Source organism: Cheilinus undulatus, linkage group 21, assembly GCF_018320785.1.
Source record: "Cheilinus undulatus linkage group 21, ASM1832078v1, whole genome shotgun sequence".
In the NCBI taxonomy this organism is placed as follows: Eukaryota; Metazoa; Chordata; class Actinopteri; order Labriformes; family Labridae; genus Cheilinus; species Cheilinus undulatus.
In genome coordinates this window covers 33788116-33901759 of record NC_054885.1, presented here as the reverse complement: position 1 = coordinate 33901759, position 113644 = coordinate 33788116, and the positions used below count along the sequence as shown (strand labels likewise).

Here is a 113644-nt window from a genome sequence, read left to right as displayed (position 1 = left end):
TGTCAAAACCTTAAACTGTTCCCCTTCCTTAAAGACAAATGTATATATATATATATATATATATATATATATATATATATATATATATGTATAGCGAGAGAGAGAGAGAGAGAAAGGGAGATTCACTCATTTAAAGAAAACAAAAAACGCCCCAGAAACAGGGCACTTTCTCTCATGGAACTGGATAGCGCCAAGAAACTCTGGCAAACTAAGGATATCATAACCTGTTTAACTTGTTTAACGTTGAGATATGCCCAAGTTTTAAAGAGCCCTCCTCTAATTCAAGGCTTCCTCTGATATGATGAGTTAAGGCACTTCATTGTGACAGCACAAATTAACACCTACAATCATTACAGATACTGAGATTCACGTTCAGGAGCAAAGGATGGGCATGAGTCCTGATCACTTTGACCTGTGACCTTCAAAATCTGATCCATTCACCCTTGAATCTGTGTGGGTGGTGAACAGTTCAAACGAAATCTCTCAAATCACTATTGAGATATCCTGTTCAGAAGTAAAAGATCAATAAGAGGCTCAATAAACTTTAGAGATGACCTTGCTATCTATGACGGCAAACCAGATCATGACCCAAGATTTAGGACAAAAAAAACTGTTGTAAAACATTCACTTTTAACAAGCCTCCTTCTCACATCAACCTGGTCCTGCCTTATTTAGATCCTGGTTTTGGCTTAGCAATGACAATGTCAAAGTAATATTTACTGACCTTATTTAAAAATCATTTATCGTCATTCATTTCTAAGTCATACAGAGGTGAAATTTTTTCCTGATCTCTGGGGAGTTTGTGTTTCATATAAACTGCAGCACACCTCCATCAGCTCTCACAGACAGTAGGCTAATCTTTACTCTATTTGTGCCATGATATTACCATCCTCATCATTAGATGCTTAATACAATAAGGCCAGTTTGCCTGAAAAATGGGTGTTTTTCCCAAATAACTGCATATGAGCTCAGCGTGTCTGCATGCTGTCGTGATAGGCCAACAACACAAAAAAAAAGACATCACATGGCCCACCTGCTGTGTGATGCTGGCTACGCAGAGACAGACCCAAAATCAGACATGTTAACACAGCACCAGCAACTACAGCCGACAAAACAGTTTAAACTGTGATTTCTCAGTGAATGATTCTAACAGTGTGTGACACGTCTCCAGTTTTTCCAGCTCTGTCACTTCCTTTTATGAGCTCGGGTGTGACTTCACCTGAGGTGAATATGTTCCAGTCAAACAGGGACAATATGTAGATTAGATTAAGAAAACACATGTCATGTGTGCATTCGTTTTTTTTGGTTTGTTTTTTTAACAAGTCATAACAAGGTGGACAGCATGATCAGACATTTCTCAAGTGAGAAAAAGGGCACTTCTTTTAATCTATTCATAAAAAAATGTTTTAAAAGTGAAATATATTAGCCACAACAGCACAACTGAAAATTTTGAGATGATTGTAAACGAGTCGTCTTTGCTGCTGGCATCATCAATGGATGATCCTGTGAGAAGCTTTTGTTCAAATTTACAAAACCTTAGTGATTATATTGCACCTGTTAAAACTAAAATCATACAAAAACAAAAAGTCCCATGGAGGACTTCAGTGGCCGTCAGGCAGAGCGGCACTGGAGAAAAAACAAAGCTTCAGGTTCGCTATGATATTTATAAGGATACACTGAAAACATTTAACAAAGAAATTAAATTAGCAAGACAATCCTACTTCTCCAAAATCATGAATGAAAACTAGGGTTGTCCCAATCAGCACTTTTGGCCTCCGATCCTGATCCAGTTCTTTAATATTGAATATCTGCCGACACCGAGACCCGATCCAATATTCATAGAGTTTAGATAAGAGGTTATTTAGAGATTAGAGTTTCAATTGTTTTTGTTTACAAAAATAAATAAAGTAATCAGAATAACTACTACATGACTCAAACTTATTCTATTTAACTTAGTACTGCCAACATTGTTGTAAAAACAAAATCACATTTCTACTTAAAATGATGTATTAACTGTTTCACTTAAATAAACTGTCAATAAATAAATGAAGTTACATATTAACTTGACTGTATTAGTCACAACAAAAACTGGAGTCAAAACAGTTTAACTTCAGTGGGATTAAAAACATATGAATCATACAGATTTAAAACAATTCCTATTCAACTGTAGCAGCTTTATCAGAGACATAAACCAAACACTAGCATGGCAATAAAACCCAAATATCAAATACAAGGCACTCTTGTTATCATAGTGCAATTTCTAAAGTGCAACTGGAGCTGCTACATCACGTTTTCCTCCCTCACTTTTATTTCTTTAGCCACTATAGCTTTAAAATGAAGTGAAGGTTCTTGTTTAGGTACACCAGAATCTCAATGACCTGCTTTACATGCTCTGCTGTGTGAGACTCATGAAACTGGATATTTGTTGACCAAAACCCAAATTCTCCACTGTTGAGATGGGGTAGTAGTCCAAAGCAAAGAATTCGACCACTTTTCTGTTATCTTTTTGCCTTATCCCTCTCGAGGGTACTTGTCTGTTCTCTTAAAGTCTGGAGGTTGTTGCTTCGGTGACATATTTCGCTGTGTGTTTAGCTGACGTAAATGATCGGTTGGGCTGATCGGATCAAATTGCCTATCTGCAATCAATTAAAAATACTTACATCGGCTCCAATTCGATACATACGATCGGGATCGGGAAAACCCTGATGAAAACATCAACACCAACAAAGTGCTCTTTTTCACCGCAGACAGACTTATGGAGTCACACACTCAAATCCCAGCAGAGATGACTGCCATCGACACTTGTGAACAGTTTGCCTCCCCACCATCAGACAAAATATCAATATCAACAATAAATGCACCTTGCCCCTAGTTACCACAAAACCATGTCATCAATGCCACCATGTCCCACTTTGACCTAACCTTGCAAAGCAGATGGATATGCCCATTTCCTTATTTTTCACTGGTGAATCCATCTTGCTAAGTTGCCGTCTGAACCGTTTGGGCCCGGTTAGAAAGTGACAGGACCAATCAGTGACGAGGGGCAGTACTCTCTGGCGCGGCAGAGTCGTGACGTATGCAAGCAGCAACAAGAGGCGCAATTATGGCGGAAGAGATTAGTGTGGATACCCGACCCTGACCCCTACGCTGGGGCGTGTAGACGCCGACCCACACGCTGGGGTCTACGCTGGACCGTGCACTAGCAGACGCCGACCCATACTCGCCCCAGCGTATGGGTCTACGCTATTAAAACCCGACCGGTTCGGTTTAGGCGTTTAAATCCGACTGGTTAGGTTTAGGCATTAAAACCCGACTGGTTAGGTTTAGGGTCAGCCTGTCAGCAAGTAGATAGAGCTGAAATTTCGTCGCGGGTAATATACGTCACGCCCCAGCGTAGAGGTTTGCCCGAGGGCTGCATCCAGGTGCCTCTTGAATAAACTGCCATATGGCGGAGTCTACAGGTGCGTATTTGCGCAGACACTTTTGGCTTCATGCCGTCCACACAGCGACGCAAACACTAACGCCACTCACAGACAGACAAACACAAGCTAACGTGTTGGTGGTGCAGAGGAGAAAAGGATTCAACCCAAAGCTGAACTTTTCTCCTGCTTTAAAGCTCCTCTCTGACGCATACGTGCGTCAGTGCTGTCTGTATGAATAACCGCTCTCTCTCTTTCCTCCCTCTCTCCTCAGCAGCTGCAGACTGTTAAATGATCGTTTTATTAACATTCTACTTCTCTATTTTATCACAACGACAAAGACTGATTAAACATCAGTTTTGAGCTCATTATCAAAACATTTGATAGGTGACACATTCCAGGAAATATTATAGATTTACTCTATATTGATAATAAGCCAATTAAAAAATTATAAAATCTCTTACACCCTTATAGCTGATCAGCAGGGCTGTGAGAAACAGAGGCAGACAGGAGCCAGGCATAGAAAACTTCTACAGGAGTAAAAAAAAAGACTTCAGCTGAAAAGAGTAAAGCTGTAAATTTCTTTTTAAAACCATTTTATTATAGTAATGAGAGTTAAAACAGCTCATTACATCTTTCCCACAAGGTAACTTAATGTTACACATTCAAACAATCTATTATTTTAATAGATATCTATAATTTTTTGTAAAATTAAATGGATGTCTATTTTTATGTAAACAAGGTTCCTTTAAAGAATGAAGCTGGCCAAAATGATCTACAATGAGACCAGGAAAGAGTTGATCTCCTATAATGGACTTATTATAAAATGAATTAAACCCTGATGTTTCTAACAGTCTGACATATTTCATATAATGTGCTGGTAAATTTGTGCAGGTAGAAGTCCTTTAGGAGACCTTACTCTGAAAGGTTGATAAATAAGGGAACAGAGCAAGAGTTTTTTCTCACCTGAGACGTTCTAGATTTCTGTCTTTTTATATGAAACTACAAACTTTGTTAATGTCTGCTTTCACCTGAGGACAAATGCTTTTAATTTAGAATCACAGTTTACTTTTACATTTCAAAGGATTGTAAATCATTAAAATGTAAACCTTGATTTAAAAAAAAAAAGGATTTCCAGACATCAAAATTGTGGCTAGCTAAAACTGAGAGTGGCTTGTGAAGGACTGAATAGTGAAAATCATGACTTGAACAGTGATTTTAAATCTTTATTGTTATAGTCACTTGATTTAACTTGTCAATGATATCTGAGTTTGGAGAGGTGATGCCAATGGCGCTGCCATGTGGACGTAGCATACGTGTCAGATGTCGCCCACGGTTGATGAAGTAGTTGCTCAGTGTAGTCCAATGTCTGCTCAGGAGTTTTGAAAATCAGAGGGAACATTGATCCCATCCTTACTAAATTTTTCAGTAATGTTAATGTTTGTGAACTGTTTAGCCCCTCAGCTCCCACAGATTATCAACTGCTCCCTTTAGTCCGCTATTTTCCTCCATCACTAAAAACAGCCAAAGTCAAAACCCTTCTCAAAAAACAGACCCATTTCTCAGTAAAATACCTGAAAAAATCAGTTTACTTAAAGTTCATCAACTACTTAACATCAAATAACCTATTAGACACTTACCAATCTGGCTTTCGCCCCTACCATAGCACTGAAACAGCCTTAATCAAAGTAATAAATGACCTGCACTTTAACACAGACTCCAACAAATGATCTGTTCTACTTCTTCTTGGTGCAGAAATCCAAGAAATCTCAAAGAGTTCACATACTTTTCTAGTGACTGTACATGGTTCTGATGGTTTGTGAGTTCTGTAGAAGAAATGTCAATTAGCACAACAGGATTTGTGCTTCACATAGATTTACTTCAGCATACAGCAAACTCACAATGCTACCAGCTTGCTTTCGAGGTGGTGCAGTCACTAGGTCCTGTAAAACATTTTTATTAGCACCACATCTCTGACTTTCTATTCATTTTGGACTAAATAAGAGTATATCTCCACAAATTTGACATGATACCTCAAGCCTTCAGGAGTCCAGTGACAGCATCTCCTCATCTGCAGAGGTACACTCCACAGCTGCATGTGCCTTCCCCCTGCCATATACATACATGGGTCAAGAGAACTCGTATTCACATTTGAAAAGACATGCCAAGCCTGTTATTTCAATAAAATGTACAGTAGTAACTGGTGGCTCCAAAAGCACAACTGTGTCCCCAGACACTGCAAGAAAATTCAGAGTCAGACAGTTTAATATTGTCAAATGTGTTTAATCTGCAGTGGAACTGCATTATGTACCTGGTAAGAAGCTGCAACTTTCAGTTGCAATGACTGAGTCCGTCACCGTCCCTCCCTGGATCCCCTCCATCACTGGCCTCCCATTTTTTAAATCAATGGGCAGCTCCTCTGCTGGGGTTAGGTTCTGGCTATTTTGTTTTCACCTGTTGTCAGGTCCTTTTCTGGCCAGACAAGTTTGTTCTTCATGAAGGATGATGGATGAAACAGAACACAACATGGGAAAAATTGATTCAACAGATAGCCTAACACCGACACAGAGTAGATAATTTCCTTGAACTTAATTATACTCTATATAACCTGAGTAACATGCACGTCTATGGGCCACATACAGCAAAAAACACAACTATTGATTAGTGGACTTGAAAAGTCATCAGCCCCGCACCCTTAAACTGTAATTATGACAGTTCCTGTGGAGTACAGTTTATTAATTGTACATGTTTTGGCTACTTACACATTAAGCCAGGCCGTTATTGTCTGCCAGGCTTTTTCGCTCTCCTTTTTAGCAGTACTGGTGTTTCCTTTTTCATATTATATCTTTCATTTCTTCTTATTGCTGAAGAAGCAACTCTTGTTCAGCAGGTGTGAAGAACGACGCGCGTCCGTGTTCCATTTTTCCATCAGTGATTCTGTGATCGATCTCATGGTCTTCTTAAGAATGCTGTGAACACACATTTATCCCAGCGATCCACACCTGGCTTGACTAAACCGCATCTTTTCTTCCTGGCTCGGCAAACGTGCAACCAATTAATCCAAGAAAGTGCCGATAAGGCTTGGTCAAGCTGCGCCTGCTCATTTATCCTGGATGTCTTCATCCTACTTTTGTGCAATACCCCCCTGGTCACTAAAGAGTTGGGTTAAAGACAGGTAATTTTAATTATTCTCAAAAGAGCCTGAGCATTCAGCTCTGGGCCCCCCTAATGACTTGTGGGGCCCTATGCATTTACATAGTCCACAAATAGCAAGTAACGGCTCTGCGTCAAAGTTTTATCAACTCCTTTCCCTCGTCGATCTCATCCACAGTCAGTGATACTGCACCTGCTGAGAGTCACATGATTTCTAATTTCTCAAGATTTCTTTTCTGGATTAATGTTTCTTTATGGCACGACAAAAAGTGGCAAAACAAAGAAGGAAAGACAGGAGCTAAAGCTGAATGTTCCTGGCTTATCCTTCATCTTTATGTTGTCTTAAAAGCTAAAATCAAACTGTTTAATACTCAGACTGACAGCACAGTGCGCTGCACTTACTGACTCTCTATCTGCGGAAATAAATAATGATGCTTATTGTAAAAATGAGAGAATTTTTCTACATTGAAGTCAAATACCAGCCTTCTGATGACTGATTTATGGGTCTTTGGGATAGCAGAAAATTAAGGCAACTATATTTTTGGAGTGGCCGATAAGAATTGTGTGCTTTACTAGCACCAATAAATGAATGTGACTCGTTAGTTGTATATTTTGGGGGACAGCTGACGTATAACGGCAGCAGGCGAACAGTCAGTGAGGCGTCTACCTATATATAATGTCTATGGGCTGGCTGGCTGGACGTTGGCATCACTGCCATGTTGCCAGAGGCAAGTCTGCTATGTCATTCAATACAGTAGACAAGGTTTGTGCAAGTTGTCTGTATAAAAAAGCTCAAACGACGAGATTGCATGGACTTTAATGAATCATTTATAACAAAATATCCATGTTAAAATAATAACTGACAGTGAAACATAAAAGCAGAATCTACTTTCTTGTATTTTCTCAGTAAAAATGAAAAGATGTACTCCATGAATTAACATAAAATGTCATATATAATAGTTTCATATACGTATAGATACTTATTTTTAATTTATATATTAATCTGATCATTTGAGCTTTCGATAACTTGCACAATGGCCCTTTTGGATTATTGCCCTTTTCACGTGTATACAAAGTACTTCCGGTTCAGCATTTATTGTGTCGGTCCACTTCCGCCAAAATTGACTGTCTGTATGACAAACTATTTACGAATTATTTATATATACTTACATTTTCTTATCAGTTATTATTTTTATATGAATCATTTATTAAATGATGCACGAAGAAAACAACAGAGAAGACGTTCAGTTCAAGGGGCTTCCGGTATAAGAAGACGAGACATGGTGGCATTCGTCCAACTTCCGGTGTGGAGGTCCTCCGATGCATGCAGGTCCCTCTCAGCCTGTTAAGTTGGGATTTACCTTTCAGATCAGATAACAGAAATTTCAGGATGAGAAGCAAAGGGAGGAAAGATCTGTGCATAATTGTATCTTGGCAACACATTGTGTAATCCTTTTAATGTTTTTTTTTCAAGCCAAACTCCAGTAATAAAAATTAATATGACAGTCACAAGGCTTGGTACCAGATGGCTATGTCATGAGTCAGTACCAGCTGAAATGAAGCTTAAGTTTAAAAAAAAAATTTCTAAACCTCACCTAAAGGGCGTGGGACATTCTTCTCAGGTACAGGAATCCTTTTGCGTCATCTTTGAGGCATGACTTGTTTAACCACAAAGGGAAAAACAAATTTTAAGTATCATTTCCCACAATGCCTTGCTGTTTCTGGTAATCCTTACTAAACTCAGTCTGTTGTTTTAAATACTTCATTTGCTCCCTGAATTCATGATTGCTGAGGTCATCAGCATGTGCCCATAGGCAGTTTTACTGTAAATATTAGTACCATGAGGCAAAGGTGCACCAAGGAGAAAAGGTGTGCATCAATTGTAAGGTATACAGTAACTAAGACGAGCATTTAAAATGTTAATAAGGTGCTCAGAGTGCATAAAACAGCATCAAAGAGTTTAAAAGTACAAAACATCCATAGGAAGAACCCCTGGATCTCCTAGTGAGCTAAAACCTCCCAAAAAGCTCCAATATGTATTCATATTACAGCAAAAATAATAAAGATATCAAATCCATAAAAAACATACTTTCTGGCAGAAGAACAAACATTACAGTTGTTGTGCCCATACACTGCGCTATGTTCACTTGTGAACCCCTGCTCCGGAGCAATGACCACATCTAAATATTCAATTTTGAACCAGCCCCATCCTCAAATGCAGTAATGACTCAACAAGCAAAATTAGAGTATAAAAAAAAAATAGAATTTAATGTGCAAGTTATCAACTTCACTTTAACGCCCTTGAAAAAGTCTTTATACACGAGAGATTTGCAGCCGACTTTCAACCTTGTAATTTGACCACATAATCACGAGAATAAAAAACCCTTCTGTGTTCAGGTGTCACAGTGAACGCCCTTTGGAACCGTCCGCTCTTACCGAGTCAGCACAATAACCCTGATTGACAAAAGCGAAGCAATCTAGCAGCATTAATGGAATCAAGCACATTTAGCATAGTCATTTTAAAGATCTGTACTCATGCAGCACAGTGAGATCTTTTTTTAAAAAGGCACATAGGCCGTGTTAATTGATTAAACATTAATGATCCAAACTCTGAATCAGTCTGTACAAAAATATACATACAGCATCTGCACAGTGAACAGGCTCACTGAGAAATACAACATTGCACGATAAAACTACTCAACAACATCCAGACACGTTTCCCACAATAGAGGCCGAATATTTCAGCGACAAACTGTTTTTGGACATGCTGTTAAAAAATACAAAAAAATTGTCTTTTCTCAGCCCCGCTACATAATTTTCAGACTTCCTGGAGGCAGAGGCAGACTTGTGGACGGTTCTGTTGGGGGACATCATCTCCCAGGTGAGCAGAAGGCACTAAAGAGAGTGCAGCTGCTCCACCTGGCAGTGGATCCCAGGCACTGCAGGCCTGGTCCTCACCAGCTCAGAGAGCAGCAGCTGACCCCCACATGGTGTCCACCTTCAAAGGCAATGCCCCCGTCTGTGCTGGGTCCACCTGTCTCTGCTTCAGCTCACACTGGTTCTTGTTCCAGAGCTGAAGGAAGTGGCAGTGTGTGCATTTCTGACTGATTGGATTCTCTGTGCCTGAGAGGATCTGATTCAGAGGCAGACGTGGGTTTCACTGCGTGACCATGCGAGTTCATATGTGTGGGCAGAGTTAACTCTGCTGGCTCCACCGTCTGAACAGGTAAATCTGAAGATACAGGCTCATCTGGTGAGGGTGAGGGCGATGGTCCATTAGTTATCGTGTCAGAGACCTGCAGGGGCTGTAGAGCATGCTCAGGTCCCTGTGGTTGTGATGTTTGCGTTGGCACCTGTTGAATGCAGGGCTCAGTTTGTCTTTGCGTGTATTCAGCCTGTGTTTTTGCCATCTGGGTGGAGTAGTAAGGCAGGAATGGCCTCTCTGATGCACATGTCCGCATGGCCAGGTAGGTGTGCATGAGCAGGTGAGGGAATCGGGAGGTGAAGTAGGAGACGAAATCATCAGGGATGGAGCCCAGAGTCTCTTGTACCTCTGCAGGCAGCTCTCTGTAATGGTGTTTCTGCAGAAAGACAGGGAAATATCAAATCAAACTTCAAAATTCTTTCAGGCCATGTTTATATGACAATTTTAGGACATTTTGTTGCAATTTGACTGTTTCCCACAACATTTCAGAGACTTAATGCACACATGCCAAATACCAACCTAGCATGTCTACTACAATGTTTTTGTCACTTTTGCAGCTCCATATGCATGGAAGAGCTCAGCAGAAGAATGTGGGACTCTTTTGAAAACAAAACTGTTCACTCCTTAGCAGATCATTTTCCTGTTAGTATGCCCTTTAACAACAAACATGAAAATATCGTCCTACCTTGTTTCTCATTGCACGTAGCAGGTCTCGGACAGATCCACCTTTATAGGAGCGGAATTTCCGTAGATCTGCCAAAGAAAGGAGGATATAACTCAATGCATTTACCGCAGAATAAATCCTTGATCATTGTCCATTATGACACCAATATTCAGGAACACCTGGAATGATCGAGCTGCTTTTTTATTCAGTTTCACACTGCTTCTAAAGAGCTAATGCTGACACTAGTCAGTGAACACAGAAATAAAAAAGATAATCTATCCATAGAACAGGGAAAATGTAAAAATGATCAACTCACACAACTATACTGCCACTCTTTTAGCATGAATGTTACACATCAGTCCATTTTCTATACTGCTTATCCCATTGGGGGTTGCAGGGGCTGGAGCCTATCCAAACTGCCATTGGGCGAAAGGCGGGGTAAACCCTGGATTGGTCGCCAGTCAAATGAGACAGAGACAGACAACCAGGCACGCTCAGATCCACAGGTGTGGATAGGTGTAGGTGTGGATCTGAGTGATCAGTCAACCTAACAAGCATGTTTTTGGTGGAGGGAGGAAGCCTGAGTACCCAGAGAGAACCCACGCATGCACAGGGAGAACATGCAAACTCTGCACAGAAAGGCCTTGACCAGGAAGTGGACCAGGCGGACCAGGAACCTTCTTGCTATGAGGCAACAGCGCTAACCCCTGCACCGCCGTGCAGCCACATATTTTTTTACAGTATTTCTTAAAAAATCTGACTTTTATTACCATCATTCACTATTATGATAAGCCAGGTAAATTAATGACAAACCTTATAAATTTCATTTGAGAGGAGTAACAGACTAAATTTACCACTTCCTGCTACTTTAGTGGCAGCGTGATCTCACATTTAATGCAAAGACACATCATGCCTGCCAGAGCCTTTAAGCTCTATTGAGAAATGTAAATCCTAGTTATTAAAGTGCACAAGCAAAAAAATGCATCAGCAATACGATCAAGTAGTTCATCATATATTATCTTGAAATGAAAATATTGTTTTGTTTCTTTAGGTATAGACTCAAACATGTATCAGAGATTTTATACATTTGTATTTCAGGTTAATACGTGCATGAACTGTAGTAGGCGAACCGTTACCATAGATAAGAACTCCATTGTTGTTGTACATACTCTTCATTAGTGTGCAGTAATGAAGTGGCCTAGCTTCTACATCTACATGTAAAATCTACAACTACAGATCTGGTTTTTAAAGATAGAAAACTTCATCCTCAGTGTCATACCTGTCTGCAGAGGCACTGTGATATGCTCCCTCCAGTCACCCTTGACTACAGCCCTCCCTCCTCTCTCCAGCTGTCTCACGATTGGTCCGTCCAGCGGCTCCTTTTCTATTCTGTCACTCACATCCTGCAAGTAGACACAAAAAAACTTAAGTACATTTTTATTCATATGACAGAAATAAACTCATTTAGACAAATCTAGTGCACTGTAATGTTAAATAAGGAAATACAGACCATAAGTACAAACCTTTAGTATATAAAAACATGATCTACATCAGCCTCAAAAAGTGATCCACATAATTAAAAAAGACATGCATGTGAAAAAGGCAACCTGGAAGAACTGCAGCTCCTTCTCCAGGCTCCAGAAGAAAGGATGTTTGAGAACGCTCTCAGCTGAAGGCCTCTTCTGTGGCTCCATGCTCAACATCTGCTCTATTAGATCCCTGGCTACAATGTCTCCTAATTTACAGCACAAAAACATACAGGTTTAGGCAACGGTCTCTTCTAAATGAAAAGTTAGTACATACAAGCATCATCAGAGAGTAAAAAGCTTAGATTTATTCCTCACCATGTTTGTCAGTCTGCAGGTGATCCAGGTTGTGTGATCCTAGCAGGATGTTCGCTTGCCTCTGCAGAGATTTGCCATATGGGTGGCTTCCCTGAGACACCACGTAGTAGAAAACACAACCAGCAGAGAAGATGTCAACAGCACACGTCTGTACAGGGAGAGAGAGGGACAGAAAGCAGGTCAGAGTGGTATAAAATTAACACACATCTGCTTTTTAGTTTGTTATTTTCATCTCTGATAAAGCCCACAGACCCAAACAGCAGACCAGATATGCTGAGGTGGAATAACATGCAGCTGGTAGTTGAAGACTGCATTGCAAAATAGTGACAAACACAGCAGCTGCAGCTTCTAGGTGAAAATAAAACGCTTCAAAAATGTTCATCATAGCACGCATTTTTACCTAAAACTCACTAACTTAATGCTGAGAATCTGCACCCCTCTGTAATAATCATTCTAGTATAAAGACAACTGTGTCTGGAAGGTCCAGTCACTAGTCAATCAGTATTCCTGGCTACCATTACACCATAAACACAAAAGAACACTCCAAGCAACTCAGAGAAAAGGTCAATGAAAATTATAAGTCGTAAGTAAGGAGATGGATACCATCCACCAGAGTTCAGTTAAATCCACCATAAAGACATGGAAGGACTATGGCACATGTGTAAATCTGCCTAGATCAGGCCATCTTCACAAAATGAATGACCACGCAAGAAGGAGACTAGTGAGAGAGAACACCAAGACACCTATGACTACTCTGAAGGAGTTACAAGCTTCAGCAGCTGAGATGGTAGAGACTCTGCAGACAACAACTGTTCTTCACCAGTCAAAGCTTTATGGGAGAGTAGGAAAGAGAAAGACACTGTTGAAGAAAACTCAGATTCAATCTGGACTAGAGTTCAACAAAAGGCATGTGGGAGACTCCGTGATCAAGTGGGAGAAAGTTCTTTGCTCTGATGAGACCAAAATGGAGCGTTTTGGTCATCAGACACCAAACACTGCACATCACCACAAACACACCATCCCCACTGCGAAGCATGTTGGTGGTAGCATCATGCTGTGGGGATGCTTCTCAGCAGCTTGTAAAGGTAGAGGGTAAAATAAATGCAGCAAAATATACGAACATCCTGGAGGACAATATTATTCAGGCTACAATAGAGGGAGAAGATTTATCCTTCAGCAAGAAAATGACCTGCAGCAAACAGCAAAAGCTGCACAGAAATAATTTAAAGACAATAAGGTGAATGTTTTGGAGTGGCCGAGTCAAAGCCCAGACCTCGATTAAATAGAGAATTTGTGGATGGACTTAAAAAGGACTGTTCATGCCTGATCCCTGTGCAACCATAGAGCTAAAGTAGTTTTGCAAAGAAGAATAGAGAAAAATTGCAGTGTCCAGGTGAGCAAACCTGATTCATTTTATTTAACTGATATTACTTTGTAGAAGAGTTTTTTTGCATTTTTTGGTCAAAAAGCTAAATCACATTGACCATGATTGATTTATAAAATCAATGAAAGTGTAAAACATCCAAGGGCAGAATACTTTCTATAGGTACTGTATCTACAGCTTTAATAATCAAATCTTGTCACCACCTCTTGTAGCATGAATCACCAACTGTGTTGTTTTGAATTAACAATGTCGTTATTATTGCAATACCTACCGCCACCTGGTGGTATAGAAGAGTAGTTTATTAGGTGTTAAATTTATCTGCCATTACAGCGCAAGCACAGCTGCTTAACAAAGGCAGTATTACATGTTAATTCTTTGCAGCAAATGATTGGAATTTGATCATTTACCATGGCACACTTGATGATCTCTCACAGCACACTAATGTCCCACAGCAGTGGTTGAAAATCGTGGCTCTGGGAGACCCAAAAAACAGCTCTTTCTTACTTACATAGTGATGTGACTCATTCTACATTTTACAGTATCAGACTTCTGCAAACTGTGATTGAACATCTTATCCAGTTATATAATTTTGTGTTTCTTTTCTGCAAACCAACCCCTACGACATTGCTGCTGCTCTACTGTTTACTCACTGGGTTATCTTTGCAGTCCTCACTAAGAACCTCAGGGGCGATCCAGCCTTCTGTGCCCGGCACGCCGGACCTCCTGCTGAAACTGTGGCGCCCCACTGCCAGCTTCTTACACAAGCCGAAGTCTGAGATCATAGCCCGGACTCGACCGTGGGCGTTGGGCATGGAAACCAGGATGTTGTGAGGTTTCAGGTCTCTGTGAACTGAAGGAAAAGGATGATGGTGAGAAGAGAAAACAAGGGGTCACAGACATCTTTGGTATCATAACTGCTGACAAAAGTGATAGGATACCTACCAATGTTCAGAGAGTGAAGGTGGGCCAGTCCCGACATAGTCTGCTGAAGAAGCATCACCGGCTCCAGTCCATGGCGGTCAAAATCCTTCTTCTCCACGTACTAGAGAGAGTAAAATTACAGTGAGTGTAGTCCAGTATCAATGACAGAGTGCCTCATTTTTACAGAGTTGAAATGATGTTTAGTCCTTCTACTTTTTTAACTCCTTCAGTGGCTCATTACCTCCTGAAGCGAGGCAGCACACAGCTCGATGGCGATGTACTGAAACTGACGATCCCTCTCGGTGCAGAAATAACGGATAACATTTGGGTGCTCATCTGACTCCCTCAGCAGCTGCACCTCTCGGTCTGCAAAGCTGAAGCACTCTGGGAGAATCCTCTTCACAGCCACGGGACGGTTGTCAAACTGACCCCTTATTGAGAGAAAATGAGAGTGCAATGATGTTATTTTTGCAAATTAGACAGGTGTTGTCCTGAATGACTGCGCTACTCTGTTTCAGACTTACTTGTACACAATCGTGCCCTCAGCTCCATGACCCAGGACCTCTTTGGGTCGGAAAGTTATGTTGCCCACTCTGACAACAATGGAGTCCTCTTCTGTTCAGACAAAATTTCAGACATCTGTTACAACTGCTAATAAATGTCAAAGAAGGTAGCACCAACAATGTTTTTATTGCCTTTATGGCGCTTTCTAAGTCCCACCTCCATCTTCATGCTCATTTGCAGAGCTTCCCAGCTCAGACACAGACAGGTTGGAGTGGTTGGAGGCGCGGGGCGTGACGTTGGGGCTGCTGTGGTCTGAGCACTCAGAGCGAGTACGGGCCACCTCCAGGTAGTCGCTGTCAGGGGCCAAACCCAGGCCGAGGTCTGCAGTGGGGAAAGGCTGCTGTCTCTGCAGCAGCTCCAGCCTCTCCTCCATCTGTCTCTGAAACTCCTGGTGCTGCAGCTGCTGCTGCTTGTGAACACTCTGTAGAGAGGCAAGACTCATGTAAGACTCTCTGAAACATAAAACTATCATTTAAATGTCAAAAACAACTATAACACTCCTCAAATTTTACCTAGATTTAAAAAAAGGGTTTATGCAAATGGTTACAATTTCCACCCCTACTTTATCCATGATTTTTCAGCAAGGCTTGTGATTCCTCCAAGAAGTTTTGAGTAGCTGATGTGAGAATGTAGCAGGTTTATCATTGAAGCATAGTGTTACAGTGTTGGTAAAGTTGTGGGCCAGAGAGAGGGGCTGGATAGTTTTTGGACTTAAGCCTCCAAATACAGACCATATTTGGGTCAGAGTGGAAATTTGTTCAAAGTTCAGAAGCAATACATTTGCATGACCGATACAGGCACTGACACAGATGTCACAGGACTGATACAGCTGCAAGTGTGACGGCAGTTTTGGAATACCATACACCACCCCCTAAGGGACAGTTAACAAAAAAGCCAATAGGCAGCAGCAGATGCTAAACTACATAATCCTGTGCATGCTTCAGATCAAAACAAACTAGTATGGATGAGAAAGTCTGTCCACTGCCAGCTAAGCAGCAGCTAAGATTGGTTCAGGTGTCTTTAGACAGCAGAAAGTTTAGAGTTGGATAAGAGTAGGGATGAGTACCTAAGTCCGGTACCAGTGTGGGACTGGTGCCAACACCTCCGATATCCTCTGAGCTGAACAGGGATTTGGTGCTTCTTTTCAGTACCTTACCACCCCAATGTGAACCCTGCCACTCCAAATGAGAGGCACAGAACACCTAAAAATACTGATTCAGGCACCGGTATTGGAGAAAACCCAAACGATACCCAAGATATGAGTTATGCAATACGCACACTTTTTAAATACAAGGCAACAGCCTGATTTGTAGCTAGCTACAACTTCTAGGATTGCTACACCAGGCCTGTGTGAGCCGTCACATCCACGACTGCAGTAAAGTCAAAATTTCTATCAACTTCTAAAGGGGGTCAGAAGACCACACACAGCACTTTTATGCTTTATTAGTAAAAAACGTAACAGCATAGCTAATAATGAAGGCCTCGGGCTGCTGCTTACACAACATAAGTAATGCTGATTAATCCTCGCTCTTTGGTTCATTACTGAAGCTGCAGTACCCACATGAATGCAGATGCAAACAGACAATCATGCAAAATACAAACAGTAAAACCAGAATCTTGTGTTGCATCAAATACAAAAGACAGATGAACAACATGGAGGGCCCTTTCAAGCATAAAAGATAAAATCTAATTGCACTTATCAATAGCCAAGGTATTGTAAAGAAGTGAAATTGTAGGAACCTTAAAACTATATATTTAGTGTTGGTGCTGCTGTATTCTGTGCATGACACGTCTATTATCCAAAATCATGTATGGCATTATCTTGGCATTTGTACTGGTGAAATACCCAGCCCTGACCCCCACAATTTAACCACTTCATCCTTCAGTCAGAGCATTTGTGCAAAGTTTGGAGAAAATCCTTCGCAGCATTCTTTAGGCATATGGCATTCACAAGAATGGCTGGATGGACAGACAGCCTGCAAACATAATGCTTCTGGTCCAGACCATCACCGGCACAGCACCATACATGCAAATAAGCTGCTATGTTATGTTTTGTGTTTGCTGGCATGTTCTTCTCCCCTCTATTGATCCTTTGTAGACATTCAGTTACATGTAGCATCAGTGTGTCTGTCATCATGGCATTGGACTCTATTGCCTGCGGTCAAAGTCCACTAGGTGGAGTTGTTGGGCTTACTTTGGGGTAGGTGATCACAAAGGCCACCCAGCCAGCCAGGAGGAAAGTGGAGAAGATGATGGTGGCCATGTCTTTGAGCATGGAGTCCACAGGTGCCTCTGGGCGCACAGGGCGACCGCTGGTCCCGGGGTCTTGGATGGATGTATCAGGCAGAGGAGAAGGCGGCCCATCGTCCATGCCACTGTCATTCACCTTCTACAGCAGAGAAACAGGGAGAGAGGGGTGAGAAAATCTGAAGTTCTGATCAATAATGGCTGTATCTGAATGCTGTATCTGATGTATGTATAGTTATGGATGATTTTAAACAAAATATTCGCTTTTTAAACTAGTTATGTACAACTAGGAAAACATCCTCGGCTTCACAGACCTCCTCCACGTTGTTCTTAGCGTTGGGTTGGATGATTTTGCCCTGATTTCGAGGGAAGCTGTCAGGAAACTTCTCCAGGATCTTGGTGTGAGCTTCAGGGGGCGTCTCATGATGACCTGAAACGCAAGAGTCATATTCTTTATATCAACAGAAGCACCAGACTTATGTTTCTGAAAAACTCATGAATTTCTGGAAAATTTTCTTTTCCACATTCCAGTGAAATTCCTTAAAATCAAAAATAGATTATCCAAAATTTCTGAGACAATTCTTGAACATTTTTACAGTCAAGAAACTAAAGGAAGGAGTGCTTCATGGACTCAAGAGTTTGTCTGAGGTGCTCTTTGGAAACAGGATTCATGGAGTTGATGAATAAGCAAGAAAAAAACCCAAGTCACACATCAAACATTAAAATACCTTTATTTTCATGTTATGGTCACAAATTGACCTTAAAAACACAGAAAGTAGATTTTCTGATGAGGGCTTGATACCGAAATGTGTCAAAGTGTGTTTGGAGTTTTTTCTTGCTTATTCAACAGTATTTGAATAGTATCCCATGCAACATACCCCAAGATTTCTTCAAATATTCCCCAAAAGTTTCAGTGAAACCTTACCATAAAGCATAAACATTCAAATAAAAAAAACCATCAGAATTCATGTAAAATATTCAAGAATTTTTCAAGCAAATGACCTAAAAAATCCCACCTAAAATGTCCTATCAAATCCCCCCACAATGTACAAATACACTCCCCAAAATTCCATGTAAATTATGGCAAATTCCCTCCAAATATTCCCCAAAATTTCCATTAAATTCCTTATAAAATCAAAGGATCCATGCACACACACAAATTCCCATACATTATAAATACATTTCTCAAATTTCCATGAAAATGCCTGAAAGTTTTTAAATAAACTCCTTAGATGAATTTCCATTACAAGTAATTTACCCCAAAACATCCAATGACATTCTATAAGATACACAAATATATCACTACAATTTCCATAAGGATATTTAAATACTTCCCAGTGATTTCCCCCTGAACAAATTTTCAAAAATTTCAGTGTAAATTCTTGAATTTTTCAAAGGATACCTACCTCATACAAAATTCCCAAAATTTGAAATTAAATTTTTCAAATTTTCATGAAAATGTGTAAAAATTTCAAAGCACACCCCATTTAAATCTAAACAAATTCCCATAAACTTTAAATACATTTCCCGAATTTCCATTAAAATGCCTGAAAATGTCCAAAAAAACTCCATGGACAAATTTTCATGAAAATGCCAAAAACATTTAAAACAAGTTTCCCCCAAAACATCCAATGGCATTTTCCAATATTTACAAATATATATTCCACCTATTTCCAATAGGATATTTGAATAGTTTCCAGCATTTTCCCCCAAAAATATCTGAACAAGTTTTCAAACATTTTCAAAGGATCCAAAAGATCCTAAAAAGTTTTTTTTCAAATTCTCAGAATTCAAGCACCCCCCTCCCCCAACACACACATATCAATTCAAATTTCAAATCAATTCAAATCAAGATAGCTGAATATTTTCCAGTAATTTCCACCAAAATATCCAACAAATTCTCTAAAAAATTCCATGTAAATTCTTGAAAATTTTATTGCCAATTCCCCCCACATTTTAACCAAATAACTTGGACAGCTACCTCGATTTTGAATTATCACTATGTTATAGGGAAGCTATAATGTAATGCTCTGATATGCACATGCAGAGTTAGGTTAGGTTGTATTCAGGATTCAGTACAACCAGTAGAGGGCAGTGTATGCTCAACACAGTCACTCCAAATAGGCTGTGAAAGTCCCCGAATTCAATTGGTGATGCATAGTACCGAGAGTGAAACTTCCTGAGAAGAAACAAACTTTTTGGTTTCCTGACATCAAACCTGAGTGCACGCTGTGTTCTTGAAACTACTAACCACTTCTTCTTGAAGTGGTCACCCTGAAACGCCTCCATCAGCACTACTAGAAAGGTAGCGTTAACCAGAGCAGGCTGTTTAAGATGTAATACCTATGAGGAGCAGGTAGTTCCTCATGAAGTTGATCCGATTTCTCTCTCGGAGTGGGGGGTTAAATTTGACACTGGTGCTGGGCGTGATGACACATTCCTTGTCTTCTTCCGTCTCCTGGCTGTCGGGACCCTCCAGCATGGGGAAGGTGCTGCCACGAGGCTGTGCATACACAAACACAAACAAACTGTGTTCAGAGGAATCAGGGCAATGAGTAACTTAAACTGGGACAGGTTTAGATTAAAAACAGCAGACTTTAGAAGTCACTAGAGGCATACCTAGAAACCACAAACAATGTCGATAAACTGACAGGAGAGTCTGAATGATACAAAAGGTTTACATATTTTAACACTCAACCTATGAGTAAGAGCTCATGTGAAACTGATAAGGACTGATATGCATGGAAATGTCACTCACCACCACCGTGACTCCATCGTGCACCAAAGAGGGAGAAGCGTACAGACTGGTGGAGTATTTCCCCACATACAAAGTAGCCCTGAAATAAAAAGAGAAAACAGTCAAATTATTGCCCATCTACAGATCATGGTCGGCATTTCATGCTCAGTGAAAGTTTGACACCCTAGATTAAAAATCTGCTGTTTGAACCATCATAAATTCAAAATGGAGGGCAGAGAGGGCGATCTGTGTTCTCTTTAAATAGACAAAACTTTCACAGATGATCAACCGCTCCAATTCCTGTTTCAGAGACAGCTGTGGGCTCAGTGTTTCCAAATTAAAAACAGCACTGTAGTGAGGAACAAGAGCTGAAACCAGGCTGGTCTGCACCCTTTTCTTTCATATTGCATGTCCAGACTCTTCGGCATTAAGCAACCTCACATATTACAAAAGTTCAGCTTGATTTCACCCTTTCAGGAATTTGCGATGGCAAAGGTTGCAACATGTTCTGAGAGTTTTGCCAGTTCTCCATTCAAACTGAATTCCAAAACAAAGAGAAGTTGGCCTTTGGTGTTTTTGATAAAAACACAAAATTCCTGAAGACTTCCTGAAATTTACCAAGGTAGCTGAATGTGCAAACAAAATGGGTCCTTTTTTTCACTCTGGCTGGGCTGAGAAAGACCCTTTCACATGTGCATAGTAGGAGATATTACTATAACATCAAACCTGTTTGATATTGTCATAAGTCTTAAATCTGGTCATATGCAAATTGTGTTTCTCAGTGACGCGACTCTTGTCCACAGCCAATGGGAGCCAGTGTTGTGTGTAGGCACATTAAATCACTTCATTCTTCAAAATATGAACATGAGTGTAGATCAATCTAGAGTCGCTGAGTGTCCGCTCAGAACTCAAGAGACAGAACAACTTTTCTGCCCAGAGCTGCAGATCTCTTCACCTGTGTTTGTGTGCCTTGTCTGTCAATTCACTCCAGACATGACAGGTACGGTAAACCTCCACTGGGATTTTCAAAGATAAAGCCTGACCGGTTTGTTTCTGTGGTGAGTCGACGTGCGTTTTCATACGGTATTTTTATTCTGAAGTGTTTCTGGGACAGTTCCTTGGCTGTAGCAGTAACATGCAAAGTTGCTTTGGTATTTATCTTTTGTTTTTTCCTCAATGTAAATGATTTAAAAACATTGCATTATAACAGATATTAACTCAAATGTGATCTCCATTTCCTTCTACGTGGTGTTCTCTGCTCAGAAATTGTTGTTGTGAATTTCCACCAGATGCATGATTGGAAATAATCTCAAAAGGAAACTTATTCTAGTCTTGAAGTTAGTGACCCATAGTCTTTGCAAAATCTTAGTCTGAGACTAAAATCTCAACGGCTTGAAGACAAATTGCCTTTAGGTGTGAGACGTCAGTCTTTTAAGAGTTTTAGCAAAGTCCTCTGGTGTAAGGCCGGCCTTCGTCTCAGTCTTCTGATTTAAATGCATTTTAGTTTTAGTCACAGTTTAGTAATTGGCACTCTTGAAAGTTTTAGGCTAGTTAAGATAAGTCCAAGAGTTAAGATAGAGGAAGAGAAAATCTAGATTTTAGACTGAAAAATTCGTCCCAATCCACAAAACGAATTAATTGACAAAAGCCATTTATCCCTCAGCCCTTAAATGACTTTACAAAGATTTTTCTCCAACCATACCCTGAGCACTTTGACATAAGGTTGGGGACTATGTAACAATGCAACAAGACATATTCAACAAAATTCTCTGCACGTTATGAGGATGAAATGATGATTTTCATATAAGAAGTCAACGCAATCTTAACGTGCATACTGAAACTGCTGCATCCAGTTTCAAAAAATTTGCAGGAGTGCACACCTGAAGACAGCTCTTGACTAAAAAGAAGAAATGTGTGCCTACATGAACTTATTCTTGGGCTTCTTCTCCTCTGGAAACGGGTATTTCCACTGAGTGATGCGGCCAACCTCTCCAGACATAAACGTGAGGTAGCGCAGAGTTTCCACAGCCACGTTTGTGTGTGAAACTTTGCGGAGCCCCTCGCGCTGCCAGATGTAAATGGCCACCACTGGAGAGTTATAATTCTGCACCCACTGAACGTCTCCGGTTTCACTGTCCACCGTCACCACCAGGCCATCCCCATTAGAAACGAAGTGGGCCATCTCTGCAGGGAGCAAAAGAACCCACAAATGATCAACATCATCTTTCATAAACGTAAATCTAAAGGAGCATCCTAAAGAGTCTTACTGTATTTGGTGTCATCATCAGGAAGGGTGGAGGCGTAGTCAGAATAGGTGGCATTCCAGCGCAGCTCTCTGCTCTTTGTGTCATACATGGTGATGGTATACTCTGACAGGGATAGAAGGAAAACCTTTTTTTTTTTTTTTTTTTTTTTTTTTTTTACACAAGAGCAAACATGTGTATCATTTTCTTTGCTTATGTAACCCAGGTATAAAGCCAGAGCGGCTGCATGGATCCATGTCTGGCTTTAAGAGCAAAGTGGTGTTGACTTTCCTCTGCTTCAAAAAAACACAATGATGTTGGGAAATGTGGAGAAACCTAATCCAGCAATTACACTCTGAGGTGACAAAGCAAAGTTTGACTTGACACCCCGTCAAGGATTTAAAAAGTCCTCAATTTGCAAGGCTCTCATGGTCTACGATTACCATCCTGGTTTCTTTCGCCTGCAGCACTGCAGGATGGACTCGGGGGTGAAAGGGTGGGGTCAGGAGACGAGATGAGAAGAAAGTAAATAAGGGTTTGCCAACACTTTGAGGGATGAGCGTGCAAGACAAATAGGGCTGTTAATCAGACAGATTAAATCAAGAGCTGAGTGGGACTGACTGCATTGATAATTTGATGAAATACAACCAGCTGGGGCGCCATTCAGATATTGATTCTTCAACAACATCTTGAAGAAAGCATGCAATTGAACAAAAAGAGTAGAATTGAAACCATGATAAGCATCTTATGATTGATGATCTGATTGCAGGTGGAGGAAATAGCTGCAGCGTTCTTTGGTATTTCTTAAAAATAAATCTTATCTCTTAAAAGTCAGAACCTCTGGTTGAGTTTTTGGCACATCTGCTATCACTAGGCCTTTGTATCTTCATACTGCCCCGATAACAACATAATACTGGTGCCCCTTCAAGTGATTTTACATTGCTGTACAGTGCTGCAGAAGCACAACAGTCCCAACCTTTTCCCCCTAACTATCACTTAAGTGGACTGGGATGTCTTTATCTGGATCTGGACTGGTTTTGTAGAAGCACACATAAAACACTACCTTGTCACCTGAAGTGATCAGATTAAGCTAGCATACTTGGTTTATCTGGTTCCGCCCAGTTTTGCTCGAAGTGATGGGAATTGCAGCTCTTGTAAGTGATCTGAATTATGTAAGAAGAGGTTGTCTTATGGCTCCAAAACCAGCTTTTCATTTGGTACTGGTGTTTTTTTTAAATGCGTTCCAAACAGGAGCTGGGTCCTGTCATTTACAAAAGGAGGCAGCTTGCGCTGTAGTATATAGCTTTCTTGAAAATGTTAACTCCTTTTCTTAAAAAGGGATTACAAGTGGCAAGAATGGGTTCAAAGTACTAAAAGCAGTGAAATGCTGTTTGGTAAAAATGGGCACTGGAAGTGGTGAAAACAACTTAATAGTGACAACAATAGGCAGAGAAGGTGTGGAAATGGGATTAACAAGTGGAAAAATCGCTCAAAAGCTGCAAAATTATGCAAAAGTGTTATGAAATGGTATTTTAAAGGCAGCAAAATGTGGAAAAGTGGCAAAATGAGTCAATGGAGGCAACAAAACATAGGAAAGAGTGGGGAAAACCAGCAGATATAATGGTGACAAGGGGTTACAAGAGGCAAAAATGGGTTTAAGGTGGCAAAAATGGGTGTAAATACAGTGAAATGATCGATAAATATGACGAAAATTTTCATCAAAAGTGGTAAAAATCACTTAATATTGGGAAAAATTGGTCAAAAGTGGCTTAAACAGCCAGAAAACGTAATGAACTGGATTAAAAAGGGGAAAAACAGAGTCAAAAATGACAAAAATTTGTCATGGATTGGAAAAAAATGCCTTATTTGGCCAAAAAAATGGTGAAATGGAATTTTACAAGTAGCAGAAATGGAGAAAAAAGGTGGCAAAATGGGTTAACAGAGGCAAAAATAGTCAGAGGGGCAAAAATGGGTAAGAGTGGTGAAAACAAGCAGAAATGATGGTGAAAAAGGATTACAAGAGGCAAAAGTGGATCCAAAGTGGCAAAGATGGGTGTGACAAAGAGTACAATGGTATAAAATTGGAAAAATTGGGTTAAAACTGGCCAAAATAATCAGAAAATGTGATGACTTTGGTAATAAAGTGGCAAGAATGGCTTAACAGGGACTGAAATGGGCAGAAAATGTGGGGAAATGGGTTTAAAAAGTGGTAAAATTAGTTTAAACTGGGAAAAATGAGTTATGCAGTGAAATTTGCGGGCCGGCCTGGATACAAACACAAACGTGCAATCACAAGGTATCCAGATACACACAAAGTGTCCTGAATGCAAAATGTAAACAGAGAATAAGTAAATTCTGGTGCTTCTGCAGCCAGTCCCAAGCGGAAACTTGAGAACAAAGTTTCTGCATTTCTTCTCTGAGGGCTTCATTTTTAAATACTGAAGGCTGCTGCTTGGTTAGAACAGAAAAAAGCTGCATGTAGGTAAGTGAACTGCTTTCATGTTTACCTGTGCGTCCTAGATAGAGAAGAGATGAGGAGGGGCACAGCATCTCGGCGAAGGAGGAAGTCAGGGTCTGCTGTTTCTCCCCGGTCAACAAGTCCACCACATACCAGGAGTCCTGCTTCTTACCTGTACATAAACACAGACTAAATATTCACCTCTATTATGAGGAAAGCATTCCTACTTCCCTGATTTATGAATGAACCATTAATCTATTAGCATGTGGTTTAATTAATTCAATTCAAAATGGCGGTCTGTTCCTTTTTGATGCGATGTCACCACTTCTTTTATTATCCCGTCCGTAAACATGTATGATATTGGACTTTCTTCACTGCAAATAATCAAATCTAATAAAGCTTGTTTGTCTCAAATCCAGTGAAATATATCACATTAAACTTATATAAAACCACATTTATCTTAAGGGTCCAGTGAATTGGGCTTCTAATTATTATCTGTGACCAAATAACAGAAAATACAAAAATACTTACATAGATTTGCCAAGTTTGGAGCTTTTCTTTATTGATTATATTGTCTAATACATTTTCTAATGGCAGAAAAACTCTGATTTGGTTTTACCTACAAGAAAATTGAGTCTAATCAAAGGGAAAGTCACACTGACCAATACACACACAAGTGCAAGTCTAGTCATGCAGAGTAATTAGCAACTTTTCAACCTTCTAGTCATGGGTGTTAACATCCTATTATTAACCGACTACCAAACACTGCGTCTTTGTTATGGCATCTCACTTTTATTGTGAACAAAGGGTGCAGCATTAACTTCTCATGTATTGTTATAGATGAGCACCAAACCCACAAATCAGGTAATTGTGGCTCCACTTTGGTTTTTAAGTTGGATAAGAATAATTATCTAGCTCCAAAACTCCTGCAGAATTCTGCTGAAGTCTGGCAAGAGAACTGAGATGATTTCTACCCTGGTTCTCTCGACATATTGTGCCAGCAAAGGCGAGATTATCCGATGGTTCTGAAGATTGTTTTGACAGATTTTCTTGTGGTTTTATTTGCGTTAAGAGTAATCTTTCCCTATTTGTCTGTTAAATGTATTTTATATCCCTCAAATACAAACACATGCCTCTTATTTACTTATATATGTTGCCACTTGGATCAGTTATAGCTAGGCACAATTTATCGTTTCATTGTTATGCAGCCGATTTGCAGATCTATCTGCAAAGGAAGCCAAAAGAAAGTGTTGCACTCAAGTCTTTGCATTGTTGATACCAAGCAGTGGTTAGCCCAACATTTCCTCCATTTGAATGAAGAAAAAAACAGAGCATGTTGTGTTTGGGGACGCTGTGACAGCTGGCTTTGGTGCTTTGTCTTCTAAGTTCAGTCAAACTGTCAAAATTCTGGGCCTGATATTAGACAGTCATCCAAGATTTGAAAAACAAATTGACAGTTTAGTTAAGACAAGGTTTTAGCAATCTTTTTGCCAAATACAAACCGTTTCTGAGCCATCATGACCTTGAGAAAGCTATCCACACCTTAATAAGTTCCAGGCTGGATTACTGCAATGCACTTTAATTTGTCATCTTCTGGTCTGCAATCAGACATCTTAAACCTGTGCAAAATGCAGCTGCACGCTTTTCTTTTTTTTTTTTTTAACTAATACAACCAGACGAGAGCACACTTCTCTTTTCTCTACATTTGTTTCCAGCCCATTTTAGATCTGATATCAAGCTTTTAAAGTTTGTTTTTAAAGCTCTTGTCTCGTCCTCTTTATCCAAGATTTTAACTGTTCGTGAAGATGGCAGGGTTTGAGGTCATCCAACCAACCAATGTCGCCATGTGTGGAGTCTCTCAGGTTAAGAGTTTAAAAGTCTTATAGCTTGTGTCAGGCTTTTTAAGTATTTCAGGACAAATTTAAAGAGGGTGAATCCCCAGCTGCAGCACAATCAGACTTTGCATCTCCACCATGCTTTGTTCCTGCTGCAGCTCCATCTGAATGAAAACAAAAGCCTCACTGACAATGACAGCGCAGAGGCAAATGTCACCCGCTTCCCTTTCAACAATGACACACAGACCGTCACTGTGGTAGATTAACTTTCCTGAGCAGACTGTTGTAAATTCAAAAGAAGATGTGGCTGCAGGTGAGAGGTACAGTTGGATATTTCCATTAAGGGCAGATAAATGCAGCCCTAGCTGGGTGAGGAGATGCACAGGGACAAACGTTCATTGATAAGGAAAGAACAAAAGGTAACGGATCTTTTCTAGGAGAGGATTATCCTTACCAGTGTAAAGGACGCCATCAGAGCTGCGACACGGAGACGCTTGGACCAGCTCAGGAATTGTGAACGGTAGTTTCTGTTTGAGCAGAAAGAATGGACATAAGATGAAGTGATATTTACTATGACAACATGTGCATGAGGACTGGGTGGTGTCCGGCTTTAATACTGTTAAACCTTCACTAAATCTTCCTGTATACCATATAACCGCCATGCAGGATTACAAATAATACGCAAGATGCAGTTTGAACCAAGCTCTCTGGTCAACTACACTTTCAGAATGTAATGCTCTAACCTCCAAATAAATACTGACTATTTTAGATTTTGCATGAGGAACACCTCGCATGCATTTTTACAGCTGTTACCTCAGAATGAGGATGCATTTAATGCCAGAATGACACATTTACACCTCTGGTGTGAGAGTGATAAATTTCTATAGAAGAGGGAAGTGGATAATGTGTGAATACTAACCGTCTCAGATTATGGTTTGCGATAAAAATGATTTCCTCTTACCGTGAGGCCTTCGTTGTTCTTCCCTCCCAGAGAGTAAAGGCTGCCATCATTTGGATCAGGCAGAAATGCTGGTCTAGAATAAAGATTGGAGAAGATGAGTCACATCTTTACACCAGTATAAAGAGGAAAATATGCAGGTAAAGCTCGAAGAATTACAAAAATGTGAAAAAGTTCATTTTTTTCCTTTAAATTAAAAGAAAGAAGTACAACTTTAATATATTCTAGATTCATTTCACACAAAGTGAAATATGTCAAGCCTGATTACAGATCATAAAAATCAAATATCAACCATCTAAAAGATATCATTATTACATAAGACCAATCAATAAAGGATGTATTATACACAAACGCTGACCTTCTGAAAAGTCTGTTCATTTTTGCACTCAAATGGTGAGTAATTCTTTTGCAAGAAGCAGCTCATGAGGTGTTATGAAGCCTGTTTACTTGATAGCAGTGTATTGTGTGTCTCAACTTCCTCTAGTCAACAATACCGCAATTTGAACCACTAAACAACTGAAAAGCATGGTAGGAAAAGGTGCACAAGCCATTGAGATTGCAGCAGACCTATGAGGATTGTCAAGCAGATTCAAGAACTTAGAGGAGTTTCACAAAGAGTGGACTAAGACTAGAGTCAGTGCATCAGAAGCCACCACACAGACATGTCCAGGATATGGGTTATAAGAATGGTGTTCCTTGGATCAAGCCACTCAAAAGCATCCTACTTGAGCGAATGGAAAAAGGCTAGTTAGTAGTGACAGTCTGCTGTACAGTGCAAGGCTGAGGTATTGAAGGGGCCAGGGGTCCTCTCCTCATTACAGGATGCTTCTAACAACCCTGATGCCAATGTGGAGGTTCCTACAGTATCAGTTTAGTCTGTAGGGTTAGTAATAACTTGTCAAGAGCCTTTATTTTGGTGATCTTGTGATTTTATTTAGATAGAATGGTGGATAGAATCAAAAACTGGGGAGAGCAAGTGGTATAAAATATGCAGGAAAGCTGCTAAAGGCCCTATTTGAACCTGAATTGTCAGCTTCAAGGACAACAGCCTTTTTGCATGAGGCATGCAGACAGGACCACTTCCCTTGTGGCACCAAGTAAGAAAAAAACATCCCATAAAATGTCAAATTAACTCCCAATCCCAATGGTCTGATTGCCACCATTGCACTCCTCACTGATGCAGTGGTTTGTAGAAAGCAGCAGGGACCAAGTATCATAAATTATCATACTTTTCAGAAGGTTGACATTTGGCTATCACCTTTTAAGTTGGTTTAATGTAATATTCGAATATTCTGAGGTACTGGTTTTGTGGTTGTCATGAGCTGCAAGTAAAAATCAGCAAAATATAAAGCATAAAATCAAGAACATAAGTGGCTCTGATGTATATAAAATCTGCAGTCTGTTTTTTTTAATCCCAAGAAGAAGAAAAGTTTTTGCTGTCTTTCAGAGTTTCCATTTTGTTCAGCAAAGTCTACAACGTGCAAGTTTTTTGCAGCTGTGTTGCTCTTTTGGTACCAGTTGCTAGATATCTTTATTGTGGAGTGTTTTCTGGTCAAATCAGCACTCCACAATGATTGCTTACTAAACAGTATACTCCCAGTTTACCTCAAATGCATTGTTATGACCTAGCCAGTGAGAAAAGCAGTTAAAAAGTGGCACCAAACCCTGCCCATGTGGTCTGTGTCATTGTGTATTCCAGAACTTTTGGGATAATCAGAGCAGCTGCTTGAAATACACCATGAGTTTCAATTTAGGTTTAGTTAAGTGTGTGACAGTGGCGACTGCACACACATGCTGTGTGTTGTAGGTCTCAATACCTTCTATAAGTATGTAAGGCACCTAAAATTCTAGGTGAAAATAACAAGCATTAAAAGTAGCACTTACACACGTTTCACTTTCAAAATAAAATTAAGAAAAATGAACTCTTCTATTTTATTCTACTTTTTGAGACGCAAGTGTAAGTCAGTAGTGTAACTGTCAGATAAGACAAGCTCAACAGGTTAGCACATCTTTTTCCGTTAAGCATCTTTTGTTACAGGCAGGCATAGCACACTAAGCCATATACACCCATGCAGAAAATAACTCAATGGTACGTACTCGGCAACATGTGTGGGGACCTGAAGAACTGGATCTGTGAGGAGGGAAAAAGGACACAAGATGTAATTCAGGACTGACGGGAACATTAGCCAACAATGGAAAGCATGGCAGGTAAGTGTTGAGTAAGAGGATGACAAGAACATCAGTGACATTCAACCGCACTGAACACAAAGTCCAAATGAAGACGAATTTCCCGGGGGCAAACATAAAAAGCAAACAGTCACATCTGCAAACACCTGATCTGGGAAAGGGCCGAATATGAAGCAGTAAAGATGGGAAGTGGAAAAGGATTATATAATAAGCTGGTAGTAGACCGTATCCTCATTATGATTGATACCAGATATCCCTCTAATAACCAGATCAGTACAGAGGATGTGCACTACACATGATACAATTGTGTAAATCAGGGCTGATGCTGGAGTTAAAAAAAAACTGTTTTCTTTGGCATGCAATATCTGCCACGTGCTGACAATCAAGGAGCTGCAGTGAAAGTATTAAGAGTGGCAAAGATCCCTTTTATACGGCTGTACTTAATAGTTTTTAAGCATATATTTAGGTATTTCCTAAACATTTGTTACTTTGTTGCTTCTCTTTATTAATGCTGTCTTATTTATAACAACAATCACTTTTTATCTTTTTATTTTAGAGTGTTGAGTATTATTGTGATTGCAATCTACAGTTAAAAGCTAAAAAAAAAAAAAGTTCAACTATACCTTTAAAATTACACTTCAGCTGACTGAGGTTTCCATTATCAATAAGATTTGAAGCACTGAAGATACTGTTAGGCATGCATGATACCTTCAGCATTATATTAAAATTTGATTTGAAAATTTCTGTCAATCTTTACAACCAACATATCAGCTGGAAATGTTCTGAGTAAAAAGCTGCACGCTATCATCAGCCTATGATTAGTATAAGGAGATATTAATTAGCTTGCAGGTCATGTGTGACAGCTGGGCTGTTGTATGAGCACATAAATCCCGAGCTTTGGTCGTGTGTTTCAGGCGCACAGTGAGTGCTAACATTAGACCAGGGGCTCCCAAAGTTTTCAGTCAAGGAACTCCAAATAACAGTGCCAGAGACCTGGGACCCCCCCCCCAATCCCTGAAGGTGGTGAATGTGTAGTATTATGTATAAATTTATATTTCAGGTATTTTTTTTTGTCCACATAACTTACATTGGGCTATTTCTCGCTCGCCCCTCTAGGGGTCCCGACCAAGGTTATGATAGTTTTGGATTTTTCATTTGTTTTATTTTTATTTCTTTTTCACTTTCTGTGAAAATTCTTTGTTTCAGTTTAGTTTTGATCTTTTTTTTGGGACACATGTCAGGGCTGAGTAAACATCATAAATTTTTAAAAACATATTCAAACAGCCAATCCTTACTTATCACTATTTTTATTCAAAGATTATGTATGAATATGACTCCAGACATAAAACTATCACTGTGTGAAGTCTTAACCAATTAAATCTGGCCATTTTAAACACTCCAGACTTCGGTGTAGTTGTGTGGTGGTCAGTTGTGTCAAAGACTAAAACTAAGGATATTTTGTCTATTTTTGTTAATTTTATAAATGCACTACACAGTTTTAGTTTTCATTTTTAGTAAAGCTTGGTTTTGATCTAGTTTCAGTTCACTGAAATGATTTTTTTGTTATTTAGTTACTTTTTGTTAACTATAATAACCTTGGTCTTGACCCCTACTTTGAGAACCCCTGCAGTAGACCACCACTGTTGCATGCATGGATAAAATGTATCCCCATCCTTATCACAATTTAAAAATAAGTGCAGTAATTGTTGATCATAATTAGACGTGAGAAATGCTGTTAATCTTAACATCCCTATATTTTTGCAATGCATTCTGGGTAGTAATGCCAGTCTACTTTACAGTAACCTCTTCTTTATTTTTCTTTTCACTAAAACTGCACAGAGGTTTAAAATTAGAAGGGTGCCAAATGTTCCACCTCATTATAAGACAGTAAAACCTTGTTAAAGTTTCAATTTAAAACAGAATAAAAATATATCTGGCTGCTTTAGTTGCAGTACACAACACAGCATGCTGAAAGTCACGTCTGCCTTTTAGTTCTATTCTTATTGTCCTCTCTGTCGATGATGCTCCTGCCCTTCAAAGTTAAAGTCAGAGATGACTTTGCTATAGTTGAGGACAGTATTTATATCACAGGTAGTACTACTATAGAAGGTTAACAATAGCTCTTTAAGCTGAAAGCTGCCATTACTACTACACAAACATGCACCTCCCTACTGTGTGAACACACAGGGCGTGGACCAGATGGTGTTGATCTCGTGGCTCGTAAAGGTGCCTGAAGGGGTCAACAATAGAGGGGGGGTGGGGGAGTGGGGGGCTAGGATTACCTGAGGGGGGTTGTTGACTCCAAAAGCATCAGTATGCATTATGCTCTGAGAAAACATCTCTTCTCTATGTTGGAAAAAAAAAGCCAATCCTACTCATCTAAAATACAAATAAATGTTTGCAAAGTCAGAGGAGAGCGGCGAGCAAACATTGAGAGTAAGCACATGTGGGCTGAGTAGTGCTGTTTGATCCAGGGAAAAGATTTCCGCCTCCTCTTCATTATGTGGGTGTATGACTGCTCGACTGAATGTTACAGCAGGTTTGTGTGCGGGTGTGTGTATCGCCTGGTACAGAGCTGGTCAGATTCATATTCAAAAACTTTTTCCAGAAGAGCAGATGATGCGGAGGACGCTGCCTCTGCTTCTGATTATTAATGAGAGTATTAGGTAGTAAGCCAGGACTCGTAGGTATAAAACAGTAGTCTCAGTTCGTCATTAAAACATGGCAATCCTAAAAATAGTAGGTGTACGTCTGTTTCATTAAATATTTCTCTTTCCTGTACAACCAGTGCTTTATTTTGTAATGTTTCTTCGAACCTGTCTGTGTATCTTGATGAATGAAGTCCCCTCTTGTATTCTACCTGTGAGCACTGAGGCCATAGTACATGCTGCGTGTGCAGGTGACGCCACAGCAGAATAACTTACCCTTGCCCACTCTGACCTTGATTACAGGCTATATTTGCCCCCTCTCTTGGTTAATAATTACCCTTCTTCCATGCCTCACAGCCTTTTCCTCAGTTAAGCCCAGAAAACATTTCCTCTCAGTATAAATACCCCTTCAAGTTTGTTTGGCCAGATTCATTGAGGCACAAGCATTACATTTTCAAAGTTAACATATGAGATTAAAAAAGTTTAGTTCAGGTTTTTTTTTGACATGCGTGTTTGTGAACACAAAGAACAAACCCATCAAAGGCTCAGTTGGTCATAAACTGGCTCATCAACAATCCATTTCAAACTGTAGGTAATCCCTAAATTAACTCACTTTTTTAATCATTTAGCAGTTCAAAAACATCTATGACAAAATGAAGCAATTCTTGCTAGCAGCTTGGTTTGAGAATCAAATCAAATCAAAGACATGTATTTTATGTTGACTTTTAGACTGATTCCTTATTCAGTGGAATAGAGAATTAAACACTGTAGTTAATTTAGAAATATACAGGAGAGCATGTACAAAATGACTCATTGACATCACATAATCCCCACTTTAAGTGACAAAATTCACATTTTTTTCAGGAGTTAGTAACTAGGGATGCACAAATGCATCAATTCAACATCAGTGTTGGCCAATATCGGCCCTTTTGACAAACATTGGCAAATGATGTGAGCATCAGTGTCAGTAGCAGATGTTTATTTGTGCATCAATTACATTTAGCCCTCCTACTTGCTGATTTAAAGAAGAAATATGTTATTGGGCACAAGATGTGACATGTTGGATACACTGATCTACTTTGTGGTCAAAGATGAGAGAAAACTGTGTGTTGTGGCAGTGACAATTGTGACAGTATTGAATTTAGCTGAAGGGCCTTTGCAAATGGAGTCAGTTTTTTTCATCTGATATTTTTCATGATAAAAATTAAACTGTTTCTAAGATGTTATAATCCTGTTTGCAGAATGATAAGACACATAAGTCCTAACAGGTTTGATTTTTGTTATTTTCTTGCATCCATCCAATTCATTTAAACAGTGGCTGCTACTCCCTTCTGGATGGTGTGCCCCCCAGTCCGCATTACAAGAGCTTAGACTCCATTTCACCTGTGGCTCCCATTTTTTTCAGTAATTTAGATCATTTAAGAGTTATTGTTGTCTTGAAGCAAGTCATTTATTAACTGTTTTTCACGAAGGCATACTACATAGTTAACTTGGTCAGGGTTTAAAAAGAAAGTGAAAAGAAAACTGGTCAGAGAGCTGAACTTGACTCCGGTGCTTTCCTCTTACCTTCTTTCAGGGTCCATTTGATAGAGCCGGACTTCTTGCTGACAGCGTGCAGGTTTCCATCCAGGGTGGACACAAAGAGCAGACTTTCAGGAAGGGAAACCGTGCTGGCACTGCAAAACCCCTACAGAAACAGAAAAAGAACAGTGATTAAAAAAACATCAACAGCTGCAGCCAAAGCTTCCTCTCTCTTCTTATTTCTCGTGCATTTGAATTAAGATGACTCTGACATTATAATGGAGATATGTGTGTGAGCATGCATGCTCCTACTTGACTCTGTTTAACTAAAGCATGCTCTTGCATGGAGGTTATGAATTATGGCATTCAGGCACTAATCACTAAATGATTATCATTTTGAAATTACGGCACGCTAATGACATTAACACAGTGAGGTGGTGAAATCTGTGGGAGACAGATACATTTCTTTTCACCATCATCCTGTCCGAAGGTGTAGCTGGGAAACAGGGAGGGGTTGATGGTTTAGGAGTATGCCACCTAGTCCTGCCTTACAAATCAATGGATTCCTGATCAATAGCTCTCAATGACAGCTGCAGATCAGGCTAGGAAGGGGCTGTCTAGTCAGGTAACAGAGAGCAGGTTGCTAGATGAGCTCTGAGAGGGTTCAAAGGAACAGCCGGAGCCGAGGCCTGAAACGTAGTGGAAGGTAAACAAAGCAGGCATGGGTTGAGCACGTGCCTAGATATCACCCAGTGTACATGAAAAGGTTAGCTTGGCTTTCTAAAACCACTTCAGACTGAGCTGAAGAAAGAGCGGAGGTAAATGGTGGCTGGTATGAGTGAAATGGAAAAGAAGGGTAAAATAAACCAGATTCATGCAAATATTCAGACACGTCTTAGTCAAAGTACCATCTCAAACATAAGGCCGATAGAAATAAGACATTTTATTATGTTAATTATACAAATACAATGTCAGTCATTTGAAGGATCTGTAGGAACTCTCTTATTAGATGACCGAAGTCGACTATGCACTTTAAATCGCTACAAAAAAAAGAGAAAATCTGTCAAAGACAGCCAATCCTGAGAAAACAAAAGGACATATAAAACCAGAGCAACAACTCAGTGACCCGGCCTCATGACTTGGCTTATGTCTGATATAACAGCAATGTGGCTGACGTGTGCTCCACTCGCCCACTATGGAATTCAAAAAACGCCATCCTTGATAACCAAACCCTGGGTTTCTTATGGTTTGTGGCCACGTGTGCAGGAAGAGGATCAGGGAGCTATTTTGAATAGTCTGTTCTCTTTAATAAAAGTGGTTCTTCAGCTAGATTACATTTGACCAGTAAATATGAGCTTGTGAGAAAAGGACTGATATTCCAATAAAACCTGCCATCTCTACAACATAGCAACTTCAAATTTTTCAAATTTTCAACACTTTGGCACTATAAATAGGTTTCAATCAAGGAGGCACAGATGAATCGGATTAATATTAAGTGTTGCTAGAAAATCATCCCTTTCAAACATCAGCTATCTGCAAATGCTGTAGTCGGTAGCAGATTTTATCTGTAGTGTCTTACAGTCTAATAATATTATTTAGCACACCTATCAGCTGATCTAGAGAAGAGATCTGTTAGCTGACAACAGATGTGATGTATTGGACAAACTCTGAGGGAAACATGAGAGAAAATGAAAAGAAAAGCATTAAAATCAGCCAAATTGTTAATTTAAAAAGAGATGCACAATATTTTTGGCAACTCTGTAATGAAAATTCAATTATTGGTACTGGTTGGTCCAAATATCTGCCAATATTTATAGCTGATATTTTAGCCGTACAACTCAGTAGGTTTTACAAAGTTACAAAGTTTTTTCACAGTTTAAAGCAAAACTGATGGCAGAGGTCTGTACTACTGCTAGTTTAGTCCTTAAATTTCAGAAGAATGTTTTTACTGTGTTATTTTCAGCTTTTTGTCACAATGCAATCCTGCTTTTTAATTAGGAGAATACATGTCAGTTCTACAACAAGAAAGATTTTGCAATTATTTTACCATTAAAAAGTTGTGTATGTGTTAATATCGGCTAAATTAGTCTGGAAACATCTGCACATATGATATGGGAAAAATCAAATATCATGCAACCTTATTTTAAAACATAGGCATTAGCAGCAGTCCTGATTTTACAATCCATGCATCTCTAATTTCAATACCACTGGGTACCATAGGGACACTAAAAAATCCAAATTGATGTAATCCTCCTGCGTCTCTCTCTGAGATCCAACTACAGCCTTGTGCTGGACAGTTTTGTTAACCTTTCCCCCGCCCACTCAAGCTGGATCTCTAACCATTCCACTCCCACAGTGTGTGTCATCCACTCCTGCCTTCACCCACAGTGTATTTCCAATCCTACCCACATCCACAGAAATTCTGACCATTCATAAAAAAGGTTCAGAATAACAAACTCTGAGTTCAGTTAAAAGAATGAGAATTTTAACTTGGGTTAAGCTCCACCAGTGGCAGCTCTGGACTCATTAAACCCTGGTTACATGAAAGAAAGTCATATTTACATACTTTATTTACAGATCATTTACGATAAAGTCATAAGGAGGTGGAATTACTTTCCTGGTCACGACATCCCTGCATACTGCAGTGCAGTCACCACAAACTCTCCTCTCAGTATATGGCAATTTCTTTTTTTTTATCTGATTGCATGTGGATGTTAGTACAGTTTTTGTTAATAAGATGTTTTTGCACTAAGGCCAATTTAAACATAAAGGGAGCAACTTTTCCTCAAATGACTGTGTAATGGCCCAGCTTTGACACTGTGTGTTCTTAAGGCATAATAAGGGGCGCATGGTGTGGGTTTAGTGAATTGTGGCATCTTTCTGACTCATTTCGACAGTTTCAGTGGTTGCAAGCCCACACAATCCTTTTGTGAACCATGGTGACCGCCATTATCCACAAGGGGGGAAACTTAACAGTGGTAAACCTTCCCAGGAGAGGATGGCCTTCCAGAATTACTCAAGAGTGCACTGGCGACTTATCCAGAAGGTCACAAAAAAAACAAAAAAAAAACATCTATTGACCTGAAGGTCTCGACTCTGTTAAGGTCAGAGTTCATGACTCAACAAAAAGAAAGAGATTAGGTATAAATGGCATCTATGAGATGTTCCGCGCCCAATAAAGCCATCCATACCTGGCCTGAGTAATTCTGGATTGCTGGCCACTCCTGGGAAGGTTCACTAATATTCCAGGTTTTCCCCATTTGTGGATAATGGTCGGCTGGAGTCCCAAAGCCTTAGAAATGGCTTTGTAACACTTTCCACACTGATGGATGTCAATAACTTGGTTTCTCATCTGTTTCTGACTTTCTTTAGATCACATGATGTTTTTGTCCTTATTTTAATGAAAGGCTGTTTAATTGTTAAAAAGTATCAATATCATTCTAATCTTATTTGAACTGTTTAAGGTTTAAAAATCTGGTACTGTGACAACTCTACTAAATAGGCGTTTGAGAGGCAGCAGACAGCTGTGCTAAACCACACTGGTATTGATCAACGTCTCTGAATAATCCCACTTAACAAGCCCCTGGGGGAAGTGCAAATAGCCCCTGCATATAGGGCAGATTACCAATCTATAATTACTAACACACTCTTCTGAGCATTTAGCAACTATGTAGGAGACAAGTAAGGTGGGCTAAAGTGCTCCTGCAGTCAGGCACAAACAAACCACCAGAGCTATTAGGTCAGACCCCAGTGGGTGTTTTATGGGGAACAAATGCAACCAGAATAACTGAGTAAAAAAAGGGCGTTTCCTCTTGGTCACTCAGCTTTCACTTCCTAACAAAAGCAAAGACGCAAAATAACCAGTGTGCCACAATCTGAGCGGGTCATGCTTTTACTCCAAATGTGTGTTAATCAGCTTCAACATGAAGATCTTAGAATGATAAATTAGAAAAGCAGTGTCAATGAACCCTTTTACTGGGAGTTTCATAACATCTACAGAATGAAACTGAGTCCCTCCACATTTGCCTATCGACGCCCTGCTGTTGTCTCACATCCTATATGCACACTTGTGTCAATATTTTGCACCTGCGAGTGTTCCCACTGGGCTGCAAACTCACGAGCATCAAACAACTGTTCTCTGAGAATCATAACTAGCTTGTTTTTGGGGCCCCAGTTGATGAGAGCTCTTGGTTTCACAAGCAAATGAGTTTCTTACCCTCTGCTTGTCTGATAATTTACCAGCTGTTGGTCACACATTCCCAACAACGGTCTAATATTCTGCAGTGTAAGGTTTCAGAAAACATCTGGTTAACAAAGTCTGACTTAAATATCAGGGCACTGTCTCATTCTGTGTGTAATGCAGAATGTAAGGTTCTTGCGTAAGCGAGTTACATAATCCAGCAGAACTGGGCGAAACCAAAGTCTTGGCAAGTTTTGAGGTCTTCATTTTTCCTCCTCAGTGAGGCCAGCTTAAAGGCAAGAGGACTACAATACTCATGATATCACTGATGGGAGCAGGCTGGAGGGTCACTGTGTTTCACGGCCTCTCGCATGGCAGACCAACCTTAACTCAGGACAGGCTGTTATTGGCAGCTTTCCCAATGAGCATGCACAAGCTCCCTGTATGATAGCCTCTCTGTCAGGCACTCTCATCAAGATGGTCATGGATTACAGCGCAAAACAATAGTTATGGGTTTTGGGGTTTAACCCTAAACAGACGGGGAAAGCCTTTTTTACAGACACACAGCCTCTTCATAGAGGCAAAAGATGAAGGCATAGAAGGAGGGGCTCTTGCTTCATAACAAACAAAAGGAGTGAGAGAAATGCAGTAAATAAAATATAAAAAGTCATCAGATATACTACAAGCAATGTTGGAGCTTTTAGTCTGTTCTTCATGTTAATTCAACTATTTTCTACTGGTGGGTCCAAACAGTCTGCAAGCGAAGCAGTGCAGAGCAATGAGACATGACCCCCAGTTTTAGCCCGTCACTCTATTTCTATTTTCCTCTCTGTTGCTTGTGAAGACATGGTTGATTAAAGAGGAATGGGGGAGATGACAAGACAGCAGGAGTGTCAAAACACCTGCTCAGGCTTCACAGATTCAGCCAGTTTTTGGCCTGACCGATTACAAGCGTCAGGGACAACAAACGCTCTTGTAGTGTGGTATAATCAATGACGTGTCCATGACCACCATTCTTGACTAGCATATAAGAACTTTTTCTTGGATTGTTGTCTAGTATGACACCCTGACGTGATGACATGAATCCTGATTCCTATGAATAGCAAACAATCACTCTCATCTTTGATCATCATTTACCAGAGCGACATTAAATCTTTTTTAAAAATTAAGATAAACGAATGAGCACTGTAAAAACATAACTTGGATCTGTTGGACCACTACACAACTGCAGGTATTTACAGATGATAGATAACTTCAGTACAAACTTTCATACATGCCAATAATACACTGCGGATAACACAATGCATCCCTAATAATTCATTGATAAAAAGTGCTCTGCTTTGGCTCTGCTGTGAGGTGTGTCTTCTACTCTGGCTTTGTTTTCACAATCCACAGTCTCACCTGATGTCGTGCCCACTGACTGGCTGGACATCTCCAAGTACTAGCCAATCAGCACTGAGGCCTGAGTGTCACTGACACAGTCGGCATACTGCACCATCTTGACAGAAGAAATGCTAAATTGTTCATTTTCCTTCCTTTTTTGATCATGCAATTTTACTTGTGTCACGATGAGTACATTTCGTTTGTCATAATAAATTCATGTCCGTTCTAAATATGAGTTATTTGTCTTATAAACTACTAATTATCAGTTTTAGCTCAGAAAAAAACAATATCAGTTGACCCTTATGCTCAAATTTGTGTTTACATGGAGGCAAAACTACCCCGTCCACTGTCAGAAACCTGTCAATATGAAGCACCATGCTTCTGTTTCTCTCCCTCCAAAATAAAGGCACTAGATGACATACTGTTTACAAGAGGAGACTTAAATTTACAGGGCAGAGAATTAAATATTAACAGATGCAGTGTGGACAGCAAGTGCCCATGCTGTAAGATGCAAATGGCATATCTGGTGCTTTCGTACTGTCAGGACAAGCTGTTAGGAATCAGAGCAGGGTTGTCACAGAAACAGATTTTTAAGAACACAGCACAGTTCTAGTACAATTTTTATAATATTAATGATTATTTTGATATTATGGTAGATAAATAGTCCCACACATCCAACTCTGGGTTATTATTTGCTTTCACTTACCATAATATGCAGCCAAACTCCTGCAAAAATACAACATTCTGTTACCTACATATATGTGCGCAATTAAGACGCTTCTCTGCTTTTTGCTTGAAGGAGCTTTTGGTATTAATATGAGCTGAAGTTTTCCAAAAAATCAATACTTTTCAACACTAAACGTCATTATACAATGGAGATAAATACTTGGCTTTAGAATATGGCAGAAATATGGCAGCCCACATAATTATACACCAGCACCAGTCAAGTTATATTAATAAGAACTGAGTAAATGAGGATCTTTAGGACAGGAAAACATCTCACAGAGGTACTGAAATACAAAAAAAAAGGTATTGAATCCTGTGTGGTTTCTGCAAGATTGCTTAGTGTGTAAAAAATGATTGAAAACAGGAAGTCAATAGTGTGGGGATTGACAGTTCTTATCACAATATATCAACATATAAGCCCCACAGAGCCTTAGTATGGTGCTTCTAAAATGCACAAAAACTCTCTAATCGTTGGTAGACTCTAAACAAAAAATATTTTTTAGTTTGAAGGTCCCTACGTGTACTTATCAGGCATGAACCACCTGTTGCTGCTCCTTTTTATAAAAGTGGAACACACAAAAAAAGCTGGTTTGCAGCATTAAGCAGTCTGCAGTTTGCATGGGTGCAGAAACAACACAGGAACTAGCTTATCTCACATGGTAACTTGTCAGGAGAGTTGAAGTTTAGAAGCACAAATAAGTCATTAAAATAGGTCCTGAAACTCAATTACTAATTCCTGGCAAGTATGTGATGAATGAAATCCATTAAAAACCTCAATGGTCCATCACTTTAATAAAAGAAGTCATTAGTGGTTTTCTCTCAGGGCTGTGTGAAGTTGACTTAAGGTTAGGGATGTATGATTTCTTTACGGCCTCAGACATTATGGGAGAGATTCTAGAATACTACACGAGAGCAGAGGAGAATCATTCTCTCTGTCAACACTGTCTATCAGCTCCTCTGTGTGCTGTTACTTCAGTGTGGAGGATGTCACGTGTTGGCCCTCGCTCAGGCACACTCAACCAATCTACAGCAGCGATAAGATAGCAGAGGATTACAACTCCTTCTCTTTTGAGCAAAATCGGACGGGTTTAGTTCAACCGTAGAGATAAGCTAAGCTGTAGGAGTATCAAATCTAGTCACAGAAGCAAAGGAATGAAACTAAGTCTTCAGTATTTTGGTGTTATCAAAGGGCCAGCGGATGTGTCAAGTGCAGCGTGAGGATGATGTGAGAAATAGGATCTAAAAACAAACAGAAGACATAGCAGCCTAAGCAGTCATAATAATTTCACAGTAGTCATTATTCATATTTATCTCCACCACATTAAAACTAGGAACGATACCTCATAAAAACATTTAATGATACCTCACAAGACAATAAAAAAAATCAATAAAAATATGATCTGAAGTGGGAAAAAAATAACACCTCTTTGACCAACAGGAGGTGCTTCTCCTTTAAGACTCTTGTTGGACATTTATAGCTAAAAACAAAACACTTACTGATGCAGCAGTCCATTTTCAACACCACTTATCCCATTTGGGGCTCAACTGTTTTCCACTAGAGTGTCCTAATGGCATTCAGTCTGCTACGTGATGTGACCCACTGTTGGACTTTGTCACTCCTTTTCCACTCATTAGCCTGATTTAGGGATCTCCAAAGGGAAAACGCTTCATTTGGTCTTCCTGCATTATGAAGCCCAAGATAACGTGTTATTTTTTTATTTTTAATAAAAGACTCACCCAATCAAACCAGTGCTCTGCAAGGTTTATTTATTTAAGTGTACCACTGTTTTCTTTAAATGCAGAATCGTGACCCAATGAGGGAGAAAAAATGTTAAAAAGTGGGACTGCCAGCCTCGCCTGTGTCGCTGTGCATCTTAGCAATGAACCAGTCAGTGCTTGGTGACTGAGTTTCAATTTCTTTCTGATTTCAGCCTCCCATAATAATAAAACAGTAATAAAAATGCCATCAAGAAATAACTGTGTTGTATGCAGTATTGCTTCTGTTTCGTACATATGTGTGTCATTCTTTCCAGCCCTCTGCCCTTCCAACTAAAACAGCTCTCACTTTCATTTAAGTGAGGAGCAGAGGCTAGTTTGGAAAGGTAGAGGGCAAAAGAAGAGGACAGAACCACAGCCAGTGGTTAACAGAAAAGGTAAAACCATCCCAGTCTTACACAATGTGAAATCAAAATAAACAGACTTTCCAACAGTATAAGATTTACTGCCAAGAAGCATTGTTACAAAGAAATAATTTTTATTTTTCCATTTTAAATACCTCTCAGACAGACCCATGTGAAAACCTATGGATGACCCCCTCACTACTCCAGCAGACAGTCTAATAGGCTAAAAGAAGAACCTGATAGGGGATTATTAAGCTGCTATAATCTGCTGCTTTACTGGTCCACTAGCCTGGTAGCTCACAGACCTGCTTTGAGACTTTCTAGACATCTGGTTCAGTTTCAGCAGGTCAGCTAGACTCCTTTTAAACCAGCTGCCAAAACCAAAGAATCCATTCTCTGTAAATAGTTTGCATTGCTACAATTGAAACTAAACACATCAAGACGACCAGGTCTCTAATTTGACACAGTGCAGTCATAATGCTTGTATTTGTTATTTGTTATGGCTGTATTTTAAAGCTTTGGTAAACTGGCCTAGCTGAGGCTGTGTCTGATTGAATCAAGCACACCACAGATTCATCATGTGCAACAGTGCTGGGGAACTTCTCCGCCTGCGTCCATCCTGATAACCAAAACAACTTGAGACAGACCTTCACCTGAAAGAGGAGGCTGTTTTGAATCTTACCTTGATCAAGAGGTGCAAATTTTCCTGCACCAGGCCTCTGTTTTACTCTGAGATCAGCTGCCTCCTCTAATTAGGATGTCTCCTGGCATTTATGGACAGTCCAGTATTAAAAACTATCATTTCACCAACACATCAACCCTTAGCCCTGCCCAAACACACTAAATAATCATTTTGAAGTCTGCTGCCCGTGGGTGAGCAATATACTTGTGCTGATTCTTAAGGAAGGGGAAAAATGATTAATTTAGTAGAAAATAAGCATATTACTTAGCATTACATATATATTCAGTAGTGTCATGGTATGGTTAATGTTTGCACAGTCCTACACATCAGAACTACTTCTTGATATCCTACATCCTCCTCTCCTCAATACTCTCTCTCCTCAGTCACAAGACAGCGACCTTTCTGAATTTACAGGCTGCAGTAAAAAAAAAAAAGCATCAGAAAGGACAAAATGGATCAGGAGGGATTTTAAAGATATTTTAGGGCGTAATGAGACAAAAATATTAGGTTGAAGCAAAGCAGAATATACACACACATTCCCTGTAGAGATTTTTTTTCAGAAATAAGGTAAAGATCTCCTAAAAGGGAGATGGGAACATGATGTCCATGTTATGCAGACAAAGGAGTTCCTTGTTTTTGACAACATGCTGATGAATAAGAATAGTATAGGTTGAAAATAAACAGGGGTGTCCTGACCCTGATTGCATATATCATATTGGAGGTAATATAGGTATTTTTTAATTGATCAGAGATGGGCAGTTTGATCAGCCCGGCTGACAACAGTAGCAGCAGAAACATTAGAAATCCCATGTCTAAAATGTCAGCAGTAAATAAATACTGGAAATACTTCAAGCTTGAGAGCAAAAACAGTCCAACAGCCACTTGCAGCGTCTGTGACACGACTGTTGTCCCAGCAGGGCTGAGTTTAATTCTATCAATGTGATCCCACATCTCTGAAGTAAGCATGCAATGGAATATGGAGACTTCACTATAGCAACAGAGGAGAAAGCTGCTACACTTAACAGGAAAGATAAATACCCTGCTGAGAGAGCGATAATGCAAAAAAAAAAAACCCAAGAAAAGGTGATCAGGATGCGGGTTTTCCTAAACGAGAACCTGCTGAAGAAACCCAAGCTTTACTGCAATGTGTCAATTCAACAATCCCTTCATTACAATTCCTATCACGTTTGTAGTAAGTCAAAATTGTTTCAAATAAATTGTTTGAACAAAATTGTTCAGACTTAGTTTAATCTACCAAATATTGTGTTCATTATAATACAGAAAGATTTATTGATTGTTTGTTTAGAAATATATAATGTTATGCATTTAAATCGCAATACTAGGGGAAAAAATGGTAATTAGATTAGTTCCCCAAATTTTTCAGCTCTACTTTAATGTGGAGTTTGGATGTTCTGCATTCATTTATTACTTTAGTTTTCGTTGTGACAAAAACAGTCAAGCTAACTTTGTGTTGCTGTGACTGTTGAAGCTGTTAACACCACTTTTGAGTGGAACTGATGTTATAAATTCACTTTTTTTTTTTTACTACTCAGGTCTGTCAGCTGTTTTTACCTCTTTAAGTGGATTTTTGATTCTTGTCTGATTTATCCAAACAATGTACTAAGTGAATATGCAACTTATTTTTTCACTATTAAAGTGAAACAGAGCTGAGTCTGAGTAGAAATTTGATTTTAAGTGTTTTACAACAATTAGGGATGCATAATATTGGATTTTTGCTGATATACTGATATTTACAGATTAATTTTAGACGATATTTAAATATGTTTTCCAGTCCTTTGAATACACATCAAGGTTTGAGGATGGACAAAGAAGCAAACTTTAGTCCATAAAACAGTCTGAAGTGTACAGAATGAGGATTAATGACGAAAAAGACCTCAACTGGCATAGGTCTGTTGGTCCTGCCTAAAACTCCACTAGTTGATTACTATGTATGGCAAAAACTTACATTCAATATATGCTGAGATTCACAGGCCAAATATCAGAGGTAAACAGCAGCATGAATGTTGGCATCTGTCGACACCAATATCAGGCCAGTGATATTAGGCATCTCTAACAATTTTAGTTGTACTAAACACTTGAGAAATCTACTAGTTATTCTCTTTACTGACGTTATTTTTGTAAAAAAAACAAACAAACAAACAACAAAAAGCTCTATTTTAGGCATATATAAGTATTAGATCATGACTGAAAACTGGTAGATACTCAATAGTAAGAAAAATCAGATCTGAATCTGAGGCAAAAAATAAAATGCTGACTGGGACACCTCCAAAAAAACTGAAAAAAATGTTCATTCCTAATGTTTAAAACTGTACTTCCCCTTTTTTAATGAACAATTCTAATAAAGTTAATTTCATTAGACAACAGCTTTAAAGCTGAATGAAAACGTCAAAATTAAAAAGCAAACTCGGGCAACTGCACTGACATTACGTACTAAGATGTTGCCATTGTATTTGTGCATTTAAGATGTATGGAGTTTGAGAGTTTCAAAGCAAATACTGGTCACTGAAAACAACAATATTCCCAATATTAGCTACCTAGGACTTATATTTGTAGCCAATATATCAAAACATGCTTCGATATTGCTCCATTTTTACTAATATTGTATCAAAGTTAATAATTTTAGTGCCTTGACTATGCTTTCATAGATAAAGCAACGTTGAAGGTTAATTATTATTATTATATAAAGCACATATTACTGAAAGGTTTACTTTTAACCAGCAGGCTATCGTTAGCATTGTTAGCTTACTACTGTCATGTGAAGATGTGAACACGCCGCATGCTGACAGAGTTAAACCTTCACTAAAGGCTGACGTTTTAGTGTCTGCTTGTCCTGTAAGTGGTTTGAATGGCAGACTTGTGTTGAGTGGTGTGTTGACTGCCAGCTAATATCGGTCTTAAACTAGCTTATCCTGCTAGCCCCCTCTTACCTTTTGTGGGAGACCAGCGCAGCAAAGCAGCATCAAAATGCACCACAACCGGGTCCGACTCCTCACCGTCCAGTCCATATTTGATGGTCTCAAACCGGGATAGACAGCTGGTCCAGACGGCCGTCGACTACATAGAAAACGCGTTTTTGTTCAAAACTAGATATGACGGAGTTTATTTTAATCAGCGTTGTGGTTTTTCAGACACTGAGTCAGTATGGTTGTGGTGGGTACAACGTTAGATCCGCTTCTTCCTGGAATGAAAACCGTGGGGGTGGGACTTTCGGATAGATATCCATGCGCGTGGAGGAAGGGAGGGGGAGCGGGTGCGAAGACGCGCTGCGTTCACGGACTAATTAAATGCTCGTATTTCAAACAGTTGGAGTCGTGCCGCCTTACCTTGCTCTCAGGAAGTATTCAGATCCCATCCACTTATTTCAGTTTGCTGCAGCCTGATGCTACAGCATATTTGTTTTTGCAGAAATCGTTGCTAAAACAAAACATTAATCTACACTCAGTACCCCATCATTAAAAAGTTTTTTAAGTTTATTTATTTATATTTTTGCAATTTCTTAGGATCAAGAAATTATTAATCATTAAAAAGAATCCGACAACGTAAAGTAGGCTTAAAAAACCAAAACGCATATTGGTGCCATCTAAAGAAATTCAAGAACAGATGAGAAACAAAGTCAGAGACATCTATCGGTGAGAGAGTTACAAATCCATTTCTAAGGCTTTGCAACTCCAGTAAATCACTTGAGAGCCATTATTCACCAATGGAAAAAACTTGGAATAGTGATGATCCTTCCCTGGAGTGGCAGACCTACCAAAATAACAGCATTTTGTATTTACTTGGGTTATTGTTGTCTAATATCAACATATGTATGATCCTTTTTCACAACACTGTGGTACACAGTACATTCAGAAAATATTCAGACCCCCCTTCACTTTTTGTCAATTTTGTTATGTTGATGCTGACGTTACAATTCATTTAAATCATTTTTATTCTCGTTTATCTACACTTAGTACCCCATTATCACAAAACAAAAACAGAATTTTAGAATTTTTTTAGAAATAAAAACCGGAAATATTTAATTGACATAAGTAGTCAGACCCTTTGCAAAACACAGTTTACTCAGGTTCCTCCCTTTTCTCAGGATCTTTGCTGAGTTGTTTCCACCCTGATTGGAGTCCACCTGCTGTAAATCAAACTTGATTGAAATAAAAATAATAAGAAAAGAAATAAAATTAACAGCTGAAAAATTATTGTAGGGTTCTCTTGGGGACATTTGCTAACAAACACAAAACGCTCTAAAATCACTACCATGTATATTGTGTTTATGAGAAAACATGTTCTTGTATCTAGATTTTATTATGAATTTTTCACAAATGTTTAAGATTTTTTTGTTTATCGCGATGAGTAATAAGACAGCTATTTTTCAACTCAGCAAGCCAAAGAGCAAACATTTTGTTAGACTTTCCTCTCCCAGCTTTCCCATGTGCTTGAAAGAGCCTCTGCCTCAATTTCAAGTCGAAAACAAACCTGACATTTTTTCCAACACTACGTGAATGCATCGTCAGTCTGAGCCAACGAGAAACGGCAGAGAGACACCGGATGTTGTAAATAGAAGTAGTTCCGGTGTCGGTTGTAGAAGAGCAATCTTTCATCATGGGGGAGCACATGTTTTCAGCAGCTAGAAATTTATGGTCATTCTGCACGGATGGAAACATCTTATTAATGTGTTATTACTAATGATAGTATTTTAAGACTCGACTTCAGCTCCAATAGTAGAAAATGAGAAAATAGACATTTGTTTTATGAATAAAAACGCGTTTGGGAGCAGCAGCGTGAGTAGGCCGCAGCAGCTTTTCAAGTGTGATGGTAAGATATTGTCTGTTGCTTTTTTAAAATGTCATATGTCAAATTAAATTATCATTTTATTCCTTACTGTATGTTGTTCTATCTGCAGGTAATTAATAACACAGAACCGGACAGGGTGATGGTGCAGTGACCACGTCTCTACACGTGACAGCAGGTCAGCTAAGGCCTCCGTGAGTATTCGCCGTTTGTACTTTTCCACTTTTGTTTTACACTCGTTCAAAGATGATGTTTTTTACGCGTTAGACTTCTGATGTAAAATGAAGTCAACATCTTAATTCTGACTTGAACTTCACTAAAAATAGCGTATAGTGAATGTATCAGGATCAACGACTAACAGACGCTTTCTATTTTCAGGAGAGGAGCTTTGCTGTTGATGGATCTTTGTAATCAAAGAATTGTGAGTATGCTTATCTAGATAATAGAGGCTCCAATTCTAAGTTATGGGTGATGTTTATAACGCGTTAGACTTCTGATTTAAAATTGAAGACAATTTACATCTGACATAACTGATATTTTAATGTTTTCATATTAATCTAAAAAAGACTTCCTGTAATCAGACTGACTTTCTTTTGCAGCTCTCAGACTGCTGTGCTCAAAGACTGGAAGTACAAAAGGTATACAAACAAGCTCTATATGCATTCTGAACAAAATTTTGCAGTGTATTTTTCTGAATAAAAATAAAGCATTTAAAACACGAACCTGTTGTCTATTTCTTCCTTCTTTCCTTACCCGTTTTTTGGTAAATGAGGCACTGCTCTTTCAGCCTGAATGGCCCTCACCTTGGCCGTTCACACAGGTCAAGACCAGTGCAAGATCACGTTAAGTCTTGTCATAACTGGGGTTTCTTGGCGATTTTCCCAAGTCTCTCTTTTAAAGCAAGACACAAAATTTTAAATGCAGTTCAGGATATAAATTTAAGATTTACTAACTGAGAAATTCTGAAGGGATTTTGCAGCATTTTGGGTTCTTGGGCATACAGTAATGATATGATGGATGTTAGGATAAATGTTTTCTTTGCTTATTATAGACCATGGCTAATCACTTTATCCTGAAGAATTCATAATGAAGGCTGTTTCAGTCCTAAACCTTGGTATGATGTAAATACGTTTGGCACATTTGGATACTTCAAATAGCCATTCATATTATTTCTGTATTTATTATTTTGGAATCGGTTGCTTTAAGGTTTTTGAGGATTAAGTATTGCTTTTCAGTTATTGAGCATGCAGTGTTGCTGGAAAGCATGTGAAGTACATTGCAGTGTTCAGGAAGCAGGACGTTTACAAGGAAAAACATGTTTCCGAGTTTAAAAATTATAAATTTTGACATGAAAAATTCAAGTTTTGAGTTCTTAAAATTATAAAGTTATAGCCATGTAAAAGAAAGCATACTAAATAAACAGTGCTTGAATTTTTGAATTTTGGACATTATCTCAGAAATTCAAACTTTTGATTCATGTACATTTCTGACTTTTAACCCAAAAAATTTATGTAGGCCTATTCTGTTGGGATTTTGTCAATGAAAGCAATTTAGAGACCCTGCAAACTGAAAATAAATCTGCATTTGGGTTGTTTGTAAGACACACTGTGCTATGAACCCCTAGTTCAGATTTCAGTGAAATAAAACATCTCCAAGTTTACGAAATTAAGCTTCAAAGTCATGAAATAGAGGGAGTAAAATCTGCTCCAGGATAGTGTGGGTGTGTCTGTTAAATGAGCTGAAGCCACGCCCACTCAGGAGCATAATTAACAAAAAAGCAGGAATCAGCTGACTGTTAACTTTCAATAAAGGCAGTGACATCAGCTAACAACAGACTGTACTGAAAACTGATTTTATATCATAGTGTTAGAGGAGTGGGGTCATTCCCCAATGTGGGATGATGACATCACCAGCCCACATTTTGCCCCGCCCACATTAAACCCAGACAGGAACGAGGTGAAAAACTTTCTAATGGTCTAAATCCAAAATTCATATTCCAACATATCTAGAGTGTAAAGACACACATTTTGGATTTCACTTTACAGGGTCTTTAAATTGGTGTTTACTTTTTCCAGGCGGTCCTGGGGAGGCTTAGCTTTTCTTAGATAGGAGTAGGGGGGCCTTAAGGAAAAAGGTTGGGAACCACAGCTCTAAGGGAACCTTTTAAGACGACAAAGCAGCACGACTGTTTCCAAGCAAAAGGTTTTATTGATCCACAATGATCAGAACCATAAACATTCTGTGACATCACTGAACACAACAGCAATGTTTCATATTTTCATCACTGTGCAAATGAACAACAATGAAACCTTTGTGAAAACAGAGGGCATGTCCTGACAGACAGTAATGGCACAATTTAAGACGTTTTAATCCCCTTGTCTCCTAAACTGATGCAACAAAATGTGGCGGCGCACTATGGAGGAATGTTAGATTTTTTTAAAGGCACTTTCTGCCTCATACACTTAGCCAACACACACATTTGAACTTAAAACATGTCAAATAATAATAGTCGCCAGTAAAGCAGCCAGGTGTTTGGCAGATAAATCAGCTGTTTTTCTATTTTCTCTTACATGTGTACAGTACAGATCAATAAATAATTGAACAAAACAAGCATTCATTAGCTGGATGTCTGCTGACAACATTAAATAATATGGCTAATATCCAGTATTGTTTAAATAAAAAAGGAAGAGTCACCTTTTCTCCAAAGCAGTCCCTCCCTGATAATAACCTCTCTTTTAAAAATCCAGCTACACTTAAACAAACTCACACAGAACACAAAATAATTAACCGATTGCTTATTGGTCACTATTACCTCATACGTAGCCTTCAAAAAGGACTAAAGATTGCTTTGGCAATAAAACAAAAACTTCTGCTCAACTCTGAACACAACACAAAAGAAGGTCTTGAAGCGTCGAAGCACGTTGTCAGTGAATGAGTTGTTTGCACAGCTTATGGAGCTGTGATCCTGCGTGTATTACATTCATCAGACCTAGGCAAGGTTCGGCTGCTGTGTTTGCAGATATGTTTGTTTTAATCCCCCCTTTACAGCCAGTTTTAGCTCTAAACCATAGCACACTATTAAAAGCACACAGGTTGTCTGTTTTGATAGTGTCCATTTTGGTGGATTCAGACTGACTCGGTGTCTGCTGTTGATCTGTTTGCATAAAGGCGGCTGAGACAGGCAGCAGTGTGGATGTGGGTTGATGAGTCTCGGTATCCCTGTGAAATGGTCATCAACAGATGCAGGGGCTTCCAGAAAATTAATCTCTGATCGTATTAGTCGTCCTCCACAAGAGGTGACGCTCCAGCCTCCACGTTTGGCGCATCGGTGCATCACAGGTCGTCTGGTTCAATCTGATGGCGGTTTGTCGATCCATCAACACACAGTCTCAACATGCCCCATGTACTGGAAAACTGAGCAAAATGTTCAACGTCACACAACTAAATCAGTGTGATTGGATGACAATCAATGAGTCACATTTCTCTCCTACAAAGCTCGCTTCCAGTTTTGTTTACATGATTCGCCACAGGCCGGTGCAACGACACCGTTAGAGTTCGTTCTATTGCGATGGTCCGTCATCAAACGCTTCGATCAGCAGTCTTCACATGTCCGAGACCTCAGACTCCTCAGGTTCTGGGTCCTTCAAGGCATCATTTGTCACAGTAAGCAAATTGGCATTTGAGCGCGTGTCCATGGCAGAGTGCATTATGGGTAGCCAGACGTCATCCATGTTTGGCATCACGAATATTTTCTGTGGGAGGAAAAGCACAGAGACGAGGCCATCTTTATTTCAACTAAAAAAGAAGGAGAGGAAACTGAAATGTAAAAGATAGAAGGAACAGAATAGAAATAACTGGTTTATATTTAAAAATAGATCCAAAACAAAAGTTCAGATGATTTGAAGTAGGTTTGCTATCTGTGCAGGTTCTCATCCAGGTCATGGTTATCCAAAGCTTGATCCAAAAGGGCTACTGGACTTGCTTAAGGTTCTCGAAGGTATTTTGCCTCCCCTCCAGAGATGGAAAAACCCCTGGACAGAGGTGGCAGACCAAGTCACTTTATATTGTTCATACAAGTGTATCTTAAAAAATTAGATCATGAAAAAGTTCATTTTCTCCTGAAATTTATTTCAGAAAGTGAACCTTACATATGTTCTTGATCAGTGGTTTACAGACTTTTTTTGCCCAAGGCACACCGAAAATCAAGCTAAAGTCTCAAGGCAGAGTAGCAAGTCTCCTTCCAAAATAGCCTCTTAAACTTGTCATCCCAACTGCAAATCATTTTGGTTACAGAGGTGCCTTCTATGGTATCCTGACTGTTAATTTGACAGCCATTTTTAGATTTAGTCTTTAGACATAGTTTTAGTCACATTTTTGTCCTCTTCACCCTTCATAGTTTTAGTCCAGCTTTAGTCAATAAAAAGTTCTTAAATTTTAGTCTTTACTTTAAGTCACATCATATTTTCTCTCTTAAAAATAGCCAAATTGTCAAAAATAAAGCACTAATTTTGTACCACCAATAGCCTACATGTAATAATCTGATATAAACTGATGAAAACACTAACATACATTGGAAAACGGACTTTTGTGATGAGAATCAGAGATTTTTATTCATAATGGTACTCTTATTGATACACCTTAATTATGAAACTCTTTACTGATAATGTTAGTAAAATTAATAAGAATCTTGATGAATTTAGGGTGGAAAAATGAGACAATATGTTTTTAACTGATCTCATGCTTTGTATCTATTTTACATTACTAATTAAACATTTCTCCTTTAAAGAACCACATTTGTTCAGATAACTCGCTAAAATCTTAACTTGTCTTGTAGATTTTAACGCAGATTTCAACTTTGGATAAATATTTTTAACTAACGGGACCTAGTACAAGGTTTTGGAGAGTTTTTTTATCGCTGCAATTCTGACCAAGACTGAGGAGGATTACTGTACAGCAGCTAATATTAGGAGTCTATGCTACTAAACAGCTGATGGAGTTTTTAAAGGAAGGCTGGCAGCATTTTAGTTTAATGTCTTGTAAAGACTACCACTTTAATACAGAGAGGAGCAACAGGTTTAATCTATCAGCTCTTCTCTCTCTGTCACGCTGCTTCACACCCAGGCTCAATGCTCCTCCTCCTCTCTCTCCTGTGGTTGGTTGACAGACAGCAGGTTAGACACACAGAGGAGAAATATCACAGAATCTTAATGTCCGTCAGTCCGGCACGGGCATTTTAGTCTCATCTCTGTAACAAAAAAAAAAACGACTTTCATCAGAGTTTTTATTATCACTTAAATGTTTTTAGCCTGTCCTCATCCCGTCTTCCTCCTTGAAAAAAGGTTGTTAACGAACATTTTTCATCATAGTTTTTATTAACGAAATTAACAGCTCAGTGGCAGAAGGTTTTCCCTGTCACCCTGTTCTTATTTTCCTCTCTGTCGCTTGTGTTGAGATGGACAAGTAACAAGGGAAGAGGTTGCACAGAGGATGACAAGGCACCAGGAGTGTCCTACCAGAAGGTATTCTTAATTCCCCTTGACTTTCCTCACTCACCAAACTTGTTAGCTTGTTTTACAAAGTGGAGAATGTGATGCATGAATATTATCTATCTCCATTTATGAAATGTTAACGGTCTGACTTGTGCTAACATGGAGACAAAACTATGTGGCTCACAGCTGTTAGAGTCTAGTCAACACAAGGTGCACCACATCTCCAATCCTCCACTTTCAAAGTATGAGATGTCATATTTTTACATGGGGAGAAAAAAGTCAATGCATATTTGCAATGCATATATCAATACAGATGGACAGTGAGCATGCAATGCGATGACGGACACTTGCATGCAGGTAGGACATGGCTTACAGAATCTTTAGTTGCTGTATAGTTCCAGTAATCTCAAGGCACACCATTTGAGAACCACTGCTCTAAATATATCGCACACAAAGTGAAAGATTTCAAAGTTTTTTATTCTTTTAATTTTGATGATTACGGCAAAAATTCACAACCTCAGAATATTAGACTATTGTAGAAAAGTCTGTTTCTTGTCCGTTGTTTCAGAGCTCTAAGCAGGTAATAAACTAGCCCCCCCCCCCAAAAAAAGCCACACACACGCAGCCCTTCCCTGCTGTATCTGCAGACCTAAGAGTTCTTTGTTAAGATCCAGATGTGTACACTAACCCAAACATGACAACACATCTCACAGCAGCACTGTGTTTAACCGGGGGCATGACTGAGGGGGGATGCATAATAATAACCCCCCAGCAGAGTCAGGCAGGGACAAATGATGATGTGTGGGAGAGCTGACAGGGACCCCGTAGTTTTCAGGTGAGCCTCAGGGTGATTATGTGGCAGCAAGTGTATCATTACTTTGGATGAATATACGAGGGGTGGAGAAGCCACAGGCACACTGCTTTGAAGTGAATCTAGGTGGGCAGCCATAAATGAATCCTCTTTTATGACTGAAATTCTTCTCCTTAAATATCTGTAGGGACATTCTTTCTGTCCTTGAGTAAACTTTTAGCCTTTGAAAAGCCCTTGCTTTATTTTTTTACAGTAAATCTTAGACTTTTTGGTTATAAATTGTCTTTAAAATGCATCAGTTGCTTTTCGATGTTCTTACCTGGAACTCCTGGTCCAGTTTTTTCTCTATCCAGTCAGTCACATGGACCAAAGTGACCTCCCTTTCTCCTAATTTAGGCCGTGCTTTCAGCTCCAGGTGAGGCGGACTCCGGAAACCATACCTGAGAGCCAAGAAGAGACAAAGATAGAGGAAATGTATGCTACTCCATAAAAGATTAATTTTAGCAGGTAGGGTTGGCCTTTGGCAAAACAGGCATGTTTTGTTTATTCCACTTCATTCTAGATATTTCCCCTGTTTTAAAACATCAGGCACATCATTTAGTTAAACATACTTTATAAATAAAGACTATTTTAATGCTAATAGCATATCAGGAACTTTTGTGATCTCATCCCATCATATATGGCAGGCTCAGTTTGAAGGTAGTTTTCCCTTGAGAATTCTTAACATTCAAAAGGATTTTTAAAGGCTTAAAAAAGGTGGAATAAAACAGAGAAACCTGAAGAATATGCAGTTATGTTTCCTGGTTGGTTCAGTTTTACAGGCCGATAATAAATCAGTTGATCCATATTTATTTATGGAATTAACTTTGGAATTAATTTCTTACATGAAAAATCACAGAAGTAAACAAAGACTAGTTGACTCCTGCAGAACTGTGGCTGATCCAAAGATACTTTAACATTGAAAATGAACAGACAACAGCACAAACTGATGTTGAATTTGATATTGTTTGCATTTATCACTGCTGCAAACAGAGATTAATGCAAACAGATACAGTTTGAAGATGAGGTGCAGCTGCAGCTCAGAAATAATATGTTGATGAAAGGTGTTGTGGGAGTTTTTTTTAGAAAAGTTCAGGAAAAGACAAACATTAATCCTCCTGGACCACGACCTGCTCTTCCACTGAATTTGTTTCTGAAGGTTCATCAGGTCTTCCTGTGGTCTTTGACACAATAGCAACAGGATGCAGCAACTGGATTCATGCAAAAAAGTGTGACGCTTCCATCATAGGGTCAGATTGAAGATAAATTTGTGTTCTTACAAATAAACCGCATCAGTCTTATAGAAAACAGATTGACACCCATCTATTCTAGCAAACTTTGCAGTTGTCTGGTCCACACCAGCTTTCACTCCAGCACAGATTCACTACACCAACTTTGTTTTAACCAAACCAAACAGGTTAGGGGTGAAAATGGCCTAAATCACAGGTAAAGCACATACAGATGAGGATGAAATCCTTAGCCCCCTATGAAAAGTTCGCTTTTTAAAGTTTCCCAAATGCTGTTTAACAGAGAAAGTTTTTTTTTCCAGGTTACATGTTGGATGCTTACATTATTTTACGCAGCACACCAAATACTAACAGGGGTCTCAATGATTAGCCCCCTAAAGCTAATCATTTAGCTGATACCAGCAAAATTTTTAATGATACCAGCCTGCAGTTGTTTGTTGTTTGTTGTAGTTTTAGTCTCAGTCTCGTCTCCTGAGGAATCCTATCCCATTCTTCTTTGGCCAATCTCTCAAGCTCCACCAGATTTGATGGTCTTTTGGCATGGACCCTCATCTCCAGTTCACCCACAGATTTTCAATGGGATTCAAGTCAGGGCTTTGGTCAGGATGGTCAATAATGTTCACTTTGGCCTTCTGGAGGTAGTTCTTCACCAGAAGCATCAGCCCTGATCCAGTTTTGTTGCTGAATGCTAGAGGTTTTCTTTCTAAATCTCCACATATCCTTTTTTCTTCATGATTCCAGACAGACTGAAGCATCCCTACAGCATTATACTCCCACCGTCATGTTTCACTGTGGGAACGGTGTTCTTTCAGTTCTTTCTTTCTCCAAACATAAGCAGCGTCTATGTCCAAACAGCTCTAGTTTGGTCTTATATGACCAAAGGACATGCTTCCAGTATCAGAATCTTTCTCCAGATTGTCTTTAGCAGACTTTAGTCTGGTTTCAAGGTGTCTCTTCTGCATAAGTGGACATTTTCTCGGTCCATTCCTGTGCAGGGTTCTATGGCGGTCTTCTCTTTAGTCCTTCTCTAGTGTCTTGGCAGTTGTTCTGGGGTCTTTAGACACATCTCTCACTAGTTTTCTCTCAAGGGTCTTTAAAATCTTCCTCTTCCTACCTCTGCCAGGCTTGTTCTGAACTGTGTGGCTCTCTGAATTTATTGATGATACTTCTCACTCCAGTTTTTGAGTCTTGGAAACGCTGTGATAACTTTTTTAAATCCACCTGCTTTGTGAGCATCAAAAATTCTTTTCCTTCAGTTTAAACTGATTTCTTTTGTTTTTGCCATGATGCTTTCTCAGTGAGAGCTCAAACCATTACTGGAGTTTTTATACTGGGTGTAAATTGGAAGATAACCCTCAGTTTTACTTGATTTTAAAAGCTCTGACTTTACAAAGTTAAAGGACATCATTGCACAAGAGTGGTTTGTGCCATGGCTCAACAAAAAGGCCAGTTATAAAGGAGGCTAATAATTTAAGTAGTTTTTGGTCTTTGGGAAAAAAAAGAAAGCATCCAAAATAAAACCAGGATGTTTGGAAAAGCTGTGTTTTAAACTCCTTGCTCTGTTTAACAGCACTTGGGAAATACTTTAAGACAAGACATTTTCATAGGTGGGTAATAATTTTATCCTCATCAAAACAACAAAAAAATGTCCTTTATTGTGATGTAATGTCTATATTCGTCCAGCAGAGGGTGCTGAACTACACCTTAAGCTCGGGCTCCCATACCTCTAGAAACTACATCCCACTGTCCTCCATGCCCTCCTCCCTGGAAGTGAACATACCATATCCTGTCCGTAGGGGGTGGTGGGATGTTGACAGCCAGTGTCCCCCGGCATTCCTGCACCTCCACAGTGAGCAGCAGGGGCGTGTTGGACACCTCCTCCATCTTTTTCTTAATGAACTCCGTCTCCGTGGCCTTCTGGAAGTACTTGGACTTGGCTATCTTGTCCACAAAGCGCATGATCTTGCTGGGCCTGTGGCCTCCCACGTAACTACGTGAGCAGAAGATGGAAACAGAGGAGGAGGAGGAGGGAGAGGCAAGGAGTGAGTCAGGTTCATCATTTATTCATAACAGCATCTCTTGCTACTCAGCACCCACGGTGGAGGGGAGGGGAGTGACCGGGCTCTACATTAAAACAGAATCAGGCTTTCAAACATGAAGGAGCGCATCGGTGGGTGGGTGGACTGAGAGGGCAGAACGTTCTGATCCGACACAGAAGTTTGAATCTGTTTCTGCACATTTAAAAGTCAGGCGGTGATGATGTAAAAAGGAGACGTCTGCTCACCCTTCGGCTCCAGGAGGAATAGCTTTGTCACTGAGGAGTTCTGGTGGATCCTCCTCATCTGACGAGCCAGCGCTGGACGATTCCTCATCGCTGTCAGCCAGGCAGTATGTCCGCGGCCTGGACCTGTCACACACCAACATTAGCACACCCTTATTGCTGCTGTCAAGTCTGCATAAATTTAACACCAGACAGACCATGGCAGTCATTTTGACTGGTCTCACTTTCGTAATATATTTAACATGAACATGCTGAATTAAAAGCTACAATCCTGATAGTCCCTGACGTTTCCTACAAGCATCTGTATTTCTGTTTAAAATGTTAATTTTACAAATTACACAAAGAAAATCTGATCACTTCTACCCAGAAAGACCAAAGGCAGTCATTCTGTTTGCACAGATTCTGCTGCACTGATGCATTTTTCTTCAGTGGCATCTTCCATTGTTTCTCATAGAGGCAGCTGCTGATTGGACTAATTCTACATACAGTATTAAGTAGTTTAATTCAATCAGGCTAAGGAGGCCTTAAGCCAGGGCTGTTCAGTTAGTTTGGAATGAGTGCCAGATCCTAAAAAGACCCCATATGAACAGCCTGGAAAGATATAGCATTGCATATGGTAGTAGTGACTCTGCTGTTCTGTTCTATCCTGAAAAAGGGTGCCATCAACCACCAAAATCTTATGCATCCAGAAGCAGAGCCAAGTGGTGTTAAATCAACACGAGTTGTCATAAAATGCCTTGTCATAATATATGCCTTACACAGACAGATAAAAATGCACACTTCTCTATCCATTCCCTGCTTTACTGTCTGTTCTCCATATGTACTTTTTGTTTTTGAAAGTAGAAATGGCATTTTGTCTGACTTCCTGACATACAGGTGCTTTCAAATGTACATTTTAAACTCTAAGACTTTTTAAGGATCTGCAGGAGAGCTGTGTGTTCAGCTTAGGTTGAAACATTTCTCCTGGATGAAGCTCTGATGTAAGACAACAAACATCAATGGCTCTGTGCTGTTAAAATAAAAAAAAAAACACTGGTAAAACTGATGACAGTAGGTGGTTACAACACTGCAGTATTTATCAGAAACTTAGCACACAAACTTTTTGGTGATCAGGACAACAGTTCTACCCCTCAAAAGTATTTTCTTTAAATACTTAATTTGGGTTATGATACTTGGATATTGTCATTCAACGGTTAAATAGGATGAAAATTGAATATTTCACCATCAAATCAGATACAACCAGCTGTTATTTTCTTCTTCTATAAGTGTAGATTAATTATTGATTGAAAATACAGATGTTTTTATGTGAAAGGATTACGTCTCACTGTATGTGATGACAGAAAATATTGAAATATGTCTACATGAACTAGTTAAAACTTACTTTTGTTGTGTTATTTTATTCTTTAAAAAGTGATCCTAACACAAACATTTGTGTTTGCTGAGATGCTTCAGCTTCAGCTTGTAACTTTCCTTCTGGGTGAATCTCTGATGTAGTGAAACTTAATTTCTGGATTACTTATAGCAAAAACATCTTACAAAAAAAGAAAGAAACAACCAGCTGTTATTTTTTGACTCATGTTTTTATATGAAGTTTGCTGTATATGATAAAACTATTAAAATATGTCAACATAAACTAGTTGAAATGTATATGTTTTTGTTTTATTTTAGTTTTTTTAATGGTATCCAAACTGAAATATTTCAAAATGATTTTTTTCTGTTTATATTCCTTTTTATATCATCAGTCTGTAATCTTGCAGTCAAAATGACCTCTTACTGTCTTTCTGGTAGGTCTAAATTCTGGCCTTTTTAGTGTGAAATATTTCAACCCAGTTCTCATTAAAAGATTTCTACTCATGTAACTCCCAGTAAAACGTATACTCAAAGAGTCATCAAAGCAAAAAAGCTAAATTCTAGGATAAAAATCATTATTTCAGAGGCAGGCATCTGTTCCTAACTCACCAGTCATCGAACAAATCCACAGCATCCAGAGAGGATTGAGAGGGGAGAAGAACCAACAGAAGAGGAGGATTGGTGGAAAACAAACCAATATGGTTCCAGTGAAAAAGTTCTTAATTAACATCAAGCTCAGAGCAGTTTATTTAGCTAAAAATCTAATCCTTACAACATCCTCAGAGGATGTTTTAGAAAGCCAGAGGAGTAAGAATAAGCTGTGAGAATCCCTCTTAAATTTCTTTTTTCTTTCACAAATGCAGTCCTGATAATTTCCAGAGAATTTCAAGACATCCTGTTTACATTTGTCAGGGTTGTCTTTTCACACACGTCTCTCACAGTGGGAGATTTCACTTGTTAATGAGGGGAAGGTGGGGTCTGAGAATGCAGAGGATGTGATAAGAAGGACACTGCAGAAGTCATAGTTATTTTCACAGGTGCATGCCTTAAAATTTCCCCAAAATTTCAGGCTGTTACCCCTAAAATCTTCCAGAGTTGGCTGTGCACACATGCATCTCTCAGTGGAACACTATCCCTGGCCCTACTCATACAATATCCTTAGAATTTCCCGGACTTCACCTGCGACAGCTGCATGTGTGAATACAACCAGCAGAATATTTTACGAAGACTTTAATCTGAAATTTCCTTGCTAGCCTCAGAGTATTTTCCCTCCTCATTTCTCCATTACATGACAGGCAAACTATGGGAAAACTACCTGCTGAGAGGGACAGTGTGAACATCACAAAAGACTGGACAATTTCAGGGAAGGTTACCCTGAAAATGTTTTGAAAATGCTAGGGCTACAGGGGTAAAAAAGCTCCTATCAAAAATACAATAAAAATGAAAACTAGCATTAAATTTAGATGCATTGAACAACACTCGCAGTGAATTTTTCCTGCTGCGTTCTGCATCCTCTAGTAGTAAATGCATGCACAAAAACGTTAGCTTAAGTTAAGCATTTACAACATATCCAAGATGGTGGACAACAACAATGTCTAAAGCTCTGATAGCATAACAAAAAAGTGCTTTAGAACAAAAAATAAAAGAGAGTGAGAAGATCCTCAAGTTTTGCACTGTCAGACACATGATATACAAAGGACTCACTAAACTTTGGTCATTTTATTGATTATAACCTGCTGTGTTCACATCAGGGTGCTGGCAGGACAAAGTCAAGGTGAAAAATGGAGCTCAGCAGAAGTTCAAACAGGAAGACTTGTTCATATCTCTCCTTTTTTCCATTCTTTCTCTATTCCCGCTCTGATGATCAGCTGATTATGTGCATTCACTCTCTCAAGTACTGAGCTAATCAGATTCCGCCACAACCTCGTTAGACCAACCGTCATACTTTAAATTTGCCATCCTCTCTTTCACAGTCAACCTGTCGTTTCATTGTGGACCCTGCAACCCTCTTCCACCCCAGCCACCTCCATCCAGATCTTCACAGGCCTTCTGCTCATCTCATCCTGCATACCTCAGTCTCCTCCTCCAAGCCACCCCACTGGTTTCATATTAAGTCTCTCCTGATTGAAATGTTTGCATTCAGATGTGCAGCCAACCGGTCAGGAAATTTTCTGGAGTACAGCGCATGTGTTAAAGACTTTTTCCAAGGCCACACAGAGCTCTTTCAGCTTCATTGCAAACTATAAAACACTGAAAGTGAAGCCTCACCATTCTTTCCCGTGCTCTCCAAGGCCTTCGCCCTCCTTCCCGAGACGGGCCAGGTTCAACTTGGTTTCTAGAGTCATGAGGAAGGAGCCTGTGTAGGAAACCTCCAGATCAAACCACAGACCTAAAGAGAGAGAAGAAAAGACACAGTTCCAGTAAAATTAAGCTATTCTTGTCAGTACAGAAGCATCAAAAAAAGGAGCAACTGTGAGTGCTATTCTCTGTGAATTAACATAACCTCCTGCCTGGTGTGTAATTGCTGTGAGGTCCCCTACAGAGCTGAAGGAGGAGGACCCATCCTCAGGCAAACAATGAAAAGGTCAGTGCCTCCTTATTAACCGGTTTCAACAGTCTACTTCCTGTTTACATGTCAGACATCTCAGAATGATGCAGATTTCCAGTCTCCTGCTGTTTGCTCAATGAATCCAAACCTGTGCCGCTGATAAATGGAGTCTATGACTCCTTTTAATTATCCTCATAAAAAGTCATTGATTTGTATGTGTGAGGCTAAATAACAAGTTGAAGTCTGGACAATGAAGGTGTTTCCTTAATGTCTCTGTCTAGAACGGTAAATCTCAACACTTTCAGCCTGCAACCCCCAAAATAAAGGTGCCAGAGACCGGGGACCGCCACTGTATCTGAAGGTAGATGAACACAGACATGCACAATCAAGAACAGTCATGTGCAGACAAGGCTGCCCATAAGGGGGGATAAAGGGGAGAGTTATCTGGGGCCCAGTCAAACTGGGGAACCATGGAGGTCAGCAAATCATGGTCAATTGTAAAGTTAAGCTGTGATATCCATATTTTATAATTACCCTAAATAAGAACAACTCTTATCAAATAAACAAATATGTTTTTTATTTCTTTTGTACCGTAGCAAGTAGCCTTCTTAAAAATGTAAATCCCTTTGTCTTAAAAACAGAATTAAAACTGGTTAAAAATGGCTTAAATTGGTGAACAATGTGAAATGGGAATTCGAAAATGAGTTACAAGTGGCAGAAATTAGATGAAAGTGGCAAAAAATAAGCAAAAAGCTGCAAAAATTGGTTAAAGTCATAAAAATGGGCATTAAAATGGTAAGCAGGGATTAAAAAGAAGTCTAAATGGGTTTAAAGTGGCAAAAAATAAGCAAAAAGCTGCAAAAATTGGTTAAAGTCGTAAAAATGGGCATTAAAATGGTAAGCAGGGATTAAAAAGAAGTCTAAATGGGTTTAAAGTGGCAAAAATAGGCATAAAAAGTGGTTAATAGTGGCAATAATGGGCCAACAGAGGAGACAATGGGCAAGTGGCAAGAATTGGTTTAGAAGTGGCAAAAAAAGCAGAAAAATGGTGAAAAGGGTTGAAAATGGCAAAAACTGGGTTAAAATTGGCAAAATTGGTGGAAAAGGTGGGGAAATGAAATTTTTAGAGTGGCAGGAATTGGTTAAAGTGGCAAAAATTAGATAAAAGTGGCAAAAAATAAGCAAGAAGTTGCAAAATGGGTCCAGTAGCAAAAATGGACCTAAAAAATGGTTAGCAGAGATCAAAAAGAGGCCAAAATTGAGTTAAAGTGGCAAAAATTGGTGGAAAATTTGGTAAATGGGAACAAAATTTCGTTTAAACTGGCAAAAATGGGTTAAGTGAAGCAGAAAAATAGGCAAAAATTGGCAGAAATGGGATAAATTGGCAAAATTGGGCATAACAAATAGTGAAAATGTGGTTAAAAATAGGCAAAATGGGCATAAAAAGTGGTTAATAGTGGCAATAGTGGGCCAACAGAGGCATCCATAGGCAGAAAGGGACAAGAACTGGTTTAGAAGTGTCGTGTCAAAAACATGCAAAAAAAAGGTGACAAGGGTTTAAAAAGGACAAAAGTAGGTTCAAAGTAGCAAAAATGTGTTAAAATCTGCAAAATCTGTGTGAAAAAATCATGAAAACAGCAAAATTGGTGTAAAGTGGCAAATATATCATTTAAAACAAGTTTTTAAGCCCCCCCGAGAGAATCCTGACCCTCATTCTGAAAACAACTAGTCTAGAAGAAGAGACACAAGACAGAGAGGAAATCATGACATATCTGCCTTCTTATATAACCATGCTTCATTTCTACAAATAACTAAGACACAGCAGTGAAGCACTAGGATGAGATGTTGCCCTTTATCTGAGATATTATTTTACAAAAGAACATTTTGGGGCTTCTAACTTACCAGATCATTTGATATAATTAGTAGAATAACTTTGAGAACGTGTCTTATTATCTTTTACAGTGCCTTTAGACTGTAGGACGGATCATCATGGTAAACTTAATCACAAATATGTATGATTTAAAAAACCTGTTCTTGGTCATATTTAGATTCTGAGCTCTATGTTGCAACCTCCCCAGTAGTGCTGCATTTTCTACATTAGAAATCCAATCATGTCCTCCAAACATTAGGAAGTCAGTATGCAGCATCGCCACCTCACAGGTATGTTGCTAACGAAGCATGCATCCCGTGCTGTTTGTGCAGGATGACGGCACAGCACATCTAGACACGCCGTTCCCTCTGGACTAATTATGTGCCGGGCTCTACTGATTGTGCTTTGTGAGTGTATTTCTGTGGGCGTGTTGTTCAGACAGAGAACATTAATGAGCGCTGCAGCTGTGGAAATGTGGCTGACAGGAGAATGAGTCATGACGGGCTCTTTAAAGTGAATAGGAACAGGTATTACCTCGTCAATGCTCATATCTGTAGATTCAGTTAGACTGAGACGTCTTTAGACAAAAATCAGGACAAAAAACGAAAATCTTTTGTTCTATTCCTACTTTAAAGCACCAGCACTGATTGAAAACTACCCACAAAAACTCTTTCCTCTCTTTTCTCAGCACTTCTCCAAGCTTCCTTTTCAGCGTTATTTTTACGTCCAAACCATTCTCCTTATATCTCTGAATGTGTCCCACTCCCACTGCTGAAGCTCAGCTCATGGCAGGCAGGGTGAGTCACCATTTCAGGTCTGCAAGGGGGGTACCCAAGACCTGAAGCCTAATTAGAGTGGCTTAAAAAAGTGAGGGGGTATAGACTTAGTGGACAGTCTTCAAACAGAAAGAAGGAAAAGCTTTGAAAAAGACAACCTCAGAGTGCATTAGCTCACTATGAGCATTAGTAAACGTCTCAATTATTCTGGTGTTATCCATGAGCACAGACCATTTCTGGTGCACTAAAGTCTACTTCAAAACTTAGCCAAGACATATTCAGATCAAAAGCTACACAAATCTGGTCTCTCTAGCTTCATCCTTTCTTGGTTTCTTGGTTATTTACACCGCCTGAGGAGTCCCTCTTTATGTTTCTGGTTAGCTTTTTAGCTAAGCTCAAATAAAATCAATCAGTCAGATCTGAGTATGCAAGTTTAAAAGAGACAGCATTTTGAAATTGAAGAGAATTCATTTTTACAAATGTCTGGCAGGAGGGAAGACCAAGACTGAGACTAAATTTTCAAAAAAGGGGAAAAAATTAGCACAGTTAGCCACTGAGGTAAACTGGCACCCTATTTTTGGCTAGCCACTGAGGTCTGTCCTACACATGGGTCTGTACATGACTGACTGAGGGACTCTACTTTCAGAGCCATACATACAGAGTAGCGCTTTGGGCGAAATTCAGTTGTGCTGAAAGCCGTCGGTAATGGCTGCCTCCACTGCAGATTATCTCTGATATAGCTTTTAGCATTGCGCCTGTTTTACTAGAACTGGACCATGTTTCCGTACGAAATAAAAAATAAAAACAACCCTAAAAGCTCTTCATGTTGGGAAAGATGTTTTCTGCTGACCTGCCTCAGCATGAGTATGTGAGAGCTACGGGGAAAGGGTCACGTGAATGCTTGTAGACAATGGCTGCTAGTGGAGTGATTAGCTCAGACTTAGCCATGGCGGCAGTTTTGTCTGGACAACTGGAAAAGGAATCTTTATTAAAACAAGGGCAGCGAGTAATACTCAAAGTAGGGATGCACGATATTGGATTTCTGCAGATATTTCAATATTTACCGATTCATTCTAGCTGATACCAATGTTGATACCGATACCGAACGCCCCAAAAACTAATCACTCTGCCAGAACACACAATTCAGTGAGACCTTTCAACAGACATCCTAGATAGATGCAGCAACATACAAGGTTTTTACCAAGCCTTTATTTGTTAAAGCGGCTCTAACACACGGTCTTGAGAAATTATAAAACTAGTTTTGTGATGACTAAAAGAAAGCTGAGGGATAAGACAGAAGCCTGAAATGAAGAAACCATCCACAACACCTGCAAAGACCTCTCTATTTTCTCACCTTGGTGGTCCACAGAAGGTTTGGAGGCATGCAGGATCTTTGGAATAGAGAAGCCCATGTCCAGCTCTGTCAGAGTCAGCTCGTTCATCACATACGGCAGCTGAAAGAAGGAACAGAGAACAGACTTTAAAGAGATTTAACTCAGCAGATTTAACTGATCACTCTGGAACATTAGGAACCATTGTTCTAAGTTAGTGTATTTTAGTGCAAGCTGGCATCAGTACCCACCCTGATCTTACTGAGCTTCATTTGGATCTTTTTGGAGACCACATTGGCCCAGTACTTCTCTCCCAGGAAGTCCCAGAATATCCTTCCCAGAAAAGCGTTGACCCAGGCCTCCGGCTCTACGGTCTCTTCTGAACTCCTGTGTAACTGAAGGACACACGTACAGGTAGCATTAATCTTTCTGATATGAAGAAAAGATTTTCAACTATCAGCAAGTATGAGATCACGTGATTGAGTTCAAGGTCTTGGTAGACCGACAAACTCCAAAGGGTACATTCCTTGGATCACCTGTGTCACCGCTTTTTGAAATTTCACCTTTTTGGTGGTTTTGGGGCTGCTCTCAGGGCTGTTCCCGGGGCTGTCGGTGGCTGTCGGGCTCCTCTGCGGTGCTTGGGGGTTGACATATTTAGCCATGTAGATGTTATAGTCCAACAGCATCTTTTGCTTCATCCCTCCTGTGGAGGCCGAGGACAGGCGGGACTGAGGCAGCTCCTCCAGGCTCCCCCGGCTGCTGCTCCTGCTGTCAGCCTCCAGGCCTCCGATGCCAGAATGGGTGCTGCTGCTGCGGCTGTGAGAGGGCAGGAAGGCTGAAGAAGGAGGGAGAGCGATGCAAGATGTGAAGAATAAGCAGGGGTTGATGTGATTTATGCAGAACCCGCATGTGCAGCGATTTCAATTAATGCATCACATTTCACATACTTGATGAAACTTTTTGTGGCCTTGTTAGAATTCCTAGTCATTTCTCACATTATGGCATAGCTCTCTGAATCAGCTTCCTTTACACTGACACACTACCCTCCCACTGACTCATCACAGCACAGAAATAACCCTTTTTAAAGCATAATTGCTATTTATATCCACAAAACAGACTGGTATTGAAATCACCTCTCTCTAATCCTGTTTTCCTATCACTGGGCTGTTAGACTGTCAGTGCTTCCCCTTGAATGGAGCCTTATCCCTACACGCTTATATTACACAGTAGAGACCGATGCTAGAATATGCTGCTTCTCTGTGCATGTAATCCTGCTGACCTATTCACACTCATCTGTTAGCTCAGTTGAGGGGATTGGCAATCCCTAAGCTGGAGCTTATGCACAGATCTGATGGCTGTGCAGTGACATACTCCAGAGAATGGCTTTTCTAACTGTAGGATGATGTGTGCAAATCATGCATTGAATATAACAATGCTTCTTGGTCTCCTCCCATTAAACAGATTTTAAGTCGGAGTAACCCTGCTCTGGGAGCTGACATACTGTGCTGGTGACATTATTTGGAGCCAAGGCGTGCAGGGTAGAGAGCTGGCTGGTTGAACCGCAGACTGATGCCACATCCTTTCCAAAAAGCACATTAAAATTATGGATGTAACGCCAAAGAGCCCCCAGGTTGATACAGTCCACAACAGAATGGTCTCATCTGTTTAGAGCACAAACTCATGGTACAGGGACGTTTAATGACTGTATATTAAGTTCACATCAAACATGGCTATTATTAAGGATTCTTCACATAATATTATTATTAGAAAAATCATGGCCATACTCAGGAAAGAAAGTTTAAGATGGATTTAAGTCAGAAACATTGTTGTCACTTTGCTTGTTTGATCATTTCTGAACCTCCCTCTTTCTTTTATTTTATTTTTTTTTTGTTTTTAGATTTATTTTTGGACCTTTATTAGATAGGGGAGGACAGTGGATAGAGTCAGAAACAGGGTCGAGAGTGGGGGAGAGACATGCGGTAAAGGGCCTCAGGCCGGATTTGAACCTGGGCCGCCTGCATACATGGGGAGCACCTTTAACCACTAGGCCACCTGCTCCCCAAACCTCCCTCTTTCTCTTCATTTTTTTCCACATCTCCCTCTTCAATTTTTTGTATCTCCCACTTCTCTCATAAATTTTCTGTATCTCCTTCTGCACCTCCCACTTTTCTTTTGTTGACTGAATTTCTCTTCTCTTTTTATTTTCCTGCATCTCCCTGTCCTCTTTATTTTTCTGCATTTTCCTCTTCTCTCTTTAATTTTCTGCATCTCCGTTTTTCTGTTTTTCTGCATCCTCCTCCTCTTTTCTGCATTTCTCTTTTCCCTGCTTGCATCCCTCTCTTCCCTTTCTTAAACCCACCCTTCTCTTTCTGCACCTCCCTCTTCTCTCTTTAATTTTCAACATTTCGTAAATCAATATTCCTGCATCTTCCTCTTCTCTTCTTTCTGCAGCTTTCTTTTCCCTTTGCCTGTATCTCCATCTTTTCCTTTTTTTTTACATCTTTCTTCCCTTTCTTTTTTCTGAATTGCTCTCCCTCCTGTCTTTATTTTTCTGCGTCTCCCTCTTTTGCATCTTCCTCTTCTTTCAATAACTTTCTGCATTTTACCTCTTCTGCATCTTCCCCTTCTTCATTTTTCTCTTCTCTCTTTAATTTTCTGCATCTTCTTTTTCTTACTTTCTGCATCTTCCTCCTCTTTTCTTCGTACATCTCCCCCTTCTCTTTTCTGCATCTCCGTCTGTCCCTTTACAACCTAAACACAGCTTCAGCAGATGGCTGTTCGAACTGAGTCTGGGTATGCTCACAGTTTCTGTCTATAAAACAAAGTTTTTACTTGCCACGGTAACAAATATTGTAAATATTGCTTAATCCTGAGCTCATGGTGTAGTATTGTTGGCTCTATCTTTGTTTATCTTCATCTTAATATCATTTGAATTACTGATTGGTTTTTGTTTTGTTTCCTATTTGCCTTTCTTTCTCTACCCTTCTCTCTCTTTAAACACTTGGATGCACATCAGTATGATAAAAGAGAGTACTGTGGAAAAGCATGCTAGGTCATCTGGTTGAGTAGCCAGATTTCTTTTTTGTAGTTATGAGTAACTTACTGCATTAGTTCTGCAACTAAGTAATGGATTATGTGATGAGTAAACATTTCTGTACAACATCACCAACATTTGTAACAAGCCACTTAGTGGTTTTAATCGTTGGTAATGCAAACATACCCTAAAATATAATGTTTATTTTGGTCTTACCACTCTTGCAGATACCGGGCAGACTTCCACTCCTCCCCTCTGACTTCATCCTGGATGCCACAAGAAACCTCCGAAACCACTCCTCCTTCTCCCGTCCGGTCCTCCCAAACAGATAGATTGTCAGATCCCCGCCTCCAGAGGTCGGCCTTTTGGGTTCTTCTGCTGATCCTGCAACTTCAGCTTTCTCACATTTGTCTGTTCGTTCCTGCTTCTCGCTCACGCTCGTTGGTTTCTCCTCCCCGGCTTCGGGCTTCTCTCCCTGGGCTTTGGACATGAAGTCGTCCTGCTTGGCCAGCTCGATGCAGATTGGGTACTTCTTGTTCCAAACTCTCTTCCTGGCCAAGCTCTGAGGCACCAGCTGGATCTGTGGAGGCAGACAGTCGAGTTCAAATAATTAAAAATATGAAAATGGCAGGCAATTTGGTGGTATTGTTTGGGGCAGTAGAACGCCCACATTAAAGTCAGGACAAACAGAAGAGGATGTGTGATTCCAACCGTGGAGCACATTAGAATTACAGACTAATGTGGCAGACGTGCCCCGGGACGGGAGTTACACAAGGCTATTAGAGACTTTGAACATTTTTAACAAGGAAAGGGGATACTAGTGCAGATGACTCATCTCTCACATACCAATGCAGACCAAAATTAAACTTGTCTTTAACCAGAAACACAAAGGAATGTCCTAGAATTGGTTTATGTGGAGAGAAGCTTGCAGAGTAGCCTATCTCCGGAGTTCACTTTGGATTGAAGCCACAATACTGTAAGTAGGATTTTTGCCCTGAAATATCTATATTTACTTAAAAAAATGACAACTCCTGCTCCACAAATACAGCCCCAATTCCAAAAAAGTTGGGACTGGCTCTAGCTGCTCAACAGTCCTAGGTCTTCCTTGCTGGATTCTTTGTTTTATGATGCGCCAAATCTTTTCTATTGGTGAAAGGTCTGGACTGCAGGGAGGCCACTTCAGCACCTGGACTCTTCTACTGTGAAGCCACCCTGTTGTGATGGATGTGGTATGTGGTTTAGCACTGTCTTGCTGAAAAATGCAAGGCCTTCCCTAAAAGAGGTGTTGTCTGGATTGGAGCATATGTTGCTCTAAAACCTCTATCTACTTTTCAGTGCTGATAGTTCCTTTCCAAATGTGTAAGCTGCCCACGCCATAGGTACTAATGCAACCCCATACTATCAGAGATGCAGGCTTTAGAACTGTGCAAGGATAACAGGCTGGATAGTCTATCTCTTCTTAAGTCTGCAGGACTTTGCATCCATGGTTTCCAAAATAATTTCAAATTTTGATTCATCTGACCACAGAACAGCCTTTGTGGTTAACTGTGTTGACAGAGAATGATTTCTGGAAGTGTTCCTGAACCCATGCAGTGATTTCCAGTACAGAATCATTCCTGTTTTTAATGCAGTGGCCCCTGAGAGCCCAAAGATCAAGTAGCCAATACTGACCTTCAGCCTTCTCCCTTGCACAAAGAGATTTCTCCAGATTGGTGGGATATTCAAAGTCTTTACAATTCTGCATTGAGGGAGGGACTCTGAGGGGCTCTGGCTCTCTAAAATGCTCCTTTTATACCCAGTTATGTTACTGACCTGGTTGCAAAATGCTTATCTTACTTTTCTAGCCTTTTGTTGCCCTGTCCCTACTTTTTTGAGATGTGCTGCTACCATCAAATACAAAATGAGCATACATTATCCCAGCATCAACATCTGATATCTTGTTTACACTCTATTGTGAATAAAATATGGGTTTATGAGACTAACAAATCATTTCTTTCTGTTTGTGTTTACATTTTACACAGCGCCCCAACTTTTTTGGAATTAGGGTTGTATTTCCAACAGTTTTCACAACCAGTGAAATTTTGATATTTTGTAGTTGCAGCAGGGCATGCCTGTTACTGAGTTGTCATGATGGAGCCACTTTTACAGACATGGCTTGTTTATCATTCTGGAAGCTGCCGTTCTGTTCCTGCCTCTCATTCATGTTTTGTGATGCTTACTGGTGATAGACCTCGATTGTTCTTTGCCACTGGTTTCTAGTTCAGTCACCCAAGCTCACCCATACCGTGGATCTGAGAGTAGAGTAGCTGCATGATAAAGATGACCCTCATAACCTCTCTGGTCTGTGATAAACTGACATGACAAATGTCTTCTTACTGTCTGGCCTTTAGAAGTACAAAACCATCGAGTCAGCACACAAACAAGCAGAGCCAGCGCAGGGTCAGTGACCTGTGATATTCACTCAGTGTTTACACACTGTGTGTGACTCTAAGTGGCTCTGTCACTGAACATGACCTATTAGCAAACATGTACTCAGGCAAAGGGAAATATGAGGAGACGTGTGCTTCATGTCACTCTCTGTTAGGCTTATCATCAAGCACACAAATAGACCAGAGAGCCAGACCAGACAAAGGAGCGTTTAACACTTTATAATCCAGAGCTGGGCACATTTCTGTTAAAAGGAACCCTACATGATAACTTCATCTGAATGGATGGATATATGTATCTCTTTATTGAACAACAAACTTACTAGATATCTGCATTTTGAGAACATCTTAAGTTTTAAACAAACCAGGAGGCTGCTGTGTTTTAGGCGACTGGGTAGTGCGACATTACGGGGCTTCAGCGGTCCTTGGCCTGTACAGTTTCTATGCATTAGTCGCCCTAAGCGTTCATCTTTATACAATGCATTTATCTTTATATCATGCATGTGCTTGCACTGTTAGTGAAGTGAAATTCATGAAGACCTTAATTGCAGTGCAAATAAAAGTAAATATAGTCACAGTGCAGTGCGGGCTTTAACATGGCAGCTTCCTAGTAAGTTAATTTAAATTCAAACGCTCTTTAAATGCAGATATCTAGTGAAATCAGACATAAAGATACAAATATTTACCTGACATGGTGAATTTGTCTAATCATGCAGAGTTCATTTTAACTGATAATCATAGCCTTTATTCCTTTTTTAAAACTGATGTTAATTTAAAAAAGAAAATGATTATTGAAACCTTTAACTTAAGTTAAATTCAGTTTAAGTCAACATAATTTTCAAAGCAAGAGCACAGCCTCATGTTCTCGGTCCATGTTCCTTTATTTTAAAATCCTATCTCACCCTCATGGAGTAACATACTGATGAAGCTCCACTAGAGTTAATCAAAAAAGTTTTGAACAACTTTTAAATGTCTGGTTAGGTTTTTATTTCTGATGTATTTCAGGTAGTGGGGGAATCTAACTGCTGTTTGGTTTTATACTCAGTCTCAACAGATTTGTGGTTCAAGTTTGAGGGTTGATTGATATTGCATTGTTACCTGGGCTTTAACCTCCTAAGACCCTGCATGTACATGTGAGGACGTTATATTTTAGCTTTACTACAACAAACTCCATACTTCTTTTATTTGAATTTTTAGATAATTGTCCAAAATGTCCATTGAAGTTTAAGCCTGAAATGTCAGAATAATTTGCAGTCTGGATATTTTAGGGAATTTGCATGGAATTCTTTGTAGGAAAAATTTCCATTGAATGTTTAATAAAGACAAAGACAAAAAACTAATCACAAAAATGTTGATGGGAGCTGGTCAGCGCAGACAAAGTCTGTGTATCTATGTGTAGACTCTGTAAATGTAGATTAATCGACTAACAGTCAACAGAGTTACATTTTTGCTAACCTGTGCCCATCTGTTAATCTCCCCCTGAAACATTTCTCACGCATGCCCCTCTTCTTCTTCTTCTCTTTGACCACATAAACACCCAGGGTACCTTGCTGTCAGTGAGGTCATAGATCTTCTGGCTGATGTAGGTGACGTCTGGTTTAGGCTCGTTGTGTGTGGCACGGCGGGAGATGTTCCTGTTGGGCTTGGACAGACGCAGGACCGAGCCCTCAAGGCGGACGTAAACAGAGTGGGTCAGGGTGGCGTGATACATCTCCGGGTCGTAGCTGTGGATCTCATTCATCCAGCCCTGAGAGACGGAGGGAGAGAAGAAGATGCTACTGACACTGAGGTGGAATCAAACATCCTGAACAGATAAGAAAAGGAGATTTTTCATCAGAAGATTTACAACTTATTGTGTAACTCCAAACAGGTGAATGGAGTCCAAATAATACTACTTACTATGTCAAGAGGGAAAAAGATTGAAAAACATAAAGCATGACTATGTCATCCTCTCCATAATTGAGATTTTTGATGCACTGGTGATTTAGTTGTTTTATTCTAAGTAATTTCCTGTTTCTTACAGGCAAGCAAAAATGGGATAGCCAAATCTATCTAAAACAATATGAAATCAATGCCTGCTATTGGGTATTTATTTATATTTTTCTATGCCAAGATTAATAATTACCTTGGCATAGAAAATTCTGGTTTTCCCATGAGAACAGGATGATGTTCCATTTACTGCTAGATAAATGGGAAAAAAAACAAGGCTGGCAGCAGTGATGGGCCAAATGAAGGTTGTCAAAATACCAGAATTTTGTACCTCTATGAATTTAGTAAAAATAGACACCTGTTATCATGCCACAGAAACAAATATGTAAATTTTAGACACCACAAATGAAAACTGCCTGTTTTAAATCACCAAAAGCTGCAGGCAAGAAGCAGCAATAAACCCCGGGCAAAGCAGGCATCAACTGCATGAGAATGACATTGATTAAGTCGGATGTAGCATAAAGGAGGAGCTGGGGTGGAAGAGGGCTGCAAAAAGCAGCTTGCTAAGGGAGCAGCAAAACGTAGCCAGGCTAGAGCAGGTTAAATATGGCAGCATGAGTGAGATTAGCCAATGGCGTGCTTAGGGGCAATCAGCTGGTCATCAGCTGATGATCTCGATTATATGGCAGCGCTTGACTCCATAGCCTGCTTGAAGTAGCATGTTATTTACTTACTTTACTTTAAGAGTGAATAAATTGTATGGATATGTCAGCTCAGGGCTCCCATAACCAATAATCCAGAGAGTTGTCAGACAACTTGTAGACAAAATTCTTTCACAAAGGTGCAGCATCACAGAGGTCAAAGCAGGGCATCTGATGTTTAAGCTGATCTAGAGGCGTAGGGAGGTACAAGAAGGAAAAAGGGAGCTTTCCAGTGTTATTTATGCATGTTTAATGTCCTGCACAATCAGAGTTTCTCTTCTGGAACAGCTGTGCCCTCCAGCCACGTGTCTCTCCTGTGCAACAGCTTGGTACTCACTGAAGCACACAAACATACAAGTACACAGGCTTACATAACTCCTAAACATCCCTCCTCTAGAGTAGTTTCTACAGCGCTGAGTGGGGTTAACTGAGAACAGACGGCAGACATGTTGGTGTTCTCATTCTGAATATTTGGCTCAGAGCTCAACTGTAATTCTAATATAACCTCAATATGTTTCCACGGGCCCCCACGAGGCTACGGGGAGTTTAATTCTCATCCAAACTCCCACCTTATCAGTCCCACAGGAGGCTGTGAGGGAGAAGCCAATTCAACAGGAACAACAGGGGAAATTTCAGCACTCAGCAAGTGTTTCAAGATAAAGAAATGTAGACAAAGATACAAAAACAAAGCTCTAAGGGACACAAACTTCACTCTGCCCTGACCACTCAGCTTAAGCTTGATGATACATTTTGCATCCTGTGCGCTACATGGCACCTTCACTTTTGCAGGTCTTTTCATCACATTAAGCAAAAATGCTGATGTTATTTTATAAAACGTCTGCAGACCCATCAGTTCCAAACCACAGCTTTAAATCAGGGGTGTCAAACTCAAGGCTCAGGGGCCAAATCTGACATCATCATATCAAATTTTTATTATAAGAGGTACGAGGTCTGCAGACTTCCCCCAGTATAAAAATGTAACTTAACCTTGATGATTAAAAAGATTCTTGGTTGGTCAAAATAATGAGATAAAACGACAGGAATGTGGGAAAATACATTTTTTGTTTTCATTCATATTTTCAATTTTGCATCTCGCAATTATGACTTAAACTTATGATGTATTTTTCTTAAATATTTTGACCTTTTGAAACTCATGATTTGGGAATTTAGACACACAATTTAAAAATAAAACTCATATTTTGGCCTTTAAAACCCACAATTTCAGCTTTTGTTTTATATATTTAGGCCTTTAAACTCATAATTTTGAATTTTTACTCATATTTTGACCTTTAGAAAGATATGATTTCCACATTTAGCTCATATTTTGGCCTTTAAAACTTATGAATTTCAATTTTATCTCATATTTTGGCCTTCAATAGACATGATTTCCACTTTTATTTCATATTTTGGCCTTTAAACTCATGATTTCGAATTTGATCTCATGTATTTGCCTTTTAAAACATTCTGTTTTTTATTGTCATATTTTGACCTTTTGAACTCATGATTTCCACTTTTATCTCATATTTTGGCCATTAAAACTCACGATTTTTCATTTTATCTCATACATTTCCCTTTTAGAACCAGTATTCTGGCTTTTATTTTCATGTTTTGTCCTTTTGAACTATCAAACAGGACTTTTTTATTAAACTCAGGTTTTGAGCCTTTTAAGTTATGTCATCTTTTTTTAGTCCCAAAATCATTGATCATCAGTGCCAAGTATTTTTTCCCATAATGCATCACTGTTGTAAATAAGGTTGACAGTTTATGGTGAAATGTTGACCCTGTTAGGCTCTCAGGTTAGACCTGAATTCAGAATCTGGCCCCTGCAGTGACTGAGTTTGACCCCCCCAGCAGCAGCCTTACCTTAAATATCCCTGGTTCCTTGATGTCAAGCTGGGCCACGTTCCACTGCTCTATCCTTCGCCTCCATCTTCTCATCCCTGACGATGAGCGTCGAGACGAGGACAGCCAGAGGATCAGCATCACTATCATAAATCCAGCTACGATCCCGTGCACCACTGCACAAACATAAGGAGGCACTGGGAGGACCAAATACCAGTAAACCAACTGCGTCAGGAAGATCAGACCAGTCACAGGTATGCTCTCTAACTCCTCGTCCACTTTCTCCTCCTCCTCCGTGTCAAGTTCACTACACAACCCCGTGCTGTCAGCGTGAGGCTGCCTGGAGCCTAGAGGATCCCCGTCTGGGGTTTCTGTATCCGTACAAATATCAAAGTCTTCGCTGTACAGTTCACAAAAGTCCTCGTCTTCCTGTCGGGCAACCAGCGCAGACATTGAGCATCGTCCTAAAGTTAGGGATGGAGATTTGGGGAAATTGGTCTGGGTTAGGACTGGGGCTGGTGCCAACGATGGAAAGGAGAAGAAAACAGAGTCCGAACCCTTCCCTGTGGGGGTTTCTTCTTCGTCATCTTCGCCTTCGACGCCTTCCTCCTCCTTGATGCTGTAGTTGTTGTTGCTTTCTGCGTGCCCGTTCACGGTGGTCACTCCGCTGAGCTCTGATGCACTTGAAGACAGCAATTTAGCTCGATGAGTGGCACTTCCTGCAGCACCCACGCCAGACTCATCCCCCATGATCTTACTGAAAAGCTGCAGGGGGTCGGACATCACCTCTGACAGCCGCCGCTTCGTGTCCTCAATCCTGGCCTCCACCTCCTGGACTTTGAAGAAAGACCGACCGTCTGGGGACATGATGGGGGAAGAAGGGGCTGTTTTGGAGTCTCCACCAGCTTGAGTGACAACAGGACAGGAGGATAGGCGAGGCTGGGAGAACTGTTTGAAGAGCTGAATGTTGCGAGGAGGAGCCCGCTGGGATGACTGTACTTGCTGTTGGTTATGATAGTGTTGGAGAGGCACGTCCTGATGTTCAGGCTTCGAAGTGTCCGTGGAAAGAGACTTAACAAAAGATTTCATTAAGTGGCGGTGCCTCGTATGGGATGGTGCATTCGCAGTAGGAGCTGCGGTGGTTTCTCTAGTCTCCACGTCATTGGACAAAGACCTAACCAGGCTAAGGAACGGTTTGGAGGAGGACAGTGCCGCAGACTTGCAAGGGGACGAGGAGCTGGAGCTTGTGGCGGGGGGATTGACTAAGGGTCGATCCAGGGGCCAGGAGGAGCTGGCAGGAGGATTGGAGCTCAGATGGGAGTGGGCGGAAGTGGGGATGATGATCATAGCTGGAGATGGCGTGTGTGGTTGAAGGTCTGAGGACTGAGCGGACAAGGTGGTGGATGAGACAGGAAGTACAGCCACCCCCGACGTAGTCTCCCCACCACTACACTCAAACAGCAGCTCCTCCTTGGCCTCCAACGCTGTAGCGACGGACTGCTCATCCGCGCCTAAAGCATGTGCTTCCCCAGCTCTGTCAAGGCCGGATTTAGCGCCATCCGATCCGAGAGGAACCCCATACAGCTCCTCTTCCTCATCGTCTTCCTCCTTCCCCAGAGCGGAGAAGTGGATGGTGATGGTGTCGCGGGAGAGGGAGCGCTGTACCTGCAGCTTGGGTCCCGGGGCCTGGCGAGGGGGAGTAGTGTCGGCATGCTGGCCACTTCCCCTGCTGCTGCCGCCCTGAGTGCTCATCACCACCCTGCACAGGGCTTACAGCCTGGAGGAGACAGAGACAGAAGAGGGCACTTTTAATAACCATTGATGCTGACACAATGTTGAAACACCGGTGTAGAAAAGTATTTGGACAATAGAGATGTGAACCATTATCATGACTAAATGCTCTATAAAGCAAAGTGTCAACATTGTCAAATATTTTGCATATTCCTTTTTTTGCACATTTATCCACATAAAAACCTGTAAGTGAACAAAAAAGTACCATGTAGTACAAAACAGCACGGAGAGATAAATTCCTTCTGAATATTCCTACATGTTCTGGACTCACAGCACACAGGAAGAAGAAAACCAGCTCTTAATTAATCCTACAGTGGAAGGACTGGACAGGTACGTCCATGCCCCCCTCTCCATTATCCCTTATAAAGAGCGGCTGTAGCTGACAGACTGAGCCACTCTCGGGTCTGCCCTCTCCCTGTCTTACAAGTCTCCTGCTCACTCTCTCACCCGACTTTGCCAACATGATGAATGACTTTTTTCAGATCACATTTGAAAGGTGCTCCACATTTAAGTTATGTGAAGCCTCCACAGGGGGCAGACTGCACCTGAGTTTATCCATGGCAGTGGAGGCATTGAAAACACTGTCTCAAATGAAATTTTGGTCAACATACAAACAGACAGAGGTGGAGCTGAGGCGGACCTCCTGCACATATCCAGCAGTCACAGGAGAATAATTGCTGAATTGTGATATTTAACTACAATTAGATCTTATTTGCATGTTTGAACTACAAAAATTTGCATGTCATAACAAACATTGGCAATTTGAGGCAGCGCCAGTGTCTTGAGTTGAGCATCAAATGAATGCAAAAAAATGTATTTTTCAAATCCTGACTTTAACATTTTTTAATCAGTGAGCTCTGCACCTCGATGCCAGAAACCATGACTGACAAAGAGACAGCTTCAAAGTGTTCATTCTGTTAACTATCATATTTAATACTTTTATACATAATATACAGACAACTTTCACAGGATGCATCAACTTTTGAAAAATATGCAGGACAGCATGTACAAAATGACTCGCTTGTGTCTAGCAATCCCCAGATAGTGCATTAGTATTTGCACTTTTAAGGAGTTCAAGCGAAGTTGATTTCCCAACAGCAGTTAAGCTCAGAGATTTCCCTGACAAACGTTCTTGGTTTTGTCATTAGTGCTCTCTAAAGCTAAGGGCGCTTAAGTTCCTGCTTTTAAAAATTACTTTTTGAGTCCAGGAAGCACTCATTTCTTCACATTTTCATTACAACACAAGGAAAAAGAACATTCTTAAGACTTTGTGTCCCTGTTTATTTAAAATGATTCAACCCCAGTACAAAAAAAACCTGGAGGACTGTGTGATAAGTAAATAAAAACAGAATGCAATGACTTGTGTTATGAAATCTCAAACCCAAATTGTATTCACAATGAAACATAAACAACATATCAGATGTTGAAACTGAGTTATTTTACCATTTCATGATAAATATTAGCTAATTTTGAAATTTATGGCAGCAACATGTCTCAAAAAAGTAGGGACGGGGCAACAAATCCAGAAAAGTAAGTGGTACTGATGAAAAACAGCTAAAGCAGCAACTAGTTGGCAACAGGTCAGTAACATGACTGGGTATAAAAGGAGCATTTTAGACAGGCAGAGTCTCTCAGAAGTAAAAACAGAAAAAAAGGTTCACTGATAAGCAAAAAACTGAATCTAAAAACTGTGGAACAATTAAAAAGAAAAAAAAAAGTTCCCTAATGTAAATTTGTTAAGAATTTGAATATCCCACCATCTACAGTCCATAATATCGTCAAAAGATTCAGTGAATCTGGAGAAATTTCTGTGCACAACAGACAAGGCTGAAGGTCAATATTGGAGGCTGGTGATTTTGGGCCCTCGTGCAGCACTGCATTAAAAACAGGCATGATTTTGCACTAGAAATCACTGGATGGGCTCAGAAACACTTCTAGACGGCACTGTCAATACAGTTAGCCATGCCATCCATAAATCCAGGTAAAGCTGCATCATGCAAAGAAGAAGCCATATGTGAAAAAGATCAGGGAACACTTCTGTCTTATCTGTGCCAAAGCTCATTTATAAAAGACTAAGGTAAAATGGAAAACTGCTCTGTGGTCAGATTAATCAAAATTTGAAATCCTTTTTGGAAACCACTGACACTGTGTCCTGAAAAAGAGAGACCGTCCAGTTTATTACCATAGCCTGCATCTCTGATGGTGTAGGGTTGCATTAGTGCCTATGGCAGGGCGGCCCACACATTTGAATGGCACTACCAATGCTGGAAATTATGTAGAGGTTTGCACCCACCTGGACAACGTCTCTTTCAGGGAAGGCCTTGGCTATTTCAGCAAGACAATGCTAAACTACATACCACATCTATAACAACAGCATGGCTTCACAGGAGAAGAGTTTGGGAGCTAATTTCCAGAGTTTTGGCCATCCCTACTTTTTTTGAGATGTGTTGCTGCCATCAAATTCAAAATTAGCTTATAATTTTCATGAAATGGAAAAATGCATCAGTTTCAGAATAATTTTTTATGCCCTACTGTGAATAAAATATGGGTTTATGAGATTTGAAAATCATTGCATTCTGTTTTTATTTACATTTTACAGTGTCCTAACTTTTTTGGCAATGGGTTCTACACTTCAAAGTGACTTGCCATGAAGTATTCTTACATCACTGTGTCCATGCACTTTCTTTCAGCCTTATGTGTTCCATGATTCCTGTGCTTTACTGTACTAGCGTAAATACATAAATACAATAGACCCTCATTCCCCCACCCAAGCATAGCAATCTGCAGGACCTAATCACCAACAAAGAAGCTGTTAGGCTCCAGTGATCACGAGGACAAGGAATCTATTGTGCAGTCTGAACACAGCGGAGCCGTAGTCATCCATCATGCAGTGATTTCACTGAATGAGGCCTGGAGTTGTTATTGAGTTATTGTGCCTGCTTATTCTTCCACATCGCGTAGAGGCCATCATCCCTGGTTAGCATTATCAAACAGGCAGAACAAAACAAGCACATACACAAATACAGACCCATGCACAGAGTCACTGCGGCTCTCTGACTGTTGATAAAAATGTAATAGTAGGAGGGACAGCAGAGAAACTACAGGGATGTCGTCTGAGTTTCTGAGAAAGCCCGGGCGGCCTGTGGGGGGTTCTCTGGTTGGCACTGCATCTCCAGAGATTGTATTTACTGGGATGTAATAACAGAGCATTTGACTTTCCCAGCCAGACACTCACTTGGCTGTGCTATATCGGGGTTTTGAGCGTGTGTTGATTCAGCCCTGGCTTTGCTAAGGGCAAAGGAGATCCAATAAAGACAGGGAAAGAGAGAAACAGAGAAAAGAGCAGCAAAAAGGAGAAAGAGGAAGACCCGCAGGGGGTCTGAGGAGGCTGCTGACGACCTTTCAGAGACGAGCCTTTTAGGTGGAATTCACTCAAAGACAGGAGAAAGTCAGAGAACAGGGAGGACAACACAAAAGAGTGAAAGTGACAGAGAGGAGGATAGATGAGTGTGGAGACAAGGCCACGGAGAAAGAAGTGCTGTTGTTTTCATTAAAGGCTGAAGGACGGACTTTAACACTGTGGAGGTGAGCAGAGGAGGACTGTTCCAAGTTTTCCTGGTGTCAGGGTTTAGAAGACGGCAGCCAAAAGACAAAAGAAGGACAGCTTTCTACAACAAAACAGGCAAAACCATTGAAATAACATTATATTCTTTAACTGACATTTGTAGGGGAGACTAAACACTGATACAATATTTCATGGGCATCCTGGTACAAAATAAATCCTGCACTGAAAACAGATTTCTGATCCAGTTTCACACAATGTGGTTCTGCATCATGACACTGTTAAGCTTTCTGTGGAAAACCAAATACCATGAGGTATAATTCTGCATAAGTCTTGAAAGATAACGTTTATTGAAGAACCGCCATATTGGTATTATCTAGGGCCATATATGTTACCATCAAATATTCACATATCAAATCCTATAGTATTGTAACATACTGTACTGAATGAAATTGTCTTTGCAGATGATGCCACGCAAACAGCAGAGAACATTTGGGGGGCAAGTAGTGATTTCTGCATGGAGAAATGCTACCAAAAGGTCATGTTTGAGCTGTTCAGGATTATGACAAACGTTCAAGTGTGAAAACACAAACATCCTTAATCCTTAAGATACTTTAGTGTCCTTCAAGAAGAGAAATATTCCAGCAAAAACAAAAACAAAAAAAGTTTCAAGAAGTAACAGAAACAGCAGCAGGCAGGAATTAAAAAGCCTCTATCTAAAGCACAGAGGAGCGGTGTCACACAACACGTGTGTGGTCATCAACCTCTAGTCTCACCTGTTCGTCCATCTATCCATCCATTTTCTTCTGCTTACCCAGGGTCAGGTCACGGTGGCAGCAGGCTAAGCAAGTCAACCCAGACATCTCTCCCCAGGAACATTTTCCAAGTCCTCCTTCAGGATTTCGAGGCATTCCCAGGCCAGATGAGATAATCCCTCCTGCATGATCTTGGTCTACCTTGGGGTCTCCTTCCATTTGGACATGCCTGGAAAACCTCCACAGGGAGGTGACTAGGAGGAATCCTAGTCAGATGCCCGAATCACCTCAACTTGCTCCTTTCAACGTGAAGGAGCAGCAGCTCTATTTTGAGATCCTTCCAGATGTCCAAGCTCATGTCTAAGGGTTAAGCCCAGCCAGCCTCCTAAGGAATCTCAATCGCTTGAACACACGATCTTATTCTTTCAGTCACTACCCAGAGTTCATGACCATAGGTGAGGCATGAGACAAAGATCGACCGGTCTCGCTCGCTAGTCTTGCTGGTTGTGAAGGGAAATCAGTGTCTTGTTAGAGATCCAGATAGTTTGGCTCAGTTTAGTAGAGCTGGTTATTTGGCTCCCAAATTGTTTTTCATTTGGTCACAGTTTGGCTCTTTAAATGTGGATTAAATAATGATAAAGGACGGAGGAAAGGAAACTGGCATTCAAGCTGGAGCTAGCTACAGTGGCTAACACAGAAGCGCTGTTTCATTACTCAGTCGCTCACCCCACAAGGTTCAGTCAGCTGATACACCCCCCTCCGTAAGTGTTGGAAACAGTGAAGCCAATTCCTTTATTTTTGCCGAAGACTAAAAACATTTGGGTTTGACATCAAAAGATGAATATGAGACAAGAGATCAACATTTCAGCTTTTACTTCCAGGTATTTATATCTGGATCTGATGAACAACATAGAAGATGCTATTATTTGAAACAGAACAGCACATTTTTAGGTGAGCCCCTGATTAACTTCTTTGTTGTTTTGTTAGTGTGTGTCTTTATCCCAGGCTACATGGGATATATAATCCCTTTAGCAGGTTCTGGGTCTGCCTCAGGGTCTCCTCCCAGTTGGACAGGCCCGGAAAACCTCCATAAGCAGGCACCCAGGAGGCATCCTGATCAAATGCCCCAACAGCTGGCTCCTTGTTGCATAGATACTAAATCATATGACAGAAACATGTCTTCTACTCCCCTGATTGGACGCCATGCATATTTGCTGACACACCCACAGGTTTCCCTGCCATCAGTGCACAGCTGCCATTAAAAGCCCGGTGTTTGTTTTAGCTGCATGTGGATGAAGAAGAGGAGAAGAGGAGTCAAGCCTGGCACGGACACAAGACTGATCCAATTAATCAAAGCAAGCTGGGCCACTTTAATCAGCTAAAGCAAGCACACAGGGATAAGGGGAGAAAGGGAGAGAGGTTAAAAGAAGCAGGATAAAAAACGACAGGAGAGGATGAATAGAGAGCAGACAGGGATGCAGAACAAACAGAAAACTGGGGAGAAAGGCAGAAAATAGAACAGGTATGGTAACACACTGCACAGAACAGAACAGAAAACAAATATTTCTAGATGTTACAATTGCCTGAACTCAAATATTAAAGGGGGACAGGACTAATCGGGAGACTTTTCTTTTTTATCTATTGTTGGGGTGATTGGGATTCCAGGACCTGACCTGCTGCAATAAAGGGGGACTATACTAGTTGAAAAAATTGTCCTTGTTTGATTTCTGGTGATTAAATTGGCGTTAAAGCATGCATCTCAGTTTCTCTGTTATGTTTTTTCTATGTTATTTGTTGTTTATCTGAATTTTCAGGGCTTTTCTTTTATGGGATTCACCTACATATTTTACTGGACTTGAAATGTGACAACTTCTTAAAACTTTACTCTAGTCAAGCGTTTCTGCCTGACCCAAAAGATGGCAGCCATTACTCTGGGAGGGAAGAAAAATGAAAGCCTCAGGAAGAGGAAATCATTTTTATCATAAACCATAATCTGAAACTGTTAGTATTCACTTCCCTCTTCTATAGGAAAGCATCACACTCACCCCAGACGTTACATGCATCCTCATTCTGAGGTTAAGGCTGTTATAATTCATGCAAAGTGTTCCCCATGCATGTTACCTCTGGGTAGTACAACACTAAGATCACATCCAGGGATAGTCGAAAAACAGCCACTGTATCTCTTTTAATACATTTGTGAAAAATATCAGTAAAGTGTGGATGTTTATAAAAAATACCTTGAGTGTGTTTCTGTTTCCAGCAGCAGCATCACTGCGTGTGAAGATGCGATAAATCCCTCAGTTGTCAAATAAAGAACCTGTCATAAAAGGACTCACTATTTAAATGTAAACATACTCATGCATTATGTGAAGGTGCAACTCTGTGGTCTGCTCTAAAGTCAAACTGCAATCTACAGCAAAAACACTCATTATTTTTTTCAGGAGGTAAATAAAAGATCAGAAATGATCTGAAGTTTACTGTTCATGAAACGCCAGTGCTGGTTGCTGCAGAAGCCACTAAATTCAGGCACCATTAAAGCCATAAGGTCACAATCAGGGATGCACAATACTGAACTTTTGCTGATATCCAATATACCAACATATTTACAAATTAATTTAAGCTGATACCGATCAAACTGATATTCAAATGTAGTCTGGACTAGGCTTGAACAACTTGGGAAAATAATCTGTGAATTTTTTTCCCCAAATATTGCAATTGTGGTTTAATATGAAATAATTCTATAAGCTTCTCATCTTGTGTATTTTCCCACAAACATAAGCAATAAATGATTCTATACTGTAACCATTGTATTATTAGATAGATCAAAGAAGGGCTACAGAAAAAAAAGTCTAATTGTGATTATTTCCACTAATTTTGCAAATTTAACATGAATCGTTGTGTTGAAGGGAATGATCATTTTATGTCACTCTCGTTTTGATCAAGAAAAATCTACAAAAAAAGGGAAAGGAGGAATTTTGTGAACTGTGCTACAAGCTAAAGGCATTTAGACAGATTTCAGGTTAAAGAGATATTGCACCTTCTGCAATTTGAAAATTGCATTAGGACAGATTGCAGTTTAATGAAAATTTTGATCAATTGCCCCATCTCTAGTCCAGACAGTCCTTGGGAACACTATTCAAAGTCTGAGGATGAACAAATTTACACATTTCTGTCCTTAAAACAGACTTTTAAGTGAAAGGAATAATGCGGACTAAAGATAAAGACTGCAGCTGGTGCAGGTCTGCTGGTCCAGTCCCAAACTCCACTAACTTATTTGTGCATATGGCCAATATTTACAGACGATATCAGCAGATTATGCAAACATTCAAGTATCTTTTTTTTAGAAAGGTGTGCAAAAGTGTAATGTAATTTTTTCTTAATCAAAACAAGTGACATAAAAATGATTATCCCTTCAATAAAGCAATTTATAAAAAAATGCAAAATGAGCAAAAATAACTGCAATTAGAGCTTTTTAATAATTTTTCCCTAGTTCAGTCTGCCTAATATTGATGAAGCTTAGCATTAGTTCACAGAAGTAATACCCCCAGCCACAACCAGCTGACACCAATCACTGCCCCCAGCTCCTACACCAATCAGAGCTCTTTCTCTCAACACAGCTGTCCATTTACATATGACGTACTTCTCACTAATACCCGCTTGCATTTATAAGGATGCACCACTCCGCTGCTGCTGCTGCTGAAAAAAACTCCAACTCCTCCACCCCAGCCTCCTCCTTTATTGCTTAAACCTTGTTGCACCCTCATATTCAGATTCATGCTACTATGGATTAATTGCTTCTGAAATAATTTCATTGTTTTCAATATGCACTGTCATAAATGTATTTGCTTTACTATTCCAGGGAGCTTCTTTTGAGCAGAGCCTTATCTGCCAGGTAAAACAAAAACCATTTTACAATAAAATGGTTAAATTTATCATTAGTGTTCCTGACTCAATGTAGGCATGACCCATGTACGCGGGCAGCCTGGGTCCGAATCCAGCCTGTGGCACTTTGCAGCATGTCTTTCCCTGCTCTCGTCCCTGTTTCCGACTCTATCCACTGTCCTCCTCTGGCAAAAATCCAATATTGTGCATCTGTGTTATTTGCAAGCTATATATCATAAATACACTATTCAGCTAAAAATTAGCTACCCATGACTTTTGGCCCATATTGCCCAGCCCTACATCTCAATTACCATCTTTATATTTGCAACACCTCCCTAATCTGTAACTTATAAATCCTGTCCAAGCTGTGCAGCTTAGATCCTATTGTAAAACAAAAAAATAAAAAAAAACTTGGGCTCAGAAATGGAAAAATAACATGTTTTTTGTGTTTTACGGGGAAGGATGGAGTGGGTGTGGAGAGAGATGGAGATGTATTTACAGTCAACAGTTTGTGCCTCCTTCGACACATCTCGTCTCTCTTCTCTCAGCTAAATAATCCACTGAAAACCACTTTAATTTACTCTAATTTAAGAGCCAAGAAGTGCTCTTAATTTGTTTAACAACTCCAGCTGTGCCTCAAAGATTTGTGCTCTTTCTCTCCTCGCTGAAACTGCAGCTGATGGATTAGACCTGACAGACGCAGCAGCTGATTCCATATTTACTGACAGATTCACCTGGACTCTTCCTCCTCCTCCTCCTCTCATGGCTTTGATAGATGTGAGATACGACTGGGCTGCCTCTGTCACATAACCTGACAAACACCAGACAGTGTGGAGGTACAGAGAGTGGGAGAGTGGGTGTCTCTGAGTGTCTTTTGTGTGTTATGTTAGGAGTGGTATGAGGTCAGCTGGAAGGGTGAAGGGACTTTTCTGTCTCTTTGCCTGGATTAGTCACTAACTGCTTAAGAAATGCAGGGTAAGGTGGACTCATCTGACTAGTAGTGACACAGCAGCCTTCTCTAAAATGCTCCTCCATGCATTCATCCTGTTCTGCACCTGAGGCTGAGAGCAATCTAGTTTTAGGGAGCGGTTCTGCCTGTTCTTCAGTTGCATGCTTTACAATTTAGCCTACCCTTGCTGTTTTTATATTCAAAGTTTCAGACCCCATTTGGGTCGGCATGCTAGATTTTGGAGATCAAACAGAAAAGTTAAAGAAAGAGGCTGACATCTCCAGCATACTGAGAGGATGCGGCTGAGGCGAAGGGAAAATGTAAAGCAGGTTGGGTAACAGTAAGTCGGCACTGAAAGAGAGGATGACATTTTGGATACAGAGAGGACAGTGAAAAGGAGGCTGATGGAGCAGCTGATTGTACTGTCGTTGCTCATACAGGCCTGTACAATGAGCTCCATGGTTACATTATGTAAGCAGCCGCCCAGATAAGGACGAATGCAAACAGAGAAACAAAGGAAATGAGGAGAAACAGAAAGGCATAAGGGCTAGGGTGGGTCATCTGTCCTCTATTACACTGATGGAACACATCACAAGCCTTTCCCACGCCATGGTTAAAGCAGCGTTACTATGAACAGTACAGTACGTACAGTAAGGTGCATGAAGATGAGCTTTACAGAGACCCAGCAAAGACATAGGTGGATAAATGACAAAGACGAGCATCACAGATGGAAATATTCTTTAAAAGACACGGTGTAGGCAGCAGATCATCCGTGTCAACTTAAGAGGGAAACTCTGACCTGACTCAGACGGCGAGAAAACAACACAAGACGAGCGTCTTAAAATAGCTCAAGGAGGGGCAGGGAGGCTGTCGAGGTGTTTGTCTCAACACATCGAGAGAGACACTCAGAAAACCCACATGGGGACATAAACACGCAGGAATACAAAGGAAATCAAAGGGAAAGGTGGTGCAAGTTTTTCAGCCTCGCTGCTCTGTTCACAGGAGAACAAGCGTCATCCTCCGGCTGACTGGCTGGTACGCTTTAGCTGTTTTCAGGGGAAAGCTCATGACTCACCTCAGCCCTAACGCTACGTCTGATAAACTGAAGGTTGAAACCACAGTTCTGCCAGAACCCCATTCGAACACCATGGTATCGGAACTGGTATCGGGAAGGAAAATATGGTATTGGAACATCTCTATTGTCAACAACATTACGTACACAATCAATCAATATTTGTTTTATAGCACCAATTCATAATCAAAGTTATCCCAAGCTACTTTGCAAAGACAGCAAGTCTCCAGGTCCAGACCGAACCCTCTGATGGGATCAGCGCTAGCAGCATTTAGTCTCGTTACAGTGGTAAGAAAAACCTCCCCATTAACAGGCAGGAACCTCAAGCAGAACCAGACTTATGTTGACGGACATCTGGGGTTGGAAAGGGGGAGGAGGGTAGAGGGAAGAAAGGGATGCAGAAAAACAACAAATTTATGGCTGTCATGGCTAGAAATGTATCTCCTATTTTGAAGGATTTATGGCTACGATGTCAGCAATGATGGGAACAATATGTGAAGAATTAGTAAGAACAGCCATGATTAAACAGTACAGCGCCTCCCTCTTAAGAAACAGCAAGTATGATAGAAAATCTGCTGCTGGATGAATTTAATAAAGGATGCTTTTAAACAAAAGCATGTCAGAGAAAAAGTCTCCACAGCAGACTCTAGAGACTGTTTTGATGCTGCTGTTCCAGTGGAGACCTCCATCATATTGACAGTGAACAGCACCGACTACCCGATACTCAATATTGATGTGTGATAGGTCAATATGCCTGCTGGACTAATACGTTTGTGTAACCTCCAAATGCAGATCTGCTTGGGGGTCTGATGCATCGACTGGCAGAGTTGTGAGTTGGAGCGGCGTCAGAGGAAACGGAGGAAGCGTAGGTTTGATGTTTGGGCTCTTAATGAAAAGGAGAATCAAACAATCAAACTCCGGCAGGGAGATAAAGAGCGCTCATGCTGGATCAAACCGGTTTTCTTTACCTCTCTGTCTCTCTCTCTCTCTGACACAGAATCCAGCGTTAACTCGTCAAACATCAAACCTCGCCATGCAGATCATTTGGCGGTTGCCATGCCAACAGTGAAGCTTTCATCTTCTTCTTGGTCCTTTTGTCTGGCAGGGCAGCTCCCCCGTCACCATGTAACCTTGGTCTCCTAGGAGTGTTTGTTAGCACAACATCTTCAGTGAAGGGTGCTCACCGAGCACAAACAAAGCAGGAGAAACAGACGGATGCAGCTTAGATGGAGGAAGTGTTTGCAGATCTGATCCATGATTGATGAATCTCTTTCCCTTACAGGATGTTCAGATCATCTTCAGCCTTTTTTAGTCATTTTTTCTTTCCTTTTTTAATATTGTGACTTCATGCTAACAGCACACATTTTAAAGGGCAAGGGTTTTTGATATAATGCTTTCATTCTGGAGTCAATGCTTCAAATTTGCAGTTTTTCCTGTTTGCCACATCTGGCAGGAGGGGAAACTGCATTTTTCCTGGTTTCCCATAGGGGCACTACTGACTGTCATAATCAATTCAAGGAAATTGAGTTTGCATGTAGTGTAAGAAAAATAATTCACTGTGTTTGTGTTTTTTTGTATTACAAAAAATGAGTTTTATTTCACTAAACTGGCACTGAAAAGGTTGAATTTCAAATATATATATATCTGATGTTTATAATCAGGTCTGATCTTGATTGAAAAATTATTGCAAAAAAGTGGAAAAAATTCAATCAACAGTTTTTTTTAAATTGCCACTTATCTATGGCATTGTTTTTGGTCACGCACAGCCTGGAACAATTTTCAGTCGTAAAATAAAAAAATAACATCAATGTAGAAAAATGAAAGTTGTTGATAATCACTGACATATTCCCAGCTGTAAGGAAATTCTATTTGCCTGTAGTGTGATAAAATATTTTTATTATTTCTCTTTTTTTCATAGAAATACCAGGGTTTTGTGCATTAAACTGGCATGGAAATGGATAAATTCCTTAAAATTAAGCAATATTTATATTTATGTTTATGATCAGGTTTGGGCTTGATTAGAAAATTAATGCCAAAATTGATCTTTTTAATTAATATATAGTATTTTTATTGCTATTGGTGTGCACTATTAGTCTCAAAGTCTCTGAGAGTAACAATGGATTAAATTTTTACAATTAAAAAATCATAAAAGTCAAAATTGTAGCTCATTATCAACATAATCAAGAAAACAATCCCCTTCAAGAAAATTCAATTTGCATTTTGTACATAAAAAACATTTTATTATTTGTGTTTTTAAATTACAAGCATCAGGGTTTTGTGCACTACACTGGCACTGAAAGGGTTAAATGTCTCTAATAAAATCAGTGCTTTATATTTATGATCAGGTTTGATCTTGATTAAAAAAAAAACAATGTAAAAAGTGTAGAAAAAATGCAGTGTTCAGTATTTCTGTTGTTCTTCATGTATGGCCTCCATTTTGGTCACAAAAACCCAGAGTTTAACAATTACTTAAAATTTGAAATTTAAAGCATAATAATGCATATAACTACAAGTTATTGCTCATTTTTAACATATTCAAGGCTGTGATAATCCCTTTCAAGGAAATCCAGTTTGAATGTAGAATAAAAAAGAGATTTCAATTATTTTTTTCTTTTTTTTTTGGACATTACAAGAATCTGTTTTGTTGCACTTAAAATGGCATTAAATTATTCAAAATGGATCAGTTTTTGAAAGTCATGATCAGGTCTGTTTCTAATAGGAAAAATACTGTAAAAAAGATGGGGAACAATTCATGTGCAGTATTTTAATTGTTAATTATGTGTGGAGCCCATTTTTAGTCTCAAACAGTCTGAGTGTGACAATTTAATCAAATCTAAAATTTAAAAATGATAATGCATAAAAATTAAAGTTTTGCTCACTAGTAACACATTCAAGGCTGTAATAATCTCTTTTAATGAAATCCAATCATAAAAAATCGAAGAAAAGAAACCCATATTCTTACACTTAACTGGCATTTAAAGAGTTAAATTCACAAAAATTGATATCTTTAATCGGGTTGATCTTAATTAAAATATACAGCAGCAAAAGTTGAGAAAAACTATGTATGTATCCTATTTTTATTGTTATTTCTATTTTTATTTTTGGTCTAAAACAATCTCAGTGTAAGAATTCCTCTCACACCATCTGAGGGCTAATTATGCTCCTCAATTTTAACTTCAGCTCCCGTCCTGTCTGTGAGCACTACGACACAACTGTGCTCGTTTTCACCACCACACGTCACTCATTTGCTCATGTAGCAGCACACGGATTTAACACTCCACTTTGATGAATACAGGATTTGCATGGAGTATCGATGTCTGCTGCCGTCTAACCCGATTTGACAGATTAGACATCAAAAGGTGGATGAACGCCGCTCTAACTGAACACTCACAAACAAACAGGAATCAAACTATATTAAGCAATATATAATCTGTGTAAAAGCTGCTTGACAGCCCACAAACAGCCAGAGGATTTGGTATTAGTCATAATCCACCCAATTACATGATGAATGGAGGAGAGGAGAGAGACGTGGGGGAAAAGGCAGGAAAACATCAACAGGGAGAGTATTGACAGACATAGATTAATATTAGAAATGCTGTTATGTTTTCATCCAGGAATAGGTGAGCCATGCCATCTTTAGTAGTGTAATACTGAATTATGAAGGTGTGTACAGTAGGTAATAGAGCATGATGATTGTAACTGTGAAAAGGAGTATAAGCAGTGTGTAAGAGTGGAGGTACACTCAGAGACATTAAAAATTCATATCATGATTACACTGACCAAAACTACCACAGTTATCAGCATTATCACAGTGTGGTTATAATGTGCTGGAAATGTTATTGTAACAGAACTGTGCAGGACCTTTTGGTTTGTTAGGGCCAAAAATTGAGGCAGAAGTAAGGCACAGATGTGGTGAGTAAGGCACCTGAAGGCACTATCAGGCAGGAAGGAGGATTAACATAACCCTAGCTGTGCTCTGGATGTCCTTGGATACACACATTTTTTTTGGTTTTATTAGACAAAGTGTTCTGCATATCCTCGTGAGACTCTGAGCAGGCTTTGATGCAGAGGTAGCAAAACTGTATGTATAACTTAAGTCATGTTGTCATCTGCGTAAGGATATCACCATAAGCTAAGGGGATAGCTTGCAATGCATGTACACTAAAAGTACAGCTCAAGGAAAATGTGCAAAGCTGTCAAATTTATGTTTTCACCTTTTAAAATTCAACCAGGTGACTGCTTGCTATCTTTTCAGCAAGATCCAATAGTAACCATCTGAGAGAAGGCATATACAGCAAAGTCATAACCTTGCAAAGCAGATGGACATGACCGTTTTGTGTTTTTCACTGGCGAATCCATCTTGCGTCTGAACTGTTTTGGCCTGGTTAGAAAGTGACAGGACCAATCAGCGATGAGGGGCAGTACTTTCAGATGCGGCAGAGTCATGATGTAAGCAAGGAGCAACAAGAAGAAGGAACGGGAATTTGAAGAATTTGGACTCAGAAGCATTCAAGTTTCTTAAGTGGTAAGGTTTTAGTCTGTAAAGTGCTGACCAGTTGTGCTCAAGTGAGGTTTAGTTGCAGGAAACAGCCCATCAGAGAGCAAGAGAAACTCACTGTTTTATAAATGCTAGCAGTATCAGTCGTCTTGTAGGGAAAGACTTCCCTGATTGCTGGTTTATGTATGAAGTTCAAGCATGCATAGGTTCACCTAAAGTACATTCATGTCACATGCTGAGCTGAGTGTGTGCATACAGAGTGTGTCTTAGTGTGTAGGTCAAATCTCTGTGTGTGATCTAGTAAACAAGGACTTCCTCTTTTCCCTCCAACGTTAACTTCCTGTTTGTCCAGATAACAGCAGAGAGGAAAGCTCCACCCATCACTCTTCCTCTTTAACATCAACACTAACAGATCAATCTGCAGCAGAGTTACTCCTCTGTCCAGTCAGTCATTTCTTATAGGAGAATCTTAAATTAATATCCTGGTGAGTAGCTGGTCAGTGAGTGCACACAAACACAGCTGGAGCAACAGAAGCCATTAGTCGTCTGGCTCTTGTGGCTGCTGGTTACAGTGGCAGGCTGCAGGCGGCTCCTCTGGCTGGTCAGTTTTAACAGTTAAGTGTTGTGAAAGATGATGTGCATGCACGGAACATGTGGAAAGACATGCATGCATGTGTGCATGCTCTTTCATGTAAATTGTTTACTTTATGTGAGTAATCTTGCAGAGCAGATCATATGCTAAGTAGACTTTTCTGCAAAGGTCAACACAATGTCTCATCCATCTTCAGCCGGGCTTTTTCAGATCATGCTAAATTTCCTTTACCAGACATTTGACCACAAATGTAGGCAGAGAGGAAAGTAGTTTTCTGCTATATTTTTCACATTCTAATGGTAAATATATTGGGTTATTACAGTTTGGGCTGTTTGGTCTTGGGAACCATAAAACAGCTCTTAAAGGTGTGCAGTGTGTAATATTTAGTCTCATAGCATTTGGTGGAACAAACTTGGTCTATCTAGTGTTTAATCACCTGAATATATAGAATTGTTTTATTTCTTATTAACTTAGAATAAGATTTTTTTCATACATTGGGAGGGTCTCCTCTGCCATCTTGAATTTTTGGATTTTGCATGTTTCTACAGTACTACAGAAGGGACCAAAAAACAGATTTTTAAGTTCCACTGGTTGCCACATTTACCACCAAAAAAGTTAGCATTGCAGTCCAGCACAGACAGTAAAATGCTGATAATAGTCACAATTTTACTTCACTTTTAAAAAAGGCTTACACAAAGTAGTAAATATGAGTAAAATATAAGCAGTAAATATGATTTTTGTGGCTGCTGCCAAGTCTAATCTAAAATAACGTCTTTACAACCAAAGCAAGATGAAAACTTTCTACAAACTTACAAAAAATTCTGAATTTTTCAGCACTTTCAGGTTTATATTACTGCCTCACTTGCATTTGGGAAACCTGTTTAGTTCATAAACTTCACTTTGAGCCCTGGATGATCTTCTAGAAATCTTGAAAACCACTTGAACTATGGCTGAAAGTCTTCACTATGCAGCTCTTTTGCATGGCTTCATGTGTGCCTGCATACTTGTATGCAAATAGACATAGAGCACAGTCTTTGTTAATGAAATGCTAAAACATAATGACCATTAACAGTCTAAAAGATTCTGCATTTGCACATAAATCATCACATCACAACCAGGCACAGGTAAAAAAGAGGAAAATGGAAAGCGAAAGCCAACATCCAGAAGCACCACTGACTTCTCCGGCCTGAGCTCATCTGAGAAGGACTGACCTAAAGTGGAAAAGTGTGCTGGGGTCTGACAAATCCACATATGAAATTGTTTTTAGTAATAATGGCCATCAAGTCCTGCAGGCTTAAGAGGAAAAAGACCATCCAGATTGCAATCAATGCACAGTGCAAAAGCATGCATCTATGATGGTATGTGGGTGTATTAGTGACCACAGCATGGGTCACTTGCACATCTGTGAAAGTATCATTAACTGAGATGTGCAGACCGGTTTTAGAGCAGTACATCTAGGTCAGGTACAAAAGCATATTCCGATTCAGCACCTCACTATGTCAACCTTGGTCCTGTATTGCCCTGGCCTCCTGATGGCCATCCTCTGGACCAGCCCACCGGGTCCTGGACACCCTGTATGCTATGAGCCAGGAAAGCATGCCAGGTGCTGGTAAAAGTGCAGCTGCCATTCCTGTTTCAAGCAGCTGACCCTTCCCATCCTTGCTTTCCTGAGCACATCTGCAAAGGAGTCCTGTCGGCACCTCTGGCCGTCAGTCAGCATCAAAGCCTCACAAGAGTATAGCAAGACCAGGACCAAAAGACTCTGACTTTTGTCTGCATGCTCAAATACCAGGAACACCACGCTGTCTTGTGAAGCCATCACCCTGTGTGCGTGGCCAAGTTTGCGGTTGATCTCTACCTCGCAGTTAGCAGATCAGTGGATTATGCTGTCAAGGTAAGTGAACTGCTCTACACAATGTCTTTTCATGGACGTCCTTGCGTATTTCAGCAAAACAATGCCAAGCCACATTCTGTATGAGTCACAACGGCATGGCTTCACAGTGAAAGCGTGGTTACTAGACTGGCCTGCATAGTCCAAACCTGTCTAACATTGAAAATACAGAGCACATAATGTAGCACAAAATACAACAATAGAAATTTTGCATTCTTGAGGCAACTTAGATGTACACCACGTATGAAGGGGAGAGAATATCACTTTCAATACGTAAGTAATTAGTGCCTTCAGCCCTTATACACTTACGGAGTGTTACTGGAAGGAAAAGCAATGCAGCACAGAGGTAAATATGCTCCTGTCCCAACTTTTTTGGAACATATTGCACGAATCAAACCTAGAATGTGTGTATATTTCCAAAAATAATAAAGTTTATCAGCTTCAATCAAATTTCTTGCTGCAATACAGGTTGAAGAGGATTTGCAAATCACTGTTTTCTGATTTTACTCATTTTGCACAACATCCCAACTTTTTTGGAAACAGGATTTGCACTGTATGACCATGAATACCTTGCATACAGTTTTGCAGTATGAAATTTTTTTCTTTCTATCTGGAAAAGTCGATGTGGGACAGTTAAAAATGTCCCTACGGAATTAAAAACAAGTCCTGTTCTCTGGTTTTATTTCCTATCTCTGATCCTGCAGGATATCCACACTTTAATTGTTTTATCTGGCTCAGATTGAAATCAGTTGGCATCGTACCTGAGTAGGAGGAATTCCTTTGATAATTTCTTTAGTAGAAGTCTAGTTGAGCTGCGGGGTAGCGCCTCCAGCACCTTCATTTAGAGCATATCACTACAAACATTAGATATGTCTCCTTATTACACTGTCTCCTGCTGATGGTATCGCATAAACGGAGTCGAAAGAAATGGATCGTGTGGAGACTGAACGACGTTTTTAATCTCCCAAAAAGAGAACAGAACTATGAGTATAAGTCAGAGAGGCCTTGACTGCTCTCTTTTCTGAGGACAGATCATTAAAAGAGGTTGATTTTCAATAAGCAGTATTATTAAATAGATAACATTTGATAGACTATTCAACCTCCTCTCCATGTTTCTTTCACTTGAAAAAGAGAGACTGAAACTGCCTTTAAGAGCAGGGAAAGCAGTGACACATGAAAATCCAAGGATCCATATGGACCTAAAGTTGACACCGACACTGACACACAGGCTCAAACCATGATGGGTGAATGTCAGGATCTCAGAAAAACAAAAAAAAGCCCCCTGAGCTGGATTTTCTGAACTTGTCAAAATATGAACTGATGTTGAACTTGAGAGTTCACAGCCGGCAGCATCCACACTCTCTCAACCACACAGACACATTCATCTCACATGCTTCTTTAGCTTTAGTCATACTCACACGTTTGTATTTTTGGCTTCAGTGTTTTCATGCTATGGTCCTTTTTTCTCCACCAACACTCGTTTTTTCAGGTTCAGCTGTCACCGTTTGCTTTCTCCCTTGCAGCAATTTGTCTAATTGAGCTTAAAAACAGAGAGCATTCCCTTTAGACTCGCTGACACAAGCCTTTGTCACCTACAGACATCCCTCTGTGTGGGACACAGACGTCACTTTAAAGAATACAATGATGACATATAAGAAGGTATCAAAACAAACATCTGTGTATACGGAAGCCCAGAGCGGACATGCATTCATACTAGGGGTGGGCGATATATCGAGTATACTCATTGTATCGTGGCTTTTGCTATGCATGATGTATAAAATGACTATATCGCGGACATCCAAGTATAAATTATGCTGAAGTTTTGAGATGTCAGCATGCATTTCTCGCTGGAGTTTCACTTCTCCTATTGTCCCTGAACGCATCTCTCACAGCAGAGAGCTCACTCCTCCGCCCATTTAGAAAACCTTCCTCCGCACATGCGCGTTTTTGTATCAGCGGAGAAGGAAGGAGGTAAACACTATGGGTAAGCTGAGCAGCGTGGCGAATTAGCGACTAGTTAGCAGCGTTCAGAGATAGACAATGAGAAACAGCGCTGGGTCTGTCATCTGCCAGAGGTTCAGCTTTAAAAGGAAGAGGTCGAACTCACACGGTAATCGTTAAAATATGCCGCAAGATGATGCCGAGATAACGGCGGCAGTAACACAACACGCCACTAAAGACATGAGCCCAGTGTTGTTGAAAAACCAGGATTTAATAATTTCACAAAGACACTTAACCCAGAATACGTGATTTGCCTGGATGCGAATATTGTGCTAAAATCTCCCTGCCAGAGTCGTATATGTCAGAGAGAAGACAGCCCAGCAGCGGACAAATGTGATCCACATCTACAGAGTCTTATCTCAGCCTAACAGATCAAAACACTGACAACACGGAGTTAAAAAAGTTCCTGCCTCCAAACGAGCCTTTTCCCCCCATGATCACACAGGAGAGCTACTTAAATAAGCTCTAAAGATGCCCCCATGTTATGAACTTGTCAGAAACTGGTCCAGCGCTCATCACAGATAACAGACTAATGTAATCACAGCTGTGAGCCTGAATGGTGGAATAGACTGCAGGGTTTCAGCCATCGGCTGCATGCAGGATTGGTGAGTTTTGTGTAGGTTTGCTTCACCCTTAATGAGGAAAATAATCATTTTAAAATCAGCAATAGTAAACATAACACAGAAAACATTTCAGGACTGTCCATACACTGTAAAAGACTGAGTGTTTCACAATTTATGTATGTTTGATTTATTAGTAAAAATTGAATTCAGTCCTTTTCAAAATAAAACAGTGTGTTAAATTTGACTTTATATTGATTTTTTACCCTTTCTGCATACAATTCTATTAAAAATCCAATAGAACAGTCTATTTTAAACCCCACACTAGCGTCATTTGGAGCTGGATCAAACATTATACAGCCACTTAGAGGACATTTCAAAGTATCATGATATGTATCGTGCATCAGGATATAGCAAAAATATATCGAGATATCAACTTTAGGCCATATCGCCTAGCTTTAATTCATACATACATACATCTATTTTCTTTTTTTTTTTTTTTTTTTAATTTACGTTTTATTGACAATCAGCAGTACATGTAACATATGTATATATTTCACTTTAAGTCACATCATATCATCTGAATGTCCATTTTTCTAGATAGAAAAGCAGAACAAAATAAAATAAACAAAAACAAACAAACAGACAAAAAAAATAATCTCCTTAATAAGAACCTTAGTACATAGGGAGTGAGACATGATTAATGCTACAGGCACTGTATATTAATTAGAATCAACAGCGATAACGTCTAGTCTGTGTGGTGTTACATAATTTATCCATTTCTTCCAGCGTGATTTGAACAGGTCCTTATTATAATTCACATCTGCTGTTATTTTCTCCATCCTGTAAATGTCCATTGTGATGTCCATCCACATTTTCAGTGTTGGGCACTCCTGTGAGAGCCATTTTTTTGTGATGGCCTTTTTAGCCGCCACTAACATAATATTAAATAGATATTTGTCTCTCTTGGGTCATCCTTCAGGTATGAGTCCAAAGAATAAGGTTTTACTTTCCTGAGGCAGTTGATTTTCTAATATTTCTTCCATTGCCTTATGAATTCCCTTCCAATAAGCTTTAATAACCTGACAATCCCAAAAAACATGATAATGATTTGCATTTGTATTTCCACACTTTCTCCAACAAGTTGGTGAGTTATTTTTATAATGACATTTTTGATACGGTGTTATAAAATATCTTATGAGGCTTTTCCAACTGAATTCTCTCCAACTCTGTGAACTACTACATTTCCACTGATGTTCCCATATTGTTATCCATTCGTCTTCCGTTATGTTTATTCCTCCTTCCTTTTCCCATTTTGTTTTAATATACAGGGTTGAGTGTGTTTTCATACTTATAAGCCCTTTATATAGACCTGAGATAATACCTTTATCTTTCTTCGAATCGTATGCCCTTTTAAACAGGTCTAGCAGCTGTTTGCTTGCCTCTGATACACCTTTCAATTTGTCCCCAATGAAATGTCTCACCTGTAAGTAACGATAGAAATCTCTTGCTTCTAATGAGTATTTCTCTTTAATCATTTCAAAACTAAGTAATGAATTTTCCTTTACTATCTTACATAACGCTGTTATTCCTTTTTTCGTCCATTCCTTGAATCTGGTATCCAATTTGTTTGGAGAAAAATGTGTATCATATGCACACCATTTAAGGATTACTATATCTTCTCCTAAATTGTATTCTGTTATTACTGTTTTCCAAATTTTAAAAGTCAGCTTAATCCATTGGTTTTCTATATTTTTCAGGTCTTGTAAGTTACTGTCGGCAATATGCGCCTGTATGGGAATTGAAGTCAAACCCTCTTCAATGCTTTTCCATTGGGCATCATATGAAGGATTACACCAGTATATTATGGTCCTTATTTGTGCTGCCCAGTAGTAATCTCTGAGTGACGGAAGACCCCATCCCCCTTTTTCTTTCGCCAATTGTAAAGTTTTAAATCGGATTCGAGGCCTTTTACCTTGCCATATGTATCTGGATAGTATTTTGTCCCATTCGTTAAATTGTTTTTGGCTTAGTTCTATTGGCAAAGTTTGAAATAAATATAACAATTTGGGTAGGATGTTCATTTTAATCGATTCTATCCTTGAATTAAAACTTAAGTAAGGGATTAGATTCCATCTCGCTATATCCTCTTTAATTTTCTTTTGTATCAATGAGTAGTTGCGTTCTGATAATTCTATGAGGTCCTTTGGTATTATGATTCCCAAATATTTAATATGTTCTGTTTCCCATGTTAAATGGTACTCACTCTTGATTTCTTCTGGTGGGCTGTAATTGTATGTAAGCAATTGTGTTTTACTTATATTAATTTTGTATCCTGATAATTGACCAAAATATTCAAACGATTGCATTAGTTTACGAGAGAGTTTGTTGGTTGCCCTAGAAAGACCAATATATCATCTGCATAGCAGGCTAGCTTATGCTCTTTCCCCTGAATATTAATGCCATTTATCTCTTTGTTTTGTCTTATGTACTGAGTAAATGGTTCCAAATATAATGCAAATAATAATGGTGAGCACGCACAACCCTGCCTTGTGCCTCTTTCCAGATCAAAACTTTTGATAACCCACCATTAATTTTAATTCTGGCCGTGGGTTTGTCATATAGTGCCTGTATTGTTTTGATTATTGCTTCAAGCCAAATTTATGTAGAACTCGGCAGAGAAAGCTCCAATCTACTGAATCGAAAGCTTTTTCCGCATCTATACTAATCACCATCGCTGCTATTCTATTCTTTTGAATGTGATTAATAATTTGTAATGTCCGTCGTATCTTATCTTGCGTCCTGACGCCTCGGATAAACCCTGTCTGGTCATTATTTATCAAATTAGGCATGAACTTCTCCAATCGTCTAGCCATGATAGAGGTAAAAAGCCTATAGTCTGTATTCAGAACTGAAATTGGCCTGTATGATCCACATTCCAATTTATCTTTATTTTCTTTTGGAATAGCAGATATGATTGCTTCTTTCCAGCTTGGCGGTATTTGTGCCTTCTTTAAAACCCAGTTTAATGTAGGAAGCATCACTGGTATTAACTCATCTTTTAACCCCTTATACCATTCTGCCGAATAGCCATCTGATCCTGGTGATTTATTTGATTTAAGTTTACTCATAGCTATTTTTAACTCCTTTTCTGTTATGTCCTCGATCATTATTTTGTTCTGTTCTTCATTTAACACTGGTAATTCCAATGAGTCCAGAAAATTATCTATTTCAGTTATGTTTCCCCCTGTGTTTTTAGTGTACAGGCTCTTATAAAATGTTTCAAAGGCTTCTTGAATTTCTTTTAGTTTACTTTTTGTTATTTTGGTAACTGGATCTTTAATTTTGTGAATTGTGTTCTGTGCTATTTTCTTTTTAAGTTTCCAAGCTAGAACTTTCATTGATTTAGATCCACCTTCATAATATCTTTGTTTAAGAAACATTAGATTCTTCTTTATTTCATAGGTAGCCAAATCATTCATTTCATTTCTTGTTTTTGTGATTTCCCCCAATAACTTCTGTGTTGTTTTCTTTTTATGTTTCTCCTCTAATTCTTTCAATTTTTTTTGAAGTTCTTCTAATTTCTTATTTCTCATCTTTTTCTTGTAAGAACATATTGATATAATTTTCCCTCTGAGGACAGCCTTTAGGGCATCCCATAAAATGGGAGGGGATGTATCATCCTTGTCGTTCTCTTCCAAGTATAAATGAATCTCTCTTTTAACCTGTTCCTTAAAATGAGGATCATTAAGTAGGCCCGAATTTAGTTTCCAGTTTTTCATTTTTGGTTGTAGAGCTAGATCAACGGACAGATATAGAGGTGCGTGGTCACTTAAGTCTATTGTCCCAATTTCACAGGTGTTTATTTTGTCTTTGTCTTTTCCAAATGTAATAAAATAATCTATTCTTGTATATAAGTGGTGGGGTGATGAGTAATGGGTATAGTCCCTTTGTTTGGGGTGCAGACCTCTCCATATATCAACTAAACCCACCTCCTCAAATAATGTTTTAATTTTCTTCACTAGAGACATCCTATTCTGTGCCCTCCCATTAGAGGTATCTAATTGTGGCATTAAATGTATATTTAGGTCCCCCCCACATATTAGAAGGCCTATTGTCTCTGAAACCATCATATCAACAACTTTCTTAAAGAAATGGATGTCACTTCCAGGTGGCGCATATATATTTAACAATGTAATTGGATTCCCCTCAATGTTTCCCCTTACTAATATAAATCGTCCCTCCTTATCACTTATCTCCAATGTTTTTTCAATGTGTATTTTGCTTGATAAGAGAATGGCCACTCCTCTCCTTCGTCCATTTTTGTAGGAAGATGAAAAAACATTTGTAAAACCCATCCTTTTCAATTTCTCATGTTCCTTAGAATCCAGGTGGGTTTCCTGTAGATATACTATTTGCGCTTTTTCCTTTCTCATTTTAGCTAGAATTTTGCTGCGTTTTATTGGATTCAGCAGACCATTTACATTATATGAAATAATTTTTACTTCTTCCTTAACCATGTTCTGACTCTCTAAATGTTTTTGGAAAAGTTACACCCTGTGCAGTCCATTCACTCCCTGAACGTACATAAACAAACATTATATAAACATTAGTGCTGTATGGAACAACAGCTACAAACCGAAACCTTAATTGTCCTTGAACACAAAAAAAACAAAACATGTTGACTTCCCACTGTGGGGTCTCCGATATGACCCTGAATAAGCCCCGGTGAAGGGGGGGCTTTGAGGGGGGGCCTCTCTCACCTGCTGGTGCTAAAGGGCCTTCCTTTGCCGTCCGGCCTGTGTCCATTCTTTCTGTAGCATAGGCTGACGCCCGACCGTATTCCTTATCTTTATTGCCATATACAGTTTGTATTGTCTGTCTTATAGAAAGAAATCTTAACTATGTGACCTAGATCTTCATGGCCGTTTTTTCCAACAATAAACAGCTAGAAAATGAGGAAAAACTCACCCTAAGTCCCTTTTATATATCAGATTTTCAAGACATACTATTATTCCTTGTCTTGTCGTCTGTATGCTTGGAGTTTGTCCTTGTAGTCCTGGGTCCTATCCTTATTCTTCTGGCTCTTGGTCCTTCTCTCTGTGCGCCACGACAGGCGTCGGATCTGCTCCAAAAGGGTCTCTGGGCGTTTGATGATCTTTACTGGAAATCCTCTCTTTGCCAAGTCGCCTGTCGCCTCCTCTGCTGAGTTGTATAATACCATTCCCTCCGGAAAAAAGACTCTCATCTTAGCTGGGAACGGGGTTTGGAACCGGATTTTCTTTTCCTTTAATACCAATTTCACCTCTGCATATTCCCTCCGCTGTTTCAGAACCTCAGGCGCATAATCATGATCCAGATTAATCTTGTTTCCCTGATACTCAAATCCGCGTTTCTGCCAGGCTTTTTTTAATATTTCTTCTTTCGTTCTGTAGCTGGCCATTTTGGCAACAATGGATCGTGGCGCCGCGTTCGGTGGTGGTTTTGGCACCATAGCGCGGTGCGCTCTCTCAACTCGTAGCTCCGCTGAGTCTGGTAACTCCAGTTTCTGTCTCAACAAATGTTCCACAAAAGCAACCATTGACTGTGCGTCATCTTCCGATCCTTCTTTAATGCCATGAATTCTAATATTGTCTCTCCTGGACCTTCCCTCCAGGTCCGTTAACTTGGCGTCTATTTCAATTTGTAGCTTGACCAACTCCGTCACTGCTTCCTGGTTAGTTCCTATCCGAGTTTCGGCATCCAGGATTCTTTCTTCGGCCTCTTCTACTCTTTTATTTGTTTTCTTTATATCTGCGCGGATGCCCTTGAGCTGTGCATCGTTATCTTTTCTGAATTCCCTCAATTCTTTGAGTATGAGGTCCAGGCTTGCATCGCTAGCTTGTTCACCTTCGTCTGTTAGCATGTCGTTATCCTCGATGGCGCTACTAGCAGGGGAGGTTTGGTCCGCTCCGTCTTCGTCTTGTAACTGAAATTGTGTAGATTTCTTGTTTTTTCCTCTTGGCATCTTAAAGCCCTCTCTCTTATATCTTACTTTAGCAAAAGTTGTTACAGATTCGGGTTGTTATGGGCTGTTTTTGACTCAAACGTCAGGAGCACGTTCACCTATGCTGCCATCCTCTGGCTTGCCAAACCGGAAGTCCCATACATCTATTTTCATGTAATAATGAGTGACTTCTGGCTGTAATCTAAAGATCTCTTTAATTCCTGACTGACACTCTCTACCTCCAGTAATTTCCTGCAGCCAGAATGTACATGCACCTGCTGTGACACAGTATTTTAGACCGTTTTGGAAGTGCATATAAGGAACCAGTCCTACGATTGCCTTTGTGAATGTTCCCTAGAAGTCATCCCCCAACTACATGACTGAAAAAACACTGGTTTGTTGCAATTCTGGTGCCCTGAAAAGCAAGAATTCATGGCTCGTTGGTCTAGGGGTATGATTCTCGCTTAGGGTGCGAGAGGTCCCGGGTTCAAATCCCGGACAAGCCCAAGCTATCTCCAAGTCACTTTGACGTGGGTGCTCTATGCAAGGTCCTTGCTGTTCAGGCCAGCATCCCTATGCCTGCTCATAACTCCTCCATGTGCTAATGCTGGCGTTTCCTTGCATGGTACTTCATGAAGGTTGTGTGTCCACACAACTTGGTAAAAACCTGGCCATGTGTCCGTTATTCAGGGCTTATATTGAAGACCAATTTGAAGCATTTTAGACCATCTTGAAAATGCATCTAAAGAACCATTCCAAGCAAGTGCCTTTGTGAATGTTCCCTGTACTAGTATTTGATCCCACAACTATGTGAGTGGAGGAAAAGAGATTTGTTGCAATTTTGGTGTCCTGAGAAACAAAAAATTTGTGGCTCGTTGGTCTAGGGGTATGATTCTCACTTAGGGTGCAAGAGGTCCCAGGTTCAAATCCCGGACGAGCCCAAGCTACCTACAAGTCACTTTGACATGGGTGCTCTATGCAAGGTCCTTGCTGTTCAGGCCAGCATCCCTATGCCTGCTCATGACTCCTCTATCTGCCAATGCTGGCATTTCTTTGCATGGTACTTCATGAAGGTTGTGTGTCCACCCTCAACTTGTTAAGATTTTGGCCATATGTCTGTCAGTCAAGCCCTATATTGAAGACCAAAGTGATGCATTTTAGACCGTCTTAGAAGTGCATAGGGACCAGACCTACGATTGCCTTTGTGAATGTTCCCTAGAAGTCATCAAACAACTTCATGACTGAAAAAAAGAGATACGTTGGAATTCTGGTGTCCTGACAATTGGAACTTGTGGCTCATTGGTCTAGGGGTATGATTCTCGCTTAGGGTGCGAGAGGTCCCAGGTTCAAATCCCAGACGAGCCCGTACATGTGAGTGTCTCAAGTGTGCTTTTTACAAGGTCCTTGCGGATGAGGCCAGCATTTTGTGGTCCCTACTCTAGCGAACCATGATCAGAGCCATTATCCACAAATGGGGAAAATCCAAGAGTTGTTGGACAACCAAACTGACTCCAAGAGTGTATCTATGACTCATCCAGGAGGCCACAGAAGAACCCAGAACAACTAAAAACCATGCAAGCATGGGTTTGTATTTTCCACACCTACACCACCAGGTAACTTTGGATCTCTCCTGCTCAAAATTTTCAAATGAAGTTACTCTGCCCTCTCTTTCAGCCCACTGACTCTTCATCTGTATAAGTTCTTCTTCTGTGTACTAAGGTTCATACAAATATCCTCTTGTATCCACAGCAAACAGCACATTATCATCACTTGAGTCAAAATTGCTCATATTATCTATGTTTAAGCTTGGTGTGGTGTTACTATCCCTGTAGAAGTCCACAGACCCACACAGCTGATCAGAGGATAGCAGAGAGGCAGAAGGAACAAAATGCTGATAGTGGCATCATAAAGGTACATAAAACTCATTAAACTACGTGGATAGAACATTCCCATTTACAGCCACTATGCCGCAGATTTCTCTGAGCTCGTAATAACCACAGAAATCACTTGAGGCTAATGCCACTACTATAGCCAAGCACCTCATACGACCCAACTCAATATCCATTGAAATCAAGTTCTTCTATAAACTTCTACTCTTTTGTGTTCAGTTTCCACATTGGTACAGCATGTCAAAGGAAAAATAAAAACAGTACAAGCAGTCTTACGGTTTTGCTGTTATGGTCTGAACAGAATGCTTTTATTATGAATAGTTACCAACTCAGTTCCACTGTAAGTCACTTGTACTGGTGCTGACCAGACTGATTGTGCAGGAACCTTAAAGATAAAGGTGTCCTGCATGCACTAGAAGGGTTCTTGTGAATAATATGAAATGTGATCCTAGTGGTGCCTCTGCCGTGAAGTAGCCGTGATGTCTCCAACTGGTCTATTTCAGTGTTTGCTTTTCAGTTTTGTAATAGCCAATAAATAAGCAGAGATGAGAGGATCATGAGAAAACTGGGTATTACTTTCTATCACAGGAAAGTGGACTAAATTAAATTTATGGATGCATATCCGCTTTCAGCTTCCTTATCTGTAATACCACGGAGCTACTTTAGTTGATAAAGATGTCAATGAGGTTTTTATTAAGAGAGGAGACGTCACGATGAAGAAGAGGCAGGGTGCAGCTGATCAAGGCCATGGATCAATTCCAGCAAACCCCCACACACGGATGAGGAGGAGAGGAGAAGTCTTACCTTGAGATGTTAGAGGCATTCAATCTCCCCTCGCAACACAACTTGCACTGACACAGCGAACGCCACGGCCGTGGATCATGGCGCTAACATGCCTGGAAACACACAGACAGGACAATAAATTTACTTAATGGGTAATCTAGAAACGTGATTCATCATTTCGAACATCTAAGAAGAATCTTTGAGCAGGACTGGTGATGTTTTAGAGATTTGGGAATGCCACAAGTCTTTAGAAGACGCCACATTACAGCTCATGTAGAGAGCGGTTCATGTAAGGACACACCACAGAAACTCTCTCTAAATTATCTGAGAGCCATGTCACAGAGGTCTCCGATGATCTCACCCTGGTATAAAGAGAGTAAAGAGGGGATTAGGTGTAATTAGGTGACACAGAGATGAAACTCTCAGAGATCGAGGTCTTCTTGTAGGGCTGTGATGCTGTGGCCTGCTCTTAGAAGAAGAGGAGGAGAGAGGATTGAGTATTTCATGAACGGTTCACAGAAAGCCACAGGGATAATGAGCAGAAAGGTGCATGAGAAGCAGAGGCAGCATCTGAGAGGATTAGAGATTTAGAGCTACAGTCAATTAAATTTGCTAGTATAAGGAAGAGCACCTCTGCACCAGGGCAGGGAAATATATTAGGCTTTTAATATAATCTGATAGATTTTTAAATGGGATATTGGGTAAAACAATACGGCATCTAATGTCAACAGAGTCTAGCCTAAATTGAAAACAACCATTTAATCTTATTCAGTTCAGGAGCATTTATATTATTAGTAAAAGTCAAATGATGTTCAGCGTTTCCGACATACTTAGCCCGGCCACCCAGGTATATCTGTTGACTGTATTCCTCCTTTTTTAAATCCCCATGTAAAAACCTCACCCATACTCAAGAGACAAGTGTCCACCTGCATGTCCCCCCGGTAAATGCAACGTTTGAGGAGTTCACCTAATGTAAAACATTCAGCTTCTAATGCTGCCGTTTTCATATTTTTTCTGCAGTTTCTTGCTGCTGAAATTTTCCTGCATCCTGTACTTTAGTATGATGATTGCAATAAGCTCTTTTATCAACAATAAGCATTCAAAGAGCAACTCATCTGTAATGATTAGTGAAATATGTCGGATGTAAGTGATGTTATTTATGTGTCTTTGTACAAAGTACTGCTGACGAATCCTGCCAAAACAAGACTAGGTGAAAAACTAGTATACAGCTGTCTGTTGAAATGCCTGACCGAATTGTGTGTGATTAGTTTTGAGGTGTGTAACTGTGCCGTCCCTAATGTCTGTGGATTGAGAATTGAAGGACCCTTAAAGGTTAAAACATAAAGCCCTGACAGCAGGAAACAGATAACCTGGCATGCCAGATCGACTGAATATATTTCACAATCATCTGGGAATGCTCCCATAAGCATTTGGGAAGGGCAGGACTTTCAGAAAATCTCCAGAAGACGACTGGAGGAATGTTCTGTCTTTCACATTCATGATTGGCCAATCAGAGCAACAAATGAGGTAGTGCTACTCTTGTGCAGGCTACCGCTGCCTCAGATTGTTAATGGTGGAGATTCATGTAAAACTGATGCCTAGGCCAGTCAGGAGATGAGCAAAAACATCTTCTCTGCCAAGACATGCTTTCGGTGTGGCTCTCTGCTCTGGTTTAAAAAGAAATGTGGTCCAGTTCTGATTAAACTGATGCTTTCCTACAGCTACATCTGAGCTAACAGCTTCCACGGCAGCAGCCACTGGATACACCAGAAAACCCCACCGTAACGACTGCAAACCAACGCTGGAACAGACCGGAAACAGAGCAAGAACATTTTTGCAACCAGTCACAACAACTAACCCTTTCCCCATTACTCTCACAAACTCATGCTGCAGCAGGTCAGCAGAAGAGCAAAAACAACTTTCCCTAAATGAAAGTCTTTTAGGGTTACTTTAATTTTATTTATTCAAGCTATTTACCACAGTGGAGGCAGCCATTACTGATGGCGTCCTGCTAAACCCTGCCCATATAACAATTCTGTATGTATGGCTCTAAAAGTATAATCACTCACTCAATTACACGCAGACCCATGTGTAGGGCTGACCTCAGCAGTCAGCCAAAAATACTATTGAATATAATATTGTTTCTGTATTTTTTGATAACTCAGATCATGAAAATAATCAATATTTTATAATTTGTGGCATGTGCTATTTAAAGAGTTCAGACAACCTCAGTATAGAGGACAGAAGCCGGCTAATGGTGCCGTTTCAACAGTGTGTTAGAGTTTGTGTGAATCAAAATGCACTTTTCCTAAGGGCAACCATGGCAACAGAAACTAGAATGGCTGTCTGAGGCGGCAGACCCACGCCTAAGCAGTGCCACAGAGGAACTCATGCTCCCATTGATTACTATGGTGTTCAAAATTTGAGGTGCACTGATCATCACCAAAATCTAATCAATTCTTCCCTGTCACTATCCCAATATTCCCTGAAAGTTTGGTGAAGATCTGACTTTCCATTCTCAAGTTATCTTGTACAAACAAACAAACAAACAAAGATACAGAACCCTTTACATAACCCCCTGCCGATTTCATCGGTGTGGGTAATAACCGCTAAGACATCAAGTATTGGGTAACTCCTAGTTTTATTATTACTGTTGCAGACAGACTCATGCAGAATGTCCAAATTGTACAAAAGTTCCCACCACTTTTCCAAATGTTGGCAACATACTTGTGCAATTTCGATGATGCTCCCTCTCTTTTAATTTAAAAACTTAAGATCATCGTGTTTCTGTAACTTTTGATACTATTGATCGTGACAACAATGTAGATTTTATCATTTTGAAGCACATGGTGTTCAAAGAGAACAGAAGATTTTTGCAACCGAAGATAAAGAAGTGCTGCCAACATTTTTGTACAATTTTAATGGTTTGTTGGTGCTCGATTGCAATTTTCAGTGTTTTAACTTAAACACTGGACATTTTTAGTCCAGCCTAAATAAGGAACTATCGTCTTATTGTAAGCATTCAATTTAAGAGCTTTTTATGAAAAAAAAGAAAAAAAAAAAACAGGCCGGGCAGTTGCAACCACTTTTCCAAATGTTGCCAACATATTTGTGCTATTTCGACACTGCTCCCGGTTGTTCGACTTAAAATACAACTCATGATCATCGTGTTTCTGTAGTCTTTGATACCACTGATTATGACACGAATGTAGATTTTAGAATTTGAAGCACATGGTGTTTAAAGAGAAAAGAAGATTTTTACAACTTCAAGATAAAGATGTTAAAGTGAAACACTGCAGTTTCAATAATGCTCCCTCTCATAGGACAGAAATTTCTCACAAGCAGCCTCAACTTAATAAAGTGTTGGCAACATTTTTGTAAAATTTTAACAGAGTGTTGGTGTTTGTTTGCAAATTTTGATTTTTAAAGTGAAACACTGGTCATTTTTTGTCTAGATTAAGGAACTGTGATTTTATCATAAGCATCCAGTTTGGGAGAATTTAAGCAAAAAAACAGGTGGGTGGAACCAGACAGCTCCACCCACTTTCCCAAACATTGTTGACGTGTTTGTGCAATTTCGACAATGCATACATTAAGAAAATAATGGAGATTTTATCATTTTGCACAGTATAGCCTAAGATGCTGGCAACATTTTTGTACAACAGGCCAGTTCCACCCACTTTTTCAAAATGTTGCCAACTCATAATCTTAAATTTAGATAGGGCTAAGCTTTCTGTTTAATCCTATTTAGTTAGACAAGAAACCTCAAGACAAATATGTGTTGGCAACATTTTTGTCCAATTTTAGTGGTGTGTGGGAGAATTTTTTTTCTGATTTAAAGCAAAAAATGTCCCAAATTGGATGCCTAGGATTGTTTTGTTGCTGTGATATCTGCTCAGATTGAATGTTGTTGGATTTTTTTTAGCTGAATCATATTAAACTTTATCATTCTGGTACTATGGCAACTGTCTATTTCTTTACAGGAACAATATTGATATATATATATAATGCTCTGCTATTGAGCCACAAATATGATTTTTGGTCCATATCACCCAGCCCTATGGGCTTACAGATTTAAAGCTACAGTCAAATTAGGGTGGTATATAAGGGAGTACACCAATGAACAATGCTATATTGTAGCATCCAGCTTTTTAGATGTAGTTGTTCAAATATGAAGGAGACAATTTTGCTTGGGTTTATATATTTCAAATATTCCTCCACCTCTTTGTTCTCCTCACATTTTGGCTTCAGCTCTGTGTTTGTGTAGCCTGTGTGTAATGAATACCAGCCGTGCAGCCACCAGCTGATGGAAATGGAAACGTAGCCTACCTTTAATCTCACAGTAGTTATCGCATCTCTGAGTACAGGGCCGCTGGTCCTCTCTGCATCCAGGCTTTGAATCTGCGTAACCAAGTGGATACTCCTGCGTGGAGAGCCTGCGGACTGATGCCGAGGGGCTGGCTGGCCTGTGAGCACCCAGCGAGAGTCTGGAGCACACTATCCTCAAACCTGCTCCCCAGCACGACTCCTTCTCCTATTTTTATTATTCCTGTGCCACAGATACATGGGCTCTCTGGGCGTGTGTTGTTGTGGTGAATGGGAGATGGTCAGCGCCACACCCCCTCCTCGTCCTAACCATTTAAACGCTGTTTACACCCAAAAGAAGAAGAAAAAGAGGAGGAAGACGAGGCAGCATCCCGTCGTCGGCGCTTTGATGGTGATTCATATTTTATTGTGTTGCAGCAGCGGAGGCTGAATTGCGTCACGGCGTCGCAGTGTGCCCATCAGAGGCGGATTTCCCTCCACAAATAGCCCGGTAAAAGCCAGTAAATACAACAGCAATGGAGCACAAAACACCCCAGAAAATAAGCTTACGGCAGCCTCACTTTATCCGCTGTACGCCTCGTTGTCTATAAAAAAATAAACGCTCTATCTACAGCTACCCCTGGTTCAGCTCCACAGCGGGCTCAGTGGCTCTGGTTAGCCGGAAGATGCATCCAAATTTCGTCTCGTTAAATCTGAATTTATTCGCTTGGATAGGCTGCCACCTGCCGGGCTGACGTGATTACGTCAGGGGTGAAATAACCTACGTAAAACTGTCATGACCAAGAATTGACTAAATACACTTAAAGAATCATTTTAAATAACTTAGATGGCTTTTAATGTATTTTTGTTCACAGAAAACCGACATTTCATCATAAATCCCACTTACAGCAAGATTTATAACCCCAGTTCCAAAAAAGCTGGGGCACTGTGTAACAGAATGTATTTGCAAATCTCACAACAGTGCACAAACATCATGTCAGATGTTGAATGAGACATTTCATGAGAAATTTTTGCTCATTTTGAATTTGATGGCAGGAACATATCTCAGAAAAGTAGGGACGGGGAGACAAAACGCTGGAAAAGTAAGAGATGCAAATGATTAACAGCTGGAGGAGCATTTTGGAACTACTTAGGTTAAATGGCCACAGGTCAGTCACATGACTGGGTGTAAAGGAGCATTTCAGAGTCTCTAAGAAGTAAAGATCAGCTCACAAATGTGCGACAAACTGTATCTGACAGTTGTGGAACGATTTCAGAAAAATGTTCCTAAACATAAAATTGCAAAGGCTTGACCACCATGGAAATCACTGCACAGGCTCAGGAAAACTTTCAGAAATTGTTGTCTGTCAAGGCAGTTCATCAAGCTATTCACAGATTCAGGTTAAAACTGTACTATGTAATATGTTTTAGTATGTCTATGCATCTACCTGATTTTATTAGCTTTATTTGAATACAATTTGATGCTTTTTAAGAGACCTCCTCCACTGTTGGGGCCATGAGCTGTCTGTTTTTGATCACTGATATCTATGTTGATGGTAACTTGATCACTCCTGGTTCCTTACTTACAGGAAAAATACAAGTCTTGATTTTTGAGATTTATTTTTGGGTGTTTATTTAGAGGAGGACTGTGGATAGAAATGGAAAAATATGCCTTAAACCAGAAGATCTCAACCTTGGGGTCAGGAAACAAAGAGACAGGAGCCAAAAGTCTAAATTCTGAGAAATAACTTGGAATTTTGAGGGATTTTTTTGTTGGTCAGACTTCTGGGAAAACCAGAAAGAAAAACTCTGAGGTCATGACTCTGAGAAGAAACTCTGAACCGTGAGAAATAACCAAGAATAAGGGTTTTTCTCAGAATCATGACCTCTGAAAAAAAAAAAACTTAATTCCAGGAAAAACTCAGAATTCAGAGGGTTTTTTTGTTGTTGTTGTTGGTCAGATTTTTGGGAAAACCAGAATTCTGACAAAGAAAAACTGAGAGGTCATGACTGAGAAAAACTCTGAATTCTGAGATAATGCTTAGAGTTGAGGGTTTTCTTTTCTTTTCTTTCTTTCTTTCTTTTTTTTTTTTTTTTTTTTGCAGAGTAACATAAAACCCGATGGGCCTGTGTGCAGCATTTCAAAAAGCAAAGAACAGAAGTCCAAAACACAAACAAACAAAACATCACAACTTCACCAAAAATAAAGAGACATTATTTGAAAATATAAACATTATTTGTAGGTCCTTAATTCAAATATGAAGACTGATTACTGACTGTTTTAAATTTAGGTCTCAGATATTGACAGAAACAGCAGCATTGACATTATCTGACAGTAAAGAGTAAACTTTATCCACACACACATATGAAACAGCAGAGTGACTAAGTTCAAAACAACCCAACCTCCTGTGTGAATTTAACCTTTTCTTATTAAAAGACAGGCACTGCTGATCCTGCAGGATACTCTTATGAAGAGCAGCAGCTCCACCTTCAGGCCACAGTGAGTATTTCAGATCAGGTGTTGCGTTTAAAGCCTGGTGCATAGACCAAATAAAGGAGTGAGTATATAAGTAAGATCAGTTTATATTAAAGCACCTTTTAAGATCATACACTTCACCATATTTATATAGAAAAGGCTGTTAACCCTTGTGCCCTCCTCGGGCATTTTTGGCCATTTTTGCAACTTTTTATTTATTTATTTTTTTAATTTGAGATCATTTTGTCAGTTTTACAGCCGGTGGCATGAATTTTTACAGGAACTTTTCTTTCTAGTTAAATTTTTGAAATCCGACATGTTTTACTCTTACATGTCATTTATACTCTCTCAATGAATTTTGTACCCTCTAAACACATCCAAGGCAAAAATGTACACGTACAAAACACTGCCATTAAATCAGCATACATCAATATTTTTTTTCTATTTTTGTTTTCAATCTCTTTAAAAACTTCAGACCAGCTCAAAACTACCAAACGTTCAATTATTTTCAAGAGTTTGACCCTTTAAATGCCAGTCTGATTATTTGAGATATTTTAATTTTAACTAGAAAAAAACACAAAAAGTGAATTATTTTCCATAAAATTAATATTGGAAAAAGGGGCTTCGGTGCTGATGAGAGTCTTGGATGGGTCAAAGATTAGCAACAAAATTTATTTGATTGCATTTTCTTTTTTTTTTTTGTACACTTTGCCTCAAAAATGTCAGGAGGGTGCCTTAATGTTAAAGCTGGCACTACATAAAAAATACAGGTGCAATGAAATCAATGTTTTAGCTGATCTTTAAACCAATCCAAGACTCTCATCAGCACCAAAGCCCCTTCTTTCTACGATTCATTTTAGAGAAAGTAATTCACTTTTTGTGCTTTTTGTTGTAAAAAATAAAATATTTCAAATAATAAAACTGGCATTCAAAGGGTTAAAATTCTGAGAATAATCAAATGTTTGGTAGTTTTGAGCAGGTGATGTATGCTGATTTAATGGCAATTTTTCTGTACGTGCACATTTTTGCCTCGCAGGTGTCCCGAGGGGAGTAAATTTGAGGAGGGCACAAGGGTTAAAACAGGGTGGAATATCAG

At 39.8% G+C, this 113644-nt stretch overlaps 2 protein-coding genes, 1 long non-coding RNA gene and 1 other non-coding gene across 4 annotated transcripts; 2 read left to right on the top strand and 2 right to left on the bottom strand.

The window, feature by feature from the left end:
* Positions 1-8737: 8737 nt before the first annotated feature.
* On the bottom strand, positions 8738-46267 carry LOC121503359 (serine/threonine-protein kinase/endoribonuclease IRE1-like). The gene is made up of 22 exons (XM_041777704.1): positions 46028-46267; positions 34034-34154; positions 29730-29763; positions 27636-27708; positions 27129-27201; positions 24889-25011; positions 22406-22507; positions 22061-22322; positions 20160-20238; positions 19745-19904; positions 17716-17831; positions 17349-17543; positions 15311-15575; positions 15115-15205; positions 14832-15021; positions 14612-14711; positions 14320-14519; positions 12286-12433; positions 12049-12176; positions 11721-11844; positions 10463-10530; positions 8738-10153 (listed from the first exon to the last, which is right to left on the bottom strand). Exons 1-22 carry the CDS (start codon positions 46103-46105, stop codon positions 9623-9625), a joined length of 3261 nt encoding a protein of 1086 aa, XP_041633638.1. The 5' UTR covers positions 46106-46267; the 3' UTR covers positions 8738-9622.
* A 1411-nt stretch (positions 46268-47678) lies between these two features.
* LOC121503858 lies at positions 47679-48604 on the top strand. Its single transcript, XR_005991400.1, has 4 exons — positions 47679-47906; positions 47995-48076; positions 48261-48303; positions 48482-48604. It is a non-coding gene; the product is annotated as an uncharacterized LOC121503858 (long non-coding RNA).
* A 1466-nt stretch (positions 48605-50070) lies between these two features.
* tex2 (testis expressed 2) lies at positions 50071-110748 on the bottom strand. The gene is made up of 13 exons (XM_041777755.1): positions 110097-110748; positions 105789-105880; positions 75578-77333; positions 72631-72831; positions 68875-69238; positions 66188-66459; positions 65876-66019; positions 65648-65747; positions 61368-61488; positions 57753-57875; positions 57249-57458; positions 54502-54622; positions 50071-51634 (listed from the first exon to the last, which is right to left on the bottom strand). The coding sequence occupies exons 3-13, from the start codon at positions 77306-77308 to the stop codon at positions 51485-51487; spliced, it is 3537 nt and encodes a 1178-aa protein (XP_041633689.1). The 5' UTR covers positions 77309-77333; positions 105789-105880; positions 110097-110748; the 3' UTR covers positions 50071-51484.
* On the top strand, positions 103530-103601 carry trnap-agg. Its single transcript has one exon. It is a non-coding gene; the product is annotated as a tRNA-Pro (tRNA).
* Positions 110749-113644: the final 2896 nt, after the last annotated feature.

Excerpts from the sequence above, each read along its gene's own strand:
- tex2 (XM_041777755.1), bottom strand. The coding sequence starts at position 77,308 with ATGAGCACTCAGGGCGGCAGCAGCAGGGGAAGTGGCCAGCATGCCGAC. Across the intron at positions 66,020-66,187 it reads GCCCCAAAACCACCAAAAAG|TTACACAGGAGTTCAGAAGA; the intron begins GTGAAATTTCAA and ends TGTGTCCTTCAG. Across the intron at positions 57,876-61,367 it reads GGAGAGCACGGGAAAGAATG|GTCCAGGCCGCGGACATACT; the intron begins GTGAGGCTTCAC and ends GGTGTGTGACAG.
- LOC121503359 (XM_041777704.1), bottom strand. The coding sequence starts at position 46,105 with ATGGACTGGACGGTGAGGAGTCGGACCCGGTTGTGGTGCATTTTGATG. Across the intron at positions 20,239-22,060 it reads AAGCCCAAGAATAAGTTCAT|GGCTACTTTGTATGTGGGGA; the intron begins GTAGGCACACAT and ends TTTTTATTTCAG. Across the intron at positions 15,206-15,310 it reads AAATGAGCATGAAGATGGAG|AAGAGGACTCCATTGTTGTC; the intron begins GTGGGACTTAGA and ends TTGTCTGAACAG.